The sequence below is a fragment of the Hemitrygon akajei genome, chromosome 7 (genome assembly GCF_048418815.1).
Source record: "Hemitrygon akajei chromosome 7, sHemAka1.3, whole genome shotgun sequence".
Lineage (NCBI taxonomy): Eukaryota > Metazoa > Chordata > Chondrichthyes > Myliobatiformes > Dasyatidae > Hemitrygon > Hemitrygon akajei.
The window spans coordinates 5,170,220-5,314,398 of NC_133130.1; the positions used below are offsets into that span (position 1 = coordinate 5,170,220).

The 144,179-nt window shown below is 45.4% G+C and overlaps 3 protein-coding genes across 5 annotated transcripts; 2 read left to right on the forward strand and 1 right to left on the reverse strand.

The window, feature by feature from the left end:
* Nucleotides 1-15,889: 15,889 nt before the first annotated feature.
* Nucleotides 15,890-20,809, reverse strand: LOC140730186 (uncharacterized). Of its 3 annotated transcripts, none has more exons than XM_073050336.1 (2): nucleotides 20,748-20,809; nucleotides 15,890-19,742 (listed from the first exon to the last, which is right to left on the reverse strand). In XM_073050336.1, exon 2 carries the CDS (start codon nucleotides 18,992-18,994, stop codon nucleotides 17,819-17,821), a length of 1,176 nt encoding a protein of 391 aa, XP_072906437.1. In that variant the 5' UTR covers nucleotides 18,995-19,742; nucleotides 20,748-20,809; the 3' UTR covers nucleotides 15,890-17,818. The 3 variants fall into 3 exon arrangements, with proteins under 3 accessions (XP_072906437.1, XP_072906438.1, XP_072906439.1); XM_073050337.1 differs by having other exon boundaries at nucleotides 20,681-20,774; XM_073050338.1 differs by lacking the exon at nucleotides 20,748-20,809 and adding an exon at nucleotides 20,651-20,741.
* A 10,572-nt stretch (nucleotides 20,810-31,381) lies between these two features.
* On the forward strand, nucleotides 31,382-64,405 carry LOC140729917 (uncharacterized). The gene is given in 4 exon segments (XM_073050087.1): nucleotides 31,382-31,422; nucleotides 33,152-33,750; nucleotides 37,934-38,202; nucleotides 59,954-64,405. Coding segments are annotated over 4 exon segments (2,058 nt in total). The 3' UTR covers nucleotides 61,103-64,405.
* Nucleotides 64,406-80,914: 16,509 nt separating this feature from the next.
* LOC140730187 (uncharacterized) lies at nucleotides 80,915-87,054 on the forward strand. The gene is made up of 2 exons (XM_073050339.1): nucleotides 80,915-80,979; nucleotides 82,869-87,054. Exon 2 carries the CDS (start codon nucleotides 83,285-83,287, stop codon nucleotides 84,233-84,235), a length of 951 nt encoding a protein of 316 aa, XP_072906440.1. The 5' UTR covers nucleotides 80,915-80,979; nucleotides 82,869-83,284; the 3' UTR covers nucleotides 84,236-87,054.
* Nucleotides 87,055-144,179: the final 57,125 nt, after the last annotated feature.

The following is a 144,179-nucleotide window of genomic DNA, read 5'->3' on the forward strand; positions in this document are numbered from 1 at the left end:
TTATTCCTCTGAGGGAGACCAGGAAAGTTCAGAGAGAGAGTAATTGGGGCATGGTCAGATATCAGTATACTCTGATAGTCACAAGAGTAGGCAAATGGAATAAGTTGGTTGTCGAGTAAGAAATAGTCAATTCTAGTGAAGGTATGGTGGACATGTGAAAAAAAAGAATAATCCCTCTCAGTAGGGTGAAGGAAACACCATATATCAGAGATACCAAAATTAGAGAGAAACGATTGGATAGCTAAGGCAGATTTAGTAGGTGATCTGGTAACAGAGGACGATCGATCCAGATTAGGATCTAACCAACAGTTGAAGTCACCACCCAGTATAAGAGAGTATGAGTTTAAGTCTAGTAGTGAGGGAAAAAAACGTTCAAAAAAGTTAACATCATCAAAGTTGGGGGCATACAGGTTTGCTAGTGCAACTTTAGTGTTATATAGTTTACTAGAAACAATAATAAAACTGCCATTTGTATCAGATATTTTATTATGGAGTTCAAAAGGAATATTTGAGTTAATAAGAATGGAGACTCTCCTAGCTTTAGCGGCAAAGGATGAATGAAAATGCTGACCTGCCCACTTTGACAGAAGCCGGGAGTTATCAAAACAACGAATATGAGTTTCTTGAAGGAAAGCAATGTCAGCTTTGAGTTGTTTAATATGTGAGAATACCTTCCTCCTTTTAACAGGGTGATTCAATCCCTTTACAATCCAGCTCATAAATTTAAGTGCACTAGCCATTATCAATTACTAATGCATAAAAGGCAGCAGGCATATAAAAAGTCAAGCTATACAGTAGCAGTCTGGGAGCAGAAACGTAAACATAGATTCGTAAAATCAAAACATAAACATGTCCTGAGCAATAAAGAAAAACAATAAATACAGTGAGTGATGTTGGAACTGGAAAACCCACCCCATCTACACAACCCAAAACTAGACGGCTACCAAAAAAAGCAGCTAGCTCTACCAAAAAAATTAACCCAAATATAACTTCCAGATCTGTGTCATTAACAGCAGTTCCGTATAAATACTATAGCAAATAGTGACTAGTTTATGCACTAGAAAACATAACTACAAATTGGAACATCTTCTGCAGAAATATAAAACTTAATACAGAGAAAATCGGAAAAAAACCAAAACTAACCTACCTGCGAAAAATTATGGAAGAATAAAGTAAGAGAAAAGGGAAAAAAGAGGGAGGAAGGGGAAAATTATAAATTCAAAAAAAAAATCAGCAATTAAACTGTGAACCAACAAACAGGGAGGCCTTCAATAAAGACTTCAAACCTCCAAGACAAGTTAGAGTCAGTTGTAGAACTCTATAGATAAAGTTATACAAGAATAAAATAGATTACACAAGTACTATTTAAACATCCATAGGGAAACATTAAGCACAGAATGTCTATTTAAAAAAGACACACCAAATCCAGGGAGAGATTGTCAACAGCCCTTAGAATTTCAATGAATAATGTCTGAGTGATTCAAGTAAAGTCTGAGTCCAGAAAAAGTAATTTTACTACGAGAAGTACTTATCCACCATTTTAGGAGGTCCGATCGGGTTCCGAAGATGACTGGATAGCCGGGAGACTTGCAACAAATGCCTCAGCCTCCTTCACTGACTTAAGCCACTTATATTTTCCAGTATTAAGTGAAGAGAGGGTTTAAAACCACGATCATAAAGCTCTTTCATTATGCCTTTAAACTCAGCGCGCATCTTTAAGGTCTGGGGTGCAAAATCTTCCACAAAGCGAATGATTGTATTTTGGAAAGAAAAAGTACCTCTGCGATGTGCCTCCATAATCAGACAGTGTTTTACCTGGTATTGATGAAAGTACAAAATTACCGGTCGCGGGCGGGAGCCCAGAATTCCGGGAGGAACGTAGACCCTGTGTGCCCTTTCGAGCTCAGGCGGGTTCGGAAGCAAGTCTTTCCCGAATATCTCACAGAGAAACTTGGCAAAAAACTTCACGGTTGATCCCTGTTCGGTGGCCTCTGGCAACCCAAGAATTCGGAGGTTACAACGTCTGCTGCGATTTTCGAGATCCACCATTTTGGAAAGGAGTTTGTTAGATTTTTCCTCTGGGCTGGAACAGAGAGTCTCCAAGTATCAAACACGACTTTCTAAATCTTCAGAAATCGAATCGATGCGAGATAAGTGTTTAGCATGTTCGTCCACTCTATCATTGATCCGATCTAGTTTGGCTTCCAGCTGTTTGAAAACGGTTCTAAATCCCTTTAAAATTTAGTCTCGGAGCTGTTCGAGCGCAGCGAGAGTCTCAGCCGAGAGAGCCAGAGCTTCCTTTCTCCCGGATTTAGAACTTTTGCTAGACATTGTAAGGTAGATGTGTTCACAGGCAAGTAAAAGAAACCAAAAAAGTTCCTAAGGTTTAAAAAATGGAGACATTTAGTGCAAAGATAGCGACAATAACGGAACAAAAGTTCGGAGCAGCTAAGCAATCGCCATCTTACCGGAAGTCCATGTTTACAATTTTTTTGGGGAAATCCGTATCTTCTTAAAATTTTCCAGAGTGTTTCTTGGTGGATACTGTCAAATGCTTTTTCAAAGTCCACAAATAGTACAGAAGATTGCTGTTCCACTCTGCAGATTGTTCCAGAATTTGTCTTAGTAAATACTGTCGTTTGTCCTTTCTGCAGCTTTGTTTAACATCCTTGTCATTCTCTGCATATTCAGCAGCAAATCTCTCCTTCAGGTGACAGGAAGTTGTACTCAGCATTCTTTTCTTGGTTTCTTTCATCTTTAGTTTCTTCTTCCGCATCCTCAGTAGGTGGATATACCACAATTATGGACAGTTTAGCAAACTTAGAGTTTAAATGAATATACAGGAGTCTTTCATAGATGGGGTTCCATTCTAATAAGGCCCTTAAGGCATCCTTGTCCATGATGAGTGCTACACCTTGTAAATGATGGTTGTCTATGTGGCCTGACCATATGATTGTATTGCCAGATGCTAGGGGTTGCTTTCCAGAATTTGCCCAATGTGTTTCTTGTATTACAAGCAGCTGCAGTTGGTAGTTATGCATCTCTTTGATAGTCTGTGTAAGCTTTTCCAGTTTGATATAAAGGTCGAACATTCCAGCATCCAATATGGAGAGTTTCTTTAGGTGAAAGAAGATTAGCTCTCAGTCCGGAGATGTCCTGGTGGCTTTGATCTCCATCCATCATAAATTCTGTTCCCAGTTCTGTATCACTCCTTTCACCGGCATCAATAAATTTCCTTGTTTTGGTGTCTGTAGCGGTAAAGATTTTACAGGGTAGGGTTGCTGGTCCTACATCCAACCCCCTACCTGGAGGACCAGGTGCTGTATTTGCCTAGCCCTTCACCTGGAACCTGCCCAGCAAGGTTGAACCTACCAGGGACTGAAGTCCCAGCTGGTATAGCTCCCAGGATTATTAAGGCACACAAACCTCCCCACCACAATAAGGAACAGCACAGCTTCCCCTATCATTAAAGTCCACTTCATTCAGTTATACATGTGTCCCGAGAGAGGCCACGCCCATCTACCACCCCCTGCATGTAGATATCATAACATGCAAGCGACCCACACACAATGAGGAGCAGCGTCAGCCTGCACCAAACGAGATAGTCCCAAAGAAGCAAGTGTTGATTAGGAACGGTTGAATAATAGAGCATGATACCCAATCATTATGGTTTCATAGAAGCATAGAAAATAGGTGCAGTAGGCCATTCGGCCCTTTGAGCCTGCACCGCCATTCAGTATGATCAGGGCTGATCATCCAACTAGAATCTTGTACCTGCTTTCTCTCCATACCCCCTGATCCCTTTAGCCACAAGGGCCATATCTAACTCCCTCTTAAGTATAGCCAATAAACTGGCCTCAACTGTTTCCTGTGGCAGAGAATTCCACAGATTCACCACTCTCTGTGTGAAGAAGTTTTTCCTCATCTCGGTCCTAAAAGGCTTCCCCTTTATCCTTAAACTGTGACCCCTCGTCCTGGACTTCCCCAACATTGGAAACAATCTTCCTGCATCTAGCCTGTCCAATCCCTTTAGAATTTTATACGTTTCAATAAGATCCCCTCTCAATCTTCTAAATTCCAGTGAGTATAAGCCTAGTCGATCCAGTCTTTCTTCATATGAAAGTCCTGCCATCCCAGGAATCAATTTGGTGAACCTTCTCTGTACTCCCTCTATGGCAAGAATGTCTTTCCTCAGATTAGGGGACCAAAACTGCACACAATACTCCAGGTGGGGTCTCACCAGGGCCCTGTACAGCTGCAGAAGGACCTCTTTACTCCTATACTCAATTCCTGTTGTTATAAAGGCCAGCATGCCATTAGCTTTCTTCACTGCTGCTGTACCTGCATGCTTGCTTTCATTGACTGACGTACAAGAACACCTAGATCTCATTGTACTTCCCCTTTTCCTAACTTGACTCCATTTAGATAGTAATCTGCCTTCCTGTTCTTGCCACCAAAGTGGATAACCTCACGTTTATCCACATTAAACTGCATCTGCCATACATTTGCCCACTCACCCAACCTGTCCAAGTCACCCTGCATTCTCATAACATCTTCCTGACATTTCACACTGCCACCCAGCTTTGTGTCATCAGCAAATTTGCTAATGTTACTTTTAATACCTTCATCTAAATCATTAATGTATATTGTAAACAGCTGCGGTCCCAGCACCGAACCTTGAGGTACCCCACTGGTCACAGCCTGCCATTCTGAAAGGGACCTGTTAATCACTACTCTTTGTTTCCTGTCAGCCAGCCAATTTTCAATCCATGTCAGTACTCTGCCCCCAATACCATGTGCCCTAATTTTGCCCACTAATCTCCTATGTGGGACTTTATCAAAAGCTTTCTGGAAGTCCAGGTACACTACATCCACTGGCTCTCCCTTGTCCATTTTCATAGTTACATCCTCAAAAAACTCCAGAAGATTAGTCAAGCATGATTTTCCCTTCATAAATCCATGCTGACTCGGACTGATCCTTCTACTGCTATCCAAATGTGTTGTAATTTCCTCTTTTATAATTGACTCCAGCATCTTTCCCACCACTGACATCAGGCTAACCGGTCTATAATTCCCTGTTTTCTCTCTCCCTCCTTTCTTGAAAAGTGGGACAACATTAGCCACCCTCCAATCAGCAGGAACTGTTCCTGAATCTATAGAACATTGGAAAATGATTACCAATGCATCCACGATTTCTAGAGTCACCTCTTTAAGTACCCTGGGATGCAGACCATCAGGTCCCAGGGACTTATCAGCCTTCAGACTCAACAGTCTATCCAACACTGTTTCTTGCCTAATATAAATTTCCTTCAGTTCATCCTTTACCCTAGTTCCTTTGGCCACTATTACATCTGGGAGATTGTGCCTTCCTTAGTGAAGACGGATCCAAAGTACCTGTTCAACTCATCTGCCATTTCCTTGTTCCCCATAATAAATTCACCTGTTTCTGTCTTCAATGGCCCAATTTTGGTCTTAACTATTTTTTTGCTATTCACATACCTAAAGAAGCTTTTACTATCCTCCTTTATATTCTTGGCTAGTTTACCTTCGTACCTCATTTTCATACCCTACATGGACCACGACATCCAGCTGCTCACCCTTCTCTTGAGAATACTGAGAACTGGTTCCAAGATATCACGGACCCTGGCACCAGGGAGGCAACAGACCATCCAGGGTTCTCGATCTGTTCCACAGAACCTCCTATCTGTCCTCCTATCAAATCCCCTATCACTACTGCTTTCCTCTTTTCTCTCCTTCCCTTCTGAGCTGAGGGTCCAGTCTCGGTGCCAGAGACGCAACCACTGCAAGTTGTCCCTGGTAGGTCGTCCCCACCAACAGTATCCAAAATGGTATACTTATTGTTGATGGGAACGGCCACAGGGGTGCTCTGCTCTTCCTGTCTATTCCCCTTCCCTCTCCTGACAGTCACCCCAACTACCTGTCTCCTGACTCCTAGGAATGACTATCTCCCTGAAATTCCTGTCTATTTCTGCCTCTGCCTCCCGAATGATCTGAAGTTCATCCAGCTCCAGTTCCCTAACACGGTTTTTAAGGAGCTGCACCTTTTGCAGGTGTAGTCATCAAGGACAACAGTGCTCGCCCTGACTTCCCACATACTGCAAACGGAGCACTCAACTGCCCTAACTGCTGCCTCCATTACCTACTCCTAAGCTAATTAAATTATTTAAAGGAGTTTACCCAGCCTTACCTCACCTGAAGTGAAGCCTATTTCACTTTTGAATGTCGATGCTAAGATTCTGTCGAAGATAATGGCCAATCAGTTGGAAAATATTCTGGATTAAATTTTTTCTAAAGATCAAACAGGCTTTATAATAGGCCGTTATTCTTACACAAACGTTTGGAGATTATTTAAAGTCATATACTCATCTTCTATTAAAATTCAACAATGCATTGTTTCTTTGGATGCTGAAAAAGCGTTTGATCTGGTCGAATGGAAATACTTATTTAATGTTTTTGAGAAATTTAGTTTTGGTGTTAATTTTAATAGTTGGATTAGAATGATATATAAAACTCCCTTCTCTACTGTTATTACCAATAACTATACAATCCCCTTTTTCAGCTTTCCCAGCAGACAAGACAAAGTGGTCCATTGAGTCCTTTGTTATTTAACTTAGTATTAGAACCCCTTGCTATCTTTTTCAGTGAAGCTAAAGATATTCGTGGGATTCTTGTGAATGAGACCATTCATAAGATTTCTCTGTACGCTGATGACTTACTGGTTTATATTTCTAATCCTGAGGAATCTATCCCTGGCTTGCTAAAATTATTTAATGAATTTGGAAATTTTTTCGGGATACAAATTAAATTTTCACAGAAGTGAACTGTTCCCTTTAAATTAATCTGTTTCTATATATGATAATATTCCTTTCAGAGTCACGGATTCCTTTAGATATTTATGTGCTACAATTAATTTTTAAAAACGATCTTTATAATGCTAATTTTGTTCCTTTGGTAGATTCTATGAAGTATTTATTTAGTAGATGGAATCCACTTACATTTTCACTCTCTGGTCGCTTCCATGCAGTCAAAATGATGATTTTACCATTTTTTAAATATTTATTTAAGAAAATCCCTGTTTTTTTTAACTAAGAAGTTTTTTGATCGGATTGATTCTATTACTTCATCTTTTATTTGGAATAATAAAAGACCAAGAATTAGTAAATACCACTTACAAAAATTTTTTTTAAAGGATGGAGGTCTTGTTTCACCTAATTTAAGAATGTATTATTGGGCTGTTAAGGTGCGATATATATCCGTTTGGTTACATTGGGTTGATAAGAATGATCAGCAAACTTGGTTAGACTTAGAGCTGAAAGCTGTGAAACAGTTTTATTTAAACTCGTTATGCAGAGCTGCCTTACTTGTACAGTTAGCTAAAGTTGCTAATTTAAATTTATATCTTATGATTAAGTATTCTTTACAAATTTGGCTCCAGTTTTGTAATTTTTTCAACATTAAAATTAGACTGATGTCTTTTGAGCAAGAAGCGAGGCGAGTGGTCAGGAGTCCGTGCCAGGAAAAAAGCAAGTCCTAGCCGGCTGGCTCTCCTGTCCATTCTGCTCTCCAATGGACATTTAATTGGACTACATCTGTGGCAATGAAATACTCGGCGGAATACAGAAACGGACGGAATCCCGGGCATCTCCATTCAGCTGATTTTTTATGTAACAGTTTTTCACCCCAGACATTCGACGACCAACCTAGTAACTTCTGCTGTGCTTATTGTCTTGTTTACTATTTAGTGTAATGTCTGCTCTGTTCTGTATACCTTATGCAGTCTTGGGTAAGTGTGTAGTCCAGTGTAGTTTTTGTGTTGGTTTACGTAGTTCAGTGTAGTTTTGGTATTGTTCATGTAGCACTATGGTCCTGAAAAATGTTGTCTCATTTTTACTGTGTACTGTACCAGCAGTTATGGTCGAAATGACAATAAAAAGCAATTTGACTTGACTTGAACTTGAAATATTCTCTTTCATACTCACACGTTTTACAATACCTTCAAGTTAGACATTTCTTAGAAAAATATTTAAGTAATTTCCCTTACAAATCGGATGCTGACCTGTGAGATATTATTACAAGTATGAACCCTTTGATGAGGGGTTCCATTGGAGAAATTTATAATTTACTATTACAATGGGATAAGCGTTCTTTATTTAAGATTAAACAAAATTAGGAAAAGGAACTTAATTTGATTTTTATGGTGGAGGACTGGACGCGGTTTCTGAAGTTGGTTAACTCTTCTTCGATCTGTGCTAGTCATTCACTGATTCAATTCAAAATTGTACACCATTACTATTTGACAAAGGAGAGATTGTCTAAAATATTTCCTAATGTTGATAGTTATTGTGACAGATGTAAAACTGAGACAGCTACATTGACACATATGTTTTGGTCCTGTTCTATATTGGAACAGTTCTGGGAGTCAGTTTTTTCTCCAACTTCTAAAGCACTGAAAATTAATTTACAACTTAACAAATTAACTGTGCTTTTTAGAACAATGCCTCAAAATGTCCACGGTATCTCTTTGTCTGACCAACACGTTATTGCATTTGTCACATGATAGCTAGGAGGGTCATGCTGTTGAAGTGGAAGGATGTGTCCACTCCCAATTTGTCACAGCAGTTATCAATGCTATGTCTTAGTTTGGAGAAAATTAGAAGTCAAACCTTTAAACCCATGTTTGATTTCGAGAAAAGATGGGGTTCATTTGCTTCCTATTATCATCTGAGTTAATTGATAGATTTCCTTCACAATTTAGTTGTAAAGTTTTGTACATTTTTTTTGCTGGCGGTTCGATGTTTATCTTTTTTTTAGAAGCTATTTGTATGACGCATGGCTCCACGGTTGAACACCAAATGGTTTTCTTTTTTCATTTTCTTTTCCTTTAGTAGGGATTATATATTTTTTTTCTTTTAGCAAAAAAAGTTTTCAATCTCTTAACATGAATGTCTTTTTATTCTTCGAGGTATTGTAATTGATGTTTACTTCGATGTACTCTTGTTAATTTTGAATTGATATTAAAAAGAATGAAAGAGCCAGGTGGTGGAAGAATGGCCCAGACCCACAACCTGCTAGCAACTTCAGCAGTTTTTGAAGTTTGCAAACTTTTATTGCCGATTCATCATGGATTACAGTTGGGGGACGGTGCCCCTTACCCGATTTACCTCACCTACAAAACCTTTTTGTTAGGACTCCGAGGCTGATTCAGCATTCACTGACCTGAAGAGGCGATTCACAACCGCTCCCATCCTGATCCAACCAGACCCCTCCCATCAATTCATTGTTGATGTTGACGCCTCCGACTCCGCGGTACGAGCAGTCTTGTCCCAACTATCAAGTCCGGACGAAAAGCTTCATCCCTGTGCCTTCTTTTCTCACTGACTGTACCCCGCCGAGCCGAATTACGACGTGGGGAATCGGTAACTACGGACGGTCAAGCTAGCATTGGAGGAGTGGAGTCACTGGCTGGAGGGGGCAGAAAACCCATTTATTGTGTGGACTGATCATAGAACCTGGAATATATTCAGACCACCAAACGTTTGAACTCCCGCCAGGTCCGTTGGGCATTATTTTTTAGATGGTGCAGGGTCCAAGAACGGGAAGCCGGAAGCGCTCTCCCACCAATTCAATTCCAAGGAGGACAGTTCCAGCCCAGAGGTTATCCTCCCACCATCCTGTGTGGTGGTAACCCTCACTTGGGAGATGCAGTCCATAGTAAAGGAAGCCCAACAGGATGACCCTGACCGTGGCAATGGACCCGCTGATCGCTTTTTGTGCCGGAATCCGTCAGATCTCAGGTTCTCCTGTGGGGCAAACATCTCGGTTCGCTTGTCACACCGGGAGTGATCAGACACTGGCATCCTGAAAAGACACTTTTGGTGGCCTTCCATGGAGGCAGATACCCATTCCTATGTCTCTGCATGTTCTATCTGTGCTCGTGGAAAAGCCTCCCATCGGCCACCTGCGGGATTCCTTCAACTCCTACCTGTCCCTAGTCATACTTGGTGGCACATCACCCTAGATTTCATCACTGGTCTACCCCCTTCACACAGAAACACCACCATACTCACCACGGTACACCAGTTCTGCAAGACGGTGCACTTTGTAGCCCTCCCTAAATCCCTTCTGCTCAGGAAACCTCAGACCTTCTTGTCTGCCATTTCTTCTGTCTCCATGGAATCCCCGCAGACATCATCTCCGATCGAGATCTCCAATTCATCTCGCAGGTGTGGAAGGACTGCTCCGGGGGGGCTTAAACTAGATTTGCAGTGGGAGGGGAACCAGAGTGTTAGAGCAGATAGTGAGGTGGAGAAGGATAAAGGTCATGAGAGAGCTGGAAGTATAGTGCATGGAGTAAAGCCAGATCTAATATATAGAGGCTTTGAAGAAAGAGAAACGAATAAAGGGCATAAGGGTAGCAAGGTAGAAGGGCTAAAATGTGTGTACTTCAATGCAAGAAGCATCAGGAACAAAGGTGATGAACTGAGAGCTTGGATACATGCATGAAATTATGATGTAGTGGCCATTACAGAGACTTGGCTGGCACTAGGGCAGGATTGGATTCTCAATAGTCTTAGATTTCAGTGCTTAAAAAGGGATGGGGGGGGGGGGGAATGGAAGGGGGGAGGGGTGGATTTACTGGTCAGGGATACTATAACAGCTACAGAAAGGGTCTGTAATGTAGCAGGATCCTCGTTTGAGTCAGTATGGGTAGAAGTCAGGAACTAGAAGGGTGCAGTTACTCTATTGGGAGTATTCAATAGCCCTCCTGGTAGCAGCAGAGATACCAAGGAGCAGATTGGGAGGCAGATTTTGGAAAGGTGCAAAATAACAGGATTGTTAACATGGGTGACTTTAACTTCCCTAATATCGATTGGCACCTGATTAGTTCCAATGGTTTAGACGGGGCAGAGTTTGTTAAGTGTGTCCAGGACGGATTCCTCTCACAATATGTTGAAAGGCCGACTCGGGAGAATGCCATACTAGATCTAGTATTAGGTAACGAACTGGGTCAGGTCACGGATCTGTCAGTGGGTAAGCATCTGGGGGACAGTGACCACCGCTCCCTGGCTTTTAACATTATCATGGAAAAGGATATAATCAGAGAGGTAAGGAAAGTTTTTAATTGGGGAAGGGCAAAATATGAGGCTATAAGGCTAGAACTTGCGGGTGTGAATTGGAATGATGTTTTTGCAGGGAAATGTATTATGGACATGTGGTCGATGTTTAGGGATCTCTTGCAGGATGTTAGGGATAAATTTGTCCCGGTGAGGAAGATAAAGAATGATAGGGTGAAGGAACCATGGGTGACAAGTGAGGTGGAGACACTTGTCAGATGGAAGAAGGCAGTAAACATGAGGTTTAGGAAGCAAGGATCAGATGAATCTATTGAGGAACATAGGGTATCAAGAAAGGAGCTCAAGAAGGGGCTGAAGAGAGCAAGAAGGGGGGCATGAGAAGGCCTTGGCGAGTAGGGTAAAGGAAAATCCCAAGGCATTCTTCAATTATGTGAAGAACAAAAGGTTGACAGGAATGAAGATAAGACCAATCAGAGATAAAGGTGGGAAGATGTGCCTGGAGGCTGAGGAAGTGAGCGAGGTCCTCGATAAATATTTCTCTTCAGTATTCACCAATGAGAGGGAACTTGATGATGGTGAGGACAATATGAGTAAGGTTGATGTTCTGGAGCATGTTGATATTAAGGCAGAAGAGGTGTTGGATTTGTTAAAATACATTAGGATGGATAAGTCCCCGGGGCCTGACGGAATATTCCCCAAGCTGCTCCACGAGGCGAGGGAAGAGATTGCTGAGCCTCTGGCCAGGATCTCTATGTCCTCGTTATCCACGGGAATGGTACCGGAGGATTGTAGGAGGCGAATGTTGTCCCCTTGTTCAAAAGAGGTAGTAGGGATAGTCCGGGTAATTATAGACCAGTGAGCCTTACGTCGCGGTGGGAAAGCTGTTGGAAAAGATTCTTAGAGATAGAATCTATGGTCATTTAGAAAATCATGGTCTGATCAGGGACAGTCATCATGGCTTTGTGAAGGGCAGATCATGTCTAACAAGCCTGATAGAGTTCTTTGAGTAGGTGACCAGGCATGTAGATGAGGGTAGTGCAGTGGATGTGATCTAGATGGATTTTAGTAAGGTACTTGCCAAGGTACCATACTGTAGGCTTACTCAGAAAGTCAGAAGACATGGGATCCAGGGAGGTTTGGCCAGGTGGATTCAGAAATGGCTTGCCAGCCGAACGCAGAGGGTCGTGGTGGAGGGAGTACATTCGGATTGGAGGGTTGTGACTAGTGGTGTCCCACAAGGATCGGTTCTGGGACCTCTGCTTTTCGTGATTTTTATTAACGACCTGGATGTTGGGGTGGAAGGGTGGGTTGGCAAGTTTGCAGATGACACAGAGGTTGGTGGTGGTGTTGATAGTGTAGAGGATTGTCTATGATTGCAGAGGGACATTGATGGGTTGCAGAAGTGGGCTGAGAAGTGGCAGATGGAATTCAACACAGAGAAGTTTGAGGTAGTACACTTTGGAATTACAAACTCCAGAGTAAAAAGTAAATGGCAGTATACTTGGAAGTGTGGAGGAGCTGAGGGATCTGGAGGTACATGTCCACAGATCCCTGAAAGTTGCTTCACAGGTAGATATGGTAGTTAAGAAAGCTTATGGGGTGTTAGCTTCCATAAGTTGAGGGATAGAGTTTAAGAGTTGTGGGGTAATGATGTAGCTCTATAAAACTCTGGTTAGGCCACACTTGGAGAACTGTGTCCAGTTCTGGTTGCCTCACTATAGGAAGGATGTGGAAGCAATGGAAAGGGTACAGAGGAGATTTACCAGAATGCTATCTGGTCTAGAGAGTATGCATTATGATCAGAGATTAAGGGAGCTAAGACTTTACTCTCTGGAGAGAAGGAGGATGAGAGGAGACATGATAGAGGTATACAAGATATTAAGAGGAATAGATAGAGTGGACAGCCAACGCCTCTTCCCCAGGGCACCACTGCTCAATACATGAGGACATGGCTTTAAGGTAAGGTGTGGGAAGTTCAAGGGGGATATTAGGGGAAGGTTTTTTACTCAGAGAGTGGTTGGTGCATGGAACGCACTGCCTGAGACAGTGGTGGAGGCAGATACATTAATGAAATTTAAGAGACTACTGGACAGGTATATGGAGGAATTTAAGGTGGAGGGTTCAATGGGAGGCAGGGTTTAAGGGTCGGCACTACATTGTGGGCTGAAGCGCCTGTACTGTGCTCTATTGTTCTATGACACAAGAGAAGGTCGTGGATCGACAGGTCAGAACAGGAATGGAAATCACTATGAAAATGCTTGGCACTGGGAAGTTCTGCATGTGGCTGATGTTGCAAACATGCTGGACAAGGTGTTCCTGTAATTGATGACGTCACGCTCAGGATGAAGGAGCAAGGCCTTATATTCTGTCTTGGTACCCTCCAACCTGATGAACTGAACTGTAGTGCACCAGTCTTTTCTGATTGAATCCAGAGTCCCAAGGGAAGCTGTCTCTTCATCTGAATAATTGTCTTGTTTGAGCTCCTGAAAACCTGTTTTTGAGAATCACCTGCCATCCCTTAGACAACTTTCCCAGCTGGTCCCCGTCCCACTGTAACCTCAGACAACTCTCACTTTCACCACAGATCAGCTTAGTGTCATCCACACCTTCACAAATTGTTCGACCTGCATTTTCCTCCAAATCATTCACACGTGACCAGCACCAGTTTACTGCAAGATGTCAGAAAGAAGAAACAGTAGAGCTCAGCTCCAACAAAGACAAGGGAAACAAAGAGCAGGAGAGTGCTGGTGGAGGGATCTCGTTGGGTCTGGTGTCCAGATGGAAATGGAGAGCTCTGTGGCTTTCCCAGTGGGAGGTGGAGGTGTATATTGACGGGGTATCCACAGTGAAAAGTAAGATGATCGGGGTCAGAGAACTTGAAATCATTGAAAAGACTTTGTGTGTGTTGCTTGGATATCCAGTATCTGCAGATTTACACTTGTTTGTGACCGGGAAATACCATTTGTTGCGGACAGAGCTAATGTACTGGACAAAGTGGACTCCTGATCTACATTGGGTCTCACTGATGTAGAAGAGGCCGCACTGTGAGCATCAGATACAGCAGATCAACCTGACAGACTCACAGGTGAAGTGTTACCTCACCTGGACAGATTATTTGTGATCCAGAATGGGGCTGAGGGAGAAAGTAAATGGGAGCCTGTAGAACTCCCAGTTATAGGGTTATGTCCCAGGAGGGAGATAAGTAGGGAGGGATGAATGGAATCTTTGCGGAAAACAGAAATTTGGTGCAGGAAGGGGAGGTAAGGACGAGTTTAGTGGTTCAGAAGTTGTGGAGGATTCTGTGTTGGATGCGGACACTCGTGGGTTCCAGGTAAGGACAAGAGGGACTCCATCAGTGTTCGTGTTAACTGGAAGACAGAATGAAGGAGGATTTTATGGAAATAGATCCATTGGGACTAACATCAACAACAAAGATGGATTCTTTGGAGAAGAACTTCTCTGATGTCCTGGAAAGGGCAACCTGATCCCGTGAACAGATGTGGCGTGGATACAGGAAATGAGAAAAGGGAACAGCCTTTTTACAAGAGACAAGGTGACAAGTGGTTTAGTTAAGATGACCATGCAAATCAGTCTGTTTATTTAAAAAAGTCAGCTGGTGTGAATGTGTTTTGTGAGCCCTGCCACCTGCCATGGTTATTGTCTTTCTTGCATCAGCTGTCACCTGAACGCTCCAGGGTGGATACTGTAGCATTTTACAAGGATCTCGAGTGGTGTAGGGGACAGGACGAGTTTACAAAATGGAAATTGTTAGAAGGGTTTTCACAAATGGCAAGGCGTGTTGGGGTCTGAAGGGTTTACAGTAATGAGGAGTGGTGTAGTGGATGGAAGGGTTTTCACAGAGGTCGAGGAGTGTAGGCATGCTTCTCTATCACTGTGGAAATATACTTCACTTGTAGTAGCAAACTAGCATTTCTGTCTGGAACAAAATGAAATCTGCATTGTATCAGAGAGCTTTGCTAGTAATGTTCGTGCAACATTATGCTGATGGAACCTGAGCACATGAGTGCAGAACCACAGCTGTGTTAGTGGAAGAATGCCACACTAGTCTTCTCTTGCTGCAAGTAAAATAAATGCTCTTATGATTGATACCCTCTGAGTTAATTGTTGGTTGGAAGACATAGTCAAAAGGTGCTTCACACCACCTTCTAGCTGGACACCCACTCTTTCCAGCACCCGCACCTTACTCCCCACCGCTTTGCCATGTCTCCACTATACCACAAGTCATAGGAACTTTAATACTCATTCCGTTCATTGAGTCTTCTCCACCATTCAATCATGGCTATTGGATTCACCCTCTAAACTCCATAATGCTGCCTTCTACCCATCACCTTTGACACCCTTATTAATCAGTAACACACCATTTACTTACTTAAAGCTCGTTATGCCGCTGGTGTTTAGGGCACCAACAAAGAGGTTCACCAGGATGTTGTCTGGATTAGAGGCATGAGCTACTGTGTAAGGAGAGTTCAGACAAACCGGCTATTTTCTCTGGAGTGGAGAAGGCTCAGGGTGACCTGATGGAGCTTGATAAGATGAGACGTATAGATAGAGAGTTGCCATTGTTATCCTTTGGTGTCAAAATGTCCAATACCAGACAACATGCATTTATAGAGTACAGGGACCTGTGGAATTCATTGCCACGTACGGCTCAGAGGCCAAGTCATTGGGTTTATTTAAAGCAGAGGTTGATCGGTGCTTGATCAGTAAAGGTGTTAAAGCTTATGGGGAGAAAGCAGGTGAATGGGGTTGAGAAGAATATAAAAGACACTGGCTCAGGTACAGAAATTGGAAACTTTACAGTGAGACAAACACAGACAGATGGGATAGACTCAAATAGGGCTTCTTTTCTGGCACAGCAGTGGGGCTGAACACTGGTTCATTCATTTTCCACTCTCAGACCTTCACTGAGACCATTTCTCATCAGTACAAGTTTTACAAAAAATACATTTCAATGTTCAACATAAATTTATTATCTAAGTGTGTTAACCAGATGCTATTGAACAATTCATTTTCTTGTTGGCAGGGCAACTCAATGCTCACCCCAGCCTAGGGTAGGGAATGGGACCAATTCCAGAGGGGGAGGATTGGGTGAGTCTGGGACTTTGTGAAGGAGCCCTACCACCACCCTCCTCATTCACTTTTTCCCTTCTGACTCCCCACCCTCACACTCCAGTGCATGTGTTTGTGTGTGAGAGACACCTGTCTGCCCACTTCACCCACCATCAACGATGTCACATCTTCCCCAACGCAGTCACTCTCCTGTACATACAGCAATCCTTGCGAGTTCAAATGATCCAATAACATTATGTCCTCCCTCCTGCACCAAATCCTTAGCCACATGTTAAACTGTATATTCTTTCTATTCCTTACACATGGCACAGATGACAGACCTGTGATCACAGCCCTGGACGAGCAGCCCTTTAACTTAGCACCTCACTTCCTGAACTCCCTTTCCAGAATCTCGTTACTCTACCAGCCCGTATCATTGGTACCCACATGGACCACAACCTCCACTGTTCACCCTCCTTAGGAATGCTGTGCACTCGACCCGAGCACACATGATGCAGCATACCAGCCTGGAATCCCATTCTCACCCACAGAACATTTAGTCAGTTTCCTTAGCTAATGAACCACCTATGACCACAGCTCACCTCTTCTCCAACCTTCCTTTCTCAGTCTCAGAGCCAGACTAAGCACCAGAGATCCAACTGCTGTGACTTTCCTTTGCTAGGTCATCCCACTGTCTCCAACATTATCTAAAGTGAGATATGTGTTGCTCAGGGGGATGGACACAGGTAAACTGCACTTGCTGTCTCTCCCTTTCCCCTTCCTGACTGTCACCCAGTTCCCTGTGCCGTGCATCTTGGGTGCAACTATCTCTCTATATGTCCTATCTATCACCCTTCAGTCACCTGAATGATCTGGAATTCATTCAGTTCCAGCTCCACCTCCTTAAGATGAATTGTTTGGAGACGCAGCTGAATGCACTTCTCACAGGTGCAGTTATCAGGGACACAGGAGGGTCCCCTGCCTTCCCACATTCCGCAAGAGGAGCTTTCCTCTATCCTATCTGCCATTTCTGCTGTTCTAACCAAGGGGAATGTAAAGAAGGGGGCAAAAAAAAAATTCTATCTCCGGCATAATTTTGCATTCTCTGATTGAAGGCTCTCTTCACTGAAACCTCAAAGAGGTAAAGTCTCAAAGTCTCTGCTCCATCTGTCCACCCTAACAATGACCACTCCTCTTACTCCTAACTTGAAGTTTTTCTTGATAATCAATACTGAATGTTGATTGGCCACTGATGAAAGCTCAAAAATAACCTGCCCTGAACCACTGGCTTTAGTGCTTGACTGGTGAACTTGTGTGAATTACATCCTCTTAAGCTTCTGATCTCTCCAATTAGTGATGAATCAAAGCTTGGTAGGGCGAGACAAGGATGAATGACTGATTGAAACCCATCCCATATTAGAGCAGTGACTGCCCTCACCCAAAATGTGAACCCACTACTGTCTCTGAAACGTGGAAAAGTGTGTGAATGCCTTCCCACAGTCTGGTGTTTCGGTAGGTGAGATGAATGAGTGAATCCCTTCCAACAGTCTGAGGAAGGTGAAAAGTTTCTCTCCAGTGTGAACTTACTGATGTTCCTTGAGTTGAGATGATTGAATGAATTCCTTCCCACAGACTGACAAGTTGATTGGCTTCTACCCAGTGTGAACTTGCTGATGTTTTTTCAATTGAGATGACTGAGTGAATCCCTTCCCACAGTATGAGCAGGTGTATGGTCTCTCTCCAGTATGAATTCGCTGGTGTCTCTGTAGCATGCATGACCGAGTGAATCTCTTCCCACAGTCTGAGCAGGTGAATGGCCGCTCCCCAGTGTGAAGTCGCTGGTGTTCCCGTAGGTGACAAGATCGAGTGAATCTCTTCCCACATTCTGAGCAGGTGAATGGCCTCTCCCCGGTGTGAATTTGCTGATGCACTTTCAAGTCAGATGATCGTGTGAATTTCTTCCCACAATCTAAGCAGGTGAACGGTTTCTCCCCGGTGTGAATTCGCTGATGTACTTTCAAGTCAAATGAGAGTGTAAATTCCTTCCCACAATCTGAGCAGGTGTACGGCCTCTCCCCAGTGTGAATTCGGCAATGAACTTTCAAGTCAGATGACCATTTGAATTCTTTCCCACAGTCTGAGCAGGTGAATGGCTTCTCCCCCGTGTGAGTTCTGTAGTGCTTCATAAGGGAGGATGACTGAGTGAATCCCTTCCCACATTCAGAGCAGCAGAAAGGTTTCTCCCCAGTGTGAACTCGCTGATGTTCCTTCAGTTGAGATGAACGAGTAAATCTCTTCCCACATTCAGAGCATGTGAATGGCCTCTCCCCAGTGTGAACTAACTGGTGTGTCAGTAGGTGAGCTGACTGAGTGAATCCCTTCCCACAGCTTGAGCAGGTGAATGGCCTCTCCCCAGTGTGAATTCGGTAGTGTTTCACAAGGCTGGATGACTGAGTGAATCCCTTCCCACATTCAGAGCATGTGAATGGTGTGTCCCAGGTGTGAACTAACTGGTGTGCCAGTAGGTGAGATGACTGAGCGAATCGCTTCCCACAGTCTAAGCAAGTGAATGGCTTCTCCCCAGTGTGAACTCGCTGGTGTCTCAGTAGGTGAAATGACCGAGTGAATCCCTTCCCACAGTCTGAGCAGGTGAACGGCCTCTCCCCAGTGTGAACTAACTGGTGTGTCAATAGTTGAGTGGAATGAGTGAATCCCTTCCCACAATCTGAGCAGGTGAATGGCTTCTCCCCAGTGTGAACTCGCTGGTGTCTCTGTAGTTTGGATGAGTGAGTGAATCCCTTCCCACAGTCTGAGCAGGTGAACGGCATCTTTTCAGTGTGAACTCGTTGGTGTACATTCAGTTGCAATGATTGAGTGAACCCTTTCCCACATTCAGAGCAGGTGCATGGCTTCTCCCCAGTGTGAACTCACTGGTGTCACTGTGGTGTGCTTGAGTGTGTGAAAGTCTTACAACTGTCCAAGCAGGTCTCTGGGGAATTTTCAGATATATCTTTAGCATCAATGACAGAATGAATTGCTTCCCACAGTCAGAACAGGTGGAGCATCTCACTATGGTGTGAACTTACCGATGAACTTTCAGGCCGAATGACTGAGTAGTTCAGCTCCAACACACAGAGCAAGTGAATGGCCTCTCCCCACTGTGACCTCACTGGCGTGTATGCAGGTAAGCTGAGTGAATCCCTTCCCACACTGACAGAAGGAGAATGATATCTCACTACGATCAATTCTCTGGCAATTCAGAAAGTCAGATATTTGAATCCCTTGTACAATCAAAGAATTTGAAGAACTGGTGAACAAGTGAACAAATGCTGGTGGGTTCTCAGCAACCTGGTTCCAGTGGATTTCACGGAGTTACAACAAAAAACTTCATTTTAAGACACAAATCGCAGTTCCAGTTTGTATGAGATACTTCTTCATCTCCAAGAATCAACAACAGATGTGTTGGTGTTGCAAAGAAAATATTTGGTCACTCTTTAAATATCCGTTCAGAGAAAGCGAAACTAACATGTTGCTCTGTTTGAGATTCCCACGCACAAGTGTTCTGCCATTTCAAACCTGTAAAAATATTTGCAAAAGATATCAGTGCATGAAAGACAATATTTCAGATGAGATTTTACTCTGTCGTGAGCTCTGGCATCACAATGTTATGAAGTTCATCTCAAGTTGCAGCCTAAGGGCCTAGAATGTACTGTATATTTCTATATTTATCTATGAACTCCTCATCTTCCAAGTGGGCATGGATCAGGCATCCTGACTGAACAACACATTTTCTGACTGTATCAGAATGGGATTTTTCTGCCTTCAATCAACCTGTGACTTGGCTTAATTTGTCTCTGGTATTATTTCAAGTTCTGGTCATGTTCCACAACACTACAAAGGAAACTTGTTAATACGTGTCTGATCCTGGAGATTTTCTAATTCCTCAGATCTCCTCCCCCCAGCTGATTGACAGCGATGAACCCATAGATGGCAATGCCAATGAATATGAAGGGGAGGGCAGTAGCTGTTCTCATTGGAGTGTGGTACTTTTGTGATGTGAAAGCCACAAGTCACTTAACATCGAGGCCAAAGGTGTTTCATATCCTTATTTACTCAGAGAGAACCAAAGCAGAAGGAAGGATTTCTTTTCCACACAGCACTAATTGATATTTTCACTGACTGGACTTTTCATCCGAGATTAACTGGGAACTATATTTTTGTTCCAAGTTCCTAATCCTCAGATTTACATAGTTGGAACTCGGCGGTGTTTGGGAGATACATCCACTTCCATTTCCTCCAACTGTACGGGGACAACGCCGGTACTATCACTCATGGCTGCCTCTCTACCCAGAAGCCCCCAAGAAGGAGAAACCAGTCCAGCGCAGCGCATGCGCCGCAGAAAAGTCGGCAGCGCTAGCGCTCATCAGCCGTAAATTCCCTGGGGCCCAAGTACGGATCGTGGGGCTGAGGGAGAGGATAAGGACCTGGTCAAGTCCAGCATGGCCGGAGCTCACATTAATTGTTCTTCAGTCGCGGTTCAGACGCCGGTGACTGAAGGTCCGCCCGGAGCCCCGCTCCTACCTGCGGCCGATCCTTGCGATCCTCTCGTCTACGGCGCGCATGCGCAATAATCGGGACGAGCTCAAACCTCTGCGCGTGCGCATCTGATCAACCGGGAGAAAATCTGCAGATGCGGAATTCCAAAGCAACACACACAAAATGTTGGAGGAACTCAGGGAGGCAGGCAGCAACTATGAGAGGAATGAACAGTCGGCGTTTCAGACCGAGATCCTTCTTCAGGACTAAAAAGGAAGGGAGGGTGTAAGAAGATGGCGGGAGGGGAGGTGAAAGGTGAAAGGTGAAACCAGGAGAGGGGGAGCAGTGAAGTAAAGAACTGGGAAGTTGATTGGTGAGAGAGATAAAGGGCTATTATTATTATTATGAAGAATACTTTATTGATCTCGAGTGGGGAATTATTTCATTACGGCAGCAATATTTAAAAACACACTTGGCAGTGTGCAGACTTAACTGAAAAAAATAGAGAATAATAATATACACAATAATAATGTACCGATGTGCAATAATAATATACGAAATGATAATGCAGAAACTATTGAACTACAATATGTGTTCTGTCGCAGAAAGATGAACTGTTGTATATCCTCACTGCATTTGGTAGGAAAGATTTTCTGTAACGATCCTTGTGACAGCATAGCTGAGTGAGTGTATTCGAAAGGGGGTGGGAGCTTTGCTGCCTATCCAGTGGGTTATGGAGAGGATGTGACAGAATATCCAAATTAGTAACAGTTTGTTTTGTGACCTCTTCTCCAACACAAACTCGAAAGATTCCGGGTTGTGGCCAAAGATGGATCCAGCTTTTTGATGAGTTTATTCAGTCTTTTTGCATCACAGCATCGATGCTTCTCCCCCAACATAAAGCAGTAAAAAAGACTGTACTCACTACAACTGATGGTAAGAGATCTCCTGCTGCACACATTGTGAATCTCAGCTTCCTTAGAGAATAGAGTCTGTTCATCCCTTTCTTGTAAACAGCTTTGGGGTTGGTTTTCCAGCCACGTTTATTGCCAAAGTGAACATGCAAGTATTTTTACTCCTCCGCCACCACAGCTTCTTCTCCCAGAATGTATACAGGACTCGTCATAGTCCTCTTCCTCCTAAAATCAATCACCATTTCCCTGGTTATGTCCACATTCTGGAGCAGGTGATTCCTCCTCCACCATTTCAAAAACCTGCCCACAAGTCCTCTGTATTCTGCCTCCTGCCCATTTCTGATGCACCCAACTACCGCGGAGTCATCGGAGAACTTCTGCAAGAGAAACACTCGGGGTTGTACTGAAAGTCTCAGGTGTACAGTGTGAACAGAAATGAAGACAGGACAGTCCCTTGTGGGGTTCCAGTGCCACTCACCTCCACCTCAGGCAGAGAACCACCCAGCAGTACAAATTGGGTCTATCTGTCAGGTAGTCAGTAATCTAGGAGATAGTGAAGTGCCTACACCCATCCTTTGCAACCACTTGCTCAAAAGACGTGGCTGGATTGTGTTGAAGGCACTAGAAAAAGAAAAAGTAATGTGATTCTCACAATGCCACCAGCATCAGCCAGGTGGGAGTGATCTCACTACAACAGGTAGATGATGGTATCATCCACTCCCTCATGAGGTTGGTAGGCAAATTGTAGAGGTCAAAACTAAGTCAGGACCAGCTTCTCCAGCACCTTCAGCACATGAGATGTGAGGGCAATTGGTCTGTAGTTATTAAGTTCAGAAGGAATCGCCTCTTGGGTAAAGGAATCAAGCAGTAAGTCTTACACAGAACCTGTATCTTTTTCCTGAATCAGATTGTAAAGGTGCGTCTCTCCAGCTGTCTTCTACCCTGATCTGCAGTCACTGTCAGACGGGTCAGCATATGTAATCTCTCTGGCTGTCTCCTATTCTGAGCTGCAGTCACTGTCAGATGGAATACTCCAAACTACTCACACTCTAAGATGGCACTGCCCCTGTGTCAGCTTGTTGCAGCAGCTTCTACGTTTTGCTGTTTTTTCATGATATTTTATGTTATTTTTATGTTTTTCTGTGTGTCATTCTGGATTATAGTGTGCCAGGACCATTTATGATGGCGACCGTTTGTGTGGATGTCGTGCCTGGATGCTTGAATTGTGCCCAGTTAGAAGATGAGGCATTCCTCCTCCGACCAGTGTTGAGCCTTGTTATAACAGTCTGATACCAGAGGTCACCATTGAGACTAAAACTATTTCAGCTGTCCTTCATCCATTGACGAGCTTTGCAGAATTTTGACAGCACCGAAAAGGCAAAGGGTTTGTGTGTGGGAATGTCAAACACCACAACATGTCAGTTCTGCTGTGTCTGTCAGTTCACTGGCACTTGAATGCCCCCCGTCCTCGAACATGGAGGAGGAGATGTTGGAGAAGACAGAATCCCAGTTGTGGCAAAAAGAACCCGAATATGTGTACATGTCCGTGATCTGACCTGATGAATGGTCAATCAGTTGATAGTGGTGGGATGCATTCACAGGCTCTCATTTTGGAGGGGATTCACTAGGTCATTGTACTTGCTGATACACCAGCAAGTTCTCACTGCAGAGAGCCTGTTCTCTGCTCTGAGTGAGGGAAGGGATTCATTAAATTACCTGAGGAACTGAAACACCAGACATTTCACACAGCAGAAGAAGCTGTATACCTGTTAGGAGTGTGGGAAGAGTTTCGTTCAGTTAACCCACCTTGAGAGGCTCCAGCGAGATCACAATAAGTAGAGGCCACACTTTCGTCCTGACTGAGCAAAGAAATTTACTCAGTCATCCCACCTGCTGAAACTCCAGCAACTTCACACCAGGGAGGAAGTTCAAGTCAGCTGACTGTTAAACGTTTGAACATGATAGTGAGTAAATCCAGTTGCAAGTTAATAAGGGACTGTTAATGTCAGATTCTGCAGATATTGCAACAGCTCCTCACACCCAGGACTGAATCCTGGTCACTCAGCATTGCAGGGATTTGTTAGATAAGACATCCATAAGATATAGGAGCACCATCAGGCTATTCAGCCCATTGAGTCTGCACTGGCATTTCATCAGGGCTCAATTCCAGTTCATTGCTCAATACCCAATCTGGAAAAGCTGATCCCCAGTGGGATCAACCACCAGCTGCTCTCAACAGAAATCTCATAGACATTCTTCAAATTTCCACTCCTGTTAACCAACACTAACCTGATTTTCCCAATTGGTATCCCCCATGACTGTCGTAACATTGCCGTTTTGACATACATTTTGTCTCCCGTTGTAGTTTGTAGACCACATCCTTACTACTGTTGGGGGTCTGTATATAAATTCCCTCAGGGCCTTATTACTGTCACGTACCCGCCACCCTGTAAAAGTATCAGCTACAATAGAACACACCTGGAGTCTGGTTTTGCTGTTAACAAAACACTATTTTATTAGTAACTATGTAATACAGTAACTTAAACCAAGTAAATCACAGGTTAACGGTGTTATGCATATATAGGTGTAAATAAAGTTCCCAAACTTCTTCAAGCTTAGGTGGTAAGTGGTACAGTCTTACGATGGTGTGTAAGAAAAGTTCAGTTCAGATGAACAAGTTAATAAGTGCAAGGTGTTTGTAATCCAAAGGCAAATGTTGTGAGAAAGCAATTACGTCAATATTCCACAGATTCCATGACAGCAATACAAAATAACAATAGCAGTAGGTTTTATCTCCGAGGTTGTTCCACTCCACACATGAAGTATCACCGACAGTAATCTTCAATGAATGTCCTTTCAACACAAGTGGTACCACACCCGAATTCAGCTACGGGACATCTCAAAGTGGTGGCCACAGGATACTCAAACAGAATCCACGTTTGGATTATCACCAATAGTATCTTATCACAAAGGGGACCATCTTCAAGGGAACCACCACCCAGCCAAGGGTCGACACACCAGTAGATTCTACAAGGTTACCCCAATCACACACAACGTGATAGCCACTTATCTAGTTCCACGACACACAAAATAACTCCAACAGTGATTTGCCAAGGGGTGCCTTTCTTCAGTGAACTACCACACGCAGAAAAAGGGTAAACACACACTTGGTATTCACAAAGGTTTTCTCCTTACCAGAGAGCCTACTCCTGTGGATTAACTAAGTGGCACTCACACTTTCGTATTTAAATGGAAACAAACTCACCCTCATGGGCTAGTTAGAGACAGAGTCCAAACAGTGATCTCTTTGTCACTAGGTTTCTTCTGTTTCAAACCTTCCTCTCCTCTCTGCAAACTTCTTCTAATTGCAGCAAACTTGTGAGAGTCATTTATCAATACTCAGGATTAACCTCAATTCACCAATTTCTGGGCTATTGAAAGCTTAAATCAGCGACCGACTCACTGGTGTTTTTCATGGACCGAATACATCTCGACTCTGAGCTGTGTGTGTCTGTGTCTGTCCTTGTAAAAAGTAAACAAGCTGCAGAGAAACCATAACATCGATTGTCCATCAAATCTCTCTCTCTCTCTCTCTCTCTCTCTCTCTCTCTCTCTCTCTCTCTCTCTCTCTCTCTCTCTCTCTCTCTCTCTCTCTCTCTCTCTCTCTCTCTCTCTCTCTCTCTCTCTCCCTCTCTCCCTCTCTCCCTCTCCCCCTCCCTCCCTCCCTCCCTCTCTCCCTCTCCCTCCCAGCTCAAACAGTGTGCAAAAGTCAGTCTCATTCTCCCGGCGTTCTAAAGTGACAGTCCATAGAAAAAATTAACCCTAGGGGTACATAACATTACAATTAAACTTTCTTCACTCTACCCACAGAGATACTACATCTTCTGATCCTATGTCGCCTCTTTTTTGTAATGATTAGATTTCATATTCCACCCACCCGCTTTGCCTACCTATCTGTCCTTCTGAAACAACGTGTCTCCTTGGACGTTAAGCTCTAGGTTATAACCTTCTGTCAGCCACGATACAGAGATGTACACAAATCACACTGTGCTAAAAGTTCACCACTGTTATTCATTACGCTGCACACAATCAAATTTCACACACAGTCCTGCATTCATCACCTTTATCGATGCTTTCCCTCTTTAATGCTGCAACTCATCTCATTGACTGCAATTTTGACCTGACATCATCTTCTGCTTCCTAGTACTCTCACTACACACTACCTCTGTTGCCAACCAATTACCTCATCCCCAGGACTATCACTCCGGTTTCCATCCCCCTGACAGTTATTTTAAACACCAGCTCTAACAAACCTGTCCACGAGCTACTGGACCCCACCAGGTTCAGGTGCAACCTGTTGTACAAATCATTCCATCCCCAGAAGAGAAGCCAATCACCCAGAAATCAGATGCAATGCCCCTGCACCAGTTCCTGAGCCACACATTCATCTGCCAAATCATCCTATTCTTACCCTATTTTGAAATGTTGCCTGACCTGGAAGGACTCTTTCTGATACAGAATGGAGCTGAGGGAGGAAGTAAATGGGAGCGTGTCGAACTTCCCTCACTTGCAAATATATGGCTATTACCAGCCCCTTGGCCAGTGCTCGTCTTCCCTTGCTTCATGTATATATTATTGTTCTTAATGATTCATCCATTCTGAGTAAATTGTTGTTGGTGACAACACGTAGTGAAAAGGTGCTTAACACCATCTCCTACCTGGACACCCACTCTTACCTGCACCTGCACCTTACTCTCCACAGCTTCGCCATCTCACGTCTGTAGTATAAGTCTAGGAACTGAAGTACCTATTCCATCCATTGAGTCTTTGCCAACCTTTGGCACTCTTATCAATCAATAACACATCATTTACTTACTTAAAGCCCATCACCCCTCTGGCATTTGTGGCAGCAATGAAGAGATTGCAGAAGAGGTTCACCAGGATGTTGTCTGAATTAGAGGCATGAGCTACTGTGGAAGGAGTGTTCAGACAAACTTGAACTGTTTTCTCTGGAGTGGAGGAGGCTGAGTGTGACCTCAGAGAACTTGATAAGATTACGAAAGATCTCGATAGAATAGATGCTGTCATTTTTAACCTCCTGGGTCAAAATGTCTAATACAAGTCAGCATGCATTTAGAGAGATGAGGGACCTGTGGAATTCATTGCAATGGACGGCACAGATGCCATGTCATAGGGTTTACATAAAACAGAGATTGACCAGTACTTGATTCGTAAAGTTGTCGGAGTTTATGGGGAGACGGCAGGAGAGTGGAGTTGAGAAGGAAAATAAAAGACACTGGAACAGGTACAGAAAGAGGAAACTTTAGATGGAGGTGTATCAAGCACAGACAGATGGGATAGACTCAGATAGGGGCTCCTGTCTGGCACGGAGCTGTGGGGCTGAACACCAGTTTGTTACCCACTCTCGGACCTTCACTGAGCCCATTTCTCATCAGTACATGTTTTACAAACAATATATTTCAATGTTCAAGTTCAACGTAAATTTATTATCAATGTGTTAACCAGATGCTATCGAGCAATTTGTTTTTTTGTTGGCAAGGCAACTCAATGCTCACCAATGGGACTATTTTCAGAGGGGGGAGGTTTGGGTGAGTCTGGGACTTTGTGAAGAAGCCCTAACTCCATCTTCTTCATTCCCCTTCCCCTTCTCACGCTCCACCCTCACACTCCAGTGCATGTGTTTGTGTGTGGAAAAAGAGTGTTACATATCCCGTAACTGGATCACTTACCAGCAAAGATAGAGAGGTCCGCTGAAGTCTGATGGTACCATTTTCAAACGTTTTTATTTATAAAGGGGCACAAAAGTAAGGTTAATACAAACATTCAGATACCATAAGTCATCAATACTCAATCTAAAGCGCAGGTATAGTAACAACCAATAAGAAATAAACTCTATCGTTGTCTAGGGGTAATGTATATATTGTCCGCTGTATATCTGAAAGTCTCTTGCGGTCACTGCAGTTCCACCAGCTGCCGTCTTTTGTGGTGTCGCGTTGGTGCACTTTGTTAAAGAGAGAGAGATAGAGATTAAATGAAACAGTTACCCGGCAGGTTTTTCCAACCTTTAGGAGTTCGATTCGTCGGAGTCTCGTTGGGGAATGGACGCTCACTTGTGGCCTCCCCTGTAGCTAAGCCATTCTTTCGTGGTGAGGTCGCCAATCCCAGGCAAGGAAAAGACGCACACGAACCCCACCACCGGCTGTCGCTATTAAACACTGTCACAGGATTTCTAGCGTGTCTTCTGGTGCGTTTGGGGGCCGTCTTTACAACCCCTCTTTTATCTGAACTCACGGGGTCTCAGATGTTAATCAGGTTGGGATGATGCAATCTCTCTCCATCTCTCCACCCACGTTGCCCTGAGGGTATACACGTAGTACAGTTCCCAATTCACAAAGGTGTCTCCACGAGACAATGACCACAGTCGCCAGCTTTGCCTCGCCGTGAAATGAGGGACACCGCACGTATCTCTCTCTTCTCTTGGGTCATTGGCCCCCCCCTTCACTAGGGCTCTGGCGATTCTCACAAAGGAGGGGGCTGGGATCATAACAAGAGAAAGACCTGCCTGCCCACTCACCCTCCATCAATGATGTCCCCTCTCCACCAACGCCATCACAATCCTGTACACACTGTAATCCCTGTAGGCTCAAATGATCCAAAAATGTTACTTCTCCCTCCTGCACCAACTGCTTAGCCACGTGTTAAACAATTTATCCTTCCTATTCCTGGCACATGGGACAGATGTCAGTCCTGAGATCACAGCCCTAGATGAGTTGTCTCTTTACTTAGCACTTCACTTCCTGAACATCCTTTGCAGAACCTTGTTACTCTACCATCATTCCCATCGGAGCCTTAGAGCTATACCAACTGCCAGAGACCCTACAGCTGTGACTTTCCTTTGTGGGGTCATTCCCCCCATCCCAACGGTATCTAAAGTGATATACCTGTTGTTCAGGGAGATGGCCACAGGGGTACACCGCACTCTCCTTCCTGACTGTCACTCAGTTTCCTGTGCCGTGACCTTGGGTGCAACTACCTCTCTATTTGTCCTCCCTATCACCCCTTCAGCCTCCCGAATGATCTGGAGTTCATCCAGTTCCAGCTCCAACTCCTTAATGTGGATTGTTCGGAGCTGAAGCTGGATGGACTTCTCACATGTGCAGTTATCAGGGACACAGGAGGGTCTCCTACCTTCTCACATCCCCCAAGATGACATTTCCACTATCCTGCCTGGAATCTCTACTGTTCTAACTTAGCAAACGTAAAGAAGGGGTAAAAAAATTCTACCTCCAGCATAATTTTGCCCTTTCTGATTGAAGGCTCTCTGCACTGAAACCTCAGAGGTAAAGCCTTAAAGTCTCCACTTTGACTCTGACCACTCCAACATTGGCTCCTCTACTTGCTCCTGCCAAGATTAAGTTCTTCTTGATAATAAATCCTGAACACTGATGCTCAAGGCTTCAATAAATACTGCTCCGAGCCACTGCCATTAATACTCAGTTGTCGAAACTGAGTGATTTATGTCCCCTCAAGCTTCGATTCTCTCCGATTAGTGATGGGTCAAAGCTGGGTAGAGCGACACAAGGATGAATGACTGATTGAATCCCATCCCACATTCAGAGCAGGTGACCACCCTCACCACATTGTAAACCCGCCACTGTCTCTGCAGCGTAGATAAGTGTGTGAGTGCCTTCCCACAGTCTGAGCAGGTGAATGGCTTCTCCCCAGTGTGATTTGATAGTGCTTCACAAGTGTGGACAACTGATTGAATCCCATCCCACATTCAGAGCAGGTAACCGCCCTCACCACATTGTAAACCCACCACTGTCTCTGCAGCGTAGATAAGTGTGTGAATCCCTTCCCACATTCAGATCAGCTGAATGCCCCCCCCCCCCCCCCCCGTCGAGTGAATCCCTCATCCCATTCAAAACATGTGAATGGCCTGTCCCAGGTGTGAACTAACTGGTGTGTCGGTAGGTGAGATGACTGAGTGAATCCCTTCCCACAGTCTGAGCAGATGAATGGCTTCTCCCCAGTGTGAACTTGCTGGTGTCACTGTTGTGTGTTTGAATGTGTAAATGTTTTCCCATACTTACAGAAGGTCAATTTTCTCTCACTGGTGAATATATTTTTAGCATCGATGACAGAATAAATTGCTTCTCATACTCAGAACAGGTGGGCATCTTACTATGGTCTGAACTTGCTGATGTACCTTCAGGCTGGATGACTGAGTAGTTTCCCTCCCTCACACAGAGCAAGTTGAAGTCAAATGTTTGAATCGCTCGTAGAATCAATGCAGTGAATTTTATTGAATTCACTTATTGAATTTTTTGAAGAGGTTACTAGGAAAGTTGACGAGGGTAAAGCAGTGGATGTTGTCTATATGGACTTCAGTAAGGCCTTTGACAAGGTTCCGCACGGAAGGTTAGTTAGGAAGGTTCAATTGTTAGGTATTAATATTGAAGTAGTAAAATGGATTCAACAGTGGCTGGATGGGAGATGCCAGAGAATAGTAGTGGATAACTGTCAGGTTCGAGGCCGGTGATTAGTGGTGTGTCTCAGGGATCTGTACTGGGTCCAATGTTGTTTGTCATATACATTAATGATCTAGATGATGGGGTGGGAAATTGGATTAGTAAGTATGCAGATGATACTAAGATAGGTGGCGTTGTGGATAATGAAGTAGATTTTCAAAGCTTGCAGAGAGATTTAGGCCAGTTAGAAGAGTGGGCTGAACGATGGCAGATGGAGTTTAATACTGATAAATGTGAGGTGCTACATTTTGGTAGGAATAATCCAAATAGGACATACATGATAAATGGTATGGCATTGAAGAATGCAGTAAAACAGAGTGATCTAGGAATAATGGTGCATAGTTCCCTGAAGGTGGAATCTCATGTGGATAGGGTGGTGAAGAAAGCTTTTGGTATGTTGGCCTTTATAAATCAGAGAATTGAGTATAGGAGTTGGGATGTAATGTTAAAATTGTACAAGGCATTGGTAAGGCTGAATTTGGAGTATCGTGTACAGTTCTGCTCACCGAATTATAGGAAAGATGTCAACAAATAGAGAGAGTACAGAGAAGATTTACTAGAATGTTACCTGGGTTTCAGCACCTAAGTTACAGGGAAAGATTGAACAAGTTAGGTCTTTATTCTTTGGAGCGTAGAGGGTTGAGGGGGGACTTGATAGAGGCATTTAAAATTATGAGGGGGATAGATAGAGTTGATGTGGATAGACTTTTTCCATTGAGAGTAGGGGAGATTCAAACAAGAGGACATGAGTTGAGAGTTAGGGGGCAAAAGTTTAAGGGTAACAAGAGGGGGAATTTCTTTACTCAGAGAGTGGTAACTGTGTGGAACGAGTTCTAGTAGAAATGGTAGAGCCAGTTTCAGTATTGTCATTTAAAGTAAAATTGGATAGGTATATGGACAGGAAAGGAATGGAGGGTTATGGGCTGAGTGCAGGTCAGTGGGACTAGATGAGAGTAAGCATTTGGCACGGACTGGAAGGGCTGAGATGGCCTGTTTCTGTGCTGTAATTGTTATATGGCTATACAATAGTCTCTGCTTTATTATTTCCTATATTATCATTGCAAATGGGTACATTATTGTAGTTATATATTTTATTTTTCGTGAAGCCTGCACACTTCTAAGTGAGTTTTTAAATGTTGCTGAGGTAACGAATTTCCCACTTGGGATCAAATGCGCAAGCGTAGAGGTCTGAGCTGATTCCCGGATATCGCGCATGCGCTCAGTAGACGAGAAGCTCACAAGGATCAGCCGCAGGTAGGAGGGGGTTCCGGCCGAGACTTTAATCAGCGCTGTTTGAATCGCGATTGAAGTACATTCCTTTGAGCTCTGGCCACACTGGTCCTACACCATGGGGCAGCCCTGGTCCTTTCCCTCTTTTTCAGCCCCACAATCTGTACCCGGGCCCCAGGGACCTTTCAGCTGATGAGCGCTGGAGCCACAGCCAGCCTTGCGGCGCATGCGCATCGCTAGATCCTTGGATAGCGAGTAGATAGGTTTCTGGTTCGTTGGGCATTCCGGGTAAAGAGACAGCCATGGGTGATTTTGCCAGTCTTGTCCTCATACAGGCAGCGGAAATGGTGGGAGCGGATGTATCTCGCAAACACTGCCGAGCTCCAGCTATGTAAATCCAAGGATTAGGAACTCGGAGCAAAAATACAGTTCCCAGTTAATCTCGGATGAAGAGTCGACCTTCCAGTCAGTAAAAATGTCATTTAGTGCTGTGTGGAAAATAAGCCTTCCATCAGCTTTAGTTCTCTCTAAGTAAATAACGATATGAAACACCTTTGTCCTCAATGACAAGTAACTTGTGACTTTCACATCACAAAAGTGACATTCAAATAACTACTGCCTTCGCCTTCATATTCGTTGGTATTGCCATTGATGTGTTCATCATTGTCAATCAGCTGGGGGGAGGGGATCCGAGGAATAAGAAAATCTCCAGGATCAGACTTATAATAACAAAGGCTCTTTGCAGTGTTGTGGAACATGACCAGAACTTGAAATAATACCAAAGGACAGAGACAAATTGAGCCAAGTCACAGGTTGATTGAGGGCAGAAATAGCCCATTCTCATACAGACAGGAACACAAAGAATTTGCTGGTCAGTTAGGATGCATGATCCTTGCCCAGTTACAAGATGAGGAGTTCATAGATACACAAACATACATGGAAATCTACACTTGAGATGAACTTTGTAATATTGTGGGACCAGAGCTCACGACAGACTAAAATTTCACCTGAATTAATGTCCTTCACCCACTGATATCTTTTACAAATATCTTTACAGATTTAAAATGCCAGAACACTTGTGCAGGGAAATCTCAAACACAGCAGCACATCAGTTTCACTGTCTCTGAATGGATATTTAAGGAGTGACCAAGTATTTTCTTTGCAACAACAACACATCTGTTGTCAATCCTTGGAGATGAAGAGGTATCTCATGCAATCTGGAAATGTGTTTTGCGTCTGAAATGAAGTTTTCTGTTGTAATTCAGTGTTATTCACTGGAACCAGGGTGCTGAGAACACATCATCATTTGTTCACTGGAGATCAGTTCTTCAACTGCATTGATTCTACGAGTGATTCAAATTTATGACTTTCACCTGCTCTGTGTGTGGGAGGGGAACTACTCAGTCATCCAGCCTGAAGATACATCAGCAAGTTCACACCATAGTGAGATGCTCCACCTGTTCTGACTGTGGGAAGCAATTCATTCTGTCATTGATGCTAAAGATATATCCGAAAATTCACCAGTGAGAAGACATTGACCAGCTGTGAGTGTGGGAAGGCATTTACACACTCAAACACACCACAGTGACACCAGCAAGATTACACTGGGGAAACGTCATTCACCAGCTCTGAATGTGGGAAAGGGTTCAGTCAGTCATCTCAACTGAATGAACATTAGCGAGTTCACACTGAGAAGATGCCATTCACCTGCAGTGACTGTGGGAAGGGGTTCACTCACTTGTCCACACTACAGAGGCACCAGCAAGTTCACACTGGGGAGAGGCCATTTTCCTGCTCAGACTGGGAAGGGATTCAATCAGTTATCTCACCTACTGATACACCAGTTAGTTCACACCTGGGACAGGCCAATCACATGTTCTGAATGTGGGAAGGGATTCACTCATTCAAATCACCTACTGACTCACCTGATAGTTCACACTGGACAGAGGCCTTTCATGAGCTCTGAATGTGGGAAGAGATTCACTCGGTCATCTCAACTGATGGAACATCAGCGACTTCACAGTGGGGAGAGACCATTCATCTGCTCTGAATGTGGGAAAGGATTTGCTCGGTTGTTTCAACTGAAGGTACATCAGCGAGTTCACACTGGGGAGAAACCATTCAGCTGCTCTGAATGTGGGAAGGGATTCACTCAGTCATCCATACTTGTAAAGCACTGCCGAATTCACACTGGGGAGAAGTCGTTCACCTGCTCAGTTTGTGGGAAGGAATTTACACAGTCATCTGACTTGAAAGTTTATCAGCAAATTCACACTGGGGAGAAGCCGTACACCTGCTCAGACTGTGGGAAGGAATTCACACGGTCATCTGACTTAAAAGTCCATCAATAGTGCACTTAAATTTGTGAGCTGGATAGTGCACTTAAATTTGTGAGCTGGAATGTAAAGGGACTGAACCACCCTGTTAAAAGGAGGAAGGTATTCTCACATATTAAACAACTCAAAGCTGACATTGCTTTCCTCCAAGAAACTCATATTCGTTGTTTCGATAACTCCCGGCTTCTGTCCAAGTGGGCGGGTCAGCATTTTCATTCATCCTTTGCCGCTAGAGCTAGGGGAGTCTCCATTCTTATTAACTCAAATATTCCTTTTGAACTCCATAATAAAATATCGGACACAAATGGCCGTTTTATTATTGTTTCTGGTAAACTATATAACACTAAAGTTGCACTAGCAAACCTGTATGCCCCCAACTTTGATGATGTTAACTTTTTTGAATGGTTTTTTTCCTCACTACCAGACTTAAACTCATACTCTCTTATATTGGGTGGTGACTTTAACTGTTGGTTGGATCCTAAACTGGACCGATCGTCCTCTGTTACCAGACCACCTACCAAATCTGCCTCAGCTATTCAGTCGTTTCTCTCTAATTTTGGTATCTCTGATATATGGCGTTTCCTCCATCCTACGGAGAGAGATTATTCCTTTTTTTCACATGTTCACCATACCTTCACTAGAATTGACTATTTCCTACTCGATAACCAACTTATCCCATTTGCCCACACTTGTGACTATCAGAGTATACTGATTTCTGACCATGCCCCAATTACCCTCTCTCTGAACTTTCCCGGTCTCCCTCAGAGGAACAAACACTGGCGGTTCGATTCAACTTTATTATCAGATGATGATTTCGTAAAATTTATTAAAGACCAGATAACCTTCTATTTTAACACTAATACATCACCTGAAGTGCCATCCCAGATTGTCTGGGATGCCATGAAAGCATATTTGAGGGGTCAAATAATCTCTTACACAGCAAATCTCAATAGAAGATCCCGTGCAGATCGAGCAGACCTCATTAACCAGATTAAAGATGTGGAACAATTATATGCCCAAACTAAGAACCCTGAATTATACAAGAAGCGAGTTGAACTCCAAATTAAATTTAACCTTCTGTCCACTCAACCTGTCGAACGTCAACTTCTCGAAAGCAGGAGCCGTTTTTACATTCATGGGGATAAGTCTGGTAAATTCCTAGCCAATCAGCTGAGGCGTTCTAAAGCCAAACAACATATTACAAAGATCCGGAAGGAGAACGGAGACTTTACATCGGATCATTTAGAAATTAATGACGCATTTAAAAATTTTTATTCTCGGCTTTATTCCTCTGAATCCCTGAATGACAATATCTCTGTGGATCAATTTTTACAGAATCTGAATATCCCCTCACTTTCATCTGATTTCAAAGCCAAACTTAATGCGCCTATATCACTAGAAGAAATATCTTTTGCAATTTCTGCACTGTCCTCAGGGAAATCTCCTGGACCTGATGGGTTCCCTGTGGAATTTTATAAATCATTCTCCTCACTTCTTTCTCCTCAGTTACTTTCAGTATTATCTGACTCGTTTAACTACGGCAAATTGCCACCCTCTTTCAATGAGGCATCTATTATTCTTCTTTTAAAAAAGGGCAAAGACCCAACAGAGTGTTCCTCGTACAGGCCGATCTCTCTGCTCAATGTTGGTGTAAAGATCTTAGCTAAAGTGTTGGCTCATAGATTAGAAACCGTTATTCCCTCCATTATCTCTGATGACCAAACAGGCTTTATTAAAAACCGTCTCCCTTTTTTTAACATTCGGCGTCTATTTAATATTTTATACTCAGTTCCAACTGGGACTCCTGAATGTGTTATCTCCCTTGATGCGGAGAAAGCATTTGATCGTATAGAGTGGAACTACCTTTTTGCAGGCTTAGAAAAATTTGACCTCGGCCAAAGTTTCATCTCTTGGATCCAATTGCTGTACCTGTGTCCTACTGCTTCTGTTCTAACTAACTTTCAGAAATCCCAAGTATTCAATCTCAAACGTGGCACCCGTCAGGGATGCCCCTTAAGTCCCTTTCTCTTTGATTTGGCTATAGAACCTCCGGCGATAGCATTTCGAAAATGTCCTGAACTGACCGGGATTTGGAGAGGGGGTGTTGAGCATAAAGTCTCTCTCAATGCTGATGACCTACTACTCTTTCTCTCATATCCGTCTACATCCTTACCTCTAATGTTTTCACTTCTTGACCAGTTTAGCCAGATCTCTGGCTATAAACTCAACTTACATAAGAGTGAACTTTTCCCAATTAATAAAGAAGCACAAGAACTAATATTTCGTGATCTCCCTTTTAAAGTAGTCCATAATCAATTTACTTATCTTGGAATTACAGTCACAAGGAAGTTTAAAGATCTCTTTCGTGAAAACTTTGTCAATCTTTCATATGCTACAAAACAGAGTCTGGTACAATGGTCACCTCTATCTATGTCCTTGGTAGGTCGTATCAATGTTGTCAAAATGTATGTTCTCCCCAAATTCTTATACTTATTTCAATCTATCCCAATTTTTATTCCTAAATCTTTTTTTGATTCCTTAGACTCTATTATTTTGTCATATCTGTGGCAGAATAAGCGCTCTAGAATTAATAAAATCCACCTCCAAAAATCTAAAAAAGAGGGTGGCATGGCTTTACCTAACTTTCGCTTATATTACTGGGCAGCTAATATACGTTGTGCTGCCTTCTGGTCTTTCTTCCACGGTCAACCTGAGTGCCCTAACTGGGTGGCAATGGAGTTGAGCTCCACTAAAGAAGTATCTATATCTGCACTTCTTGGCTCTGCACTCCCTAGCAGTCTGCCCAGATCAATAGCTAATCCTCTGGTTAGACGCACTTTGCATATATGGGCTCAGTTCAGGAAATGCTATGGTTTCCAGGGGTTTTCCGTTTCTAGCCCTGTCGCACATAATCACCTTTTTTTACCTACTACGTACGATTCAGCATTCCATGTTTGGTACAGGAAGGGCATTAGACATTTTGAAGATCTCTTCATTGATAACCGCTTCGCTTCTTTTCAACAGCTCTCTGTTAAGTTCAACCTGCCTAACGCTCACTTTTTCAGATATCTCCAAATCCGACACTTTACTGCTCCTTTAATTCCTAACTTTCCTGAAATGCCTGCGAAAAATGCTATGGACCTATTTCTCTCCATTAATCCACTAGGTAAAGGTTTAATTTCAATTATCCAAGATAAACTAGCAGCCTTACGACGGGCCCCTGTGGATAAAATTAAAATGGCCTGGGAGCAGGATTTAAATATCTCCTTATCCAAGGAGAGCTGGGACTCAGTTCTCAAATCGGTTAACTCAACCTCTCTTTGTGCTCGCCATTGTCTCTTACAGTTTAAGATTGTTCATAGAGCCCATATGTCTAAATCTAAACTATCTCGATTCTACCCTGGCATTAGTCCGCTCTGTGATAAATGCAAGAGGGGTGTGGCCTCTCTCATCCATATGTACTGGCTCTGTCCTAGCTTGGAGAAATTCTGGAAAGATGTCTTCACTACACTATCGGGTATTCTGAATCAGCACCTAGAACCTAACCCCTTAATTGCTCTGTTCGGTTTTTGGGGTGAGACAGATTTATGTCTGGGTCCGACCAAATGCCGAATACTATCCTTTGCCTCTCTCCTGGCGAGACGCTTGATCCTCCTTAGATGGAGAGATGTTGCCCCGCCCACTTATGCGCAATGGCTTAACGACATTATGGCCTGCTTGGACCTCGAAAAAATTCATTATTCAGTTCTCAATTCGGATTTAAAGTTCCATAAGATCTGGGGGCCTTTTATCGAGTACTTTCATAACCTTCCTCTTGACTAGGGTTTTTTTTCTTTTCGGTCCCTTGCTTTCAGCTCCCTTTTTTTTCTGGTAGTAGGCATTATTATCCTCTGTTGCTAAGTGTATTTACAGTCTGGGAGTTTGACTGTCCGGACTTATACTCTCTATATTGTGTGGTGGTTGGTCTGGAATTGTTGTTTTTTTTTCTTGTGTTGTGGGGTTTGGGGAGGACACTAAGCTCACTTGTCTTTAATTTAGGTGCTTTTTTGTTAAATTCTCTTCCTCTGTAGCATATTGTTATTGTATGCTTAACCTTGCTCTGTATTAATGCTCCTCATTGGGATTTGGGGTTTTTAATTTTGTAAAATGTTTTGAAAAACTAATAAAAAAATTTTTAAAAAAAAAAGTCCATCAACGAGTTCATACTGGGGAGAAACCATTCATCTGCTCAGATTGTGGGAAACAATTTACACGGTCATCAGACTTGAGAGTGCATCAGCGACTACATACTGGGGAGAGGCTATTCACCTGCTCCAAATGTGGGAAAAGATTCACTCGATCTTCTCACCTACTGACACACCAGTTAGTTCACACTGGGGAGAAGCCATTCACCTGCTCAGTCTGTGGGAAGGAATTCATTCGGTCATCTGACTTGAAAGTGCATCAGCGAGTTCACAGTGGAGAGAAGCCATTCACCTGCTCTGAATGTGGGAGGGGATTCATTCAATCATCACAACCGAAGGAACGAGTTAGTTCACACTGGGGAGAAACTGTTCATCTTCCTCAGATTGTTGGAAGGGATTCACTCGGACATCTCACCTACTGACACACCAGACTGTTTACAGCAGAGAGAGGATGTTCACCTGCTCAGAATGTTGGAAGGCATTCACACACTTATTCAAGCTGCACAGACAGTGGCGAGTTTACAATGTGGTGAGGGCGGTCACCTGCTCTGAATGTGGGATGGGTTTCAATCAGTCATTCATCCTTGTGTCGCCCTACCGAGCTTTAACCCATCATTAATTAGAGTGATCAGAAGCTTGAGGAGACATAAATCACTCAGGTTCGACAAGTGAGTATTAATAGCAGTGGCTCAGGACAGTATTTATTGAAGCTTTGAAGCCAATCAGTGTACAGGATTTATTATCAAGAAGAACTTAATCTTAGGCATGAGCAAGAGGAGGGGCCAATGTTGGAGTGGGCAAAGTTGGAGCAGAGACTTTGAGGTTTCAGTGAGGAGAGCATTCAGTCAGAAAAGGCAAAATTATACCCCCTTCTTTACATTTGCTCAGAACAGTCAAGATGACAGGCAGGATAGTGGAAAGCTCCTCTTGCGAGATGTGGGAAGGCAGGGGACCCTCATGTGTCCCTGATAACTACACCTGTGAGAAATGCATCCAGCTGCGGCTCCAAACAATCCACATTCAGGAGTTAGAGCTGGAACTGGATGAACTCCAGATCATTCGGGTGGCTGAAGGGGTGATAGGTAGAACATATAGAGAGGTAGTTGCATCCAAGGTCACGGCACAGGAAACTGAGTGACAGGAAGGAGAAAGGGGTTAAATATCGAGTGCAATGTACCCCTGTGGCCATCTCCCTGAACAACAGGTATATCACTTTAGATACCATTGGGATGGGGGGAAATAACTTTGTAAAGGAAAGACGCAGCTGTAGGGTCTCTGGCGCTGGGTATAGTTCTGAGGCTCAGATGGGGGATAGACTATCAAGGTTCTGCAAATGAAGTTCAGGAAGTGAGGTGCTAAGTAAAGAGACAGTGCATTGGTCTGTGATCTCAGGACTGCCATCTGTGCCATGTGCCAGGAATAGGAAGGATAAACTGTTTAACATGTGGCTAAGCAGTTGGTGCAGGAGGGAGAGCATAAAATGTTTGGATCATTTGAGCCCAAAGGGATTGCAGCGTCTGAAGGCCTGAGTGCACTGAGGAGAGGGGACATCGTTGATGGAGGGTGAAGTGGGCAGACAGGTCTCTCTCTCTCTCACGCACAAACACATGCAGTGGAGTGTGTGGTAGGGGAGTGAGAAGGGACAAGGGAAATTAGTAGGGTGGAATAAGGGCTCCTTCACAAAGTCCCAGACTCACACAATCCTCCCCCTCTAGAATTGGTCCCAATCCCTACCCCAGGCTGGGGGTGAGCATTGAGTTGCCTTGCCAACAAGTAAATGAATTGTTCAATAGCATTTGGTTAACGTACTTTGATAATACATTTACCTTCAGCTTGAACATTGAAATGTATTGTTCATAAAACATATACTGATGAGAAATGGTCTCAGTGAAGGTCTGAGAGTGGAAAATAAACCGGTGTTCAGCCCCACTGCTCCGTGCCAGACAAGAACCCCTATCTGAGTCTGTCCCATCTGCCTGTGCATGACACGTCTCACTCTAATGTTACTTCCTTCTGTACTTGTCCCAGTGTCTTTTTATTTTCCTTCTCAACCTCATTCTCCCCATAGCCTATGATGCCTTTAATAATCAAGCACTGATCAACCTCTGTTTTACCTAAACATGATGACTTGGCCTCTGAGCCGTCCGCAGCAATGAATTACACAGGTCCCTCATCTCTCTAAATACATGATCTCTGGTATTAGACATTGTGACCCAGAAGATTAAAAATGGCAGCTATCTATTCTATCGAGATCTTTCTTAATCTTATCAAGTTCTATCAGGTCACCTTGAGCCTCCTCCAGTCCAGGGAAAACAGCCCATGTCTGTCCAAACTCTCTTTACACAGTAGCTCATGCTTCTAATCCACACAACATCCTGGTGAACCTCTTCTGCAATCTTTTCATTGCTGTCCCAAACACCAGTGGCGTAATAGACATCAAGTAAGTAGGTTGATTAATAAGACTGTCAAAGGTGACCAGTAGAAGGCAGCAGAATGGGGTTTAGAGGGAACATCAAATAGCCGTGATTGAATGGTGGAGAAGACTCAATGGATGGAATGAGTATTTCAGTTTCTGCTGAATTGTATAGTGTTGAGATGGAGAAGCAAGGGAAGACTAGCACTGCCTAAGTGCTGGTAATAGCTTTATCAAAAATAAACAATACCATCACCCCTTTGAATACAAGTTCAAGGACAGGGTGCATTCTGTTGTCTACTGAATCAATGTTTGGCATTCTTCCAGTAAAACAGCTGCAGTTCTGCACTCAAGTGCTCAGGTACCATCAGCATAATGTTGCACGAAGATTATTAGCAAAGCACTATGATACAATACAGCTTCCATTTTGTTACAGAAAGAAATGCCATTTTGGTACAACAAGCGAAGTACATTTCCCCAGTGGCGGAAAAACATTCCTTCACACCTTGCCCTCTGTGAAAACCCTTCTAACCCTTACACCACTCCCCATTTCTGTTAACACCTCCAATCCTTGCAGCCCTCACCATCTGTGAAAACCTTTCTAACCCTATACCCATCGTCATTTTGTAAACCAGCCCAACCCCTACACCACTCGCAATCTCTGTACAACCCTCCACCATCCACCCTGGTGCATTCAGTTGACAGTTGACTTGAGAAAGACACCGACCATGGCAGGCAGCAGGGCTCACAAAATACATTCACACCAGGTGATATTTATTTTTAACCCTACAAATTTGCACGGTTACCTTGACTAAACCACTTCCTATCTTTAACTTATTCCGCTTCCCCAACTAATCTCCCTTGTGGAACGTATCCTTGCAAGTGAGGGAAGTTCTGCACACTCCCATTTACTTCCTCCCTCAGCTCCACTCCAGGTGAGGCAACGTTTCAAAATAGTGTAAGATTAGGATAATTCGGCAGATGAATGTGTGGTTGAGGAACTGGTGCAGGGGCATTGCATCAGATCTCTGAGTCGTTGGGATCTCTTCTGAGAATGGAATGATCTGTACAACAGGGACGGGTTGCACCTGAACCTGGCGGGGTCCAGTAAGCTTGTGGGCATGTCTGTTAGAGTTTGGTGTTTAAAATAACTTGTCAGGGGGATGGGAACTGGAGTGTGAGTGCTGGGGATGAGGTAGTTGGTTGACAACAGAGGTAGTGTGCAGTGAGAGTACACCCAAGCAGAGGCTGATGTCAAGTCAAAATTGCAGTCAACGGGATGAGTTGCAGTGTTCAAATGGGATGATATTGATAAGGGCAATGTATGCAGGACTGAAGGTGTTATATTTAAATGTGCACAGTGTGCAGAATAACAGAAGTGAACTTTTACCACAGTGTGATTTGTGTACATCTCTGTATCGTGGCTGAAAGAAGATTATAACCTGGATCTTAACATCCAAGCAAACATGTTGTATCTAAAGGACAGGTAGGTAGTCAAAGGGGGTGGGTGGCTCTGCTGGTAAATATGAAATCAAGTCATTACCAAAAAGAGGCAGCATAAGATCAGGAGATGTAGAATCTCTGTGTGTAGAGCAAAGAAACATTAAGTGTAACAAGACCCTGAGATAATTTATATGCAGACCTCCAACCGTAGTAAGGATGCGGTCTACAAATTACAACAGGAGACAAAATACATGTCAGAAGGGCAATGTTACAATGGTCAAGGGGAATATCAATTTGAAATATCAGGTTAGAGTTGGTTACCAAGAGGGGGAAAATTGTAGAATGCCTATGAGATGTCTGTTCGAAGCAGCTGCTGGTTGAACACACCGGGGATCAGCTATTCCAGATTGTGCGTTGAGCGATGAACTGGAATTGAGCCCTGATGAAACCCCAGAGCACACTCAATGTGCTGAAAGGCCTGATTATGCTCCCATATCTGATGGAGTTCTAGTCTAACAAACCCCTGCAATGTTGAGTGACCAGGGTTCAGTCCTGGGTATGATGAGCTGATGCAATATCTACAGAATCTGACATTAACAGTCCCTTGGCAACTCACAACTAGATTTAGTCACCATCATGTTTAAGCATTTAACAAACAGCTGACTTGAACTTCCTCCCTAGTGTGATGTTGCTGGAGTTTCAGCAGGTGGGATGACTGAGTAAGTCTCTTTGCTCATTCAGGATAGAACCATAGAACCACAGAACATTACAGCACAGAAACAGGCCTTTGGCCCTTCTTGGCTGTGCCGAACCATTTTTCTGCCCAGTTCCACTAACCTGCCCCTGGAACATATCCCTCCATACACCTGTCATCCATGTATCTGTCCAAGTTTTTCTTAAAAGTGAACCACTTCATCTGGCAGCTCATTCTCCACTCCCACCACTCTCTGTGTGAAGAATTCCCCCTCTAATGTTCCCTTTAAACTTTTTTCCCTTAACCCATGTCCTCTTTTTTCTCTCTCCCCTAACCTCAGTGGAAAAAGCCTGCTTGCATTCACTCTACCTATACCCATCATAATTTTAGATACCTCTATCAAATCTCCCCTCATTCTTCTACGTTCCAGGGAATAAAGTCCTAACCTATTCAACTTTTCTCTGTAACTCAGTTTCTCAACTCCCAGCAACATCCTTGTAAACCTTCTCTGCACTCTTTCAACCTTATTAACATCCTTCCTGTAATTCGGTGACCAAAACTGCAAACAATACTCCAAGTTCGGCCTCACCAATGCCTTATACAACCTCACCATAACATTCCAACTCTTATACTCAATACTTTGATTTATAAAGGCCAATGTACCAAAAGCTCTCTTTACTACCCTATCTACCTGTGGCGCCACTTTTAAGGAATTTTGTATCTGCATTCCCAGATCCCTCTGTTCTACTGCACTCCTCAGTGCCCTACCATTTACCTTGTATGTTCTACCTTGGTTTTTCCTTCCAAAGTGCAATACCTCACACCTGTCTATATTAAACTCCATCTGCCATTTTTCAGTCCATTTTTCTAGCTGGTCCAAATCCCTCTGCAAGCTTTGAAAACCTTCCTCACCCTCCACTACACCTCCAATCTTTGTTTCATCAGCAAATTTGCTGATCCAATTTACCACATTATCATCCAGATCATTGATATAGATGACAAATAACAATGGACCCAGCACTAATCCCTGTGGCACACCACTAGTCACAGGCCTCCACTCAGAGGAGCAATCCTCCACTATCACTCTCTGACTTCTCCCATTGACCCAATGTCTAATCCAATTTACTACCTCACCATGTATACCTAGCAACTGAATCTTCCTAACTAACCTCCCATGTGGGACCTTGTCAAAGGCCTTATTGAAGTCCATGTAGACAACATCCACTGCCTTCCCTTCATCCACTTTCCTTGTAACCACCTGGAAAAACTCTAATAGATTTGTTAAACATGATCTACCACGCACAAAGCCTTGTTGACTCTCCCTAATAAATCCCTGTCTATCCAAATACTTGGAGATCCTATCTCTTAGTACTCCTTCCAATAATTTACCTACTACTGACGTCAAGCTAACCAGCCTATAATTTCCCGGATTACTTTTAGAGCCTTTATAATTTCCCAGATTTCTTTTAGAGCCGAAGTGTGGCCTCTACTTACTGTAAACTCGCTGGAGCCTCTCAAGGTGGGTTAACTGAATGAAACTCTTCCCATGCTCCAAACAGGTGTACAGCTGCTCCCCCGGTGTGAAATGGCTGGTGTTTCAGTAGCTCGATTAACTGATTGAACCCTTCCCACACTCACCAATGTTGAATAGGCTCTCCCCCGAGTGACTGCTGTGGTATTTCTGCAGACTGGATGTTCGTATGAATCCTTTCCCACACCCAGTGCAGGTAAATAGCCTCACCCCAGTGTGAAATTGCTGGTGTATCCCTTCCAAAGTGAGAGCCCGTGAATGACATCCCACCACTCTCAACTGATTGACCGTTCATTAGGTCAGATCATGGACGTGTACCCATATTCCAGTTCTCCTTGCCACAACCGGGGTGCCGTCTTCTCCTGCATCTCCTTCTCTACATTCGAGGACTAGAGGCATTCAAGAGCTGGTGAACTGACAGACACAGCAGAACTGATGTGCTGTTGTGTTTGACATTCCCACACGCAAACCCTTTGCCTTTTCCATGCTGTCAAAATTCTGCAAAGGTCATCAGTGGATGAAAGACGGCTGCAATAATGTTGGTCTTAATGGTGACCTCTGGTATCAAAGTATTATAGCAAGGCTCAACCCTGGTCAGAGGAGGAATACCTCATCTTTTAACTGGGCTCAATTCAAGTATTCAGGCACAACACTCACACACACATTTGCCATCACAACTGATGCTGGCACACAATAATCCAGAATGACACACAGAAAAACATAAAAATAACATAAAATAATATAAAAAACAGCAAAACATACAAGTTGCTGCAACAAGATGTCACTGGCGCAGCACCATCTTAGAGTGTGAGTAGCTTGGAGTATCCTGTCTGACAGTGACTGCAGGTCAGGGAGGAGACAGCCGGAGAGACTACATCTGCTGATCCTGTTGATATCAGCCCCAGGGCACCAAAGGCCTGTACAAGCCAGCTCTCTGGTATTTTGTTGCACCTTTACAATCTGAGACTAAGTCAGGAAAAGATACCGGTGCTGTGGAAGACTTCCTGCTTGGTTCCTTTGCTCAATAAGGCAACTCTATCTGAAGTTAATAACGACAGACCAATTGCCCCCACATCTCATGTGATGAAGGTACTGGACGGGCTGGTCCTGACTTACCTCGGACCCTCTGGAGTTTGCCTACCAACCTCATGAGGTTGTGGATGATACCATCATCTACCTGTCACAGCAAGCTCACTCCCACCTGGATGATACTTGTGGTATTGTGCCTTCAATACAATCCAGTCATGTCTTCAGAGCAAGAACATGCAAAGGATGGGCGTAGACAAACTCACTAGCTCCTGGATTACTGCCTTCCTGACAGATAGACCCCAGTTTGCACTGCCGGATGGTTTTCTACTGGAAGTGGTGGCGAGTGGTACTGGAGGCCCACAAGGGACTGTGCTATCTACGTTTCTGTTCACACAATTATCTCACCTCCCCCCACATTCTTACTCCCTCCCGTCCTTTCATAGAAACATAGAAAATAGGTGCAGTGTTACGTACCCCGTAACTGGGTGTCTAACCAGCAGAGAAAGAAGAATCCGTTGGAGTTTGGTGGTACTATATTTAAAGGTGTTTATTAATAAAAATAAGCAAAACCATATCAATAATGCAAATATACATATAAAACAAGTTAGCAGTAATAAACCTAAAAGTGTAGGAATAATAATAATCAATAATAAACAAGCTCTATCGATGTCTAGGGGTAAATGAATTGTCATAGAAAAGTATAAAGTTCAGTTCAGTTCATGAGTGCTGAGGTAGTTATGCTTGTTGAGTTGTAATCGTTGGAGAGAGACAGAGAGAGAGCGATTAAGCTGTTGCAGTCAGCAAACCTTCCTGTTGCCTTTTGATTCCGTTGCACCGTTGTTATGGTGGTCATTCAGCTATGACCCCTCTGTCCTTCTGCTAGACCGTTCTTCTGTGGTGGACTCGTCACTCTGGCATGAGTGGACACACACACAAGTCCCCACCGGCCCTGCTTTTACACTGATAGCCTTAATGACCGACCTCCTGGTTCGGTCTTCGAAGCCCCCACCTTTCTTGTGGGTTCCATTACTCAATCAGTGTCCACTGGCGTATCTGGAGGGTGTCTCTCCAGACCTGTCTTTTTATCCCTACTAACGGGGGCTTAGCTATCCATCAATCCTGAATGACTGTGTCCATCAAATCAGGCCACTCCTTCAGTCCACTGAGGAATGTTATTGAGCAAACTATTGTCCTTGCAGCAAAACAGTAAATAATTCAAAAAGGAGTCACAATACAGTTAATCAGCAATTTCCCCTTCTCTCATAACTGTCGCAGATGTTCTTGCCTGTTTTTTGTCTCTCTTTCTCATGGTCAGCATAGCAACAGTAATAGTTTGTGGTTCTCGGGGGGGATGGTTAACTCTTTACCCCATTGTCCATCAGGTCTGTTCATCACTCATAACACCCCCATCCTTCTGGGAATTTTCACCAGGGGGAAAATTAACTAATAAAGCACTGAATTACAGAGTTTAACAAAATACAGAAGTTGTCTTAACTACAAGAATAATACAGATACACGTTCAAATTAACATCTAGATAAACAATCAGCAATTACATTGTCACTCCCCTTTACATATTGTACTTTAATATCGAATTCCTGTAACAACAGACTCCAACTTAATAACCACCTATTTTTTTAATTTCATCTTAGCCAAAAATACCAAGGGGGTTGTGTTCTTAGCTTAGGTGTATATTACAAAATGTGAACCAATACATGTGTGATTATAATATAGTACATTACAAAAGTTTGTGCAAATACTAATCTCTATTTTACTTTTAAACTTAACATTCAAACAGTCAATCTTTCATGGTTTTTTTATCTTTCACATCTTTTCCCTCAAAACCAGATCCTGTTATTCAAAGTGGCATTTGGTCAACCTTTGTCCTTTTTCCACTTAACTCTCATGTGTTTAGCTTGCTCACCAGTGTGGAATAGGCCTTCACAGACTCCTTTCACAGGAGCTATCTTATCACCAATGTTTTCCAAACTAAGCCCATTTACTGAACTTCCACATAATTCATTAATTTTAAGCAAGTCATTAATTTTATCTTCAGGATCTTTCATTCTATTTGTTTTCAGTTTAACAGCGGCAGATGATCCCTCTTGGTCAAAACAACATTTCAAGTTCTGCCTCTCCAAATCACATACTTGAATAACATCAGCAAGTTGTTTATCTTTGAATTTCCAAACAAACTGTAATTGATTCACTGGCACCTTGTTAACAAACCATTGTTCAGTTAACGGTCCCTTCCCTTTTGTCAATCCTTCTAAAACCAATTCAGACTTCAAATTTTCTTTATTCGATTTAGGAACAACACCTTTCCCTTCTCCTTCAATAATATTCACATCACCAGCTTTCATTTCATCATTAACTTTTAACACACCTTCTAACACAAACAACTGAGAATTCTCACTTTCCACTGGTACCAAGGTTAACCTTTTCTTCATTGAACCAAGTCCATCTGACCCAAAAGAACTGCATTCCTTTTCAACTAAATCAGATACCTCAGACTTTTCCTGAGTTTCAATACTAGGTTCAGTACCCTGTGCATCCACACCCTTCAGACCCTGAACACACGCAAACGGGACATCTACCTCTTCCAGGCTTTCAATACCAGTCCCCTTTTCAAATTCTAAATTCCCCTGATGCTCCCAGTTACTCTCTGGGCAACTCCCATCCGGAGTAAACTCAACCCTGCGGGTTAAAACAACCTCGTCTGCTAACCCAGCAGACTCCCTCAAGGTAGCGACATCCTTTTCATCTAGGACAGCCCTTACATCATTATCAGGAACACATTTAAATTCTTCAACTGCAAACTGCTCTGTCAAGCCAGACAGATCATCCGTGTCCAACCCTGGACCTTCTAACTGCCATATCTGTTTCTCATCTTTACTCTGTGCCTCTATAAATTCCCTCCCAGCTAAGGGTGGATCTACCTCCTCTCCTTTACTCTCTTTCACCCCACTATCCTTTTCCTTCTCATCCGGTAACCCCTTTTCATACAAGGTCGGCAAAAATGTCTCTGCTAAATTAACACTGTACTCATTTAAATTAGCTCCTTTCTCAGCTGCCTTTCTAGACACACAGCGAGTGATTGCGCATGCGGGATAAATCTTAGAATCTATGGGCGGGTCCTCAGCACTCACAGGCTTGCTTGTCAGTTTCACTGCTGAACACACGTCACCACCTGCTAGATCATTACCAAGTAGGACGTCCACGCCGTCCATCGGTAGTTTCAACCTCACCCCTATTTTGACTGGTCCAGATACCAGGTCACATTTCAAAAATATCCTGTGCAAAGGTACGGCCTCGGTCCCCAGTCTGGGTCTCAGAACCAAAATCTAATACCTTCCTTAAAATCAATGACTGACCAGCCCCAGTATCTCTCCAGATCCGCACTGGAACTGGGGTTCCTCCTTCCTTCACAGACACCGTCCCTTCCGAGATAAACTTCTCACGCCCCTCTTGTGCTCTATCTACCTTTGCCTTCCTCATCGATCTGCTGACCGACTCAATGCAACCTGTAGGGATTGCTGTTTTCCCTTTTCCCGTCTCCTTCTTTGGAGCAAAGCACTTAGATGCAATATGACCAGCTTTCCCACAATTATAACAGGTAAAGCTAGGAACCTTCCTGCCAGCCGGCTTTTCCTCCTCCTTACCTTTTCCACTAGCTTCCGGCTTATTTTCTGCCTTAGCTGGTGGGCTTTCTCTACCGTCCCTACTGCCTCTCTGGTAGCTCTTGTTTGAGGAAAACTTTGACTTGTGGGTTAAAGCATACTCGTCTGCTAACTTGGCAGTCGCAGACAGAGTCTCTGTCTCCTTCTCATCCAAGTACGTCTTCATACTCTCAGGGATACAACTTTTAAATTGCTCCATCAGTATTAACTGTAACAGGTTATTATAATCTTCATCAACCTCTTTTGAGGCGCACCAACGCTCACAATATATTTGCATCTCACGGGCAAACTATAAATACGTGTGGTTCCACGGCTTTCTCAAATTCCAGAATTTCTGCCGGTATGCCTCTGGCACCAACTCGTAACTCCTCAGTATAGCCTTTTTTACTTCTTCATAGTCCCTAGACTCATCCATAGACAATGCTGAATATGCTTGCTGAGCCTTCCCCCTAAGTACGCTCTGTAACAGAACAGCCCATTTTCTCTCAGGCCAGTTCTGATTCACAGCCACTTTCTCAAAATGGAGGAAGAACTTATCGACATCCATCTCCTCAAATGGAGGTACCAAATGGATCTCCTGACCAATCTTGAACCCCTCATTTGGGTCTGCCACCCGGTCTCTTCCCTGCTGTACCTTTAACTTGTCTATTTCCAGCGCATGCTGCCTCTCTTTCTCCCTTTCCTCCATCTGCCTTTCAGCTTCTTCCTTTCAGCCTCCTCTCTCCTCCTTTCAGCATCCTCTCTTCACCCTGCAGCTTCTCTCTCTGCTTCCAGCTGCCTTATCCGAAGTTCATGTTGCCTCTTCTCCTTTTCCTCAGCCAACCTTAATTATTCCATCTCAAACTGAACCTTCCCTTCGGCTGGTTTCCTCTCAGGGAACAAGTCCAATACATCTGGTGTGAACATACCATAATGCATAGCTATTTCTCTCTGTATATCCACCTTTCTCATTGATGATTTCACCTTTGGGAGATCTAATCATTTCACAACATTCACCAATTCAGCCTTCCTGACAACCTCTAATGCCCCTGAAGTCGGGTCTTTTAAAAATTTGACAATGTCCATCTCTGCTGGTTTCCCATCTGGTTAATCTCACAACCAGATCAGATAAGGGACTTTTATCCCGATTCACTGGCCCCCTAATTGGTAATCAAATCCCAGACGAGCCCCCAATTTGTAAGTACCCCGTAACTGGGTGTCTAATCAGCAGAGAAAGAAGAATCCGTTGGAGTTTGGTGGTACTATATTTAAAGGTGTTTATTAATAAAAATAAGCAAAACCATATCAATAATGCAAATATACATATAAAACAAGTTAGCAGTAATAAACCTAAAAGTGTAGGAATAATAATAATCAATAATAAACAAGCTCTATCGATGTCTAGGGGTAAATGAATTGCATAGAAAAGTATAAAGTTCAGTTCAGTTCATGAGTGCTGAGGTAGTTATGCTTGTTGAGTTGTAATCGTTGGAGAGAGACAGAGAGAGAGCGATTAAGCTGTTGCAGTCAGCAAACCTTCCTGTTGCCTTTTGATTCCGTTGCACCGTTGTTATGGTGGTCATTCAGCTATGATCCCTCTGCCCTTCTGCTAGACCGTTCTTCTGTGGTGGACTCGTCACTCTGGCATGAGTGGACACACACACAAGTCCCCACCGGCCCTGCTTTTACACTGATAGCCTTAATGACCGACCTCCTGGTTCGGTCTTCGAAGCCCCCACCTTTCTTGTGGGTTCCAACACTCAATCAGTGTCCACTGGCATGTCTGGAGGGTGTCTCTCCAGACCTGTCTTTTTATCCCAACTAACGGGGACTCAGCTATTGGGGTCAATACTCCCCAATGCCATTAGGCTTTACAATTCTACCGCCAGGACTTAAGAACTTTTTAAAAGCTATTATTAAGGCTTTTTGAGATGGTGATTTAGATGCATATCATATTTTTTTTTTACTGAGTTAAGTATTGTATGTAATTAGTTCTGCTACAACAAGTGTATGGGACATTGGAAAAAAAGTTGAATTTCCCCATGGGGATGAATAAAGTATCTATCTATCTATCTATCTATCTATCTATCAATCCTGAATGACTGTGTCCATCAAATCAGGCCACTCCTTCAGTCCACTGAGGAATGTTATTGAGCAAACTATTGTCCTTGCAGCAAAACAGTAAATAATTCAAAAAGGAGTCACAATACAGTTAATCAGCAATTTCCCTCTCTCTCTTACCTGTCGCAGATGTTCTTGCCTGTTTTTCGTCTCTCTTTCTCATGATCAGCATAGCAACAGTAATAGTTTGTGGTTCTCGGGGGGGGGATGGTTAACTCTTTACCCCATTGTCCATCAGGTCTGTTCATCACGCATAAAAGCAGGAGTAGGCCATTCGGCCCTTTGAGCCTGCACTGCCATTCAGTATGATCATTGCTGATCATCCAACTCAGAACCCTCTACCTGCTTTTTCTCCATATCCCCTGATCCCTTTCACCACAAGGGCCATATCTAACTCACTCTTAAATATAGCCAATGAACTGGCCTCAACTGTTTCCTGTGGCAGAGAATTCCACAGATTCACCACTCTCTGTGTGAAGTTTTTCCTCATCTCGGTCCTAAAAGGCTTCCCCTTTATCCCTAAACTGTGACCTCTCGTTCTGGACTTCCCCAACATCGGAAACAATCTTCCTGCATCTAGCCTGTCCAATCCCTTTAGAATTTAATATGTTTCAATAAGATCCCCCTTCAATCTTCTAAATTCCAGTGAATATAAGCCAAGTCGATCCAGTCTTTCTTCATACGAAAGTCCTGCCATTCCAGGAATCAATCTGGTGAACCTTCTTTGTACTCCCTCTATGGCAAGAATATCTTTCCTCAGATTAAGGGACCAAAACTGCACACACTCCAGCTGTGGTCTCACCAAGGCCTTGTACAACTGCAGTAGAACCTCCCTGTTCTTGTACTTGAATCCTCTTGCTATGAATGCCAACATACCATTTGCCTTTTTCACCACCTGCTGTACCTGCATGTCCACTTTCAATGACTGGTGTACAATGACACCCAGGTCTCGTTGCACCTCCCCTTTTCCTAATCGGCCACCATTCAGATAATAATCTGTTTTCCTGTTCTTGCCACAAAGTGGATAACCTCACATTTATCCACATTAAATTGCATCTGCCATGAATTTGCCCACTCACCTAACCTATCCAAGTCACCCTGCATCCTCTTAGCATCCTCCTCACAGCTAACACTGCCGCCCAGCTTCGTGTCATCCACAAACTTGGAGATGCTGCATTTAATTTCCAGTCCTGAAAAAAGATCTTGATTTGAAACGGCGACTGTTCTCCCCTCTCCATAGTTGCTGCCTGCCCCCCCTCCCCCCGACTTTCCTCCAGCATTTTCTGTCTGAATCTCTGGATTTCCGCATCGGCAGCTTTTTTCCTGGTTGATCGAATACGCATGCGCGGAGGTCTGCGGCAATCCCAAATACCGCGCATGCGCACAGTAGACGAGAAGCTCTCAAGGTTCGGCCGCAGGTAGGAGGGGGTCTCCGGGCGGGCTTTAATCTCCGGTGTCTGAAACGCGATTCAAGGGCTATTACTGTGAGCTCCTGCCGCACTGATCCTGCACCCAGGACAGCCCCGGTCCGTTCCCTCTTTCTCAGCCCCACGATCTGTACCCGAGCCCCGCGGGGCTTTCGGCTGTTAAGCACTGGAGCCGCCGCCATTTCTGCAGCGCATGCGCATCGCTAGATGTTTCGGTGGCTGACAGACAGGTTTCTCCTTCGTGGGGCCTTCTGGGTAAAGAGGCAGCCATGGGTGACACTACCGGCGTGGTCCCTTACAGTCTGAGGAAATGGGAACGAATGTATCTCCCAAACACTGCCGAGTTCCAGCTATGTAAATCCGAGGATTAGTAACTCGAAACAAAAATATATTTCCCAGTCCATCCCAGATGAAGAATCTACCTTCTAGTCAGTAAAAGTTTCAATTAGTGCTGTATGACAAAAAAAATCCTTTCGTCAGCTTTAGTTCTCTCCAGATAAATAACGATATTAAACAGCTTTGTCCTCGATACCAAGTGACTTACGGTTTTCACATCACAAAAGTGCCACACTCTAATGAAAATAACTACTACCCTCCCAATCATGTCATTGCCATTGCCATCAATGGGTTCATCACTGTCAGTCAGCTGGGAGAAGTTATCAAGGGAATTAGAAAATCTCCAGCATCATACATGTAGTAAAAAGTGTTCTTTGTAGTGTTGTGGAACATGACCAGAACTTGAAATAATCCAAAGGACAAGACAAATTAAGCCAAGTCACAGGTTGATTGAAGGCAGAAACAGCTCATTCTCATGCAGACAGGAACACAGAGAATTTGATGGTCACTCTGGATACCAGATCCTTGACTTGTTAGACAATGAGGAGTTCATATAGAAACATAGAAATCTACAGTACATTACACGCCCTTCGGCCCAGAATGTTGTGCAGACCATGCAACCAAATTGAGAAACTGCCTAGAATTTCCCTACTTTTCCTAGCTCCATGTATCTATTTGAGAGTCTCTTAAAATACCCTATTGTATCTACCTCTCCCACCTTCACAAACACCCACCACTCTCTGTGTGAAAAAGTTACCTCTGACATCCCCCTTGTACCTACTTCCAAGTACCTTAAAACCATTTCAGTCTTGGGTAAAAGCTTCTGGCCCTCATCATCATATTCACCTATCAGGTCACCTATCGTCTTCTGTCACTCCAAAGTTGACTCAACCGATTCTCACAAGGCTCCAATCCAAGCAACATCCTTGTAAATCTACTCTGCAGGCTTTCTCTAGAATCCTCATCCTTCCTGTAGTGAGGTGACCGGAATTGAATTGAACACCAAAAGTAGGGTCTAACTAAGACCTTATATAATTGTAAAGTTACCTGACGGCTTTTGATCTCAGACCCATGGCTGATGAAGTCTTTTTTAACAACAGTGTTAACCTGCACAGCAGCTTTGCGTGTACCTTTGACACAGACCCCAAGATCTAGCTGATCATCCACACTGCCACGAGTCCCAATATTAATATTGTATTCTGTCTTCAAATTGAACCTCCAAAATGAAACACTGGTGAGCTCCATCTGCCACCTCTCTGCCCAGATTTGCATCCTATCAATGTGGCACAGTAACGTCTGACAACCATCCTGACTATCCACAACAACCCAACTTCTGTGTCATCAGCAGACATACTTCCCCACCATTTTACTTCCTTATCAAGGTCATTTCTAAAAATTAAAAAGTAGAGAGGTCCCAGAATAGATCCCTATGGAACACTATTGGTCACCGTCCTCCATGAAGAATACGACCATCTACAACCACACTTTGCTTTCCGTGGACGAGCCAATTCTGGGTCCACAAAGCAAGATCTCCTTGGATCCTTGCCTCATTATTTTCTGAATGACCCTCACATGAGGAACCTTGTCAGAAGTCTTACTGAAAGCCATATACTCGACATCCAATGCTGTACATTCATCAGTGTGGTTTGTTACATCCTCAAAGAATTCAATCAGGGTCATGAAGTGTGACCTGCTCTTGACAAAGCCATGCTGACTACCCCTATTCAAATTATATCTCCCCAAATGTTCAGAAGTGCTGCCTCTCAGGATCTTCTCCAACAACTTGTCCACCACTGAAGCAAAATTTGCTGGTCTATAATTTCCTGAGTTACGTCTTAAAAAAACCCCATTTTTCAATTACAGCATGGAAACAGGCCATCTCAGCCCTTCTAGTCCATGCCGAACGCTTACTCTCATCTAGTCCCACCGACCTGCACTCAGCCCATAACCTTCCATTCCTTTCCTGTCCATATACTTATTCAATTTTACTTTAAATGACAATATCGTACCTGCCTCTACCACTTCTACTGGAAGCTCGTTCCACACAACTACCACTCTCTGAGTAAAGAAGTTACCCCTAAACTTTTGCCCCCTAACTCTCAACTCGTGTCCTCTTGTTTGAATCTTCCCTACTCTCAATGGAAAAAGCCGATCCGCATCAACTCCATCTATCCGCCTCATAATTTTAAATACCTCTATCAAGTCCCCACTCAACCTTCTACGCTCCAAAGATTAAAGACCTAACTTGTTCAACCTTTCTCTGTAACTTAGGTGCTGAAACCCAGGTAACATTCTAGTATTTCTCTTCTGTACTCTCTCTGTTTTGTTGACATCTTTCCTATAATTCGGTGACTAGAACTGTACATAATACTCCAAATTTGGCCTTACCAATGCCTTGTACAATTTTAACATTACATCCCAACTCCTATACTCAATGCTCTGATTTATAAAGGCCAGCATACCAAAAGCTTTCTTCACCACCCTATCCACATGAGATTCCACCGTCACGGAACTATGCACCATTATTCCTAGATCACTCTGTTCTACTGTATTCTTCAATGCCCTACCATTTACCATATATGTCCTATTTTGGTTATTCCTACCAAAATGTAGCACCTCACACTTATCAGCATTAAACTCCATCTGCCATTTTTCAGCCCACTCTTCTAACTGGCCTAATTCTCTCTGCAAGCTTTGAAAATCTACTTCATTATCCACAATGCCACCTATCTTAGTATCGTCTGCATACTTACTAATCCAATTTACCACCCCATCATCCAGATCATTAATGTATATGATAAACAACATTAGACCCAGTACAGATCCCTGAGGTACACCACTAGTCACCAGCCTCCAAACTGACAAACAGTTATCTACCACTACCCTCTGGCATCTCCCATCCAGCCACTGTTGAATCCATTTTACTATTTCAATATTAACACCTAAAGATTGAACCTTCCTAACTAACCTTCCATGCAGAACCTTGTCAAAGGCCTTACTGAAGTCCATATAGACAACATCCACTGCTTTACCCTCGTCAACTTTCCTAGTAACTTCTTAAAAAAATTCAATAAGATTTGTCAAACATGATCTTCCATGCACAAATCCATGTTGACTGTTCCTAATCAGACCCTCTCTATCCAGATAATTATATATACCATCTCTAAGAATACTTTCCATTAATTTACCCCCCACTGACGTCAAACTTACAGGCCTATAATTGCTAGGTTTACTCTTAGAACCCTTTTTAAACAATAGAACAACATGAGCAATACGCCAAACCTCCGGCACCATCCCCATTTCTAATGACATTTGAAATATTTCTGTCAGAGCCCCTGCTATTTCTACACTAACTTCCCTCAAGGTCCTAGGCAATATCCTACAGGACCCGGAGATTTATCCAATTTTATATTCCTTAAAAGCACCAGCACTTCCTCCTCTTTAATTGTTATAGTTTCTATAACTTCCCTACTTGTTTCCCTTACCTTACACAATTCAATATCCTTCTCCTTAATGAATACTGAAGAAAAGAAATTGTTCAAAATCTCCCCCATCTCTTTTGGCTCCACACATAGTTGTCCACTCTGATTCTCTAAGGGATCAATTTTATCCTTCACTATCCTTTTGCTATTAATATAGCTGTAGAAACGCTTTGGATTTACTTTCACCTTACTTACCAAAGCAACCTCGTATCTTTTAGCTTTTCTAATTTCTTTCTGAAGATTCTTTTTACATTTTCATGTTGCAACTCTACAAATCTGTGGTGAGACCGCACTTAGAGTATTATGTTCAATTCTGGGCACCTCACTATAGGAAGGATGTGGCAGCTATGGAGAGGGTGCAGAGGAGATTTACCAGGATGTTGCCTGGTTTGGAGAACAAGTCATATAAAGCAAGGTTAGCAGAGGTGGGACTTTCCTCTTTGGAGCGTAGAAGACTGAGAGGGGACTTGATAGAGGTCTACAAGATTATGAGAGGCATAGATAGGCTGCATAGTCAGTACCTGTTTCCCAGGGCACCAATAGCAAATACCAGAGGGCATATGTACAAAATTAAGGGAGGGAAATTTAGGGGAGACATCAGGCGTAAGTTATTTACACAGAGGGTTCCGAGTGCCTGGAAAAACTTGCCAGGGATGGTGGTGGAGGCTAAAACATTAGGGGTATCTAAGAGCCTCTTGGACAGGGACATGGATGAAAGAAAAATTGAGGGTTATAAGGTAATGTGGGTTTAGTACTTTTTAAGGATTATATGGGTCGGCACAACATGGAGGACTGAAGGGCCTGTACTGTGCTGTAGTGTTCTATGGTTCTATTCTTTATATTTCTCGAGCACCTCATTTACACAATGCTGCCTATATTTATTGTAGATCTCTCACTTTTTCCAAACCAAGTTTCCAATATCCCTTGAAAACCATGGCTGTCTCAAACTTTTAACCTTTCCTTTCAACCTAACAGGAACATAAAGATTCTGTACCCTCAAAATTTCTCCTTTAAATGACCTCCATTTCTCTATTACATCCTTCCCATAAAACAAATTGTCCCAAACCACTCCTTCTAAATCTTTTCGCATCTTCTCAAAGTTAGCCTTTCTCCAATCAAAAATCTCAACCTGGGTCCAGTGCTATCCTCCATAATTATATTGAAACTAATGGCATTGTGATCACTGGACCCGAAGTGCTCTCCAACACATACCTCTGACACCTGACCTATCTTATTCCCTAGCAGGTGATCCAACACTGCCCCTTCTCTAGTTGGTACCTCTATGTATTGCTGCAAAAAACTATCCTGCACACATTTTACAAACTCCAAACCATCCAGCCCTTTTACAGTATGGGCTTCCCAGTCTATGTGTGGGAAATTAAAATCTCCCACAATCACAACCCTGTGCTTACTACAAATATCTGCTATCTCTTTACAAATTTGCTCCTCCAATTCTTGCTCCCCATTAGGTGGTCTATAATACACCTCGTTTAAGTGTTACTACACCTTTCCCGTACCTCAATTCCATCCAAGTAGCCTCCCTGGACGAGCCCTCTAATCTATCCTGCCAGAGCACCACTGTGATATTTTCTCTGACAAGCAATGCAACACCTCCTCCTCTTGTCCCTCTGATTCTATCACACCGGAAGCAACGAAATCCAGGAATATTTAGTTGCCAATCACACCCCTTCTGCAACCATGTTTCATTAATAGCTACAACATCGTATTTCCAGGTATCAATCCATTCTCTAAGCTCATCCACCTTTCTTACAATGCTCCTAGCATTAAAATAAATGCATTTAAGAAATTCTCCACCTCTCCCTCTCTGTTTATCTCTAACGATGCAAACAACTTTACTATCTTCTTTTTCTTCCTTCTCCCATACATCTGTTCCTACACTCTGGTTCCCATCCCCCCTCATATCTAGTTTAAATCCACTGGAGCCTTCTAGCAAACCTACCTGCAAGAATATTTGTCCCCTTCCAATTCAGATGTAAACAGACCCGCCAGAACAGGTCCCACTTTCCCTGAAAAACTGCCTAATTATCTATAAATCTGAAGCCCTCCCTCCTGCACCATGTCTTCAGCCACGTGTTGATCTGCGCTATCTTACTATTTCTAAACCCACCTGCACGTGGCACTGGTAGCAAGCCTGAGATTGCTATCCTGGAGGTCCTGTCCTTTAACTTGGTGCCTAAGTGCCTAAACTCACCTTTCAGGACCTCCTCACTCTAACTACCCACATCATTGGTCCCTACATGGACCACGACATCCGGCTGCTCACCCTCCCTCTTGAGAATACTGAGAACTTGATCCGAGGTATCGCAGACCCTGACACCTGGGAGGCAACAGACCATCCGAGATTCTCGATCTCTTCCACAGAACCTCCTATCTGTACCCCTAACTATCGAATCCCCTATCATTACTGCTCTCCTCTTTTCCCTCCTTCCCTTCTGAGCTGAGGGTCCAGATTTGGTGCCAGAGACGCAACCACTGCAACTTTTCCCTGGTAGGTCGTCCCCACCAACAGTATCCAAAACGGTATACTTATTGTTGATGAGAATGGCCACAGGGGTGCTCTGCTCATTCTGTCTAATCCCCTTCCCTCCCCTGACAGTCACCCAGTTACCTGTCTCCTGACTCTTAGGGGTGACTATCTCCCTGTAAATTGCTGTTTATTTCTGCCTCTGCCTCCTGAATGATCCAAAGTTCATCCAGCTCCAGCTCCCTAACATGGTTTGTCAGGGGCTGCAGCTGGATGCACCTTTTGTAGGTGTAGTAACTGGGGAGAATTGTGCTCGCCCTGACCTCCCACATACTGCAAACAGAGCACACAACTGCCCTAACTGCTACCTCCATTACCTACTACTAAGCTAATGAGATTAATTAAAGGAGCTTACCCAGCCTTACCTCACTTGGAGTGAAGCTCGTCCTCAGCCTCTGCTCGCTTTTTAAATTCCCCCTCTGATCTCAGAGGCCGACTTTCATGTGCTTGCACAGTCATGCCCCATTCAAACCTCGCTTCTGCCTGTTCTCGCCGAAGCCTATTGAGCCAAAACCATCCCACTCTGCCTCAGTCCACTCTGACGATGGCCTCTGTACATGGCAGTCTTTTTTTCAAACCTTTGGCGTGCTACCTCACGCACCTGCGCAGTCTAGTCTCTTTTAAAAAAACTCCCTTTCTTGAACAAGAGAACAACGTCTTCCAATCCTTTGGTTCTTCTGCTGTCCTGATTGATAATACAAAAGTCATTGCCAGAGGCTCAGCCATCTTCTCCTTCACTTCCCACAGTAGCGTGGGGTATATCTCAACTTGAGTTGAACTGGGTAACATTGTGATGCCAGAGATCACACTGAAAGAAGATCTTACGTAGACAAGTAAAATTATGAAAGGGATAGATAAGATAGAGGCAGGAAAGTTGTTTTCACAGGTAGGTGAGACTAGATCTAGAGGACATTGCCTCAAGATTTGGGGGGTGTGGGATGGAGATGAGGAGCAACTGTTTTTCCCAGAGAGTGGTGAATCTGTGGATTTCTCTGCCCAGTAATGCAGTGGAGGCAGCCTCAGTAAATGTATTTGAGACAAGGTTGGATAGATTTTTGCATAGCAGAGAAATTAAGGGTTATGGGGAAAAGGCAGGTAGGTGGAAATGAGTCCATGGCCAGATCAGCCATGATCTTATTAAATGACCCTCACATTAGGGAATGGAACAGGCTTGATGGGCCAGATGGCCTACTCCTGCTTCTTATGTTCTCAGAACAGACTAAAATCTCACCTGAAATATTGTCCTTCATCCACTGATCTCTTTTGCAATTATTTTTACAGGTGTACTGAATGTGGGACAGGGTTCACGCAATCATCTCAACTGAATGAACGCCAGTGAGTTCACACTGAGAAGATGCCATTTATCTGCTCAGACTGTGGGAAGGGATTCACTCACTTTTCAACACTACAGAGACACCAGCAAGTTCACACTGGGGAGAGGCCATTCACCTGCTCAGACTGTGGAAAGGGATTCATTCGGTCAAATCACCTACTGACTCACCAGTTTGTTCACACTGGGGAGTGGCCATACTGCTGCTCTGAATGTGGGAAGGGATTCACTCAGTCATCCACCCTTGTGAAGCACTACCAAATTCACACTGGGGAGAGACCATTCACCTGCTCAGACTGTGGTAAGGAATTCACTCAGCCATCTCACCTACTGACACACCGGGTAGTTCACACTGGGCAGTGGCCTTTCACATGCTCTGAATGTGGGAAGAGATTCACTCGGTCATCTCAACTGCAGGAACATCAGCAACTGCACACTGGGACGAGGCCGTTCATCTGTTCTGAGTGTGGGAATGGATTCGCTCAGTCACTTCAACTGAAGGTACATCAGCGAGTTCACACTGGGAAGAAACCATTCACCTGCTCAGATTGTGATAAGGAATTCACGCGGTCATATAACTTGAAAGTTCATCAGCGAATTCACACTGGGGAGAAGCCGTACACATGCTCAGACTGTGGGAAGGAATTCACACGGTCATCTGACTTAAAAATACATCAGCGAGTTCATACTGGGGAGAAACCATTCACCTGCTCAGATTGTAGAAAACAATTTGCACGGTCATCTGACTTGAAAGTGCATCAGCGACTTCATACTGGGGAGAAGCTATTTAGCTGCTCTGAGTGTGGGAAGAGATTCACTCGATCATCTCATCTACTCACACACCAGTTAGTTCACACTGGGGAGAAACCATTCACCTGCTCAATCTGTGGGAAGGAATTCATTCGGTTCTCTGACTGGAAAGTGCATCAGCGAGTTCACACTGGGGAGAAGCCATTCACCTGTTCTGAATGTGGGAAGGGATTCACTCGGTCTTCTCAGCAGAAGGAACATCAGCGAATTCACACTGGGGAGAAACCTTTCAAATGCTCAGACTGTGGAAAGGAATTCACTCGGTCGTTTCAACTGAAAGAACATCAGCGAGTTCACGCTGGGGAGAGGCCTTCCACTCGGCATCCCTGTAAACCCTCCTCTGTCCACTCTGACACATTCAGGTGACAGCTGACCCGAGAAGGACATTGTGGCATGTGGCAGGTTTCACAAAACGCATTCATACTAGCTGATTTTTTTAAAATAACCTCCCGATTTGCGTAGTTATCTTGACTAAACCGCTTCCTCCCTTCCTATCTTTACACCCGTCCCACTAATCTCCCTCCTGGAACATACCTTGCTAGCAAGAAAAGTTCTACACACTCCCATTTACTTCCTCCCTCAGCTCCTTTCTGGATCACAAACAATCCTTCCAGGTGAGGCAACACTGCACCTGCAAATCTGTCAGGTTGATGTGCAGTATCTGATGCTCCCAGTGCAGCCTCCTCTACATCAGTGAGACCCAATGCAGATCAGGAATCCAGTTTGTCAAGTACATTTGCTCTGTCCGCAATAAACAGAATTACCCGGTCACAAACAAGTGAAAATCTGCAGATGCTGGAAATCCAAATAACACACACAAAATCTTTCCAAAGATTTCAAGGTCCTTGGCCCCAATCATCTTATTTTCATGATGTAAAGCCTACCAGGCAAGCCACAGAGCTGTCTGTTTCCACCTGTGCAGCAGACACGCAAGCTCTCCTCCACCACCACTTTCCTGCTTTTTGTTTTGCTTGTCTTCTTTGTTTGAGTTGAGCTCTACTGTCACTTATTCTGTCATCTTGCAGTAAACTGGTGTTGGTCACAATTGTGAATGATTTGGAGGAGAACGTAGGTCGGACAATTAGTGAGGTTATGGATGACACCAAAATTGGTGTGTGGTGAAAGTGAGGGTTGTCTGTGATTGCAATGGGATGGAAACCAACTGGGAAAGTGGGCTAAGGAACAGCAGGTGGAACTTAACTAGGGCAAACAAAACGTAATTGATTTTGGGAAGTTAAATCAGAGCAGAAAATACAGAGTGAATGACAGGGTCCAGTGAGAGTGGCAGAACAGAGGGGCGGAAGGGTGCAAATAGAGGCATCCCTGGAAGTGGTGACACACATAGACATGAGATTGAAGAAGGTGTGGATGGGTTCTTGTGCTGTGTAAATCTGTGGCTGTCAGTGAAAATGGTTGCGTCATTGTCCAGTTGTAAGCCAGTGAATTTACTTCCTCTTTCTTCTCTTAGAGAGACAAGAGTACTGGAAACCATGCCATCTGGGTGAGCACAGGGAAATGCAGCATTTCACTGTACGAGCCAGCAGTGAAGCTGTGACTGACCAGTCCACAGTACAAGCCCCAGGCAGCTGGTGGTATTGTAAAGGACAAATGGCTACAGCAATTAATCAACACTACTAAGGAAGTCCATTAAATTGCAGACCATAATGTGGGAGAGAAAGTACAGCAACGTAAAGCTGATTCTGACATGCGAACGAAACCTCGTGAGTTGCAAAGAGGACAGAAGGTTATGATCTCAGTACATCAGCCGGGGCCTGTTACATCTCCGAGATGTGCAGAGCCATATCATGCCAGGAACAGAGCCAGTCCATCAGTCTATCAAATCCAGACTGCTCCAGATAGTTTAGTTTGGCAGCATATGAATCCACTTGTAGATAGTGACTGTTCTTTGGAAGCTGAGGTCCATAGGTACATTGTCAATGGGATGCTCTGGATGGAGATGATGATACTCTTAGATTTATCTTTCAGGCAATGTTGAAGGTGAGGATGAAGGAGCAGTTGACCCCTCAGTCGGTTGGGCGCAAACACCTGCAGTTTGCACCCAGAGCTGAAGGGTAGTTCACTTCATACGCAGCATCAAGAAGGGTGGGTTAAGGAAAGGCAATCTTTGCAATCGCCTGAGCCAAGGCAGACACAATGGAGGAGAGAAACAGATATGTTCAATACCAAATGTTCTGGGAATGAAGCATGCAATAGAGGAGTTGAATTTTGAGGAGGTATCAGGTAATCAGATAAGTACAGAAATTGCTCTTGATGGTTTTACTTACAGATATTCGGAAATAACTGATGTTGGAATAGTACTGATGAGTGTCCTCATAATGGTCGAATGCTCGAATGAAGGTTATACGTTTTCCAATAAAGTGTATTATTTCCCAATTGTATATTCATTATTCATCTGAACTGATGCAAGTGTAGTGGTAGTTAGCAGTGTCGTTCCTCTGCCACTCAGTTAGCCGCTCCCACATGGGAGGATTTCCACACTGTACAAGCAGGGTTGTCAATAAAGACTTGTTGAGTATCCTGCATGAGTGTCCTAGTGTGCTCTGCACTTTCCCTCAATAAAATGCACAACATGGTGTCAGAAGTGGTTCAACAATGCAAAATCAATCAGTTGAAGAACAGACCTCCAGTGGACAAATGCTGGTGTGTTCTCAGCATCCCAGTTCCAGTGGACTTCCCTGAGTTACAACAGAAAATTTATTTCAGATTTGAAACTCTTTTTGACAGTATTTCAGGAGGTGTATCATTGTGCAGTTTGTTATATCAAATAAAAGTGCATTTTCTAAATGGAGGGGAATTTCAATCATCTGAGTTGCAAAGACACTTGGAAGCCCTTATGTTGGATTCACTGGAGGTTAATTTGCAGGCTGAGTTGTTGGCAAGGAAAGCAAATACTATGTATGCATTCACTTCAAGAGGACTAGAATATACACACAAAGATGTATTGTTGAATCTTTATGAAGCACAGGCAAGGCCTCATTTGGAGTATTGGGTGATGGGCAAATTGCAGTGGGTCCAGGTGTTTCCTGAAGCAGGAGCTGATTTCAGCCATAACCCAACTCTCAAATCACCTAAGATAAGAGTGCTAGTGAACAATAGTCATTAAGGCAGTTCACCCTGCTCTTATACACTGGTATAATTGTAACCCTTTTGAATCAGGTGGGAACTTCTGACCGTGGCAATAAGATTGAAAATGGGGTTTAATACCCCCACTAATTGGTTAGCTCTGGTTTTCAGGGTGTTACCTTTGTAGGAAATAATGGTCTGCAAACCCTGCCAGAATTGACATGCATTCGATGTCGCCTGAAACCTTGCTTGGAATTATTTCTTAGCTCTTGAAGTAGCCCTCTGCAAGTCATGCCTTGTTTACTTGTACAGACCTGGGTGGCCAGACTTAAATTAAAGAGGAGGAAGTACTGGAGCTTTTAAGGAATATAAAAGTGGATAACTCTCCAATTCCTGACAGGATATTCCCTACGACCTTGAGGGAAGTTAGTGTAGAAATAGCAGGGGCTCTGACAGAAATATTTCAAATGTCATTAGAAATGGGAATGGTGCTGGAGGACTGGCATATTGCTCATGTGGTTCCATTGTTTAAAAAGGGTTCTAAGAGTAAACTTAGCAATTATAGGCCTGTCAGTTTGACGTCAGTGGGGAGTAAATTAATGGAAAGTATTCTTAGAGATGGTATATAGGCAGGGTCTCATTAGGAGCAGTCAACATGGATTTGTATGTGGAAGGTCATGTTTGACAAATCTTATTGAATTTTTTGAAGAGGTTACGAGGAAAGTTGACGAGGGTAAAGCAGTGGATGTTGTCTATATGAACTTCAGTAGGGCCTTTGACAAGGTTCCACACGGATGGTTAGTTAGGAAGGTTCAATCGTTAGGTATTAATATCGAAGTAGTGAAATGGATTCAACAGTGGCTGGATGGGAGATGCCAGAGAGTAGTGGTGGATAACTGTTTGTCCGGTTGGAGGCCAGTAACTAGTGGTGTGCTTCAGGGATCTGTACTGACTCCAATGTTGTTTGTCATATACATTAATGATCTGGATGATGGGGTGGTAAATTGGATTAGTAAGTATGCAGATGATACTAAGGTAGGTGGCATTGTGGATAATGAAGTAGGTTTTCAAAGCTTGCAGAGAGATATAGGCCAGTCAGAAGAGTGGGCTAAACGATGGCAGATGGAGTTTAATGCTGTTAAGTGTGAGTTGCTACATTTTGGTAGGAATAATCCAAATAGGACATATATGGTAAATGGTAGGGCATTGAAGAATGCAGTAGAACAGAGTGATCTAGGAATAATGGTGCATAGTTCCCTGAAGGTGGAATCTCATATGGATAGGGTGGTGAAGAAAGCTTTTGGTATGTTCACCTTTATAAATCAGAGCATTGAGTATAGGAGTTGGGATGTAAAGTTAAAATTGTACAAGGCATTGGTAAGGCCGAATTTGGAGTATTGTGTACAGTTCTGGTCACCGAATTATAGGAAAGATGTCAACAAAATAGAGAGAGTACAGAGAAGATTTACTAAAATGTTACCTGGGTTTCAGCACCTAAGTTACAGAGAAAGGTTGAATAAGTTAGGTATTTATTCTTTGGTGCGTCGAAGGTTGAGGATGGACTTGGTAGAGGTATTTAAAATTATGAGGGGGATAGATAGAGTTGACGTGGATAGGCTTTTTCCATTAAGAGTAGGGGAGATTCAAGCAAGAGGACATGAGTTGAGAGTTAGGGGTCAAAAGTTTAAGGGTAACACAAGGGGGAATTTCTTTACTCAGAGAGTGGTAGCTGTGTGGAACGAACTTCCAGTAGAAGTGGCAGAGGCAGGTTCGGTATTGTCATTTAAAGTAAAATTGGATAGGTATATGGACAGGAAAGGAATGGCGGGTTATGGGCTGAGTGCGGGTCAGTGGGACTAGGTGAGAGTAAGCGTTCGGCATGGACTAAAAGGGCCAAGATGGCCTGTTTCCATTCACGTCTTAATAAGCTGGTAAGGAAGGCGGGCTCTGTCGTGGGCACAGAACTGGAGAGTATCACATCGGTAGCAGAGCAAAGGGCGCTGAGTAGGCTACGGTCAATCATGGAAAACCCTGAACATCCACTGCATAGCACCATCCAGAGACAGAGAAGCAGCTTCAGCGGCAGGTTGCTATCGATGCAATGCTCCTCAGATAGGATGAAGAGATCATTACTCCCCAGTGCCATTCGGCTTTACAATTCAACTGCCAGGGGAAAGATATGTTAAAGGGCCGGGGTTATGACTGAGCTTAAGTTACCATTCAATGTATTTTAGTAAACTATTTAAGAACTTTTTAAAAGCTATTTATTAATGCTTTTTTTGAGAGGGTGATTTTAGATGCATATCATATTTATACTGAGTTAAGTATTGTATGTAATTAGTTTTTGATACAATAAGTGTATGGGACATTGGAAAAATGTTGAATTTCCCCATGGGGATGAATAAAGTATCTATCTATCTATCTATATGGTTATAAAGTAATATAAAACAAGATAAGGCAAACAGGTTAGCAGAGTGTATGTATATATAGGTGAGTAAATAAGGTTCCCAAGCTTCTCCCAGTTCAGATGATTAGATGATACAGTCTTACAATGGTATGGTAAGAAGTCAGTTCAGTTCTAGAATTTGAATTGAGTAGAGTTGGAATGAGAGAGAGAGTTGTTTTGTCTTCCTAGTGGCAATGCTGTCGAATCTTCCACGTCGTTCTCCTCCTCCCGAAACTTATTAAAGTCATCGACTGTAACAACAAAAAGGAGACCCTCTTTTGTGGTGAAGTTATCAACCCAGGCGAGGGTTGGACACACTAATAACTTCGCACCGGTAACCCCTTTTCCACACTGCGAGAGCCACTGATCGATCTTCCAAAAACCCACTTTACTTTGGGCACAACAAAGCTCAACCAGTGTCAGTGTTTTCTTTGGTTTCTGTCGTGTCTCGTGTGTCTAATTACAAAGTCAGCTGACCTTGTCCATCATATAGTTCCGACTTTCAGTTTGCAAGGCAACTCACAGACTTTCTGTTGCATCCCCTCTCCTTGGAATAGCACACACGCTGTCCACTCCCTCTCTCTTTTTAAAGGAACAGTCTACTTTGAATAATCCTTCAGATCTTGTCACAATTGTGAGTAAAGGTGATGAGCAGAGCATAGATCAGTACATGGAACTATGATGCTATAGTCATTACTGAGCATAGATCAGTACATGGAATTACAATGCTGTAGTCATTACTAGAGGGGCAGGACTGGGTGATTAACGTACCAGATTTTAGATATTTTAGAAAAGTCAGAGAAGGAGGTAAAAGAGGGGATAGAGTTGCACTACTAATCAGGGATAATATCACAACTGCACTTCTTGGAGACATAATGGAGCGGTCAGACACTGAGTCCATTGGACAGAACTCCGGAATAGGAAGGGTGCAATCACACTAGCAGAGGATTATGATACCCTCAGGTGACTTGGGCCCAAGCACTGGACTGAGACTCCCTCAATGCTTCCTCTTGTGTCCACTGGCAGTGACCCTCTCCACCTGCACCACCTTGCGTGAGCAAGACAGGACCAGGACTTGGGAAGTTGGTGCTTGACAGAGTCTTGGAGGTGAATGGAATGGATAGATGGCCTTGAGAGGATTAATGGAGGGCCTTCCGAGCCCTCAGTTCCAGACTCAGATACCCCTTGTGTTCAGTACATCAGTCAAAATCACATGGCCAACTCAAGCAGGGACTCCCGGGAAGCTTCCCTGGGGTGAACCAGCAGGGAGGGAGGTTTGAATGGGAATTACTAGGAATAGGGATGAGAGTGCCTATCCAGCTCTGAGCTCATGATGACCGGCTTCGAGTTCAACCCTTGCCATGAACACCTGCCACTCAGTCGAGCTGCTGCTGGAGCCGATGTACTCTCTATGGCTATGCCAGCTGCATGAACAAAGATAGCCCCATAGGAATTGTGGAGAGGGTTTGCGGCTATGTCCACATTGGAGAATGGGGGGGGGGGGGGCACATAAAAGGCCATTTGAGATCTGAGACTGCCCTCCGCAAAGTTTAGCCCACCCACAAGAGGGATGCCCCTGAAAGGCATGGAGTCCAAACGGATGGTTCCCCAAAACGAGCCAGTGCCAACTGGAGACCAGAGTCCTGGGGCTGGGTTAGTGCCACCAGAGAGCATGACGTGTGCCCCCATTGAATGACACACCAACTGCATCTGTCGGCGATTGGGGGAACCAGTCATATTCTGGTACGGATGGACAGAGCCTGCTGGTGTCAGACAAGGATTCTTCCTCTATTCTGGGAGGTCTCGGTACCAGTGTGTACTGGGCTTACCATGCGATATGGCCTATCAGTGACTGGGTCCTGTCCAGAGCCGGTACAGTAACTCTCAGCTGGTCCACCCATGGAAAACCCACTGGTCAGACCAAACAACTTCAGACAGAACTGCTCCGGAAGACAAACACCCACCGGCACACAGAAATGGCATAGGAGGGTCAGTTCGATTGCAGCTGGGATCTACTGTCCCGGGCTGGAGTTCCAGACTGGGCACTCATGGCTTCATCATGGGCTCATACAATGAAAGCATGCGATTCTCGGCGCTCATCCAGATGGTACCATTTCCGGCATTCTTGTCCCCCTGAAATTCATTGGCTTACAACCGGACAATGATGTCTGTTAATGATTTGGAGGATGTTGTAATGTGAATATTATTAAAAGTAAGTTAATACTAATCGGGAAGCTTTTGGTAACAAGAGGCGGGTTCTGGGGTTGGCGGGGTTCTTACTTCCGCTCTTTTTACTCCCAGTATGCATTGTATATAGTTCCTCCACCCATGCCGCACGAACTACCTGGAAGCCTCTGTATTGTAAATATTATTTGCCATCCCAGATAAAGATGTTCTTTTGGCCATAAAATTGTCGAGCGGTCTTTTGTAAGGTAGAAGTTACCACATATTTTTGGCAACAAGGTGAACTGGTTTTGTTGACGTGTCGGCCTGTTTCAAACATGAGCTGTGCGGGGACGAGCAGCCTCGCGTTCAGATGGCTATGTTCGGGTCTATCGGTGAATTCACGGAGCGAACCGAGGAGTAGCCGAAGTATGAGGAAAGGTTCAGACACTTTTTCTGTGCTAATGGCATTACTGAGGAGGCTAAGAAGAGCTCTATTCTAGTGTGTGTGGGGCAAAGACTTACAAGTTGATAAGGAACTTAGTCACGCCTCGGAAACCGGGAGAAATTCCATATGATGAACTGGTCAAGCTTGTGGGGAACCACCATAATCCAAAACCTTCGGTGATAGTCCAACGGTTCAAGTTTCACAGCCATGTCCGGAAGCCAGGTCAGTCTGTGGCCGAGCTTTGGCAGCTGTTGGAGCATTGCGATTTTGGAGCCGTGTTGGATATATATAGGTACCAATGACATAGGTAGGAAAAGGGAAGAGGTCCTGAAGGGAGAATATAGGGAGGTAGGAAGGAAGTTGAGAAGAAGGACTGCAAAGATAGCAATCTCGGGATTACTGCCTGTGCCACGTGGTAGTGAGAGTAGGAATGGAATGAGGTGGAGGATAAATGCATGGCTGAGGGATTGGAGCAGCGGGCAGGGAATCAAGTTTCTGGATCATTGGGACCTCTTTTGGGGCAGGTGTGACCTGTACAAAAAGGACGGGTTACACTTGAATCCTAGGGGGACCAATATCCTGGCGGGGAGATTTGCGAAGGCTACTGGGGAGACTTTAAACTAGAATGGTTGGGGGTGGGAATCAATTTGAAGAGACTAGGGGAGAGGAGGTTAGTTCACAAATAGAGAAAGCTAGTAGACAGTGTGTGAGGGAGGATAGGCAGGTGATAGAGAAGGGGAGTGCTCAGACCCGAAGATGTAGGGGAGAAGGAAGAAATAGATAATAAAGTTGCTTGCACCGTTAGGGATAAACAGAGAGGAAGAGGTGGAGAGCTTATCAAGTGCATCTATTTTAATGCTAGGAGCATTGTAAGAAAGGTGGATGAGCTTAGAGCATGGATTGATACCTGGAAATATGATGTTGTAGCTATTAGCGAAACATGGTTGCAGGAGGGGCGTGATTGGCAACTAAATATTCCTGGATTTCGTTGTTTCAGGTATGATAGAATTGGAGGGGCAAGAGGGGGAGGTGTTGCATTGCTTGTCCGAGAAAATATTACAGCAGTGCTTTGGCAGGATAGATTAGAGGACTCATCTAGGGGGGTTATTTGGGTAGAATTGAGGAATGGGAAATAAGTAGTAACACTTATAGGAGTATATTATAGACCACCTAATGTAGAGCGAGAATTGAAGGAACACATTTGTAAGGAGATAGCAGATATTTGTAGTAAGCACAAGGTTGTGAATATGGGAGATTTTAATTTTCCACACAAAGACTGGAAAGCCCATTCTGTAAAAGGGCTGGATGGTTTGGAATTTGTAAAATGTGTGCAAGATAGTTTTTTGCAGCAATACATAGTGGTACCAACTAGAGTAGGGGCAGTGCTGGATCTCCTGTTAGGGAATCAGATAGGTCAGGTGATGGAGGTATGTGTTGGGGAGCACTTCAGGTCCAGTGATCACAATACCATTAGTTTTTAATATAATTATGGAGAAGGATAGGACTGGACCCAGGTTGAGATTTTTGATTGGAGAAAGGCCAATTTTGAGGAGATGCGAAAGGATTTAGGAGGAGTGGATTGGGACAATTTGTTTTATGGGAAGGATGTAATAGAGAAATGGTGGTCATTTAAAGGTGAAATTTTGAGTGTGCAGAATCTTTATGTTCCTGTTAGGTTGAAAGGAGAGGTTAGAAGTTTGAGAGAGCCATGGTTTTCAAGAGATATTGGAAACTTGGTTCGGAAAAAGAGAGAGATCTACAATAAATATAGGTAGCATGGAGTAAATGAGGTGCTCGAGGAATATAAAGAACATAAAAAGAATCTTAAAAAGAAATTAATAAAGCTAAAAGAAGATAGGAGGTTGCTTTGGCAAGTAAGGTGAAAATAAATCCAAAGGGTTTCTACAGTTATATTAATAGCAAAAGGATAGTGAGGAATAAAATTGGTCCCTTAGAGAATCAGAGTGGACAGCTATGTGTGGAGCCAAAAGAGATGGGGGAGATTTTGAACAATTTCTTTTCATCAGTATTCACTAAGGAGAAGGATATTGAATTGTGTAAGGTAAGGGAGCAAGTAGGGTAGTTATGGAAACTATGATGATTAAAGAAGAGGAAGTACTAGAGCTTTTAAAGAAAATAAAAGTGGATAACTCTCTGGATTCTGACAGGATATTCCCTAGGACCTTGAGGGAAGTTTGTGTAGAAATAGCAGGGGCTCTGACAGAAATATTTCAAATGTCATTAGAAACGGGGATGGTGCTGGAGGATTGGCGTATTGCTCATGTGGTTTCATTGTTTAAAAAGGGTTTTAAGAGTAAACCTAGCAATTATAGGCCTGTAAGTTTGACGTCAGTGGTGGGTAAATTAATGGAAAGTATTCTTAGAGATGGTATATAGGCAGGGTCTCATTAGGAGCAGTCAACATGGATTTGTATGTGGAAGGTCATGTTTGACAAATCTTATTGAATTTTTTGAAGAGGTTACGAGGAAAGTTGACGAGGGTAAAGCAGTGGATGTTGTCTATATGAACTTCAGTAGGGCCTTTGACAAGGTTCCACACGGATGGTTAGTTAGGAAGGTTCAATCGTTAGGTATTAATATCGAAGTAGTGAAATGGATTCAACAGTGGCTGGATGGGAGATGCCAGAGAGTAGTGGTGGATAACTGTTTGTCCGGTTGGAGGCCAGTAACTAGTGGTGTGCTTCAGGGATCTGTACTGGGTCCAATGTTGTTTGTCATATACATTAATGATCTGGATGATGGTGTGGTAAATTGGATCAGTAAGTATGCAGATTATACTAAGATAGGTGGCATTGTGGATAATGAAGTATGTTTTCAAAGCTTGCAGAGAGATTTAGGCCAGTTAGGAGACTGGGCTGAAAGATGGCAGATGGAGTTTAATGCTGATAAGTGTGAGGTGCTAGTTTGGTAGAAATAATCAAAATAGGACATAAATGGTAAATGGCAGGACATTAAGGAATGCAGTAGAACAGAGTGATCTAGGAATAATGGTGCATAGTTCCCTGAAGCTGGAACTATGGATAGGGTTCCTGTGGATAGGGTGGTGAAGAAAGTTTTTGGTATGCTGGTCTTTATAAATCACAGCATCGAGTATAGGAGTTGGGACGTAATGTTAAAATTGTACAAGGCATTGGTAAGGCCGAATTTGGAGTACTGTGTACAGTTCTGGTCACTGAATTATAGGAAAGATGTCAACAAATTAGAGAGAGTACAGAGGAGATTTACTAGAATGTTACCTGGGTTTCAGCACCTAAGTTACAGTGAAAGGTTGAACAAGTTAGGTCTTTATTCTTTGGAGTGTAGAAGGCTGAGGGTGAACTTGATAGAGGTATTTAAAATTATGAGGGGGAAAGATGGAGTTGATGTGGATAGGCGTTTTCCATTAAGAGTAGGGGAGATTCAAACAAGAGGACATGAGTTGAGAGTTAGGGGGCAAAAGTTTAGGGGTAACACGAGGGGGAACTTCTTTCCTCAGAGAGTGGTAGTTGTGTAGAACGAGCTTCCAGTAGAAGTGGTAGAGGCAGGTTCGATTTTGTCATTTAAAAAAAATTGGATAGGTATAAGGACAGGGAAGGAATGGAGGGTTATGGGCTGAGTGCAGATAGGTGGGACCAGGTGAGATTAAGCGTTCGGCATGGACTAGAAGGGCCAAGATGGTCTGTTTCCGTGCTGTAATTGTTATATGGTTATATGGATGACATGCTCCGTGCTAGACTAGTATGCGGCATTAATAATGATGCCACACAACGCTGTTTGTTGGGGGAAACCCCATCGTTGACTTTCAAGAAAGCCCTTGAGATTGCCCAAGGTATGGAGATGGCTGCTAATAATGCCAAGGATATCTAGAAAGGACATGGGGGGGGGGGGGTCACAGATGGCAGCAGTGCTCCAAGTCAGGAGTGAAACTGGTAAACAGGCAAAGCGGGTGTGATGTTTTTGGTGTGAGGGGACGCACTATGCAAATGTTTGCAAATTCAAAGATACTGTCTGCCATGTTTGTAGCAAAAAGGGACATTTAGCTAAAAAGTACAAGAGTTTAAAGAGTAAGGTTAAGCCTGGGCAGGGGAAAGCTCAACAGACTCAGGCAGCCACACACCACCTGGAAGAAGCAGATGACGAAGCAGCGTGTGCCTACAACATGTTTGGGGTGGAAACAGATGAGGAGCCACCTGAACCATATTATGCCACAGTTATTGTCAGGGGAAAGGACTTTAAGTTTGAGATTGATTCAGGGGCTCCTGCAATGGTCATTAGTGAGGAGACCTACAGGAAGACATGGGGGTCCAACCTGCCTCTCATCAGACTGTCTAAGCTCAAACTCAGGACCTATACGGGGCAGCCCATACCTCACTTAGGGGTGTTATATGTGGATATTTCAGCTGGGGGTCAGAAGGCTGAAGCTAGGCTGGTGATAGCTAAGGGCAGTGGGCCCAGTCGTTCGGGCCATGATTGGCTTCGCAAAATCCAGCTCAACTGGCATGAAATTAAGTATGCACACACAACGGAGGACATTCTGCATCGGTATAGTGACGTTTTCAGGGATGAGCTGGGCACACTGAAGGGCGTGACTGAAAGAGAGCAGTTTGTGGAAGTCGGTCATTTTCTTCAGCAGTTTAATGGGGGCACGACTGCGCAAGCGCGTGTAAGTCGGACCGTGAGGCAGCGGGAGTATTTAAAGAGAGCAGTTAGACGAGGCGGGTGACAGAGTAGAGGGAGACAGAGTAGGAAGGCTTTGTCTCCAGAGGCTTCGGCAAGCAGAGGCTGAGGACGAGCTTCACTCTAAGTGAGGTAAGGCCGGGTAAGTTCCTTTAAAGGGAGAACGTTTCAAAAGTTGAGGCAATGTATTGGGTAGGTCATGTCAGCTGAGATTGGCCCTGTGGTTTGTTCATCCTGCAGCATGTGGGAAATCAGGGATACTTCCGGTGTCCCTGACAACCATGTGTGCAGAAAGTGTGTCCAGTTGCAGCTTCTGGCAGACCGCATTGAGCGGCTGGAGCTGCGATTGGATTCATACTGGAGAATCCGCGATGCTGGGAAAGTTGTGAATAGCACATTCAGTGAGTTGGCCACACCGCAGATAAAGGCTACACAGGCAGAAAGGGAACGGGTGGCCACTAGACAGCATAGCAGTAGGCAGGTAGTGCAGGAGTCCCCTGAGGTCATCTCCCTCCTAAACAGATATACTGTTTTGGATACTGTTGGGGGAGATGTTTCATCAGGGGAAGGCAGCAGCAGCCAAGTTCATGGCACCATGGGTGGCTCTGTGGCACAGCAGGGAAGGAAAAGGAGTGGGAGAGCTATAGTGATAGGGGATTCGATTGTAAGGGGAATAGATAGGCATTTCTGCGGCCACAAACGAGACTCCAAGATGTTATGTTGCCTCCCTGGTGCAAGGGTCAAGGATGTCTCTGAGCGGCTGCAGGACATTCTGGAGTGGGAGGGTGAACAGCCAGTGGTTGTGGTGCACGTAGCTACCAACAATATAGGTAAGTAATGGGATGAGGTCCTACAAGGTGAATTTAGGGAGTCAGGAGATAAACTAAAAAGTAGGACCACAAAGGTAATAATCTCTGGATTACTACCAGTGCCACATGCTAGTCAGAGTAGAAATAGGAGGATATTTCAGATGAATATGTGGCTTGAAAAATGGTGCAAGGGGGAGGGATTCAAATTTCTGGTGCATTGGAACCAGTTCTGGGAAGGTGGGACCGGTACAAACAGGACGATCTGCACCTGGGCTGGACTGGATCCAACGTCCTAGGGTGAGCGTTTGCTACTGCTGTTCAGGAGGATTTAAACTAATGTGGCAGAGGGATGGGAACAAGTGCAGAGAGACAGAGGGATGTAAAATGAGGGTAGAAGCAAAAAGTAGTAAGGTGAAGAGTAAAAGTGGCAGACAGGCAAATCCAGGGCAAAAATCAAAAAGGGACACTTTTCAACATAATTATATAAGGCTAAGAGTGTTGAAAAACAAGCCTGAAGGCTTTGTGTGTCAATGCAAGGAGCATTCATAACAAGGTGGATGAATTGAATGTGCAGATAGTTATGAATGAATATGATATAGCTGGGATCACAGAGACATGGCTCCAGGGTGACCAAGGATGGGAACTCAACATCCAGGGATATTCAATATTCAGGAGGGATATACAGGAAAGAAAAGGAGGTGGGGTAGTGTTGCTGGTTAGAGAGGAGATTAACGCAATAGAAAGGAAGGACGTTAGCCTGAAGGATGTGGAATCGATATGGGTAGAGTTGCATAACACTAAGAGGCAGAAAACGCTGGTGGGAGTTGTGTACAGGCCACCTAACAGAGGTTGGGGATGGCATTAAACAGGAAATTAGAAATGCGTGCAATAAAAGAACAGTAGTTATAATGGGTGACTTCAATCTACATATAGATTGGGTGAACCAAATTTGTAAGGGTGCTGAGGAAGAGGATTTCTTGGAATATATGCAGGATGGTTTTCTGAACCAACATGTCGAGGAACCAACTAGAGAGCAGGCCATTCTAGACTGGGTATTGAGCAATGAGGAAGGGTTAGTTAGCAATCATGTCGTGCGAGGCCCCTTGGGTAAGAGTGACCATAATATGGTGGAATTATTCATTAAGATGGAGAGTGACATAGTTAATTCAGAAACAAAGGTTCTGAACTTAAAGAAGGGTAACTTTGAAGGTATGAGACGTGAATTAGCTAAGTTAGACTGGCAAATGATACTTAAAGGGTTGATGGTGGATATGCAATGGCAAGCATTTAAAGATCACATGGATGAACTACAATTGTTCATCTCAGTTTGGCAAAAGAATAAACCAGGGAAGGTAGTGCACCCGTGGCTGACAAGGGAAATTAGGGATAGTATCAATTCCAAAGAAGAAACATACAAATTACCAGAAAAAGCGGCACACCTGAGGACTGGGAGAAATTCAGAGTCCAGCAGAGGAGGACAAAGGGCTTAATTAGGAAAGTGAAAAAAGATTATGAGAGAAAGCTGGCAGGGAACATAAAAACTGACTGTAAAAGCTTTTATAGATATATGAAAAGAAAAAGATTGGTTAAGACAAATGTAGGTCCCTTACAGTCAGAAACAGGTGAATTGATCATTTGGAACAAGGACATGGCAGACCAATTGAATAATTACTTTGGTTCTGTCTTCACTAAGGAGGACATAAATAATCTTCCGGAAATAGTAGGGGACCGAGGGTCTAGTGAGATGGAGGAACTGAGGGAAATACATAGATAGATAGATAGATAGATAGATACTTTATTCATCCCCATGGGGAAATTCAACTTTTTTTCCAATGTCCCATACACTTGTTGTAGCAAAACTAATTACATACAATACTTAACTCAGTAAAAAATATGATATGCATCTAAATCATTATCTCAAAAAGCATTAATAATAGCTTTTAAAAAGTTCTTAAGTCCTGGCGGTTGAATTGTAAAGCCTAATGGCATTGGGGAGTATTGACCTCTTCATCCTGTCTGAGGAGCATTGCATCGATAGTAACCTGTCGCTGAAACTGCTTCTCTGTCTCTGGATGGTGCTATGTAGAGGATGTTCAGAGTTATCCATAATTGACCGTAGCCTACTCAGCGCCCTTCGCTCAGCTACCGATGTTAAACTCTCCAGTTTAACTCTAAACTACTCCCGCCTTCCTTACCAGCTTATTAAGACGTGAGGCGTCCCTCTTCTTAATGCTTCCTCCCCAACACGCCACCACAAAGAAGAGGGCGCTCTCCACAACTGACCTATAGAACATCTTCAGCATCTCACTACAGACATTGAATGACGACAACCTTCTTAGGAAGTACAGTCGACTCTGTGCCTTCCTGCACAAGGCATCTGTGTTGGCAGTCCAGTCTAGCTTCTCGTCTAACTGTACTCCCAGATACTTGTAGGTCTTAACCTGCTCCACACATTCTCCATTAATGATCACTGGCTCCATATGAGGCCTAGATCTCCTAAAGTCCACCACCATCTCCTTGGTCTTGGTGATATTGAGACATGTTAGTAGGGAAGTGGTGTTAGGTAAATTGAAGGGATTAAAGGCAGATAAATCCCCAGGGCCAGATGGTCTGCATCCCAGAGTGCTTAAGCAAGTAGCCCAAGAAATAGTGGATGCATTAGTGATGATTTTTCAAAACTCTTTAGATCCTGGATTAGTTCCTGAGGATTGGAACTAATGTAACCCCACTTTTTAAAAAAAGGAGGGAGAGAGAAACCAGGGAATTATAGACTGGTTAGCCGGACATCGGTGGTGGGGAAAATGCTAGAGTCGGTTATCAAAGATGTGATAACAGCACATTTGGAAAGAAGTGAAATCATTGGACAATGTCAGCATGGATTTGTGAAAGGAAAATCATGTCTGACGAATCTTATAGAATTTTTTGAAGATGTAACTAGTAGAGTGGATAGGGGAGAACCAGTGGATGTGATATATTTGGATTTTCGGAAAGCTTTTGACAAGGTCCCACACAGGAGATTAGTGTGCAAACTTAAAGCACATGGTATTGGGGGTATGGTATTGATGTGGATAGAGAAATGGTTGGCAAACAGGAATCAAAGAGTGGGAATAAACAGGACCTTTTCAGAATGGCAGGCAGTGACTAGTGGGGTACCGCAAGGCTCAGTGCTGGGACCCCAGTTGCTTACAATATATATTAATGATTTAGACAAGGGAATTAAATGCAGCATCTCCAAGTTTGCGGATGACACGAAGCTGGGCGGCAGTGTTAGCTGTGAGGAGGATACTAAGAGGATGCATGGTGACTTGGATAGGTTAGGTGAGTGGGCAAATTCATGGCAGATGCAATTTAATGTGGATAAATGTGAGGTTATCCACTTTGGTAGCAAGAACAGGAAAACAGATTATTATCTGAATGGTGGCCAATTAGGAAAAGGGGAGGTGCAACGAGACCTGGGTGTCATTGTACACCAGTCATTGAAAGTGGGCATGCAGGTACAGCAGGTGGTGAAAAAGGCAAATGGTATGTTGGCATTCATAGCAAGAGGATTCGAGTACAAGAACAGGGAGTTTCTACTGCAGTTGTACAAGGCCTTGGTGTGACCACACCTGGAGTATTGTGTGCAGTTTTGGTCCCCTAATCTGAGGAAAGACATTCTTGCCATAGAGGGAGTACAAAGAAGGTTCACCAGATTGATTCCTGGGATGGCAGGATTTTCATATGAAGAAAGACTGGATCAACTAGGCTTATACTCGCTGGAATTTAGAAGATTGAGGGGGGATCTTATTGAAACGTATAAAATTCTAAAGGGATTGGACAGGCTAGATGCAGGAAGATTGTTTCCGATGTTGGGGAAGTCCAGAACGAGGGGTCACAGTTTATGGATAAAGGGGAAGCCTTTTAGGACCGAGATGAGGAAAAACTTCACACAGAGAGTGGTGAATCTGTGGAATTCTCTGCCACAGGAAACAGTTGAGGCCAGTTCATTGGCTATATTTAAGAGGGAGTTAGATATGGCCCTTGTGGCTAAAGGGATCAGGGGGTATGGAGAAAAAGCAGGTACAGGGTTCTGAGTTGGATGATCAGCCATGATCATACTGAATGGCGGTGCAGGCTTGAAGGGCCGAATGGCCTACTCCTGCACCCATTTTCTATGTTTCTATGAAACTCCATGTCGACCCTGAGGCCACGCCACATTTTTTAAGCCCAGGTCGGTGCCCTGTGCCATGAAAAGCAAAGTCGAGGAGGAGCTGGAACATTTACAGGGGCTGGGCATCATTGAGCTCGTCCAGTTTTCAAGGTGGGCGGCTCCCATTGTTCCGGATAAAATGGTGAGGATATATGGGGATTGCAAGCTTACAGTGAATCGGGTCTCTAAGCTGGAGGAGTACCCATTGCCATGGGTAGATGACCTTTTTGCGACCCTGTCAGGGGGTAAGCTGTTCACAAAGCTGGACATGAGCCACGCCTACCAACAGCTGCTGCTCGACGAGGATTCAAAGGAGTATGTCACAATCAATACGCACAAGGGATTATTCAGATACAATCGCCTGGTGTTTGGAATGGCATCTAGCCCCGCCATTTTCCAAAGGACAATGGACGCTCTGCTGCAGGGGATTCCGCACGTAGCAGTGTATCTTGATGATATTTTGATCACGGGAGCCACGGAGGGGGAGCATCTGGCTAACTTAGAACAGGTGCAGAAGAGGCTCTCAGACGCAGGGCTGCGATTGAAACGCGGAAAATGTGTGTTCCCAGCTCTGAGCGTGACCTCCCAGGGACAAAAGATTACAGCTGAGGGGCTTTGCCCAGTGGAGAACAAAGTGAGAGCTATCAAGGAGGTCCCAAGCCCCAAGAGCGTCACTGAACTCAGATCATTTTTGGGCATGGTGAATTATTATGGCAAGTTTCTTCCTGACCTCTCAAAGGTTTTGGCCTCACTGTATAAGCTGTTTCACAATGACACTAAGTGGAAGTGGGGCAAAGAGCAGGGGGAACCTTTCAAGGAAGTGAAAGAACTCCTGCACTCAGTGAAGCTGCTTGTTCACTAAGACACATACAAGGAGATCACCCTTTCATGTGACAATTCACCCTGTGGAATCAGGGCAGTTCTCTCGCATGTAATGGAGGACTGTTCAGAGAAACCTATTGGTTTTGCCTCACATACTCTGTATAAATCAGAGCATTGAGTATAGGAGTTGGGATGTAATGTTAAAATTGTACAAGGCATTAGTGAAGCCAAATTTGGAGTATTGTGTACAGTTCTGGTCACCAAATTATAGGAAAGATGTCAACAAATTAGAGAGAGTACAGTGGAGATTTACTAGAATGTTACCTGGGTTTCAGCACCTAAGTTACAGAGAAAGGTTGAATAAGTTAGGTCTTTATTCTTTGGAGCATAGAAGGTTGAGGGGGGACTTGATAGAGGTATTTAAAATTTGAGGGGGATAGATAGAGTTGACATGGATAGGCTTTTTCCATTGAGAGGGGAGATTCAAACATGAGGACATGAGTTGAGAGTTAAGGGGCAAAAGTTTAGGGGTTACACGAGGGGGAACTTCTTTACTCAGAGAGTGGTAGTTGTGTGGAACGAGCTTCCAGTAGAAGTGGTAGAGGCAGGTTCGATTTTGTCATTTAAAAAAAATTGGATAGGTATATGGACAGGAAAGGAATGGAGGGTTATGGGCTAAGTGCAGGTGGGTGGGACTAGGTGAGAGTAAGTGTTCGGCACGGACTAGAAGGGCCAAGATGGCCTGTTTCTGTGGTGTAATTGTTATATGGTTATATGGTCACTCAACAACAGTTCCTCAGGAGGTGAAAGACGACCGTTATTCAGATGAAGATGTAGCTTTCCTTTGGTGTCACTCCATTCAAACAGACAAGACTGGTGCACTGCAGTTCAGTTCATCAGGTTGGAGGGTACCAAGACAGAATATAAGGTGTTGCTCCTCCATCCTGAGCATGACATCATCAATTAGGAGACCACTTCGTTGAGTACTTTCGCAGAATCCGCCACAAGCAGAATTTCCCTGTCGGCAAGCATTTTCATACTGATTCCCATTCCCGTTCTGACATGTCAATCTATGGTGTCTCCCCTTGTGCTCAAAAAGACCACTGTCAGGTTGGAACCTTATATTTGGTTTGAGTACCCTCCAATGTGATGGCATGAATATTTATAAACAAATCCCCCCACCCCGCCTTCTTCCATTCCCCACTCTGACCCTTTACTTCTCACCTGCCTAATACTTCCTTCGGGTCTCCTCTCCTTCCCTCTCTACTACGGTCCACTTGACCTTTCCCACCCACCCACCTGTCACCTTCTAGCTAGCCTCTTTCCCCTCCCCATTTTTTATCCTGGTATCTTTCCCCATCCTGCTCAGCGCAAATCGCGGCTGCTTATTCTTTTTTATCGATGCTGCCTGATCTGCTGAGTTCCTCCAGCGATTTGTCTGAGTTGCTTTGGATTTCCAGCATCTGCTGACTTTCGCGTGTTTGTTGCAGAATTCACCGTCCGTGACCAGGCAATTACATGCGCATGCGTAGGGGGTCAGAGACAGTTCCGGAAAAACTGCGCATGCGCTTGATGGTCAAAAGGGTCTCGGAGGCTCGGCAGCAGGTAGGAGCGGGACTCCGGGTGGATATCTTAACGGCACCGGTGAACCGCGACTGAGGGACAATTTCTGTGAGATCCGCACCCCGGGACAGTCTCGGTCATTTCCCCCTCTCCCGGCCCCACAATCTTCCGGGCCCGTTAAGCTTTCTGCTGACGATGAGCTGGCGCTTTCGCCATTTTTGACGCATGCGCATTGCTGGGACCGTAGCCGATAAAAGGGTGTCTCGTTTCTGGGGGTTTCTGGGTAAAGAGTAGGCCATAGGTGACTCTACCTGCGCCCTCACCGCCAGTCTATAAACGTGTTTCGAAGTACAGGTGTAGGATTGGGAGCGGAGGCGTTTGGCAAACATTGCTAAGCAATAGGTATCGAATAATAATAATAATATTAATTGAATCCTTACATCCAAAGGAGTAAACGTCGTTATATGTGTCTCCATGGCAATGTACAAGCAATAAAGTGGGGAAATGTGGGGAGATATTGCCCAAACACTAAGTTTGTATGCATGATTGTTTTTATACATGTACGTACCAGATACACTCAGATCAAACGATCCAAGGATTAGGATCTTGGAACAAAAATACAGTTCTCAGTTCAACTGAGATGAAGAGTTTACCTTCCAGTCAGTGAAAATGCCAGTTAGTGATGTGTGAAAAAAACCCCAAAACCTTCCAAAAAGCTTTAGTTCTACCTCCTCTTCTTCCGGAACTTTCTACCCATGAGAACATACTATTCTCAGTGAGTACACAATGATAACAAACACCTTTGTTCTGGGTAACAAGTGTCCTGTAGATTTCACATCACAAAATGTGACACTGCACTAGGAAAAGTTCTGCTCTCCCCCTCATATTAATTCGCACTGCCATCGATGGGTTCACCGCCGTTAGTCACCCGGGGGGATGGGTCAGAGTAACTGGAAAGTCTCCAGGTAATATCACAGGCTCTTTGTAGCACTGTTGGACCAGCCATTGGTCTGACTAGGGATTTTTTACATGGCCTGAAAACTGCATTGCACTTTCAATTAACATTATGTGAAAGAAAATTCTGTCAGTGCAGCACCAAATGCGATCTGTATGGTAGCATTTCAGTTGTTGTGCAGCCAGACACAAGCAGCTTAGAGAGAACGGTGGATAACACCAATGGAGAGAATCAAACTCAGCCAAGTCACAGGCTGCAGACGGGCAGAAATGTCCCATTTTTGTACAGAGAGGAAGTTGATGGTCAGTCCAGATGCTGGCACTATGCCCAGTTAGAGGATGACTGCTTCTCCCAGGTTCGGTTGAATCTCACTGTAACTGTGTGATGTCAGAGCTCAGGAGAGAGACTAACACTACCTCATCTAAAATATGACCATAACATAAATGAGCAGAATTAGGCCACTTAGTTCCACCACAGGAAACATCCTTTCCACATCCATTCTATCGAGACCTTTCAATATTTGATAGGTTTTCAGTGAGGTCCCCCTCATTCTTCTGAATTCCGGTGAGTAGAGGCCCAGAGCCATCAAATGCTCCTCATATGACAAGACTTTCATTCCTGGATTATCACTTTTGTGAGCCTCCTCTGAGGCCTTTCCAATGTCAGCACATCCTTTCTTAGATATGGGGCTTAAAACTACTCCCAATACTCCAAGTGAGGCCTTGTCAGTTCTTTGTAAAGCCTCAGCAATGAATCCTTCCTTTATGTTTTGATCGTCTGAAAATGAATGCTAATTGGCCTTCCTCATTGCCAACTCAACCAGCACGAGGATTTAAAAGTCTCTTTGACACTTTAGAAATTTCTCTCCAGTTAGAAAATAGTCTATGCTTTTATTTCTTCTACCAGTGTTCATCACCATGCACGTCCTGAAATTCAGTCCTTCGTCCATTGATTCCTTTTGTAAATCTTTCTACAGGTGAGAACCAGCAAAAATAATTTGTGTCCAGGAATCTCAAACACAGCGACACGTCACGTTTCGCATCTTTGTCCAGATGTTTAAGGAGTGACCTGAATTCACCTTGTAACACCAATATATCAGTCCTGATGCTTGGAGATGAAGAAATATCTCAACCCAGCTGGAAACGAGCCTTGTCTCTGACATGAAGTTTTCTGTTTTAATTCAGTGAACTTCTGGGGAAACACGGTGCTGAGAACACTCTAGCATTTATTCATGGGAGATCAGTTCTTCAACAGGATTAATTGTTCAGGGGATTGACTGTGTCTGATATCTGATTCGTTGAATTGACAGAGAAGTGATGGAAGACTGTGGGAAGTGATTCACTCAGTCATCTCATCCCAGCTGCAGACACACTAGTGAGTTCACACTGGGAGATGCCGTTCACCTGCTCAGAATGTGGGAAGGGATTCACTCGGTCATCCAACCTACGGAGACACCAACAAGCTCACTCTGGTGAGAGGCCATTCACCTGCTCTGACTGTGGGAAGGGATTCACTCGGTCATCTAACCTGCTGAAACACCAGTCAGTTCACACTGGTGAATGCCTGTTCACCTGCTCTCATTGTGGTAAGGGGTTCACTCGGTCATCTAAACTACTGGCACACCAGGCAGTGCACACTGGAGAGAGGCCATTCACCTGCTCAGACTGTGGGAAGGGGTTTACTCACTCATCTAAACTCAAGGTACATCTGCGAGTTCACACTGGGGAGAGGCCATTCACCTGCTCAGACTGTGGGAAGGGGTTTACTCGGTCATCTGACCTACTGGTACACCAGCGAGTTCACACTGGGGAAACACCATTCATCTGCTCGGATTGTGGGAAGGGATTCACTCGGTCATCTGACCTACTGACACACAAGTCAATTCACACTGGGGCAAAGCCATTCACCTGCTCAGACTGTGGGAAGGGATTCACTCGGTCATCTAACCTAGTGGCACACCAGTCAGTTCATACTGCGGAGAGGCCATTTACCTGCGCAGACTGTGGGAAGAGATTCACCCGGTCATCTGAAATGAAAGTCCATCAGCGAATTCACACTGGGGAGAGGCCGTTCACCTGCTCAGATTGTGGCAAGGGTTTTACTCGGTCTTCTAATCTGAAGGTACACCAGCGAGTTCACACTGGACAGAGGCCGTTCACCTGCTTTGTATGTGGGAAGGGATTCACTCAATCATCTGACCTACTGGTACACCAGCGAGTTCACACTGGGGAAAGGCCATTCACTTGCTTGGATTGTGGGAAGAAATTCACTCGATCATCCAACCTACAGACACATCAGCGAGTTCATGCTGGCGGAAAAAGAAAGATGCAATCTTTTCAGTAATTTCATGTTCTCTGGCCCCGACCATCTTACTTTCACTATGGATGTCGAGTCCCTATACACATCCATACCCCACCAAAAAGGCCTCAAAGCTCTCCATTTTTCTGGACACGAGTTACCTTCCACCACCACTCTCCTCCATCATATGGAACTAGTCCTCACTGTCAATTATTACCCCTAGGCTCCTCCCACTTCCTTCAAACAAAAGGTGTATCCATGGTACTCACATGGGTCCCAGCTATGCCTGCCTGTTTGTCAGCAATGTGGAACAGTCTATATGTTCCAAGCCTAAACTGATGTCACTTTCCCACTTTTCCTATGTTACATTGATGACTGTATTGGTGCCAAACTAGTCAACTTCATCAACTTTGCCTCCAATTTCCACCCTTCCCCTAAATTTACCTGGTTCATTTCTGACACATCCCTCCCCTTTCTCAATCTCTCTGTCTCTATCATTGGGGACAGTTTATCCACTGATGTCCATTACAAACCCATTGACTCTCACAGCTACATTCACAGGAACATTCTGAGAGGGATTAAGCGAGAACTGTAATCGCATCGGTAAGGCTGTGGACCAGGCCATTCTCTCCCACCATCCCATGCTGGTAGCTGCAGCTTAGCCAGTCCTCCTGCTGAGCCACTCAGCTCCATCGTTCAGCACTGGCTCTCTGAACCCACCCCTACCACATGCCCTGGGACTGGACCTTCAGTCCAGCAGCAACTAAGGATGTGACTTTCAGACTGAGAGAGACCTGGTGTGAGACCTTCAGTCATGGAGAAACTAGGTGTGAGATCTTCAGTCTGGGAGAGACTGGGGATTGGACCTTCAGTCTGGGAGAGACTGGGGATAGGACCTTCAGTCTGGGAGAGACTGGAGATTGGACCTTCAGTCCGGGAGAGACTGGAGATTGGACCTTCAGTCCAGGCGAGACTGGGGATGGGACCTTCAGTCTGGGAGAGACTGGAGATTGGACCTTCAGTCCAGGAGAGACTGAGGATGAGACCTGCAGCCTGGGAGAGACCATCAATGGGTCAGTGGTTTGATTTCACACCCGGTCTCCTGCCAGATTGAAGATATCATCCCCTGTCTCTGCCAGACTGAATTCTCATCCCCAGTCTCTGTCAGACTGCTGCGATTCACTCTGCCATCTGATCTGCTGACTTACCAGCGAGTTCATACTGGGCAGACACCATTCACCTGCTTCAACTGTTGTAAGGGATTCACTCTGTCATCTGACATACAGAGACACCAGAGAGAAGCCGTTCACCTGTTCCACTTGTGAGAAGGGATTTACTCAATCACTCGATCATCTCACCAGTATTGGTACACCAGTCAGTTCACACTGGGAAGAGGCCATTCACCTGCTCAGACTGTGGGACGGGATTCACTCAATCATCCACCCATGTGAGACACTACCGAGCTCACACTGGTAAATAACTTGAAATCAGTTGTTGGGTTTGATGAACAGCAGCAATATTTGCCAAGTTCGGCACCACCAGTCAATTTTGAACTTGCCTCTGTATTCAGCAACTGTAATGGAGAAATAGTCAGCATTCAGCTGATCTAAAATGTTTCCCCAGTGTGAACTGGGTTGTGCACAACAAGGTTGGTTGACCAAGTGAATCTCTCCCCACATTCAGATCAGGTGAACAGCTTCTACCTAATGTCAACTGACTGGTGTGCCAGTAGGTGAGATGATTGAATAAATGCCTTCTGACAAACAGAACAAGTGAATGGCCTCTCTCCAGCTTCCTTAGACTGAAGAAGTGTCTGAACCCCTTCACACATCTGAGCAGCTGAACGGCTTCTCCCCAGTGTGAACTCGCTGATGTTCCTTCAGACGAGATGAAAGAACAATGTCCACCCAGGAGCATGCCTTATGAAAACAGGTTGAGTGAACTCGGCCTTTTCTCCTTGGAGTGACGGAGGATGAGAGGTGACCTGATAGAAGTGTATAAGATGATGAGAGGCATTGATCATGTGGATAATCAGAGGCTTTTTCCCAGTGCTGAAATGGCTGCCACCAGAGAGCACAGGTTTAATGTGCTTGAGCGTTGGTACAGAGGAGATGTCAGAGGTAAGTTTTTTATGCAGAGAGTGGTGAGTGCATGGAATGGGCTGCCGGCAACAGTGGCGGAGGTGGATACGATAGGGTCTTTTAAGAGACTTTTGGATGGGTACATGGAGCTTAGAAAAATAGAGGGCTATGTGTAACCCCAGTAATTTCTAAGGTAGGGATATGTTCAGCACAACTTTATGACCCGAAGAGCCTGTATTGTGCTGTAGGTTTTCTGTTTCTGTGTTTCTATGAATATATTGGGACAGTCAAACTCAGTAACAAACAAGGCATGAGTTAAGATTTTAGCAAAAAAAACTCATTGCAAATGGCAAAATAAGCCTTCTTAGGAACAGGATGATATCCATTCTGAAACTTTAATTGTGTCATCAGTGATAAAGAATACTTTGGTTTTGTCTGAGACGATTACAAAAGAGAAGGATGCAATACAGGGGAGCATGGTAATATCACAGTTAACTTTACACTTCACAACTCCAGCAATAGGAAGACTGGGTTTCAATTCATGCCGCTGTTCTCCCCGTGAGGACATGGGTTTCCTCTGGATGCTCCAATTTCCTCCCGACATACGGATCCAGGTTAGTAAGTTGTGGGCATATTATGTTGGCGCTGGAAGCATGGCAGCACTTGTTCGGTGCCCACAACTTATCTACCAGCTGTGTTGGTCATTGACTCAAACAATGCGTTGCATTGTTATTCAATATTCCGATGTACTTGTGACAAATAAAACTCATCTTTCTTTCATAATTTCTGTGTCCTGTATTTGTTTTCTTTTTTGAGCAGTAGTTCAGAGTAGGTTTACTAGGCTATTGAATGTAATAGGCAGTTTGTCTTATGGGGAGTGCTGGACAATATAGACTTTTATCTTTTGGATTTAGAAGAGCAAGAGGAGATGACAGAGTAAATGTGGAAATGACATTGTATTTCATAATTCAGGGTACATACGGTATAAGGGTTATTTGTTTGAAACAAATTAGACAATGTTTTTCTCTCAGTGTTGTTCGTCCTTGGAACTTTCTTCCTTCAAGAATGTTCAAAGTAGTCTTTGAATAACTTTAAGCCGAAATTAGATTCTTAATAAGTAACAGAGCCATTGGGAATGGAACACTGAGGTCACATCTGAATCACCATTAATGTTAATAACTGGCAGAGAAGACTTAAGTATCTTACTCCTGCTTCTAATTTGCATTTATGCTTGTATATTATAAGGCATTGGAGAACTAAGCAGAATCCAAAGTCAATTTTTGTTTGTTAAAATGGAAACAATGCAGTCAGATAAAAATGCATCTCATCACAAATTAATTAAACGTTAGGGAATAGACCTGAAATCATCAAGTCAAAGCTGTAAATGATAAAAGAAGTTCATTCTTTGAAGCCTTTAAAAACTATGAACATATAATTTTCTTGGGATAAAAAGAGTAAAGCTAAATCGGTGCTTGAAGGGCATGAGTAATTATAGAAAGCATTGCTGTGAACTGACTGGCGTGCCAGCAGGTCAAATGATCCAATCAATCCTTTCCCACAAACGGAACAGGTGAACGGTCTCTCTCCGGTGTGAAATTTCTTATGCCTCTGTACACCGGATGACCAAGTAAACCCCTTCCCGGATACTGAGCAGGTGAATGGTCTCTCCACAGTGTGAACTCAGTAGTGCTTCACAAGGTTGGATGTTAGCTCTAGGGAATCCCTCGTACAATCAATGCAGTTGAAGAACGAGGTTCTCAGCACCCTGGTTCCAGTAGATTTCACTGAGTTACAACATTTAAGATAAGATACCCCATGCAAGGCTTATTGAGAAAGTAAGGAGGCATGGGATCCAAGGGGACATTGCTTTGTGGATCGAGAACTGGCTTGCCCAGAGAAGACAGAGTGGTTGGAGACGGGTCATATTCTGTATGGAGGTTGGTCACCAGTGTAGTGCCTCAGGGATCTGTTCTGGGACCCTTACTCTTCATGATTTTTATAAATGACCTGGATGAGGAAGTGGAGGGATGGGTTAGTAAGTTCACTGATGACACTAACGGAGGTGATGTGGATAGTGTGGAGGGCTGTCAGAGGTTACAGCGAGACATTGATAGGATGCAGAACTGGGCTGAGAAGTGGCAGATGGAGTTCAACCCAGATAAGTGTGAAGTGGTTCATTCTGGTAGGTCAAATATGATGGCAGAATATAGTATTAATAGGACTCTTGGCAGTGTGAACGATCAGAGGGATCTTGGGGTCCGAGTCCATAGGACGGTCAAAGTGGCTGCGCAGGTTGACCCTGTGGTTAAGAAGGCATATGGTGTATTGGCCTTCATCAATCGTGGAATTGAATTTAGGAGCTGAGAGGTAATGTTACAGCTATATAGGACCCTGGACAGACCCCACTTAGAGTACTATGCTCAGTTTTGGTCGCCTCACTACAGGAAGGATATGGAAGCCATAGAAAGGGTGCAGAGGAGATTTACAGGGATGTTGTCTGGATTGGGGAGCATGTCTTATGAGGATAGGTTGAGTGACTTTGGCCTTTTCTCCTTGGAGCGACAGAGGATCAGAGGTGACCTGATAGAGGTGTATAAGATGTTGAGAGGTGTTAATTGTGTGGATAGTCAGAGGCTTTTTCGCAGGGCTAAGTGGTTGCACAAGAGGACACAGGTTTAAGATGCTGGGGAGCAGGTACAGAGGAGATGCCAGGAAAGTTTTTTACTCAGAGAGTGGTGAGTGCATGGAATGGGGTGCCGGCAAAGATGGTGGAGGCAGATACGATAGGGTCTTTTAAGAGACTTTTGGATAGGTACATGGAGCTTAGAAAAATAGAGGGCTATAGAGAAGCCTAGTAATTTCTCGGGTAAGGATGTGTTCGGCACAACCTTGTGGGCCGAAGTGCCTGTATTGTGCTGTAAGTTTTCTATGTTTCTATTTCAGATGCAAAACATGTTTCCAGCTGGGATGAGATACTTCATCATCCCCAAGGATCAACAACTGATATATAGGTGTCACAAAGGAAGTATCTGTTTACTCCTTTAAATCTGGACAGAGACATTAAAATTGATGTGTTGTTGCGTTTGGATTCCCGTTCACAAATTCTTTGTCACTTGTAAGCTGTAGAAAGATTTACAAAAGATATCAATGAGTGAAGGACAGCATTTCAGATGAAATAATTTTAGTCTCCATAGTGAGCTCTGACATCTCACCATTGTCGTGAATTTTGGCCCATGTTGGAGAAACAATGTGATCTTTGTGTTGTTCAGGTGGGTGGCAGGGGGATGGGAACCGGAGTGATAGTGCTGAAGATGAGGCAGTTGGTTTACAAATAGAGGCAATGTGTAGTAATATTCCTAGCGAGGATAGGCTGATGGCCAGACAACATTGCAATCAACAGGATGAGTTGCCAATGTAAAAGGTGGACAGAATTGGGAAAGTTGAATACAAGACTGAAGGTGTTATATTTGAATACGTGCAGTAAGTATATTGAGTAAGGCCGATGAACTTGTAGCACAGTTACAGATTGGCAGGTATCACTGAATCATGGCTGAAAGAAGATTATAGCTGCAAACTTAATGTCCAAGGATACTCCTTGTATTGAAAGGACAGGAAGGAAAGCAGAGAGGGTGGCATGGCTCTGTTGGTAAAAAATTGAAATTGAATCTTTAGAAAGAGGTGACAATGGATCAGATGATGAATTATTGTGGAGAGAGCAAAGGCACTACAAGGGTAAAAAGACCCTAATTGGAGGTATGTACAGACCACCAAACAGTAGTAAGGATGTGGTCCACAAGTTCCAACGGGAAGTGAGAAAATGCATGCCAAAAGGGCAAAGTTACAATGTTTCAATATGCAGGCAGATTGGGAAAATTAGATTGTGCAGTTTCAAATAGGGGGGAATTTCTAGAATGCATATGAGATGGCTTATTGTGGTTGAGCCCACGAGGGAATCAGCTATTCTCAATTCAATATTCTGCAATAAATTCTGGAATTGATTAGAGAGCTTAAGGTTACAGAATCCTTAGGATAAAGTGATCAAATTCATCCCAAAATTTGAGAACAAGAAGCTAAAGTCCAATGTATCAATTTTACAGTGGTGTAAAGGCAGTGACAGAGGCAAGAGGGAGGAGATACTAACAGATTCAAGATCTGTTAATATTCAAGAGGATACGAAAGTTTTTTTCAGATACATGAAGTGTAAAAGAGAGCAAGAGGTGATATCAGACTGCTGGAGAACAATGCTGGAGAGTTAATAATGAGGAACAAAGAAATAGCGGATGAATTGAATAAGTATTTTGCATCAGTCTTCACTGTGGAAGATACTAACAGACTGGTGGAAGTTGTTGACGTCAAAGGTCATGAAGTGTGTAAAGTAACCATCAGTAGAGGATTCGATAGTTAGGGGGACAGATTGGAGGTTCTGTGGAAGAGATCAAGAATCCCGGATGGTCTGTTGCCTCCCTGGTGCCAGGGTCCGCAATATTTCAGATCGAGTTCTCAGTATTCTCAAGAGGGAGGGTGAGCAGCCCGATGTCGTGGTCCCTGTAGGGACCAATGACGTGGGTAGGAAGAGTGAGGAGGTCCTGAAAGGTGAGTTTAGGGAGCTAGGTGCCAAGTTAAAGGACAGGACCTCCAGGATAGCAATCTCAGGATTGCTACCAGTGCCACGTGCAGGTGGGTTTAGAAATAGTAAGATAGTGCAGATCAACACGTGGAGGAAGACATGGTGCAGGATGGAGGGCTTCAGATTTATAGATAATTGGGCAGTTTTCCAGGGAAAGTGGGACCTGTTCCAGCGGGACGGTTTACATCTGAACTGGAGGGGGACAAATATTCTTGCAGGTAGGTTTGCTAGAGAGGCTCCAGTGGATTTAAACTGTCCCCCTAGCTATCGAATCCCCTATCACTACTGCTCTCCTCTTTTCCCTCCTTCCCTTCTGAGCTGCAGGTCCAGTCTCGATGCCAGAGACGCAACCACTGCAACTTGTCCCTGGTGGGTTGTCCCCACCAACAGTATCCAAAACGGTATACTTATTGTTGATGGGAATGGCCACAGGGGTGCTCTGCTCTTCCTGTCTATTCCCCTGCCCTCTCCTGACAGTCGCCCTGACTCACCCTGACACTACCTGTCTCCTGACTCCTAGGGGTGACTATCTCCCTGAAACTCCTGTCGATTTCTGCCTCTGCCTCCCGAATGATCTGAAGTTCATCCAGCTCCAGCTCCCTAACACGGTTTGTCAGGAGCTGCAGCTGGATGAACCTTTTGCAGGTGTAGTCATCAGGGACAACAGTGCTCACCCTGACTTCCCACATACTGCAAAATCTTTTGGCAACCATTTCAGCCCTGGGAAAATGCCTCTGACTATCCATATGATCAATGCCTCTTATCATCTTCTACACCTCTATCAGGTCACTTCTCATCCTCCGTCGCTCCAAGGAGTTCACTCAACCTATCCCCATAAGGCATGCTCCTCAATCCAGGCAACATCCTTGTAAATCTCCTCTGCACCCTTTCTATGGTTTCCACATCCTTCCTGCAGTGAGGTGACCAGAACTGAGCACAGTTTTCAAAGTGGGGTTTGACCAGGGTCCCATACAACTACAACACTACCTCCTGGCTCCCAAATTCAACCCCACGATTACTGAAGGCAAACACAGCGCACACCCTCCCAACTACAGAGCCACCTGCACAGCTGCTCCGAGCGTCCTATGGACTTGGACCCCAAGATGCTTCCTATCCTCCACACTGCCAAGAGTGCCACCACCAACACTACAGTCCGCCACCAAAATGAACCATCTCACACCTGTTACGTACCCGTGGGTAGCTTGTACTTGTCACGTGACAGTGGTGTTGAAGCTATACTGGACTTAAGGTAGTGGTCTTGTGATGGTGGAGTGACATTATTTTCCCGCCAGTAGAGGTCATGTGACAGGTTTTTTTACAGAGTATAAAAGGAGGACCCCTCCCTGTGAGGAGGGGCAGTTCATGGCTGGATTTGCCATTTTGACTCCATGCCACTGCGTGGCCCAATATTATGACGCAGTTTGGTTGAAAGGTGGAGTTTTATTTAATGCCTAAAGTTTAAAAGGTCATTGCCGGCAGTTTCTTTATAATACTGCCAGTTAAAAATCAGTGGAGAGTGAAGATTGGAGTTTCGGGAGTTAAAAGATCGAAGAAAGTCGATTTCGACAGTGAAACAGGTTCGACCTTGTTTGATCCTCATTCGGAAGGAATTCGTTGGCTGTCCCTGTGGTAACCCCTGTGAATAATAGCAGAAAGGGTTGGGTACAGTTTTGTAACGGAAAGATCAGTGCCTTTAAGCCGTTTCATTTTCATCTTCGTAAATTCTCCGGGAAAAGTATAGTTCGACTGGGAACCACAACAACACGACGTGAAAGAGAATTTAAATCATCTAAAAAGTCTCTCATTTAATGGACTGTAAGCATTTTGAACTTTTGCAGTACTACTTTGAAGAACTTTTTTTTTCAACATCGCTTTAAGAACTGTTTTCGCTTTATTCCTTTAAGAACTGTTTAAGCTGCCGCACAGCAGCTGATTTTCGGTTACGTTAGTGGTTTTTGTTTACTTCTGGGGGTTTGTTTTTCAGTGTTTAATAAATGTTTTATTTGTTATAAAAAACCCTGCCACACTTATATATTTATTGTTGCTGAATCCGTAACACACCCATCTGGGCTGAATGCCATCCACCATCTCCCAGCCCAGTCCCACATCCCACCAACGTCCCGCTGCAACCCCTGACAGTCCTCCACACCATCCACAACAAAACCAACCCCCATGCCATCACAAAACCCACTAACACATCCCTCTACATCCCCATTCAAGCCATCCACAAAAATCACGAAGAATAAGGGTCCCAGAACAGATCTCTGAGGCACACTACTGGCCACCTACCTCCATGCAGAACACGACCCATCCACAACCACTCCCCACCTTCCATTGGCAAGCCAAGCACTGGATTCACAAAGCAATGTCTACACCTCCCCACTCTCCCAATAAGCCTTGATATCCCAAATATCCCCTGAACATTTGCCAAATTTCTTCCGTTCCTTACCCTGAGAACATCTGTTCCCAATTTAACCTTCCAAGATCCTGCCTGATAGCCTCATAATTCCTCCTACTCCAATTAAACGCTTTCCTAACTTGTCTGTTCCTATCCCTCTCCAATGCTTTGGTAAAGGAGATAGAATTGTGATCACTATCGCCAAAATGCTCTCCCACTGAGAGTTCTGACACCTGACCTGGTTTGTTTCCCAATACCAAATCAAGTACCATCTCTCCTCTTGGAGGCTTATCCACATATTGTGTCAAGAAACCTTCCTGAACACACCTAACAAACTCCACCCCATCTAAATCAAGGCTCTAGGGAGGTGCCAATCGATATTTGGGAAATTAAAATCTCCCACCATGACAACTCTGTTATTCTTACACCTTTCCAGGAAGAGCAGAGCACCCCTGTGGCCGCTCCCATCAACAATAAGTATACCATTTTGGATCCTGATGGTGAGGATGACCTACCAGGGACAAGTTGCAGTGGTTGCGTCTCAGGCACCAAGACTGGACCCTTAGCTCAGAAGGGAAGGAGGGAAAAGAGGAGAGCAGTAGTGATAGAGGATTTGATAGTTAGGGGGACAGATAGCAGGTTCTGTGGAAGAGATCGAGAATCCCAGATGGTCTGTTGCCTCCCTGATGCCAGGGTCCGCGATATCTCAGAACCAGTTCTCAGTATTCTCAAGAGGGAGGGTGAGCACCCAGATGTCGTGGTCCATGTAGGGACCAATGACGTGGGTAGGAAGAGTGAGGAAGTCCTGAAAGGTGAGTTTAGGGAGCTAGGTGCCAAGTTAAAGGACAGGACCTCCAGGACAGCAATCTCAGGATTGCTTCCAGTGCCACATGCAGGTGGGTTTAGAAATAGTAAGATAGTGCAGATCAACATGTGGCTGAAGACATGGTGCAGGAGGGAGGGCTTCTGATTTATAGATAATTTGGCAGTTTTCCAGGGAAGGTGGGACCTGTTCCGATGGGATGGTTTACATCTGAACTGGAGGGGGACAAATATTCCTGCAGGTAGGTTTGCTAGAGAGGCTCTAGTGGATTTAAACTAGATATGTGGGGGAGGGGAACCAGAGTGTAGGGAACAGATGTATGGAAGAAGGAAGAAAAAGAAGACAGTAAAGTTCTTTGTACTGTTAGAGATAAACAGAGAGGAAGAGGTGGAGAATTTCTTAAATGCATTTATTTTAATGCTAGGAGCATTGTAAGAAAGGTGGATGAGCTCAGAGCATGGATTGATACCTGGAAATATGATGTTGTAGCTATTAGTGAAACATGGTTGCAGGAGGGGTGTGATTGGCAACTAAATATTCTTGGGTTCCGTTGCTTCAGGTGTGATAGAATCGGAGGGACAAGAGGGGAAGGTGTTGCGTTGCTTGTCAGAGAAAATATTACAACGGTGCTCTGGCAGGATAGATTAGAGGGCTCGTCTGGGAGGCTACTTGGGTGGAATTGAGGAACAGGAAAGGTGTAGTAGCACTTATACGGGTGTATTATAGACAACCTAATGGGGAGTGAGAATTGGAGGAGCAAAATTGCAAGGAGATAGCAGATATTTGTAGTAAGCACAGGGTTGTAATAGTGGGAGATTTAAATTTTCCACACATAGACTGGGAATCCCATACTGTAAAAGGGATGGATGGTTTGGAGTTTGTAAAATGAGTGAAGGATAGTTTTTGCAGCAATACATAGAGGTACCAACTAGAGAAGGGGCAGTGTTGGATCTCCTGTTAGGGAATGAAATAGGCCAGGTTACAGAGGTATGTGTAGGGGAGCACTTCGGGTCCAGTGATCACAATGCCATTAGATTCAATATAATTATGGAGAAGGATAGTAGAACCAGTTTTAAGATTTTTGATTGGAGAAAGGCTAACTTTGAGGAGATGCAAAAGGATTTAGAAGGAGTGGATTGAGACAATTTGTTTTATGGGAAGAATGTAATAGAGAAATGGCGGTCATTTAAAGTTGAAATTTTGAGGGTACAGAATCTTTATGTTCCTGATAGGTTGAAAGGAAAGGTTAAAAGTTTGAGAGAGCCATGGTTTTCAAGGGATATTGGAAACTTAGTTAGGAAAAAGAGAGATATCTACAATAAATATAGGCAGCATGGAGTAACTGAGGTGCTCGAGGAATATAAAGAATGTAAGAAGAATCTTAAGAAAGAAATTAGAAAAGCTAAACGAAGGTACGAGGTTGCTTTGGCAAGTAAGGTGAAAATAAATCCCAAGGGTTTCTAAAGTTATATTAATAGCAAAAGGATAGTGAGGGATGAAATTGGTCCCTTAGAAAATCAGAGTGGACAGCTATGTGTGGAGCTGAAAGAGATGGGGGAGATTTTGAACAATTTCTTATCTTTGGTATTCACTAAGGAGAAGGATAGTGAATTGTGTAAGGTAAGGGAAACAAGTAGGGGAGTTACGGAAACTATGATGATTTAAGAGGAGGAAGTACTGGCGCTTTTAAGGAATATAAAAGTGGATAAGTCTCCGGGTCCTGACAGTATATTCCCTAGGACCTTGAGGGAGGTTAGTGTAGAAATGGCAGGGTCTCTGACAGAAATATTTCAAATGTCATTAGAAACGGGGATGGTGCTGGAGGATTGGCGTATTGCTCATGTGGTTCCATTGTATAAAAATGGTTCTAAGAGTAAACTTAGCAATTATAGGCCTGTCAGCTTGACGTCAGTGGTGGGTAAATTAATGGAAAGTATTCTTAGAGATGGTATATATAATTATCTGGATAGACAGGGTCTGATTAGGAGCAGTCAACATGGATTTGTACGTGGAAGGTCATGTTTGACAAATCAAATTGTACAAGGCATTGGTAAAGCCAAATTTGGAGTATTGTGTGCAGTTCTGGTCACCGAATTATAGGAAAGATGTCAACAAAATAGAGAGAGTACAGAGAATATCTACTAGAATGTTACCTGGGTTTCAGCACCTAAATTACAGGGATAATTGAACAATTTAGGTCTTTATTCTTTGGAGCATAGAAGGTTGAGGGGGGACTTGATAGAGGCATTTAAAATTATGATGGGGATAGATAGAGTTGACGTGGATAGGCTTTTTCCATTGAGAGTAGGGGAGATTCAAACAAGAGGACATGAGTTGAGAGTTAGGAGGCAAAAGTTTAAGGGTAACACGAGGGGGAATTTCTTTACTCAGAGAGTGGTAGTTGTGTGGAATGAGCTTCCAGTAGAAGTGGTAGAGGTAATTTTGGTATTGTCATTTAAAGTAAAATTGGATAGGTATATGGACAGGAAAGGAATGGAGGGTTATGGGCTGAGTGCGGGTCAGTGGGACTAGATGAGAGTAAGCATTTGGCACAGACTAGAAGGGCCGAGATGGCCTGTTTCCATGTTGTAATTGTTATATGGTTATATGGTTACAAGAGGACACAGGTTTTAGGTGCTGGGGAACAGGTACAGAGGTGATGTCCGGGGTAAGTTTTTTACCCAGACAGTGGTGAGTGCGTGGAATGGGCTACTGGCAAAGGTGGTGGAGGCGAATCTGATAGTCTTTTAAGAGACTTTTGGATAGGTACATGGAGCTCAGAAAAATAGAGGGCTATGCTGAAGTCTAGTAATTTCTAAGGTTAGGGCATGTTTGGCACAACATTGTGATACGATGGGCCTGTATTGTGCTGTGGGTTTTCTTTGTTTCTATATTTGTGTGGAGTTCTGCATAGGTACGTTCCAATGAGACAGGGAAGTTATGTTAGGGTACAGGAACCATAGTGTCCAAAGGCTGTAGTAAATCTAGTGAAGAAGAAAAGAAAATGGTAATGTTAGAGAGCTAGAAGATTGTAAGGCTAACAGGAAGGAGCTTAAGAAGGAGATTAGGAGAGCCAGAAGAGGCCATGAGAAGGCCTTGGCAGGCACGATTAAGGAAAACCCCAAGGCATTCTACACGTACGTGAAGAGCAAGAGAAAAAGACGTGAAAAAATAGGACCTATCAAGTGTGACAGTGAGAAAGCGTGTATGGAACCAGAGGAAATAGCAGAAGTACTTAATGAATACTTTACTTCCATAATCATTATGGAAAAGGATCTTGGTGATTATTAGTAATGACTTGCAGTGAACTGAAAAGCTTCAGCATGTGGATATTAAAAAATAGAATGTGCTGGTGCTTTTGGAAAGCATCAAGATGGATAAGTCGCCGGGACCGGATGACATGTACCTGTTAAGGATCCGGCCTGAATACTGGGTCAAAGGGGCTCTGCTGATAGCTCTGGACCACGACAGCCCTTAAATTCTACCTTCTTTCACCTGGCCATGTGGGCTTTGAACCAGCCCTTTCCCTAATTGGACTCTCGCCAATTACCCACTTATCTCCTCAATAGCACCCACCTGTTTCTGTTCTCGCTCATTACCTGGTCCACTTAAACCCTGTCTCGACTCACACTCTCTGCCTGTTCATCCCAGTCCTGAACTGAGACGTTCCAGCCTGCTGTAGTGACTACTGCCAACTGAAATTGTTGAATTCTGTGTTTCTGGATTCTGCCTGTTTGGAACCTGATTCTTGCCTGAAGCACCCGTAATCGTCTGCCCTCGCCGGACTGCCTTTCCCGGGTAAGACCTCCGCCTGCCATTCCGGCTTCGTGCCTGCCTCCTGGTATTGAAAGACTGTTGCCCCTGTGGCCGCTAATAAAATCCTGGTAAAAGAACATTCATTGGTCTGCACTTGAGTCCTACCGCAACCTGCCCCTCCTAACAGAACGAACAGGCCATATGGACCCAGCAGACCCCAGCCAGATACGTGAGGCCCTTTCCCGACAGGGAGTGTTATTAGGGAGGCACGACACGCAGTTCGCCTCTGTCACCCAGTCAATGGAAGCCTTCTCCGCCTCTCTGACCAATATGGCCTCCCAGCTACAGCAGATTCAGCTAGCGCTGAGACCTAACCCTCCTGTTGCGGCAACATCAGCCCCACAGGCTCCAACCCTACCAGCCCGAGAGCCCCGTTTACCTCCACCCAAAACTTACAATGGTGACCCAGGCACCTGCAGATCCTTCCTGTCCCAATGCTCGTTGATTTTTGAACTGCAGCCCGCTACCTTTCCCACTGATCGATCCCGTATCGCTTATGTGATCACGTTGCTGTCGGGAAGAGCAAGAGTGTGGGGTACGGCCGTGTGGGACAGCAGAGCCCTGTTTTGCCACACATTTGAAGACATTTGTGAGGAGATGAGAAGAGTCTTTGACCGCTCCCAGCAGGGGCGAGAAGCAGCGAGGGAAATGTTGCAGATTCGTCAGGGTAACTGCTCTGTTTCGGACTACGCCATTGAGTTCCACACGCTAGCCGCCACTACCCACTGGGGTTCAGAAGCCCAATCTGACGTGTTCCTCTATGGATTGAGCGAGGAGGTTAAGGATGAGCTAGCTGCCCGCGACCTGCCTAGCGACTCCCAAGAGCTGGTCGATTTGGCCATTAAAATTGATAGCCGCATAAATCAGCGTCAGCGGGAACATGAGATCCGGGGTTCCCGAAGAACCACCAGGGGACGTCTGACATTCTTCCAGCCCGCACCCACGTCTCCTTCTCCGAATCCTCAGTCACCCCCATCCAGCCCAACGGAACCCATGCAGATTGATCGTGCCTGTCTGTCTCCTTCGGAGCGAAGGAGGAGACTCCGGACCAACTCTTGTCTGTATTGTGGTCAGGCTGATCACTCTGTATCCAGTTGTCCTGTAAAAGACAACGCTCGTTCGTAAAGAGGGAGCTACGGACGAGCAATGTTTCCTTTTCCCGGTCCCCCATCACTTGGACCCTGCTACCCGCTTTTATACTGGCTGAAGGGAGGAGACATACTGTCTCAGTCTTCATCGACTCTGGGGCTGAGGGAAACTTTATCAGTTCCAGTTTGGTGGCCAAACTCGGGATGCCACTCTCCCGTCTAAAGCAACCCCTGGAGGCCAGCGGCCTAACCGGGGTGAAAATGACCTTGATTACCCACTCTACAGCTCCGGTGAATCTCCATTTCTGGGAATCACCAGGAGAGTATTATTTTTCATGTAATCGATTTCCCCAAAGCTGAAGTTGTGTTAGGTCACCCATGGCTAGCTCTGCACGGTCCACACATCGATTGGTCGAATAACAGAGTATTAAGCTGGAGTCCCCTCTGCCTAAATCATTGTCAACGTGTTTCTCATTCTACTCCAAGTCCGGCTCCTCTGCCTACAGAAGAGTTTCCCGACCTGTCCTCTGTACCCCAAGAATATCGGGACCTAAAGCTGGTATTCAGCAAGACTCGGACCACCACCTTACCCCCACATCGGCCCTATGATTGCTCTATTGATCTCCTTCCGGGAACCTCGCCACCTAGGGGCCGTCTGTATTCCCTGTCTCCCCCTGAAAGGGCGGCGATGGGCAAGTATATCCAGGAGTCCCTCTTCCTCCCCAGCAGGCGCAGGGTTCTTCTTTGTCACCAAGAAGGACAGGTCCCTGCGTCCTTGCATGGACTATAGAGGTCTCAATGAGGTCACCGTTAAGAACCGCTATCCTCTTCCGCTTATGTCATCTGCATTTGAATTGCTCCAGGGTGCGTCTATCTTTTCCAAGCTCGACCTCCGCAACGCTTACCATTTGGTCCGCATAAGGGAGGGGGATGAGTGGAAGACCGCGTTCAATACGCCCTCTGGGCATTATGAATATTTGGTGATGCCTTTCGGACTTTCCAGTGGTCCTGCTGTGTTCCAGTTTCTGGTGAATGACGTCCTCCGGGACATGCTGAACCAATTTGTATTCGTATACCTGGATGACATTCTGATATTTTCTAGGTCCCTCTCTGAACATATCCAGCACATCCACCGGGTACTCCGACTCCTGGAGAATCAGTTATTTGTGAAGTCGGAGAAGTGTGAATTTCACCGGAGTTCAACTTCGTTCCTGGGATATGTGATCAGCGCTGGAAAGATCCAGATGGACCCTCAGAAGATCAAGGCGGTAGAGGAGTGGCCGCAACCCGCCTCTCGATGGGGGGTCCAGTGCTTTCTTGGGTTTGCCAACTTCTATCGCCGGTTCATCCGAAACTTCAGCATCCTGGCCGCCCCGCTGACTGTCCTAACCTCCTCCAAGTCGAAGTTCGCCTGGAATCCAGCGGCTGAGAAAGCTTTTTCAGATCTAAAGACTCGTTTCACCAGGGCCCCTATCCTCCTTCAGGCGGATCCAACCAGGCAGTTTATAGTAGAGACGGATGCCTCTGACGTAGGAGTTGGGGCTATCTTGTCACAGCGTTCAGCAGAGGATGACAAAGTACACCCGTGCGCCTTTTTCTCCCATGAATTTTCTCCCACAGAATGCAACTATGACATCGGCGATCGGGAGTTGTTGGTGGTTAAACTTGCTCTTGAGGAATGGCAGCATTGGCTTGAGGGAACGACTACCCCTTTTCTAGTCTGGACGGATCACAAGAACCTGGAATATATCCATTCCGCCAAATGCCTCAATTATCGTCAGGCTCGGTGGTCCCTGTTTTTTGCCCGTTTTAGGTTCGTCCTGACCTACCGCCCTGGTTCTAAGAACAGCAAGCCTGACGCGCTTTCCAGGCAGTTTCCAACAACCGACGAGGCACCCGAGGTTACGACCGTTCTCCCCAAGCAATGTCTGGTCGCCGCAGCACAGTGGGAGATTGAATCTATGGTCCGGTTGGCCCAACAGGGTGAGTTGGTTCCTGATGCGTGTCCCGCTAACCTGTTGTATGTCCCCCAGTCTGTCCGCTCCCAGGTTCTCCAGTGGAGACACACCTCCAGACTGGCATGTCACTCTGGCATCAGACGCACGACGGCTTTCATCAGACAAAGATTTTGGTGGTCATCCCCGAGGAAAGATGTCAAGAGCTTCATTTCTGCCTGCCCAGTCTGTGCACAGAACAAGACCTCCAGCCAGCTACCCACTGGTCTCCTGCAACCCCTACCTGTTCCTAGAAGGCCTTAGTCACACATTGCACTGGACTTTGTCACTGGTATCCCCCGTCTGATGCTAATACCACCATTCTTACCATAGTGGATCGTTTTTCCAAATCGGTCCACTTAGTGCCCCTTCCCAGGCTGCCCTCGGCCAAGGAGACTGCCGACCTGGTGAGTCAGCATGTTTTCCGTATTCACGGTCTTCCCGTTGAAGTGGTGTCTGACAAGTTCACAATTTACCTCCCACTTTTGGAGAGCTTTTTGCAAACTACTCGGGATCAAGGTTAACCTTTCATCTGGGTTTCATCCACAGAGTAATGGCCAGACCGAGTGGGCTAATCAGCAGATGGAGGTGATACTCCATTGGGTGACGTCTTGGGAGTCTTCCTCTTGGAGTCGGCAACTTCCCTGGGTCGAGTATGCCATCAATTCCTTGCCTTCTACTTCATCAGGTCTGTCACCGTTCCAGTGCTGTCTTGGCTATCAACCCTAACCCTTATTCGCACCTCAGGAGGAGGAAGTGGGCGTTCCCTCAGCCGAAGCGTTTGTCCAGAGGTGTTCACAGACCTGGAGGCGAGCCCGAGAAGCCAGAATGAAGCAGCAAGCAGACCGTCACCGCATCGAGGCCCCCCGTTACCGCCAGGGTCAGAAAGTGTGGTTATCCTCGTGGGATATCCCCTTAAAGGTGGACTCCCGCAAGCTGGCGCCATGATACATTGGACCTTTCCCCAGCACCAGCCCTTCGGCGGTGCGTCTGGATCTACCCCCTACCCTTCGCAGGATTCACCCTACCTTCCATGTTTCAAGGATTAAGCCCTTCGTCTGCCACCCCCTCTGTCCCACTCCTAATCCCCCTCCCCCTCCCCGTCTCATCACTGGCTTGGAGGCCTTCACTGTGCGCCGATTACTGGACGTTCAACGCAGGGGCCGTGGACTGCAATATCTCGTCGATTGGGAGGGCTATGGCCCCGAGGAAAGGTGCTAGGTTCCCGCTCGGGATATCCTGGATCCCTCTCTCATCAGAGACTTTCATAGAAGCCATCCCGCACTGGCAAGAAGGGCGTCTGGAGACGCCCATGGGGAGGGGGGTACCGTTAAGGATCTGGCCTGAACACTGGGTCAAAGGGGCTCTGCTGATAGCTCTGGACCACGACAGCCCTTAAATTCTACCTTCTTTCATCTGGCCATGTGGGCTTTGAACCAGCCCCTTCCCTAATTGGACTCTCACCAATTATCCACATCTCCTCAATAGCACCCGCTTGTTTCTGTTCTCGCTCATTACCTGGTCCACTTAAACCCTGCCTCGACCCACACTCTCTGTCTGTTTGTCCCAGTCCTGAACTGAGTCGTTCCAGCCTGCTGTAGTGACTACTGCCAACTGAAATTGTTGAATTCTGTGTTTCCGGATTCTGCCTGTTTGGGACCTGATTTTTGCCTGAAGCACCCGTAATCGTCTGCCCTCACCGGACAGCCTTTCCTGGGTAAGACCTCCGCCTGCCATTCCGGCTTCGAGCCTGCCTCCTGATGTTGAAAGACTGTTGCCCCTGTGGCTGCTAATAAAATCCTGGTAAAAGAACATTCATTGGTCTGCACTTGAGTCCTACCGCAACCAGCCCCTCCTGACTACTGTGGGAGGCAAGGGAGGAGATTGCTGAGCCTCTGACAATGAGTTTTGCGTCATTGATGGGGACGGGGGAATGTTCCGGAGGATTGGAGGGTTGGGGATGTTGTTCCCATATTCAACAAAGGGAGTAGAGATAGACCAGGAAATTGTAGACCAGTGATACTTACTTCAGAGTTGATGGAGAATATCCTGACAGGCAGGATTTATGAACATTTGGAGAAGTATAATATGATTAGGAATAGTCAGCATGGCTTTGTCAAGGGCAGGTCGTGCCTTATGAGCGTGATTGAATTTTTTGAGGATGTGACTAAACACATTGATGAAGGAAGAGCAGTAGATGGAGTGTATATAGATTTCAGCAAGGCATTTGATAAGGTACCCCATGCAAGGCTTATTGAGAAAATAAGGAGGCATGGTATCCAAGGCAACATTGCTTTGTGGATCAAGAACTGGCATGTCCACAGAAGGCAAAAAGTGGTTGTTGACGGGTCATATTCTACATGAAGGTCAGTGACCAGTGGTGTGACTCGAGGATCTGTTCTGGGACCCCTGCTGTTTATGATTTTTATAAAGGAAGAGGAGTGATGGGTTAGTAAGTTTGCTGATGACACAAAGGTTGGGGTTGTTGTGGATAGTGTGGATGGCTGTCAGAGTTTACAGCAGGACATTGATAGTTTGCAAAGAAGTGGCAGAGGGAGTTCAAGTTGTGAAGTGGTTCATTTTGGTAGGTCCAATATGATGGCAGAATATAATATTAATGGTAAGACTCTTGGCAGTGTGCAGGATCTGAGGGATCTTGGGGTCCAAGTCCATAGGATGCTTAAAGCAGCTGAGCAGGTTTACTCTGTTGTTAAGAAGGCATACAGTGTATTGGCTTCATTAATCATTGAATTGAATTAAGGAGCCGAGAGGTAATGTTGCAGCTATATAGGAACCTGGTCAGACCCCACTTGGAGACTTTGCTCAGCTCTTGTCGCCTCACTACAGGAAGGATGTTGAACCATAAAAAAGGTGCAGATGAGATGTACAAGGATGTTTCCTGGATTGGGGAGCATGCCTTATGAAAACAGGTTGAGTGAACTTGGCCTTTCCTCCTTGGAGCAACGGAGGATGAGAGGTGACGAGAGAAGTGTATAAGATGATGAAGGCATTAATAGTGTGGATAATCAGAGGCTTTTTTCCATGACTGAAATGGCTGCCACAAGAGGACACAGGTTTAAGGTGCTAGGGTATAGGTACTGAGGAGATGTCAGGGATAAGTTTTGTATGCAGACAGTGGTGAGTGCGTGAAATGGGCTGCAGGCAATGGTGGTGGAGACAGATACGATAGGGTCTTTTAAGAGACTTGGATAGGTACATGGAGCTCAGAAAAATAGAGGGTTATGTTGTAGTCTAGTAATTTCTAAGGTAAGGACATGTTTGGCCCAACATTGTAGGCCGATGGGCCTGTATTGTGCTGTATGTTTTCTATGTTTCTATATTTGTGTGGAGTTCTGCATTGGTACATTCCAATGAGACAGGGAAGTTATGTTAGGGTACAGGAACTGTAGTGTACAAAGGCTGTAGTAAATTCAGTCAAGAAGAAAAGAAAAGCTTACGAAAGGTTCAGAGAGCGAGGGAATGTTAGAGATCTAGAAGATTATGCTAACAGGAAGGAGGTTAAGAAGGAGAATAGGAGAGCCAGAAGGGGCCATGAGAAGGCCTTGACGGGCAGGATTAAGGAAAACCCCCAAGGCATTCTACACGTACGTGGAGCAAGAGGAAAAGACATGAAAAAATAGGACCTATCAAGTGTGACAGTGAGAAAGTGTGTATGGAACCAGAGGAAATAGCAGAAGTACTTAATGAATACTTTACTTCAGTATTCACTATAGAAAAGGATTTTGGTGATTATTAGTGATGACTTGGAGCGGACTGAAAAGCTTGAGCATGTAGATATTAAGAAATAGAATGTGCTGGGGCTTTTGGAAAGCATCAAGTTGGATAAGTCGCCGGGACCCTACTGGTTCCCACTATCATCTCCTTTACTGTCTCCAACCTTCACACTCAACCACTTCACATTTACAAATGAATGTTAACATTTAATGAAGGGCCTATTTGTGTGCTGTACTGTTCTATGTTCTCTGTTCCCTGTTCAGAAGAATGAGAGGAGATCTCAGGGACACACTAAATTGTTTCAGGTTCAACAGGGAGGATGCAAGGAGCATGTTTCCCTGTTTGAGGAGTCAAAGGTTAGGGGGTCAGTATCTCTTTGGAATTCTCTGCACCAGCAGGGTGGGGGATGGCCATGGTGTCTCAGTCATTCAGTTCATTTAAAGTCACAGAGCCATTTGTCATAGAGCATTGAAATATGCCCTTCTGCCCATCTCCTTTGTGCTGAACTGTTTACCCATCTACATTCATCCCATTGGCTGGCATTAGGTCAGTCTCCCTGTGTGCCTTACCCATTGAAGTGTCTGTCCAAGTGTCTCTTACAGGAGGCTTGTGACCTGCAGAGGTCAGTGCTGGGGCTGTGTTTGTTTGTCATTCATATTGATGATTTGGGTGAGAATGTAGGTGACATAATAGTTTTGTTGGTGACACTAAAATTCATGGTATAGTGGACAGGACAGGCAAGACGGTTATCTAAGTTTACAACAGGCCCTTGATCAAGTGTAGATTTGGGTATAGTGACATTGTTTTAAAATACATCTTGGCAAGTACGTGGATAAGAAAGATGGAAAGGAATAATAGGTAAATGGGATTGGCTCATTAAATCAAGCTGGTCAGCAGGAACAAGTTGGGCCAAAGAGCCTCTGTGACCTCCTGTTAAAATCTATCTGGTATTCACTCACCCAGTCCCATTTGAATCTATTCCTCCCCACACCCATGTTAGGGTTAGGGTTAGGTTGAGAGTATGGGGGCAGTGGGTGAATCAGCCCTCTTGTGCTTTTTGATCTCGTCACTTGAGAATCAGTTTCACGCGACCCTGCCACTTTGATCTGGCTCACGCCTTCATTAACCAGGTCCAGCACTTGCCTTTGTCGAAAATTGCCCCTTCTGACATAGGACATCGGGTTTGTGGGGGATTAGCAAGGGTTAATCGGGGTATGCTTCGGGTTTGTGGAGCTGAAGCCAGGGTTATTCGGGAAGTGCCTAGGGTTTGTGGGGTTGTGTGCCCCTTTTGGACTTTAGGATTAGGTTTGAGTGTTGGGCTGGTGGATGTATATGTGTGGATGGAAGAGGTAAGGCTGCAGAGTTTTGAGTGGTGATGTATGAGGTCCTATGGCGGATAGGCTCATATGGTGAAGCCAGGTTATTCTGACCAATGCCTTTCATTATCGTGGTCCGACACCACTTCGTTCAACGAACAGGGTTAGGGTTATGTTTCGGGTTAGGTTCAGAGATTGCGGGCAATGGGCGAATCAGCACTCTTGTGCTTTTGATCTCGTCACGAGATTCAGTTTCACGCGACCCTGCCACTTTGATCTGGCCCACGCCTTCATTAACTAGGTTCAGCACTTGCCTTTGTTGAATCTTGTCCCTTCCTGACATCGTACATCGGTTTGTGGGGGTGTTTGTAAGGGTTAATCGGGCTGTGCTTCGGGTTTGTGGGTCTGAATCCAGGGTTAATTGGGATATATGCTTCGGGTTTGTGGGGCTGAAGCCAGGGTTAATCCTGATGTATGGGGCTGAAGCCGGGGTTAGGGTTAGGTTGTGCTATGCGGGCAGTGGGCGAATGAGCACTCTTGTGCTTTTTGATCTCGTCACATGATATTCAGTTTCACGTGACCCTGCCACTTTGATCTGGTCCACGCCTTCATTTACCAGGTCCAGCACTTGCCTTTGTCATTGCGGTAGGAGACCACCAGGTGGGACTGATATCCACAGTTTACCTGCCATTCTGGGAGAACACCACCAGGTGGAATGATTGTCCATGGCCCAACTGTCATTGCGGCAGGACACCACATGGTGGTAGTGTTGTCTACAAAGGATCTGTCCTTGCGGCAGGACACCAGCAGGTGAAAGTGTTATACACAGCCGGACTGTCAATCATGAAGGCACCACGAGGTTGGAGTTTTTTTCTGCAAGAGATCAGTTCCAGCGGCAGGACACATTCAGGTGGGAGTGTTGTTCACACAAAAACTGACATCACGGCAGGACACTACCAGGTGGGAATGTTATACACAGCGCTCATGTCATTGTGGCAGGACACCTCCAGGTGGGAGTATTGTCCACATCTGGTCTATCTTTGTGGCAGAACACCACCAGGTCACACTGTTATCCACAGACGACCTGCCATTGTGGGAGGACACCACCAGGTGGGATATTATCAGAAGCAGAACTGTCATTGCGACAGGACAACATCAGGTGGGAGTGTTGTCTAAATCGCATTCGGGTTAGGTTGAGATTATGCAGGCAGTGGGTGAATCAGCCCTCTTGTGCTTTTTGATCTCGTCACTTGAGATTCAGTTTCACGCAACCCTGCCACTTTGATCTGGCCCACGCCTTCATTAACCAGGTCCAGCACTTGCATTTGTCGAATCTTGCCCCTTCTGACAGGACATTGGGTTTGTGGGGGATTAGCAAGGGTTAATCGAGGTGTACTTAGGGTTTGTGGGGCTGAAGCCAGGGTTAATCGGGAAAGACCTAGGGTTTGTGAGGGTGTTTGCCCCTTTTGGACTTTAGGATTAGGTTTGAGTGTTGGGCTGGTGGATGTATATGTTTGGCTGGGAGAGGTTAGGTTGAGATTATGCGGGCAGTAGGCGAATCAGCCCTCTTGTGCTTTTTGATCTCGTCACTTGAGAATCAGTTTCACGCGACCCTGCCACTTTGATCTGGCCCACGCCTTCATTAACCATGTCCAACACTTGCCTTTGTTGAATCTTGCCCCTGTTGACATAGGACATCGGGTTTGTGGGGGTTTAGCAAGGGTTAATCGGGGTGTGCCTAGGGTTTCTGGGGCTGAAGACAGGGTAAATCGGGACGTGCCTAGTGTTTGTGGGGGTGTGTGCCTATTTTTGACTTTAGGATTAGGTTTGAGTGTTGGCCTGCTGGATGTATATGTGTGACTGGAAGAGGTAAGGCTGCAAAGCTTTAAGTGGGGATGTATGAGGTGCTATGGTGGATAGGCTCATATGGTGAAGCCAGGTTAATCTGGCCCCTGCCTTTCATTATCGTGCTCCGACACCACTTGGTTCAACGAAACGGGTGTGCACTGGGGCACATCATCAGTAATGCATCCTCGGATCGTCAGGTGTTTCGGGCCTTTCATCAGTAGATACTCTCCCCGAGGTGGCCCAGCAGGGTCCGCTCAGAACCTGCTTGTGTTTTTCCCATGGATCAGGATAATGAGAGGCATGTAATTCTGAGGGTAATGATATTTTTAAACATCACTACCTGGCATCTCTGTGCCTGGGATTGCATGGGTTAAATTGACAGTGTTTACTGGGCATTCAGCAGAACTGCACCTGAGTTTGCTACTGACTTGTTTTATGAGGTCCATCTTGGGTTTGGGTATCTGGGCTTTCCCATTGGCATTTCGTGGGCCGGGAGAATGAAGAGCGTGTCACTGTAAGGTTAAGTTGAGATTATGCGGGCAGTGGGCGAATCAGCCCTCTGTGCTTTTTGATCTTGTCACTTGAGATTCAGTTTCACGTGACCCTGCCACTTTGATCTGGCCCACGCCTTCATTAACCAGGTCCAACACTTGCTTTTCTTGAATCTTGCCCCTCTTGACATAGGACATCCGGTTTATGGGGGTTTAGCAAGGGTTAATCATGGTGTGCTTAGGGATTGTGGGGCTGAAGACAGGGTTATTCGGGAAGTGCCTTGTGTTTGTGGGGGTGTGTGCCCCTTTTGGACTTTAGGATTAGGTTTGAGTGTAGGCCTGGTGGATGTATATGTTTGGCTGGGAGAGCAAGGGTTAATCGGGGTGTGTTTAGGGTTTGTGGGGCTGAAGCCAGGGCTAATTGGGAAGTGCCTAGGGTTTGTGGGGGTGTGTGCCGATTTTGGACTTTAGGATTAGGTTTGAGTGTTGGACCGGTGGATGTATATATCGGTTTGAGGGGGTTTAGCAAGGGTTAATCGGGGTGTGCTTAGAGTTTGTGGGGCTGAAGCCAGGGCTAATAGGGTTAGGGTTAGGGTTAGGGTTAGGGTTAGGTTTTAGGGTTTAGGGTTTTGGGTTTAGGGTTAGGGTTAGGGTTAGGGTAAGGGTTCGGGTAAGGGTTAGGGTTAGGGTTAGGGTCGCATTAGGTTTAGGGTTAATGCCCCCGCATTAGGGTTAGGGTTAGGTTAAGATTATGCGGGCAGTGGGCAAAAAAGACCCTCGTGCTTTTTGATCTCGCCACTTGAGATTCAATTTCACGCGACCCTGCCACTTTGAACTGGCCCACGCCTTCATTAACCAGGTCCAACACTTGCCCTTATTGAAACTTGCCCCTCTTAACACAGAATATCCAGTTTATGGGGATTAGGGTTAGGGTTAGGGTTAGGGTTAGGGTTTGGGTTAGGGTCCCGCATTAGGGTTAGGGTTTGGGTTAGGGTTAGGTTGAGATTATGCGGGCAGTGGGCAAAAAAGCCCCCTCGTGTTTTTTGATCTCGCCACTTGAGATTCAATTTCACGTGACCCTGCCACTTTGAACTGGCCCACGCCTTCATTAACCAGGTCCACCACTTGCCTTTATTGAAACTTGCCCCTCTTAACACAGAATATCCAGTTTATGGGAATTTACTAAGTTAGGGTGAAATTATGCGGGCAGTGGGCAATTCAGCCCTCTTGTGCTTTCTGATCTTGCCACTTGAGATTCAGTTTCACACGACCCTGCCACTTCAAAATGACCGACGTCTTCACTAACCAAGTCCAACACTCATCCCTGTTGAAATTTACCCCTCTCGACCCGGAGCACTAGGTCTATGGGGATTTAACAAGGGTCAATCAGGGTGTGCTTTGGGTTTGTGGGGCTAAAGCCAGAGTTAATCGGGAAGTGCCTAAAATTTATGGGGGTGTGCACCCCATCTGGACCCTAGGATTAGGTTTAAATTTTAAACCATACAGGCAGTGGGCAATTCAGCCCTCTTGTGCTTTCTGATCTCGCCACCAGAGATTCAGTTTCACACGATCCTGCCACTTTAAACTGGCCCACGCCTTTACCAACCAGGCCCAACACTTATCCCTGTTGATCAGTCAGGGTGTGCTTTAGGTTTGTACGGCTGAAGCCAGAGTTAATCGGGAAGTGCCTAGGGTTTGTGGGGGTGTATGCCCCTTTTGGACCTTAGGATTAGGTTTAAATTTTAGGCTAGTGGATATATTTAAACTGGCCGACGCCTTCACCAATCAGACCCAACACTTATTCCTGTTGAAATTACCCCTCTTGACACGGGACACTGTCTATGGGGGTTTAGCAAGGGTCAATCAGGATGTGCTTTGGGTTTGTGGGGCTAAAGCCAGGGTTAATCGGGGAGTAAGTAGGGTTTGTGGGGGTGTGTACCCCATCTAAACTTTAGTAGGGTTTGTGGGGGTGTGTACCCCATCTAAACTTTAGTAGGGTTTGTGGGGGTGTGTACCCCATCTAAACTTTAAGATTAGGTTTAAGTTTTAAGCTAGTGAATATATATGTTTGACTAGGAGATATTAGAATACAGAATTTTAAATGACGGTATATGAACTGCTATGGCGAATGAGCTAGTATAATAAAGCCAGGTTAATCTGGACCATGCCTTTCATTATCAAGGTCCGACACCACTTGGTTCAACGAACCGGGTGTGCACTGGGACACATCATCAGTAATGTAACCTCGGATCATCAGGTGTTTCGGGCCTTTAATCACTAGACACCCTACTCGAGGTGGCCCAACAGTGTCAGGCTCAGACACTGCCTGTATTCCTCCCAGGGACCAATAATGAGAGGCATGTAATTCTAAGGGTAATGATATTTTTTAAAAAAAATCACTACCTGGCATCTATATGCCAAGGGTTACCTGGAAAATAAAACAATAATATTCTTACCACTAGTTTTGTGTCTTGGGTCAACCATTTTAACTCCAACAAACTGCCTCCAACAACGCTTGACTCCCGCCTGGGAGACCAAATCCACTTACTCCCATCCCTCCGGTCTCCCGGGGAGGTCTCTGAAAAATGCTATCCGGTTAAAACGTCCCTAGCCCGGGACTCCATCTCCACTTTTATTGTATCCTAATACCTGTCTGACCACTCCAACTGCAGACCCTATCTGTCGCTAGGATACCGAGCAGCCTTACTTATTCAACTCTTAAAGGTACACTGTCCATTTGAGTTTAAATATCTGAGCTTTCTTATTGGCCTCCCGTGTGCCTGGAGAATGAAGAGCGTGTCACTGTAAGGTTAGGTTGAGATTATGCGGGCAGTGGGCAAAAAAGCCCCCTCGTGTTTTTTGATCTCGCCACTTGAGATTCAATTTCACGTGACCCTGCCACTTTGAACTGGCCCACGCCTTCATTAACCAGGTCCACCACTTGCCTTTATTGAAACTTGCCCCTCTTAACACAGAATATCCAGTTTATGGGAATTTACTAAGTTAGGGTGAAATTATGCGGGCAGTGGGCAATTCAGCCCTCTTGTGCTTTCTGATCTTGCCACTTGAGATTCAGTTTCACACGACCCTGCCACTTCAAAATGACCGACGCCTTCACTAACCAAGTCCAACACTCATCCCTGTTGAAATTTACCCCTCTCGACCCAGAGCACTAGGTCTATGGGGATTTAACAAGGGTCAATCAGGGTGTGCTTTGGGTTTGTGGGGCTAAAGCCAGAGTTAATCGGGAAGTGCCTAAAATTTATGGGGATGTGCACCCCATCTGGATTAGGTTTAAATTTTAAACCATACAGGCAGTGGGCAATTCAGCCCTCTTGTGCTTTCTGATCTCGCCACCAGAGATTCAGTTTCACACGATCCTGCCACTTTAAACTGGCCCACGCCTTCATTTACCAGGTCCAGCACTTGCCTTTGTCATTGCGGTAGGAGACCACCAGGTGGGACTGATATCCACAGTTTACCTGCCATTCTGGGAGAACACCACCAGGTGGAATGATTGTCCATGGCCCAACTGTCATTGCGGCAGGACACCACATGGTGGTAGTGTTGTCTACAAAGGATCTGTCCTTGCGGCAGGACACCAGCAGGTGAAAGTGTTATACACAGCCGGACTGTCAATCATGAAGGCACCACGAGGTTGGAGTTTTTTTCTGCAAGAGATCAGTTCCAGCGGCAGGACACATTCAGGTGGGAGTGTTGTTCACACAAAAACTGACATCACGGCAGGACACTACCAGGTGGGAATGTTATACACAGCGCTCATGTCATTGTGGCAGGACACCTCCAGGTGGGAGTATTGTCCACATCTGGTCTATCTTTGTGGCAGAACACCACCAGGTCACACTGTTATCCACAGACGACCTGCCATTGTGGGAGGACACCACCAGGTGGGATATTATCAGAAGCAGAACTGTCATTGCGACAGGACAACATCAGGTGGGAGTGTTGTCTAAATCGCATTCGGGTTAGGTTGAGATTATGCAGGCAGTGGGTGAATCAGCCCTCTTGTGCTTTTTGATCTCGTCACTTGAGATTCAGTTTCACGCAACCCTGCCACTTTGATCTGGCCCACGCCTTCATTAACCAGGTCCAGCACTTGCATTTGTCGAATCTTGCCCCTTCTGACAGGACATTGGGTTTGTGGGGGATTAGCAAGGGTTAATCGAGGTGTACTTAGGGTTTGTGGGGCTGAAGCCAGGGTTAATCGGGAAAGACCTAGGGTTTGTGAGGGTGTTTGCCCCTTTTGGACTTTAGGATTAGGTTTGAGTGTTGGGCTGGTGGATGTATATGTTTGGCTGGGAGAGGTTAGGTTGAGATTATGCGGGCAGTAGGCGAATCAGCCCTCTTGTGCTTTTTGATCTCGTCACTTGAGAATCAGTTTCACGCGACCCTGCCACTTTGATCTGGCCCACGCCTTCATTAACCATGTCCAACACTTGCCTTTGTTGAATCTTGCCCCTGTTGACATAGGACATCGGGTTTGTGGGGGTTTAGCAAGGGTTAATCGGGGTGTGCCTAGGGTTTCTGGGGCTGAAGACAGGGTAAATCGGGACGTGCCTAGTGTTTGTGGGGGTGTGTGCCTATTTTTGACTTTAGGATTAGGTTTGAGTGTTGGCCTGCTGGATGTATATGTGTGACTGGAAGAGGTAAGGCTGCAAAGCTTTAAGTGGGGATGTATGAGGTGCTATGGTGGATAGGCTCATATGGTGAAGCCAGGTTAATCTGGCCCCTGCCTTTCATTATCGTGCTCCGACACCACTTGGTTCAACGAAACGGGTGTGCACTGGGGCACATCATCAGTAATGCATCCTCGGATCGTCAGGTGTTTCGGGCCTTTCATCAGTAGATACTCTCCCCGAGGTGGCCCAGCAGGGTCCGCTCAGAACCTGCTTGTGTTTTTCCCATGGATCAGGATAATGAGAGGCATGTAATTCTGAGGGTAATGATATTTTTAAACATCACTACCTGGCATCTCTGTGCCTGGGATTGCATGGGTTAAATTGACAGTGTTTACTGGGCATTCAGCAGAACTGCACCTGAGTTTGCTACTGACTTGTTTTATGAGGTCCATCTTGGGTTTGGGTATCTGGGCTTTCCCATTGGCATTTCGTGAGCCGGGAGAATGAAGAGCGTGTCACTGTAAGGTTAAGTTAAGATTATGCGGGCAGTGGGCAAAAAAGACCCTCGTGCTTTTTGATCTCGCCACTTGAGATTCAATTTCACGCGACCCTGCCACTTTGAACTGGCCCACGCCTTCATTAACCAGGTCCAACACTTGCCCTTATTGAAACTTGCCCCTCTTAACACAGAATATCCAGTTTATGGGGATTAGGGTTAGGGTTAGGGTTAGGGTTTGGGTTAGGGTTTGGGTTAGGGTCCCGCATTAGGGTTAGGGTTTGGGTTAGGGTTAGGGTTAGGGTTAGGGTTAGGGTTAGGGGTTAGGGGTTAGGGTTAGGGTTAGGGTTAGGGTTAGGGTTAGGGACCCGCACATTAGGGTTAGGGTTAGGGTTAGGGTTAGGTTGAGATTATGCGAGCAGTGGGCAAAAAAGCCCCCTCGTGTTTTTTGATCTCGCCACTTGAGATTCAATTTCACGTGAACCTGCCACTTTGAACTGGCCCACGCCTTCATTAACCAGGTCCACCACTTGCCTTTATTGAAACTTGCCCCTCTTAACACAGAATATCCAGTTTATGGGAATTTACTAAGTTAGGGTGAAATTATGCGGGCAGTGGGCAATTCAGCCCTCTTGTGCTTTCTGATCTTGCCACTTGAGATTCAGTTTCACACGACCCTGCCACTTCAAAATGACCGACGCCTTCACTAACCAAGTCCAACACTCATCCCTGTTGAAATTTACCCCTCTCGACCCGGAGCACTAGGTCTATGGGGATTTAACAAGGGTCAATCAGGGTGTGCTTTGGGTTTGTGGGGCTAAAGCCAGAGTTAATCGGGAAGTGCCTAAAATTTATGGGGGTGTGCACCCCATCTGGACCCTAGGATTAGGTTTAAATTTTAAACCATACAGGCAGTGGGCAATTCAGCCCTCTTGTGCTTTCTGATCTCGCCACCAGAGATTCAGTTTCACACGATCCTGCCACTTTAAACTGGCCCACGCCTTTACCAATCAGGCCCAACACTTATCCCTGTTGATCAGTCAGGGTGTGCTTTAGGTTTGTACGGCTGAAGCCAGAGTTAATCGGGAAGTGCCTAGGGTTTGTGGGGGTGTATGCCCCTTTTGGACCTTAGGATTAGGTTTAAATTTTAGGCTAGTGGATATATTTAAACTGGCCGACGCCTTCACCAATCAGACCCAACACTTATTCCTGTTGAAATTACCCCTCTTGACACGGGACACTGTCTATGGGGGTTTAGCAAGGGTCAATCAGGATGTGCTTTGGGTTTGTGGGGCTAAAGCCAGGGTTAATCGGGGAGTAAGTAGGGTTTGTGGGGGTGTGTACCCCATCTAAACTTTAGTAGGGTTTGTGGGGGTGTGTACCCCATCTAAACTTTAGTAGGGTTTGTGGGGGTGTGTACCCCATCTAAACTTTAGTAGGGTTTGTGGGGGTGTGTACCCCATCTAAACTTTAAGATTAGGTTTAAGTTTTAAGCTAGTGAATATATATGTTTGACTAGGAGATATTAGAATACAGAATTTTAAATGACGGTATATGAACTGCTATGGCGAATGAGCTAGTATAATAAAGCCAGGTTAATCTGGACCATGCCTTTCATTATCAAGGTCCGACACCACTTGGTTCAACGAACCGGGTGTGCACTGGGACACATCATCAGTAATGTAACCTCGGATCATCAGGTGTTTCGGGCCTTTAATCACTAGACACCCTACTCGAGGTGGCCCAACAGTGTCAGGCTCAGACACTGCCTGTATTCCTCCCAGGGACCAATAATGAGAGGCATGTAATTCTAAGGGTAATGATATTTTTTTTAAAAAATCACTACCTGGCATCTATATGCCAAGGGTTACCTGGAAAATAAAACAATAATATTCTTACCACTAGTTTTGTGTCTTGGGTCAACCATTTTAACTCCAACAAACTGCCTCCAACAACGCTTGACTCCCGCCTGGGAGACCAAATCCACTTACTCCCATCACTCCGGTCTCCCGGGGAGGTCTCTGAAAAATGCTATCCGGTTAAAACGTCCCTAGCCCGGGACTCCATCTCCACTTTTATTGTGTCCTAAAACCTGTCTGACCACTCCAACTGCAGACCCTATCTGTTGCTAGGATACCAAGCAGCCTTACTTATTCAACTCTTAAAGGTACACTGTCCATTTGGGTTTAAATATCTAAGCCTTCTTATTGGCCTCCAGTGGCCTGGAGAATGAAGAGCGTGTCACTGTAAGGTTAGGTTGAGATTATGCGGGCAGTGGACAAAAAAGCCCCCTCGTGTTTTTTGATCTCGCCACTTGAGATTCAATTTCACGTGACCCTGCCACTTTGAACTGGCCCACGCCTTCATTAACCAGGTCCACCACTTGCCTTTATTGAAACTTGCCCCTCTTAACACAGAATATCCAGTTTATGGGAATTTACTAAGTTAGGGTGAAATTATGCGGGCAGTGGGCAATTCAGCCCTCTTGTGCTTTCTGATCTTGCCACTTGAGATTCAGTTTCACACGACCCTGCCACTTCAAAATGACCGACGCCTTCACTAACCAAGTCCAACACTCATCCCTGTTGAAATTTACCCCTCTCGACCCGGAGCACTAGGTCTATGGGGATTTAACAAGGGTCAATCAGGGTGTGCTTTGGGTTTATGGGGCTAAAACCAGAGTTAATCGGGAAGTGCCTAAAATTTATGGGGATGTGCACCCCATCTGGATTAGGTTTAAATTTTAAACCATACAGGCAGTGGGCAATTCAGCCCTCTTGTGCTTTCTGATCTCGCCACCAGAGATTCAGTTTCACACGATCCTGCCACTTTAAACTGGCCCACGCCTTTACCAACCAGGCCCAACACTTATCCCTGTTGATCAGTCAGGGTGTGCTTTAGGTTTGTACGGCTGAAGCCAGAGTTCCTAGGGTTTGTGGGGGTGTATGCCCCTTTTGGACCTTAGGATTAGGTTTAAATTTTAGGCTAGTGGATATATTTAAACTGGCCGACGCCTTCACCAATCAGACCCAACACTTATTCCTGTTGAAATTACCCCTCTTGACACGGGACACTGTCTATGGGGGTTTAGCAAGGGTCAATCAGGATGTGCTTTGGGTTTGTGGGGCTAAAGCCAGGGTTAATCGGGGAGTAAGTAGGGTTTGTGGGGGTGTGTACCCCATCTAAACTTTAGTAGGGTTTGTGGGGGTGTGTACCCCATCTAAACTTTAGTAGGGTTTGTGGAGGTGTGTACCCCATCTAAACTTTAGTAGGGTTTGTGGGGGTGTATACCCCATCTAAACTTTAAGATTAGGTTTAAGTTTTAAGCTAGTGAATATATATGTTTGACTAGGAGATATTAGAATACAGAATTTTAAATGACGGTATATGAACTGCTATGGCGAATGAGCTAGTATAATAAAGCCAGGTTAATCTGGACCATGCCTTTCATTATCAAGGTCCGACACCACTTGGTTCAACGAACCGGGTGTGCACTGGGACACATCATCAGTAATGTAACCTCGGATCATCAGGTGTTTCGGGCCTTTAATCACTAGACACCCTACTCGAGGTGGCCCAACAGTGTCAGGCTCAGACACTGCCTGTATTCCTCCCAGGGACCAATAATGAGAGGCATGTAATTCTAAGGGTAATGATATTTTTAAAAAAAAATCACTACCTGGCATCTATATGCCAAGGGTTACCTGGAAAATAAAACAATAATATTCTTACCACTAGTTTTGTGTCTTGGGTCAACCATTTTAACTCCAACAAACTGCCTCCAACAACGCTTGACTCCCGCCTGGGAGACCAAATCCACTTACTCCCATCACTCCGGTCTCCCGGGGAGGTCTCTGAAAAATGCTATCCGGTTAAAACGTCCCTAGCCCGGGACTCCATCTCCACTTTTATTGTGTCCTAAAACCTGTCTGACCACTCCAACTGCAGACCCTATCTGTTGCTAGGATACCAAGCAGCCTTACTTATTCAACTCTTAAAGGTACACTGTCCATTTGGGTTTAAATATCTAAGCCTTCTTATTGGCCTCCAGTGGCCTGGAGAATGAAGAGCGTGTCACTGTAAGGTTAGGTTGAGATTATGCGGGCAGTGGGCAAAAAAGCCCCCTCGTGTTTTTTGATCTCGCCACTTGAGATTCAATTTCACGTGACCCTGCCACTTTGAACTGGCCCACGCCTTCATTAACCAGGTCCACCACTTGCCTTTATTGAAACTTGCCCCTCTTAACACAGAATATCCAGTTTATGGGAATTTACTAAGTTAGGGTGAAATTATGCGGGCAGTGGGCAATTCAGCCCTCTTGTGCTTTCTGATCTTGCCACTTGAGATTCAGTTTCACACGACCCTGCCACTTCAAAATGACCGACGCCTTCACTAACCAAGTCCAACACTCATCCCTGTTGAAATTTACCCCTCTCGACCCGGAGCACTAGGTCTATGGGGATTTAACAAGGGTCAATCAGGGTGTGCTTTGGGTTTATGGGGCTAAAACCAGAGTTAATCGGGAAGTGCCTAAAATTTATGGGGATGTGCACCCCATCTGGATTAGGTTTAAATTTTAAACCATACAGGCAGTGGGCAATTCAGCCCTCTTGTGCTTTCTGATCTCGCCACCAGAGATTCAGTTTCACACGATCCTGCCACTTTAAACTGGCCCACGCCTTTACCAACCAGGCCCAACACTTATCCCTGTTGATCAGTCAGGGTGTGCTTTAGGTTTGTACGGCTGAAGCCAGAGTTCCTAGGGTTTGTGGGGGTGTATGCCCCTTTTGGACCTTAGGATTAGGTTTAAATTTTAGGCTAGTGGATATATTTAAACTGGCCGACGCCTTCACCAATCAGACCCAACACTTATTCCTGTTGAAATTACCCTTCTTGACACGGGACACTGTCTATGGGGGTTTAGCAAGGGTCAATCAGGATGTGCTTTGGGTTTGTGGGGCTAAAGCCAGGGTTAATCGGGGAGTGAATAGGGTTTGTGGGGGTGTGTACCCCATCTAAACTTTAGTAGGGTTTGTGGGGGTGTGTACCCCATCTAAACTTTAGTAGGGTTTGTGGAGGTGTGTACCCCATCTAAACTTTAGTAGGGTTTGTGGGGGTGTATACCCCATCTAAACTTTAAGATTAGGTTTAAGTTTTAAGCTAGTGAATATATATGTTTGACTAGGAGATATTAGAATACAGAATTTTAAATGACGGTATATGAACTGCTATGGCGAATGAGCTAGTATAATAAAGCCAGGTTAATCTGGACCATGCCTTTCATTATCAAGGTCCGACACCACTTGGTTCAACGAACCGGGTGTGCACTGGGACACATCATCAGTAATGTAACCTCGGATCATCAGGTGTTTCGGGCCTTTAATCACTAGACACCCTACTCGAGGTGGCCCAACAGTGTCAGGCTCAGACACTGCCTGTATTCCTCCCAGGGACCAATAATGAGAGGCATGTGTTATGCCGTTGGCCCCCTCCTTTGTTAAAATCGCAAGAACTCTAGTTAAGGGGGGGTCAGCTGACCCAAAAGAGGGACGTGCGAAAGACCACCTTCTCTCAAGAAGCAGACTAACGGTGACTTCGATTATCGTCTCATGGAAACCACGTGAAAAGCCCTCGGGCAAAGTGGGCTGGTTAAGAGAAAGATCGCATTACCTGCAACTTGATTGATACCTGCGATCCCGTGAAGAAGTATAAAGGCGGGTCTGAGGGGAGGACCCTCAGATGCCCCAGCAGACACGACATCGATTCCCGTGGGAGCGGGACGCCATTTTGAAGGAAGCTACGTGCGCTAGATTCTGACTTTGAATCTGTGGCTAAAACCAACGAAAGACTGCTTTTAAAATAATAACGGGGAAGTCTGCTCCCCTGATTCCAAGGATTTACTCTGCCAAGACGACGGGCAAGTGTGCATCTTTTCTAAATTGTAAAGGAAAAAGCCTGCAAACTTCTGAGTGACTCTTAAGACTTCCGTTGGACTCAGTATTACACCCCTAGACAACTGTAGAGCTTATTTCTGATTGATTATGGTTACACCGGTGTTTTAGATTGAGTTTTGACGATTTGAATGTTTTGTATTAACCATACGTTTGTGCCCTTATTGAATAAAACGTTTGAAAATAGTAGCATCCGACTCAGCTGATCCATCTATCTTTGCTGGTAAGTTACCTGGTTACGGGGTTTTCGTAACAAGTGGGGGCTCGTCCGGGATTTGAAACCAAACGGGAGGGTCAGTGAATCGGGCTGTAAGTCCAAACTTAAATCTGGTTACGCAGGTAGCCAGACGGGAAACCAGCAAAGATGGATGTGTCGGAATTTAGGAGAAACCCGACGGTAGAGGCGCTAGGGAAGGCTACAAAATCAGACTTAGTAAGTTTGGCGCAGGCCTTAGACCTCACAGCGGTGAAGCCAGCAATGAAAAAGCAGGAAGTGCTAAGGGTCATACAACAGCATTACGTTGGGAAGAAGGTGTTTACAGCTGAGGATTTGGAAAATATTCCCGAAAGGAGATACAATCAGACCAGGGAAGTACATTCACGTCGAACGTATTTCGGCAGATGATGACCCAGCTCGGGGTGAGGCAGATTATGGCCTCTGCGTACCACCCGGAGTCACAGGGAGCGTTGGAAAGGTTCCACGCTACCCTAAAGACCATGCTTAAAGCTTATTGCCAGGAGAACGTTCGAGACTGGGATGAGGCTTTACCCCTTTTGTTATTTGCCGTAAGGGATACAGTCCAGTGCTCCCTGGGGTTCAGTCCGTTTGAACTGGTTTTCGGTCACAGGCCCAGGGGACCCCTAACCCTACTGAAAGAAAAATGGTCTAACCCGACCGCCCAAGTCAGTGTGGTCGACTATGTGCTGAAATTCCGGGAAAGACTGCGTCAAGTATGCGCCTTGGCAAACGAAAACCTTAAAGCCTCTCAGGAAAAGATGGGTCAGTGGTATAACCAGAGAGCGAGAGAACGAGAGTTTCACGTGGGCGACCGGGTCCTGGTCCTATTCCCGGTAGCTACTCACCCTCTGGGGGCGAGGTTTCAAGGACCATATACAGTGCGTAAGAAAATAGACTCGCTGAATTACGTGATCGAAACCCCCGACCGACGAAAGCCGACCCAGTTAGTTCACGTGAACATGATAAAAGGGTATCACGAACCCACCCCCCCGGTTGTTGGCGCGGCTATGAAAGCCGATGAAGTTGGGGGGGACGGTAAGGAGGAACCAGAACGGTTCGACAAGATAGGTATAGTCCCTACCAGATTAGAGAACTCTGTCGTATTGGCGAATCTTGCGGGTAAAGTTGGCCACTTAAAGCCTGAACAGCGGGAGCAGGTAATACAGCTCGTTAACCGGCATGCAGACTTATGCCCAGATGTTCCCCGAAGGTGTAATGGGACACAACATGATGTGATAGCTACCTCAACCAAACCTATTAAACAAGCCCCTTATCGGATGAATCCTGAGAAAAGCCAGCTGGTAGAGAAGGAGATTGAACATATGCTAGCTGCTGGGATAATCCGCGAATCCTCATCCGCGTGGGCTTCTCCTTGCGTGGTTGTCCCAAAGCCGGACGGGACCATACGATTCTGTACCGATTATCGGAAGGTCAACGCGGTTACCCAGACCGATGCTTACCCTCTTCCCCGGGTGGATGATTGCATTGATCAACTGGGGAAGGCAAGGTACATCACAAAAATTGACTTGCTAAAGGGGTACTGGTGCGTTCCTTTAACGGACCGGGCTCGAGAGATTTCAGCCTTTGTCACCCCGTCTGGGTTGTACGAGTACAACGTTATGCCGTTTGGGATGAAAAATGCCCCAGGGACATTTCAGCGGATGATAGACGCTGTGATAAAGGGGTTAACCCACACCAAGGCTTATCTTGACGATGTGGTAGTTTGGAATGACACCTGGGAGGAGCATCTGGGGGCTGTAGAAAGTTTGTTTACCCGAATGTCGGCAGCCCACCTTACTGTAAACCTCGCTAAGAGTGAGTTTGGTCATGCCACGATCACCTATCTGGGGTATGTGGTGGGAGACGGGCAGTTGGCCCCTGTGCAGGCGAAGGTCCGGGCTATTTCCGAGGTCCCGGTACCCTCCAATAAAAGGGCCCTGAGGAGGTTTCTGGGCATGGTGGGATACTATCGGAAATTCTGTAAAAATTTTGCGGACATTGCGCTCCCCCTTACAAAATTACTGCAGAAGGAGGAAAAATTTGAGTGGGGTCATTCTTGTCAGAATGCCTTTGAAAAGTTAAAAGCCGTACTGTGCCATGACCCGGTGTTAAAAGCGCCCGATCTGTTAACCCCCTTCTCCTTGGCCACGGACGCCAGCGATGAGGCGGCAGGAGCAGTCCTATTGCAGCAAGCGGGGGATGGAGTGGAGCACCCGGTAGCATATTTCTCTCGGAAGTTCAATAGACACCAGAGGAATTACTCTACCGTGGAAAAGGAATTGTTAGCGCTTGTGTTAGCGATACAACATTTCGAAGTGTACATTTGTCCGGCGCAAAGACCCCTAGTGGTCTATACCGATCACAACCCGCTGGTATTCTTGAACAATATGAAAAACAAAAACAGAAGGTTATTAAGCTGGAGTCTGATGCTACAAGAATTTGATATTAAGATCCAGCACATAAAGGGGAGTGATAATGTGCTAGCGGATTGTTTATCCAGGTGTTGAATTAAGTATGCGATGTAGGGCACGGTAGGGTAAGGTATTAAAGAAAAGGGGCACTGTACTTGTTACCTGTTTAGATACTGACTTGAATGTATAACAGTAGCACTCTGTGAAGAGAAAAGCTTGTGTAGTATGTAGATTCAAAAAGAAAGAGAAAAAAAAATCCGGTGTCAACCTGTTTTTAACCGCTGGTTAAAACCCATTATAGGGGGAGGTGTTATGCCGTTGGCCCCCTCCTTTGTGAAAATCGCAAGAACTCTAGTTAAGGGGGGGTCAGCTGACCCAAAAGAGGGACGTGCGAAAGACCACGTTCTCTCAAGAAGCAGACTAACGGTGACTTCGATTATCGTCTCATGGAAACCACGTGAAAAGCCCTCGGGCAAAGTGGGCTGGTTAAGAGAAAGATCGCATTACCTGCAACTTGATTGATACCTGCGATCCCGTGAAGAAGTATAAAGGCGGGTCTGAGGGGAGGACCCTCAGATGCCCCAGCAGACACGACATCGATTCCCGTGGGAGCGGGACGCCATTTTGAAGGAAGCTACGTGCGCTAGATTCTGACTTTGAATCTGTGGCTAAAACCAACGAAACACTGCTTTTAAAATAATAACGGGGAAGTCTGCTCCCCTGATTCCAAGGATTTACTCTGCCAAGACGACGGGCAAGTGTGCATCTTTTCTAAATTGTAAAGGAAAAAGCCTGCAAACTTCTGAGTGACTCTTAAGACTTCCGTTGGACTCAGTATTACACCCCTAGACAACTGTAGAGCTTATTTCTGATTGATTATGGTTACACCGGTGTTTTAGATTGAGTTTTGACGATTTGAATGTTTTGTATTAACCATACGTTTGTGCCCTTATTGAATAAAACGTTTGAAAATAGTAGCATCCGACTCAGCTGATCCATCTATCTTTGCTGGTAAGTTACCTGGTTACGGGGTTTTCGTAACACATGTAATTCTAAAGGTAATGATATTTTTTAAAAAAAATCACTACCTGGCATCTATATGCCAAGGGTTACCTGGAAAATAAAACAATAATATTCTTACCACTAGTTTTGTGTCTTGGGTCAACCATTTTAACTCCAACAAACTGCCTCCAACAACGCTTGACTCCCGCCTGGGAGACCAAATCCACTTACTCCCATCACTCCGGTCTCCCGGGGAGGTCTCTGAAAAATGCTATCCGGTTAAAACGTCCCTAGCCCGGGACTCCATCTCCACTTTTATTGTGTCCTAAAACCTGTCTGACCACTCCAACTGCAGACCCTATCTGTTGCTAGGATACCAAGCAGCCTTACTTATTCAACTCTTAAAGGTACACTGTCCATTTGGGTTTAAATATCTAAGCCTTCTTATTGGCCTCCAGTGGCCTGGAGAATGAAGAGCGTGTCACTGTAAGGTTAGGTTGAGATTATGCGGGCAGTGGGCAAAAAAGCCCCCTCGTGTTTTTTGATCTCGCCACTTGAGATTCAATTTCACGTGACCCTGCCACTTTGAACTGGCCCACGCCTTCATTAACCAGGTCCACCACTTGCCTTTATTGAAACTTGCCCCTCTTAACACAGAATATCCAGTTTATGGGAATTTACTAAGTTAGGGTGAAATTATGCGGGCAGTGGGCAATTCAGCCCTCTTGTGCTTTCTGATCTTGCCACTTGAGATTCAGTTTCACACGACCCTGCCACTTCAAAATGACCGACGCCTTCACTAACCAAGTCCAACACTCATCCCTGTTGAAATTTACCCCTCTCGACCCGGAGCACTAGGTCTATGGGGATTTAACAAGGGTCAATCAGGGTGTGCTTTGGGTTTATGGGGCTAAAACCAGAGTTAATCGGGAAGTGCCTAAAATTTATGGGGATGTGCACCCCATCTGGATTAGGTTTAAATTTTAAACCATACAGGCAGTGGGCAATTCAGCCCTCTTGTGCTTTCTGATCTCGCCACCAGAGATTCAGTTTCACACGATCCTGCCACTTTAAACTGGCCCACGCCTTTACCAACCAGGCCCAACACTTATCCCTGTTGATCAGTCAGGGTGTGCTTTAGGTTTGTACGGCTGAAGCCAGAGTTCCTAGGGTTTGTGGGGGTGTATGCCCCTTTTGGACCTTAGGATTAGGTTTAAATTTTAGGCTAGTGGATATATTTAAACTGGCCGACGCCTTCACCAATCAGACCCAACACTTATTCCTGTTGAAATTACCCCTCTTGACACGGGACACTGTCTATGGGGGTTTAGCAAGGGTCAATCAGGATGTGCTTTGGGTTTGTGGGGCTAAAGCCAGGGTTAATCGGGGAGTGAATAGGGTTTGTGGGGGTGTGTACCCCATCTAAACTTTAGTAGGGTTTGTGGGGGTGTGTACCCCATCTAAACTTTAGTAGGGTTTGTGGAGGTGTGTACCCCATCTAAACTTTAGTAGGGTTTGTGGGGGTGTATACCCCATCTAAACTTTAAGATTAGGTTTAAGTTTTAAGCTAGTGAATATATATGTTTGACTAGGAGATATTAGAATACAGAATTTTAAATGACAGTATATGAACTGCTATGGCGAATGAGCTAGTATAATAAAGCCAGGTTAATCTGGACCATGCCTTTCATTATCAAGGTCCGACACCACTTGGTTCAACGAACCGGGTGTGCACTGGGACACATCATCAGTAATGTAACCTCGGATCATCAGGTGTTTCGGGCCTTTAATCACTAGACACCCTACTCGAGGTGGCCCAACAGTGTCAGGCTCAGACACTGCCTGTATTCCTCCCAGGGACCAATAATGAGAGGCATGTAATTCTAAGGGTAATGATATTTTTTAAAAAAAATCACTACCTGGCATCTATATGCCAAGGGTTACCTGGAAAATAAAACAATAATATTCTTACCACTAGTTTTGTGTCTTGGGTCAACCATTTTAACTCCAACAAACTGCCTCCAACAACGCTTGACTCCCGCCTGGGAGACCAAATCCACTTACTCCCATCACTCCGGTCTCCCGGGGAGGTCTCTGAAAAATGCTATCCGGTTAAAACGTCCCTAGCCCGGGACTCCATCTCCACTTTTATTGTGTCCTAAAACCTGTCTGACCACTCCAACTGCAGACCCTATCTGTTGCTAGGATACCAAGCAGCCTTACTTATTCAACTCTTAAAGGTACACTGTCCATTTGGGTTTAAATATCTAAGCCTTCTTATTGGCCTCCAGTGGCCTGGAGAATGAAGAGCGTGTCACTGTAAGGTTAGGTTGAGATTATGCGGGCAGTGGGCAAAAAAGCCCGCTCGTGTTTTTTGATCTCACCACTTGAGATTCAATTTCACGTGACCCTCCCACTTTGAACTGGCCCACGCCTTCATTAACCAGGTCCACCACTTGCCTTTATTGAAACTTGCCCCTCTTAACACAGAATATCCAGTTTATGGGAATTTACTAAGTTAGGGTGAAATTATGCGGGCAGTGGGCAATTCAGCCCTCTTGTGCTTTCTGATCTTGCCACTTGAGATTCAGTTTCACACGACCCTGCCACTTCAAAATGACCGACGCCTTCACTAACCAAGTCCAACACTCATCCCTGTTGAAATTTACCCCTCTCGACCCAGAGCACTAGGTCTATGGGGATTTAACAAGGGTCAATCAGGGTGTGCTTTGGGTTTGTGGGGCTAAAGCCAGAGTTAATCGGGAAGTGCCTAAAATTTATGGGGATGTGCACCCCATCTGGATTAGGTTTAAATTTTAAACCATACAGGCAGTGGGCAATTCAGCCCTCTTGTGCTTTCTGATCTCGCCACCAGAGATTCAGTTTCACACGATCCTGCCACTTTAAACTGGCCCACGCCTTCATTTACCAGGTCCAGCACTTGCCTTTGTCATTGCGGTAGGAGACCACCAGGTGGGACTGATATCCACAGTTTACCTGCCATTCTGGGAGAACACCACCAGGTGGAATGATTGTCCATGGCCCAACTGTCATTGCGGCAGGACACCACATGGTGGTAGTGTTGTCTACAAAGGATCTGTCCTTGCGGCAGGACACCAGCAGGTGAAAGTGTTATACACAGCCGGACTGTCAATCATGAAGGCACCACGAGGTTGGAGTTTTTTTCTGCAAGAGATCAGTTCCAGCGGCAGGACACATTCAGGTGGGAGTGTTGTTCACACAAAAACTGACATCACGGCAGGACACTACCAGGTGGGAATGTTATACACAGCGCTCATGTCATTGTGGCAGGACACCTCCAGGTGGGAGTATTGTCCACATCTGGTCTATCTTTGTGGCAGAACACCACCAGGTCACACTGTTATCCACAGACGACCTGCCATTGTGGGAGGACACCACCAGGTGGGATATTATCAGAAGCAGAACTGTCATTGCGACAGGACAACATCAGGTGGGAGTGTTGTCTAAATCGCATTCGGGTTAGGTTGAGATTATGCAGGCAGTGGGTGAATCAGCCCTCTTGTGCTTTTTGATCTCGTCACTTGAGATTCAGTTTCACGCAACCCTGCCACTTTGATCTGGCCCACGCCTTCATTAACCAGGTCCAGCACTTGCATTTGTCGAATCTTGCCCCTTCTGACATAGGACATTGGGTTTGTGGGGGATTAGCAAGGGTTAATCGAGGTGTACTTAGGGTTTGTGGGGCTGAAGCCAGGGTTAATCGGGAAAGACCTAGGGTTTGTGAGGGTGTTTGCCCCTTTTGGACTTTAGGATTAGGTTTGAGTGTTGGGCTGGTGGATGTATATGTTTGGCTGGGAGAGGTTAGGTTGAGATTATGCGGGCAGTAGGCGAATCAGCCCTCTTGTGCTTTTTGATCTCGTCACTTGAGAATCAGTTTCACGCGACCCTGCCACTTTGATCTGGCCCACGCCTTCATTAACCATGTCCAACACTTGCCTTTGTTGAATCTTGCCCCTGTTGACATAGGACATCGGGTTTGTGGGGGTTTAGCAAGGGTTAATCGGGGTGTGCCTAGGGTTTCTGGGGCTGAAGACAGGGTAAATCGGGACGTGCCTAGTGTTTGTGGGGGTGTGTGCCTATTTTTGACTTTAGGATTAGGTTTGAGTGTTGGCCTGCTGGATGTATATGTGTGACTGGAAGAGGTAAGGCTGCAAAGCTTTAAGTGGGGATGTATGAGGTGCTATGGTGGATAGGCTCATATGGTGAAGCCAGGTTAATCTGGCCCCTGCCTTTCATTATCGTGCTCCGACACCACTTGGTTCAACGAAACGGGTGTGCACTGGGGCACATCATCAGTAATGCATCCTCGGATCGTCAGGTGTTTCGGGCCTTTCATCAGTAGATACTCTCCCCGAGGTGGCCCAGCAGGGTCCGCTCAGAACCTGCTTGTGTTTTTCCCATGGATCAGGATAATGAGAGGCATGTAATTCTGAGGGTAATGATATTTTTAAACATCACTACCTGGCATCTCTGTGCCTGGGATTGCATGGGTTAAATTGACAGTGTTTACTGGGCATTCAGCAGAACTGCACCTGAGTTTGCTACTGACTTGTTTTATGAGGTCCATCTTGGGTTTGGGTATCTGGGCTTTCCCATTGGCATTTCGTGGGCCGGGAGAATGAAGAGCGTGTCACTGTAAGGTTAAGTTGAGATTATGCGGGCAGTGGGCGAATCAGCCCTCTGTGCTTTTTGATCTTGTCACTTGAGATTCAGTTTCACGTGACCCTGCCACTTTGATCTGGCCCACGCCTTCATTAACCAGGTCCAACACTTGCTTTTCTTGAATCTTGCCCCTCTTGACATAGGACATCCGGTTTATGGGGGTTTAGCAAGGGTTAATCATGGTGTGCTTAGGGATTGTGGGGCTGAAGACAGGGTTATTCGGGAAGTGCCTTGTGTTTGTGGGGGTGTGTGCCCCTTTTGGACTTTAGGATTAGGTTTGAGTGTAGGCCTGGTGGATGTATATGTTTGGCTGGGAGAGCAAGGGTTAATCGGGGTGTGTTTAGGGTTTGTGGGGCTGAAGCCAGGGCTAATTGGGAAGTGCCTAGGGTTTGTGGGGGTGTGTGCCGATTTTGGACTTTAGGATTAGGTTTGAGTGTTGGACCGGTGGATGTATATATCGGTTTGAGGGGGTTTAGCAAGGGTTAATCGGGGTGTGCTTAGAGTTTGTGGGGCTGAAGCCAGGGCTAATAGGGTTAGGGTTAGGGTTAGGGTTAGGGTTAGGTTTTAGGGTTTAGGGTTTAGGGTTTTGGGTTTAGGGTTAGGGTTAGGGTTAGGGTAAGGGTTCGGGTAAGGGTTAGGGTTAGGGTTAGGGTCGCATTAGGTTTAGGGTTAGGGTTAGGGTTAGGGTTAATGCCCCCGCATTAGGGTTAGGGTTAGGTTAAGATTATGCGGGCAGTGGGAAAAAAAGACCCTCGTGCTTTTTGATCTCGCCACTTGAGATTCAATTTCACGCGACCCGGCCACTTTGAACTGGCCCACGCCTTCATTAACCAGGTCCAACACTTGCCCTTATTGAAACTTGCCCCTCTTAACACAGAATATCCAGTTTATGGGGATTAGGGTTAGGGTTAGGGTTAGGGTTAGGGTTAGGGTTTGGGTTAGGGTCCCGCATTAGGGTTAGGGTTTGGGTTAGGGTTAGGGTTAGGGTTAGGGTTAGGGTTAGGTGTTAGGGTTAGGGTTAGGGTTAGGGTTAGGGACCCGCACATTAGGGTTAGGGTTAGGGTTAGGGTTAGGTTGAGATTATGCGGGCAGTGGGCAAAAAAGCCCCCTCGTGTTTTTTGATCTCGCCACTTGAGATTCAATTTCACGTGACCCTGCCACTTTGAACTGGCCCACGCCTTCATTAACCAGGTCCACCACTTGCCTTTATTGAAACTTGCCCCTCTTAACACAGAATATCCAGTTTATGGGAATTTACTAAGTTAGGGTGAAATTATGCGGGCAGTGGGCAATTCAGCCCTCTTGTGCTTTCTGATCTTGCCACTTGAGATTCAGTTTCACACGACCCTGCCACTTCAAAATGACCGACGCCTTCACTAACCAAGTCCAACACTCATCCCTGTTGAAATTTACCCCTCTCGACCCGGAGCACTAGGTCTATGGGGATTTAACAAGGGTCAATCAGGGTGTGCTTTGGGTTTGTGGGGCTAAAGCCAGAGTTAATCGGGAAGTGCCTAAAATTTATGGGGGTGTGCACCCCATCTGGACCCTAGGATTAGGTTTAAATTTTAAACCATACAGGCAGTGGGCAATTCAGCCCTCTTGTGCTTTCTGATCTCGCCACCAGAGATTCAGTTTCACACGATCCTGCCACTTTAAACTGGCCCACGCCTTTACCAACCAGGCCCAACACTTATCCCTGTTGATCAGTCAGGGTGTGCTTTAGGTTTGTACGGCTGAAGCCAGAGTTAATCGGGAAGTGCCTAGGGTTTGTGGGGGTGTATGCCCCTTTTGGACCTTAGGATTAGGTTTAAATTTTAGGCTAGTGGATATATTTAAACTGGCCGACGCCTTCACCAATCAGACCCAACACTTATTCCTGTTGAAATTACCCCTCTTGACACGGGACACTGTCTATGGGGGTTTAGCAAGGGTCAATCAGGATGTGCTTTGGGTTTGTGGGGCTAAAGCCAGGGTTAATCGGGGAGTAAGTAGGGTTTGTGGGGGTGTGTACCCCATCTAAACTTTAGTAGGGTTTGTGGGGGTATGTACCCCATCTAAACTTTAGTAGGGTTTGTGGGGGTGTGTACCCCATCTAAACTTTAGTAGGGTTTGTGGGGGTGTGTACCCCATCTAAACTTTAAGATTAGGTTTAAGTTTTAAGCTAGTGAATATATATGTTTGACTAGGAGATATTAGAATACAGAATTTTAAATGACGGTATATGAACTGCTATGGCGAATGAGCTAGTATAATAAAGCCAGGTTAATCTGGACCATGCCTTTCATTATCAAGGTCCGACACCACTTGGTTCAACGAACCGGGTGTGCACTGGGACACATCATCAGTAATGTAACCTCGGATCATCAGGTGTTTCAGGCCTTTAATCACTAGACACCCTACTCGAGGTGGCCCAACAGTGTCAGGCTCAGACACTGCCTGTATTCCTCCCAGGGACCAATAATGAGAGGCATGTAATTCTAAGGGTAATGATATTTTTTAAAAAAAATCACTACCTGGCATCTATATGCCAAAGGTTACATGGAAAATAAAACAATAATATTCTTACCGCTAGTTTTGTGTCTTGGGTCAACCATTTTAACTCCAACAAACTGCCTTCAACAACGCTTGACTCCCGCCTGGGAGACCAAATCCACTTACTCCCATCCCTCCGGTCTCCCGGGAGGTCTCTGAAAAATGCTATCCGGTTAAAACGTCCCTAGCCCGGGACTCCATCTCCACTTTTATTGTGTCCTAAAACCTGTCTGACCACTCCAACTGCAGACCCTATCTGTCGCTAGGATACCGAGCAGCCTTACTTATTCAACTCTTAAAGGTACACTGTCCATTTGGGTTTAAATATCTGAGCTTTCTTATTGGCTTCCCGTGTGCCTGGAGAATGAAGAGCGTGTCACTGTAAGGTTAGGTTGAGATTATGCGGGCAGTGGGCAAAAAAGCCCCCTCGTGTTTTTTGATCTCGCCACTTGAGATTCAATTTCACGTGACCCTGCCACTTTGAACTGGCCCACGCCTTCATTAACCAGGTCCACCACTTGCCTTTATTGAAACTTGCCCCTCTTAACACAGAATATCCAGTTTATGGGAATTTACTAAGTTAGGGTGAAATTATGCGGGCAGTGGGCAATTCAGCCCTCTTGTGCTTTCTGATCTCGCCACCAGAGATTCAGTTTCACACGATCCTGCCACTTTAAACTGGCCCACGCCTTCATTTACCAGGTCCAGCACTTGCCTTTGTCATTGCGGTAGGAGACCACCAGGTGGGACTGATATCCACAGTTTACCTGCCATTCTGGGAGAACACCACCAGGTGGAATGATTGTCCATGGCCCAACTGTCATTGCGGCAGGACACCACATGGTGGTAGTGTTGTCTACAAAGGATCTGTCCTTGCGGCAGGACACCAGCAGGTGAAAGTGTTATACACAGCCGGACTGTCAATCATGAAGGCACCACGAGGTTGGAGTTTTTTTCTGCAAGAGATCAGTTCCAGCGGCAGGACACATTCAGGTGGGAGTGTTGTTCACACAAAAACTGACATCACGGCAGGACACTACCAGGTGGGAATGTTATACACAGCGCTCATGTCATTGTGGCAGGACACCTCCAGGTGGGAGTATTGTCCACATCTGGTCTATCTTTGTGGCAGAACACCACCAGGTCACACTGTTATCCACAGACGACCTGCCATTGTGGGAGGACACCACCAGGTGGGATATTATCAGAAGCAGAACTGTCATTGCGACAGGACAACATCAGGTGGGAGTGTTGTCTAAATCGCATTCGGGTTAGGTTGAGATTATGCAGGCAGTGGGTGAATCAGCCCTCTTGTGCTTTTTGATCTCGTCACTTGAGATTCAGTTTCACGCAACCCTGCCACTTTGATCTGGCCCACGCCTTCATTAACCAGGTCCAGCACTTGCATTTGTCGAATCTTGCCCCTTCTGACATAGGACATTGGGTTTGTGGGGGATTAGCAAGGGTTAATCGAGGTGTACTTAGGGTTTGTGGGGCTGAAGCCAGGGTTAATCGGGAAAGACCTAGGGTTTGTGAGGGTGTTTGCCCCTTTTGGACTTTAGGATTAGGTTTGAGTGTTGGGCTGGTGGATGTATATGTTTGGCTGGGAGAGGTTAGGTTGAGATTATGCGGGCAGTAGGCGAATCAGCCCTCTTGTGCTTTTTGATCTCGTCACTTGAGAATCAGTTTCACGCGACCCTGCCACTTTGATCTGGCCCACGCCTTCATTAACCATGTCCAACACTTGCCTTTGTTGAATCTTGCCCCTGTTGACATAGGACATCGGGTTTGTGGGGGTTTAGCAAGGGTTAATCGGGGTGTGCCTAGGGTTTCTGGGGCTGAAGACAGGGTAAATCGGGACGTGCCTAGTGTTTGTGGGGGTGTGTGCCTATTTTTGACTTTAGGATTAGGTTTGAGTGTTGGCCTGCTGGATGTATATGTGTGACTGGAAGAGGTAAGGCTGCAAAGCTTTAAGTGGGGATGTATGAGGTGCTATGGTGGATAGGCTCATATGGTGAAGCCAGGTTAATCTGGCCCCTGCCTTTCATTATCGTGCTCCGACACCACTTGGTTCAACGAAACGGGTGTGCACTGGGGCACATCATCAGTAATGCATCCTCGGATCGTCAGGTGTTTCGGGCCTTTCATCAGTAGATACTCTCCCCGAGGTGGCCCAGCAGGGTCCGCTCAGAACCTGCTTGTGTTTTTCCCATGGATCAGGATAATGAGAGGCATGTAATTCTGAGGGTAATGATATTTTTAAACATCACTACCTGGCATCTCTGTGCCTGGGATTGCATGGGTTAAATTGACAGTGTTTACTGGGCATTCAGCAGAACTGCACCTGAGTTTGCTACTGACTTGTTTTATGAGGTCCATCTTGGGTTTGGGTATCTGGGCTTTCCCATTGGCATTTCGTGGGCCGGGAGAATGAAGAGCGTGTCACTGTAAGGTTAAGTTGAGATTATGCGGGCAGTGGGCGAATCAGCCCTCTGTGCTTTTTGATCTTGTCACTTGAGATTCAGTTTCACGTGACCCTGCCACTTTGATCTGGCCCACGCCTTCATTAACCAGGTCCAACACTTGCTTTTCTTGAATCTTGCCCCTCTTGACATAGGACATCCGGTTTATGGGGGTTTAGCAAGGGTTAATCATGGTGTGCTTAGGGATTGTGGGGCTGAAGACAGGGTTATTCGGGAAGTGCCTTGTGTTTGTGGGGGTGTGTGCCCCTTTTGGACTTTAGGATTAGGTTTGAGTGTAGGCCTGGTGGATGTATATGTTTGGCTGGGAGAGCAAGGGTTAATCGGGGTGTGTTTAGGGTTTGTGGGGCTGAAGCCAGGGCTAATTGGGAAGTGCCTAGGGTTTGTGGGGGTGTGTGCCGATTTTGGACTTTAGGATTAGGTTTGAGTGTTGGACCGGTGGATGTATATATCGGTTTGAGGGGGTTTAGCAAGGGTTAATCGGGGTGTGCTTAGAGTTTGTGGGGCTGAAGCCAGGGCTAATAGGGTTAGGGTTAGGGTTAGGGTTAGGGTTAGGTTTTAGGGTTTAGGGTTTAGGGTTTTGGGTTTAGGGTTAGGGTTAGGGTTAGGGTAAGGGTTCGGGTAAGGGTTAGGGTTAGGGTTAGGGTCGCATTAGGTTTAGGGTTAGGGTTAGGGTTAGGGTTAATGCCCCCGCATTAGGGTTAGGGTTAGGTTAAGATTATGCGGGCAGTGGGAAAAAAAGACCCTCGTGCTTTTTGATCTCGCCACTTGAGATTCAATTTCACGCGACCCGGCCACTTTGAACTGGCCCACGCCTTCATTAACCAGGTCCAACACTTGCCCTTATTGAAACTTGCCCCTCTTAACACAGAATATCCAGTTTATGGGGATTAGGGTTAGGGTTAGGGTTAGGGTTAGGGTTAGGGTTTGGGTTAGGGTCCCGCATTAGGGTTAGGGTTTGGGTTAGGGTTAGGGTTAGGGTTAGGGTTAGGGTTAGGTGTTAGGGTTAGGGTTAGGGTTAGGGTTAGGGACCCGCACATTAGGGTTAGGGTTAGGGTTAGGGTTAGGTTGAGATTATGCGGGCAGTGGGCAAAAAAGCCCCCTCGTGTTTTTTGATCTCGCCACTTGAGATTCAATTTCACGTGACCCTGCCACTTTGAACTGGCCCACGCCTTCATTAACCAGGTCCACCACTTGCCTTTATTGAAACTTGCCCCTCTTAACACAGAATATCCAGTTTATGGGAATTTACTAAGTTAGGGTGAAATTATGCGGGCAGTGGGCAATTCAGCCCTCTTGTGCTTTCTGATCTTGCCACTTGAGATTCAGTTTCACACGACCCTGCCACTTCAAAATGACCGACGCCTTCACTAACCAAGTCCAACACTCATCCCTGTTGAAATTTACCCCTCTCGACCCGGAGCACTAGGTCTATGGGGATTTAACAAGGGTCAATCAGGGTGTGCTTTGGGTTTGTGGGGCTAAAGCCAGAGTTAATCGGGAAGTGCCTAAAATTTATGGGGGTGTGCACCCCATCTGGACCCTAGGATTAGGTTTAAATTTTAAACCATACAGGCAGTGGGCAATTCAGCCCTCTTGTGCTTTCTGATCTCGCCACCAGAGATTCAGTTTCACACGATCCTGCCACTTTAAACTGGCCCACGCCTTTACCAACCAGGCCCAACACTTATCCCTGTTGATCAGTCAGGGTGTGCTTTAGGTTTGTACGGCTGAAGCCAGAGTTAATCGGGAAGTGCCTAGGGTTTGTGGGGGTGTATGCCCCTTTTGGACCTTAGGATTAGGTTTAAATTTTAGGCTAGTGGATATATTTAAACTGGCCGACGCCTTCACCAATCAGACCCAACACTTATTCCTGTTGAAATTACCCCTCTTGACACGGGACACTGTCTATGGGGGTTTAGCAAGGGTCAATCAGGATGTGCTTTGGGTTTGTGGGGCTAAAGCCAGGGTTAATCGGGGAGTAAGTAGGGTTTGTGGGGGTGTGTACCCCATCTAAACTTTAGTAGGGTTTGTGGGGGTATGTACCCCATCTAAACTTTAGTAGGGTTTGTGGGGGTGTGTACCCCATCTAAACTTTAGTAGGGTTTGTGGGGGTGTGTACCCCATCTAAACTTTAAGATTAGGTTTAAGTTTTAAGCTAGTGAATATATATGTTTGACTAGGAGATATTAGAATACAGAATTTTAAATGACGGTATATGAACTGCTATGGCGAATGAGCTAGTATAATAAAGCCAGGTTAATCTGGACCATGCCTTTCATTATCAAGGTCCGACACCACTTGGTTCAACGAACCGGGTGTGCACTGGGACACATCATCAGTAATGTAACCTCGGATCATCAGGTGTTTCAGGCCTTTAATCACTAGACACCCTACTCGAGGTGGCCCAACAGTGTCAGGCTCAGACACTGCCTGTATTCCTCCCAGGGACCAATAATGAGAGGCATGTAATTCTAAGGGTAATGATATTTTTTAAAAAAAATCACTACCTGGCATCTATATGCCAAAGGTTACATGGAAAATAAAACAATAATATTCTTACCGCTAGTTTTGTGTCTTGGGTCAACCATTTTAACTCCAACAAACTGCCTTCAACAACGCTTGACTCCCGCCTGGGAGACCAAATCCACTTACTCCCATCCCTCCGGTCTCCCGGGAGGTCTCTGAAAAATGCTATCCGGTTAAAACGTCCCTAGCCCGGGACTCCATCTCCACTTTTATTGTGTCCTAAAACCTGTCTGACCACTCCAACTGCAGACCCTATCTGTCGCTAGGATACCGAGCAGCCTTACTTATTCAACTCTTAAAGGTACACTGTCCATTTGGGTTTAAATATCTGAGCTTTCTTATTGGCTTCCCGTGTGCCTGGAGAATGAAGAGCGTGTCACTGTAAGGTTAGGTTGAGATTATGCGGGCAGTGGGCAAAAAAGCCCCCTCGTGTTTTTTGATCTCGCCACTTGAGATTCAATTTCACGTGACCCTGCCACTTTGAACTGGCCCACGCCTTCATTAACCAGGTCCACCACTTGCCTTTATTGAAACTTGCCCCTCTTAACACAGAATATCCAGTTTATGGGAATTTACTAAGTTAGGGTGAAATTATGCGGGCAGTGGGCAATTCAGCCCTCTTGTGCTTTCTGATCTCGCCACCAGAGATTCAGTTTCACACGATCCTGCCACTTTAAACTGGCCCACGCCTTCATTTACCAGGTCCAGCACTTGCCTTTGTCATTGCGGTAGGAGACCACCAGGTGGGACTGATATCCACAGTTTACCTGCCATTCTGGGAGAACACCACCAGGTGGAATGATTGTCCATGGCCCAACTGTCATTGCGGCAGGACACCACATGGTGGTAGTGTTGTCTACAAAGGATCTGTCCTTGCGGCAGGACACCAGCAGGTGAAAGTGTTATACACAGCCGGACTGTCAATCATGAAGGCACCACGAGGTTGGAGTTTTTTTCTGCAAGAGATCAGTTCCAGCGGCAGGACACATTCAGGTGGGAGTGTTGTTCACACAAAAACTGACATCACGGCAGGACACTACCAGGTGGGAATGTTATACACAGCGCTCATGTCATTGTGGCAGGACACCTCCAGGTGGGAGTATTGTCCACATCTGGTCTATCTTTGTGGCAGAACACCACCAGGTCACACTGTTATCCACAGACGACCTGCCATTGTGGGAGGACACCACCAGGTGGGATATTATCAGAAGCAGAACTGTCATTGCGACAGGACAACATCAGGTGGGAGTGTTGTCTAAATCGCATTCGGGTTAGGTTGAGATTATGCAGGCAGTGGGTGAATCAGCCCTCTTGTGCTTTTTGATCTCGTCACTTGAGATTCAGTTTCACGCAACCCTGCCACTTTGATCTGGCCCACGCCTTCATTAACCAGGTCCAGCACTTGCATTTGTCGAATCTTGCCCCTTCTGACATAGGACATTGGGTTTGTGGGGGATTAGCAAGGGTTAATCGAGGTGTACTTAGGGTTTGTGGGGCTGAAGCCAGGGTTAATCGGGAAAGACCTAGGGTTTGTGAGGGTGTTTGCCCCTTTTGGACTTTAGGATTAGGTTTGAGTGTTGGGCTGGTGGATGTATATGTTTGGCTGGGAGAGGTTAGGTTGAGATTATGCGGGCAGTAGGCGAATCAGCCCTCTTGTGCTTTTTGATCTCGTCACTTGAGAATCAGTTTCACGCGACCCTGCCACTTTGATCTGGCCCACGCCTTCATTAACCATGTCCAACACTTGCCTTTGTTGAATCTTGCCCCTGTTGACATAGGACATCGGGTTTGTGGGGGTTTAGCAAGGGTTAATCGGGGTGTGCCTAGGGTTTCTGGGGCTGAAGACAGGGTAAATCGGGACGTGCCTAGTGTTTGTGGGGGTGTGTGCCTATTTTTGACTTTAGGATTAGGTTTGAGTGTTGGCCTGCTGGATGTATATGTGTGACTGGAAGAGGTAAGGCTGCAAAGCTTTAAGTGGGGATGTATGAGGTGCTATGGTGGATAGGCTCATATGGTGAAGCCAGGTTAATCTGGCCCCTGCCTTTCATTATCGTGCTCCGACACCACTTGGTTCAACGAAACGGGTGTGCACTGGGGCACATCATCAGTAATGCATCCTCGGATCGTCAGGTGTTTCGGGCCTTTCATCAGTAGATACTCTCCCCGAGGTGGCCCAGCAGGGTCAGCTCAGAACCTGCTTGTGTTTTTCCCATGGATCAGGATAATGAGAGGCATGTAATTCTGAGGGTAATGATATTTTTAAACATCACTACCTGGCATCTCTGTGCCTGGGATTGCATGGGTTAAATTGACAGTGTTTACTGGGCATTCAGCAGAACTGCACCTGAGTTTGCTACTGACTTGTTTTATGAGGTCCATCTTGGGTTTGGGTATCTGGGCTTTCCCATTGGCATTTCGTGGGCCGGGAGAATGAAGAGCGTGTCACTGTAAGGTTAAGTTGAGATTATGCGGGCAGTGGGCGAATCAGCCCTCTGTGCTTTTTGATCTTGTCACTTGAGATTCAGTTTCACGTGACCCTGCCACTTTGATCTGGCCCACGCCTTCATTAACCAGGTCCAACACTTGCTTTTCTTGAATCTTGCCCCTCTTGACATAGGACATCCGGTTTATGGGGGTTTAGCAAGGGTTAATCATGGTGTGCTTAGGGATTGTGGGGCTGAAGACAGGGTTATTCGGGAAGTGCCTTGTGTTTGTGGGGGTGTGTGCCCCTTTTGGACTTTAGGATTAGGTTTGAGTGTAGGCCTGGTGGATGTATATGTTTGGCTGGGAGAGCAAGGGTTAATCGGGGTGTGTTTAGGGTTTGTGGGGCTGAAGCCAGGGCTAATTGGGAAGTGCCTAGGGTTTGTGGGGGTGTGTGCCGATTTTGGACTTTAGGATTAGGTTTGAGTGTTGGACCGGTGGATGTATATATCGGTTTGAGGGGGTTTAGCAAGGGTTAATCGGGGTGTGCTTAGAGTTTGTGGGGCTGAAGCCAGGGCTAATAGGGTTAGGGTTAGGGTAAGGGTTCGGGTAAGGGTTAGGGTTAGGGTTAGGGTCGCATTAGGTTTAGGGTTAGGGTTAGGGTTAGGGTTAATGCCCCCGCATTAGGGTTAGGGTTAGGTTAAGATTATGCGGGCAGTGGGAAAAAAAGACCCTCGTGCTTTTTGATCTCGCCACTTGAGATTCAATTTCACGCGACCCGGCCACTTTGAACTGGCCCACGCCTTCATTAACCAGGTCCAACACTTGCCCTTATTGAAACTTGCCCCTCTTAACACAGAATATCCAGTTTATGGGGATTAGGGTTAGGGTTAGGGTTAGGGTTTGGGTTAGGGTCCCGCATTAGGGTTAGGGTTTGGGTTAGGGTTAGGGTTAGGGTTAGGGTTAGGTGTTAGGGTTAGGGTTAGGGTTAGGGTTAGGGTTAGGGTTAGGGTTAGGGACCCGCACATTAGGGTTAGGGTTAGGGTTAGGTTGAGATTATGCGAGCAGTGGGCAAAAAAGCCCCCTCGTGTTTTTTGATCTCGCCACTTGAGATTCAATTTCACGTGACCCTGCCACTTTGAACTGGCCCACGCCTTCATTAACCAGGTCCACCACTTGCCTTTATTGAAACTTGCCCCTCTTAACACAGAATATCCAGTTTATGGGAATTTACTAAGTTAGGGTGAAATTATGCGGGCAGTGGGCAATTCAGCCCTCTTGTGCTTTCTGATCTTGCCACTTGAGATTCAGTTTCACACGACCCTGCCACTTCAAAATGACCGACGCCTTCACTAACCAAGTCCAACACTCATCCCTGTTGAAATTTACCCCTCTCGACCCGGAGCACTAGGTCTATGGGGATTTAACAAGGGTCAATCAGGGTGTGCTTTGGGTTTGTGGGGCTAAAGCCAGAGTTAATCGGGAAGTGCCTAAAATTTATGGGGATGTGCACCCCATCTGGATTAGGTTTAAATTTTAAACCATACAGGCAGTGGGCAATTCAGCCCTCTTGTGCTTTCTGATCTCGCCACCAGAGATTCAGTTTCACACGATCCTGCCACTTTAAACTGGCCCACGCCTTCATTTACCAGGTCCAGCACTTGCCTTTGTCATTGCGGTAGGAGACCACCAGGTGGGACTGATATCCACAGTTTACCTGCCATTCTGGGAGAACACCACCAGGTGGAATGATTGTCCATGGCCCAACTGTCATTGCGGCAGGACACCACATGGTGGTAGTGTTGTCTACAAAGGATCTGTCCTTGCGGCAGGACACCAGCAGGTGAAAGTGTTATACACAGCCGGACTGTCAATCATGAAGGCACCACGAGGTTGGAGTTTTTTTCTGCAAGAGATCAGTTCCAGCGGCAGGACACATTCAGGTGGGAGTGTTGTTCACACAAAAACTGACATCACGGCAGGACACTACCAGGTGGGAATGTTATACACAGCGCTCATGTCATTGTGGCAGGACACCTCCAGGTGGGAGTATTGTCCACATCTGGTCTATCTTTGTGGCAGAACACCACCAGGTCACACTGTTATCCACAGACGACCTGCCATTGTGGGAGGACACCACCAGGTGGGATATTATCAGAAGCAGAACTGTCATTGCGACAGGACAACATCAGGTGGGAGTGTTGTCTAAATCGCATTCGGGTTAGGTTGAGATTATGCAGGCAGTGGGTGAATCAGCCCTCTTGTGCTTTTTGATCTCGTCACTTGAGATTCAGTTTCACGCAACCCTGCCACTTTGATCTGGCCCACGCCTTCATTAACCAGGTCCAGCACTTGCATTTGTCGAATCTTGCCCCTTCTGACATAGGACATCGGGTTTGTGGGGGTTTAGCAAGGGTTAATCGGGGTGTGCCTAGGGTTTCTGGGGCTGAAGACAGGGTAAATCGGGACGTGCCTAGTGTTTGTGGGGGTGTGTGCCTATTTTTGACTTTAGGATTAGGTTTGAGTGTTGGCCTGCTGGATGTATATGTGTGACTGGAAGAGGTAAGGCTGCAAAGCTTTAAGTGGGGATGTATGAGGTGCTATGGTGGATAGGCTCATATGGTGAAGCCAGGTTAATCTGGCCCCTGCCTTTCATTATCGTGCTCCGACACCACTTGGTTCAACGAAACGGGTGTGCACTGGGGCACATCATCAGTAATGCATCCTCGGATCGTCAGGTGTTTCGGGCCTTTCATCAGTAGATACTCTCCCCGAGGTGGCCCAGCAGGGTCAGCTCAGAACCTGCTTGTGTTTTTCCCATGGATCAGGATAATGAGAGGCATGTAATTCTGAGGGTAATGATATTTTTAAACATCACTACCTGGCATCTCTGTGCCTGGGATTGCATGGGTTAAATTGACAGTGTTTACTGGGCATTCAGCAGAACTGCACCTGAGTTTGCTACTGACTTGTTTTATGAGGTCCATCTTGGGTTTGGGTATCTGGGCTTTCCCATTGGCATTTCGTGGGCCGGGAGAATGAAGAGCGTGTCACTGTAAGGTTAAGTTGAGATTATGCGGGCAGTGGGCGAATCAGCCCTCTGTGCTTTTTGATCTTGTCACTTGAGATTCAGTTTCACGTGACCCTGCCACTTTGATCTGGCCCACGCCTTCATTAACCAGGTCCAACACTTGCTTTTCTTGAATCTTGCCCCTCTTGACATAGGACATCCGGTTTATGGGGGTTTAGCAAGGGTTAATCATGGTGTGCTTAGGGATTGTGGGGCTGAAGACAGGGTTATTCGGGAAGTGCCTTGTGTTTGTGGGGGTGTGTGCCCCTTTTGGACTTTAGGATTAGGTTTGAGTGTAGGCCTGGTGGATGTATATGTTTGGCTGGGAGAGCAAGGGTTAATCGGGGTGTGTTTAGGGTTTGTGGGGCTGAAGCCAGGGCTAATTGGGAAGTGCCTAGGGTTTGTGGGGGTGTGTGCCGATTTTGGACTTTAGGATTAGGTTTGAGTGTTGGACCGGTGGATGTATATATCGGTTTGAGGGGGTTTAGCAAGGGTTAATCGGGGTGTGCTTAGAGTTTGTGGGGCTGAAGCCAGGGCTAATAGGGTTAGGGTTAGGGTAAGGGTTCGGGTAAGGGTTAGGGTTAGGGTTAGGGTCGCATTAGGTTTAGGGTTAGGGTTAGGGTTAGGGTTAATGCCCCCGCATTAGGGTTAGGGTTAGGTTAAGATTATGCGGGCAGTGGGAAAAAAAGACCCTCGTGCTTTTTGATCTCGCCACTTGAGATTCAATTTCACGCGACCCGGCCACTTTGAACTGGCCCACGCCTTCATTAACCAGGTCCAACACTTGCCCTTATTGAAACTTGCCCCTCTTAACACAGAATATCCAGTTTATGGGGATTAGGGTTAGGGTTAGGGTTAGGGTTTGGGTTAGGGTCCCGCATTAGGGTTAGGGTTTGGGTTAGGGTTAGGGTTAGGGTTAGGGTTAGGTGTTAGGGTTAGGGTTAGGGTTAGGGTTAGGGTTAGGGTTAGGGTTAGGGTTAGGGTTAGGGACCCGCACATTAGGGTTAGGGTTAGGGTTAGGTTGAGATTATGCGAGCAGTGGGCAAAAAAGCCCCCTCGTGTTTTTTGATCTCGCCACTTGAGATTCAATTTCACGTGACCCTGCCACTTTGAACTGGCCCACGCCTTCATTAACCAGGTCCACCACTTGCCTTTATTGAAACTTGCCCCTCTTAACACAGAATATCCAGTTTATGGGAATTTACTAAGTTAGGGTGAAATTATGCGGGCAGTGGGCAATTCAGCCCTCTTGTGCTTTCTGATCTTGCCACTTGAGATTCAGTTTCACACGACCCTGCCACTTCAAAATGACCGACGCCTTCACTAACCAAGTCCAACACTCATCCCTGTTGAAATTTACCCCTCTCGACCCGGAGCACTAGGTCTATGGGGATTTAACAAGGGTCAATCAGGGTGTGCTTTGGGTTTGTGGGGCTAAAGCCAGAGTTAATCGGGAAGTGCCTAAAATTTATGGGGATGTGCACCCCATCTGGATTAGGTTTAAATTTTAAACCATACAGGCAGTGGGCAATTCAGCCCTCTTGTGCTTTCTGATCTCGCCACCAGAGATTCAGTTTCACACGATCCTGCCACTTTAAACTGGCCCACGCCTTCATTTACCAGGTCCAGCACTTGCCTTTGTCATTGCGGTAGGAGACCACCAGGTGGGACTGATATCCACAGTTTACCTGCCATTCTGGGAGAACACCACCAGGTGGAATGATTGTCCATGGCCCAACTGTCATTGCGGCAGGACACCACATGGTGGTAGTGTTGTCTACAAAGGATCTGTCCTTGCGGCAGGACACCAGCAGGTGAAAGTGTTATACACAGCCGGACTGTCAATCATGAAGGCACCACGAGGTTGGAGTTTTTTTCTGCAAGAGATCAGTTCCAGCGGCAGGACACATTCAGGTGGGAGTGTTGTTCACACAAAAACTGACATCACGGCAGGACACTACCAGGTGGGAATGTTATACACAGCGCTCATGTCATTGTGGCAGGACACCTCCAGGTGGGAGTATTGTCCACATCTGGTCTATCTTTGTGGCAGAACACCACCAGGTCACACTGTTATCCACAGACGACCTGCCATTGTGGGAGGACACCACCAGGTGGGATATTATCAGAAGCAGAACTGTCATTGCGACAGGACAACATCAGGTGGGAGTGTTGTCTAAATCGCATTCGGGTTAGGTTGAGATTATGCAGGCAGTGGGTGAATCAGCCCTCTTGTGCTTTTTGATCTCGTCACTTGAGATTCAGTTTCACGCAACCCTGCCACTTTGATCTGGCCCACGCCTTCATTAACCAGGTCCAGCACTTGCATTTGTCGAATCTTGCCCCTTCTGACATAGGACATTGGGTTTGTGGGGGATTAGCAAGGGTTAATCGAGGTGTACTTAGGGTTTGTGGGGCTGAAGCCAGGGTTAATCGGGAAAGACCTAGGGTTTGTGAGGGTGTTTGCCCCTTTTGGACTTTAGGATTAGGTTTGAGTGTTGGGCTGGTGGATGTATATGTTTGGCTGGGAGAGGTTAGGTTGAGATTATGCGGGCAGTAGGCGAATCAGCCCTCTTGTGCTTTTTGATCTCGTCACTTGAGAATCAGTTTCACGCGACCCTGCCACTTTGATCTGGCCCACGCCTTCATTAACCATGTTCAACACTTGCATTTGTTGAATCTTGCCCCTGTTGACATAGGACATCGGGTTTGTGGGGGTTTAGCAAGGGTTAATCGGGGTGTGCCTAGGGTTTCTGGGGCTGAAGACAGGGTAAATCGGGACGTGCCTAGTGTTTGTGGGGGTGTGTGCCTATTTTTGACTTTAGGATTAGGTTTGAGTGTTGGCCTGCTGGATGTATATGTGTGACTGGAAGAGGTAAGGCTGCAAAGCTTTAAGTGGGGATGTATGAGGTGCTATGGTGGATAGGCTCATATGGTGAAGCCAGGTTAATCTGGCCCCTGCCTTTCATTATCGTGCTCCGACACCACTTGGTTCAACGAAACGGGTGTGCACTGGGGCACATCATCAGTAATGCATCCTCGGATCGTCAGGTGTTTCGGGCCTTTCATCAGTAGATACTCTCCCCGAGGTGGCCCAGCAGGGTCCGCTCAGAACCTGCTTGTGTTTTTCCCATGGATCAGGATAATGAGAGGCATGTAATTCTGAAGGTAATGATATTTTTAAACATCACTACCTGGCATCTCTGTGCCTGGGATTGCATGGGTTAAATTGACAGTGTTTACTGGGCATTCAGCAGAACTGCACCTGAGTTTGCTACTGACTTGTTTTATGAGG

Coding starts and splice junctions, on each gene's coding strand:
- LOC140730187 (XM_073050339.1), top strand. CDS start 83,285: ATGCCGTTCACCTGCTCAGAATGTGGGAAGGGATTCACTCGGTCATCC.
- LOC140730186 (XM_073050336.1), bottom strand. CDS start 18,994: ATGCCGTTCACCTGCTCAGACTGTGGGAAGGGATTCACTCACTCATCC.